The 141,059-nt window shown below is 38.2% G+C and overlaps 2 protein-coding genes and 1 long non-coding RNA gene across 6 annotated transcripts; 1 reads left to right on the top strand and 2 right to left on the bottom strand.

The window, feature by feature from the left end:
• Nucleotides 1-8,949: 8,949 nt before the first annotated feature.
• On the bottom strand, nucleotides 8,950-48,837 carry LOC149773664 (V-type proton ATPase subunit E-like). Its single transcript, XM_089946188.1, has 9 exons — nucleotides 48,681-48,837; nucleotides 42,728-42,793; nucleotides 39,555-39,664; nucleotides 35,258-35,324; nucleotides 31,285-31,374; nucleotides 27,088-27,156; nucleotides 17,512-17,609; nucleotides 14,226-14,313; nucleotides 8,950-11,174 (listed from the first exon to the last, which is right to left on the bottom strand). The coding sequence occupies exons 1-9, from the start codon at nucleotides 48,711-48,713 to the stop codon at nucleotides 11,112-11,114; spliced, it is 684 nt and encodes a 227-aa protein (XP_089802314.1). The 5' UTR covers nucleotides 48,714-48,837; the 3' UTR covers nucleotides 8,950-11,111.
• A 145-nt stretch (nucleotides 48,838-48,982) lies between these two features.
• Nucleotides 48,983-73,434, top strand: LOC149773665 (uncharacterized). 4 transcript variants are annotated; one of them, XM_089946216.1, is made up of 5 exons: nucleotides 48,983-49,126; nucleotides 53,386-54,754; nucleotides 58,173-58,411; nucleotides 66,777-66,920; nucleotides 69,327-73,434. In XM_089946216.1, exons 2-5 carry the CDS (start codon nucleotides 53,395-53,397, stop codon nucleotides 69,981-69,983), a joined length of 2,400 nt encoding a protein of 799 aa, XP_089802342.1. In that variant the 5' UTR covers nucleotides 48,983-49,126; nucleotides 53,386-53,394; the 3' UTR covers nucleotides 69,984-73,434. The 4 variants fall into 4 exon arrangements, with proteins under 4 accessions (XP_089802342.1, XP_089802340.1, XP_089802341.1 ...); XM_089946214.1 differs by lacking the exon at nucleotides 48,983-49,126 and adding an exon at nucleotides 51,767-51,996; XM_089946215.1 differs by lacking the exon at nucleotides 48,983-49,126 and adding an exon at nucleotides 52,014-52,222.
• On the bottom strand, nucleotides 67,381-69,920 carry LOC149773666 (uncharacterized). Its single transcript, XR_016417334.1, has 2 exons — nucleotides 69,797-69,920; nucleotides 67,381-68,798 (listed from the first exon to the last, which is right to left on the bottom strand). It is a non-coding gene; the product is annotated as an uncharacterized LOC149773666 (long non-coding RNA).
• Nucleotides 73,435-141,059: the final 67,625 nt, after the last annotated feature.

Raw genomic sequence — 141,059 nt, forward strand, 5'->3', positions numbered from 1 at the left:
TTGCAAGGCTTCTTTCAATATCCCAAAGTTCACCACTTGACTGGTGTTATAATTAGTCAATCCTTTCATTTTACATTCAGCGTGCACTTCTTGGGGGTTGCGGTATTCGTAACCGTAATGTTTGGGACCGCCACTAGCAAAACAGAGAATTTTGTCGTCGGGCTGCTCGTCCGTCCAGGCTCCTGAACGGTCTCTTTCGATGTCAGAGTGACGTTGACCCAGGCGATCGATGTAGATGTAACTGTACGTGTCAAAATACAATACAAGATCTCCTAACAGTTCTAAAGATTCGTACAATTTTAAGCGAGCATGGGCTGTCACGTAAGTCGCAATGATGACATTTCCAAAATCGTTGGCCTGTACAAAGTCCAGTTCTTCTTCATAATTGACCAGGCTCAAGTCTTCAAGAAAGACGTCCACGTGTTTCATGGTTTTGGTTTTGTCGTGAATCATCTGGAAGTATCGGCAAGGTCTTGTCAAATACTAAGTCTTGGGTAAACACGATTGTTGTGCCATTTTACCTCACAAGCAATTCAACATCAGTTTAGCAAGCAATCATCGACCTTCGTTTTTCTCGATGTGATCTAAAGGGATGCCTTCATGCTCCATGTATTTCTCTTTGAATTTCTTTTGGTCTTCGGGAGTATGGCCCCAGGAAGGATAGCCGTTGGCTTCTTGTTTCACTTTCAAAAAGGTATCCACGTAGACTGCGAAAATGCCTGTCTGAGTCTCGTCGCCCTTGTGGTATTTTTCTGTTTTGGGAAAGTGGTAAATTTCGTACATTTCTAACAATTGGTATCCCATATCCAGAGCTTTAAACAATTCCATGCTGACCCACGTTCCTGTGAAGATGCGTTGTTCCTATGTGTGCTGGCAAGGTCGGTCTTGTTTGCAACGTTTCTGCACAGATGTTGTTCATCCGTTGAGTCGACGAGGACCAATCTAGTCATCCGAGGTTTGGAAGGGTTGATTCTGATCTGTGCGTGCGCAGGTGGCTGATGAGGTCAATTCTTGCACGGAATGTTCGTTTGCATTAGGGACAAGGGATGAGTGGGACATCTCATATGACAGACATCATCAGGGTTTCCGCACAAGTGTGACACAAGGGAAACATCAGTTTTGCCTGGCAATGGTAAGGTAAAATGGGATGGTACAAGTCCGTGGGAGGCAAGACTTTACATTTAATCAATCCTTCGTATTGTCGAATGTTGTCCAGGTGAATGTGTTGCGTCAGCAATTTTGGGTGCAATGTGTAAAAGTGACAATATTTGCACACGTAAGGATACAGCAAAGACAGGTCCAAGCATTTGATTTCTTCTCCTTTTTCCTCGTCAGCGTAGAACAGCAAACAGGTGGCATTCGTCCGTCATCCATATAAACTGTCCCATGTTTTCAGAGGGTCCACCAACTTGTAACTTTCCACGATTCGCTTAAACTCGGGATCGGTTTTCAAACGGTGATCGTACTCGTGTTCCCACATTTTCACCACTTGGTATCCTTGCTGTTCTAACTTTAAGCGTCGCAGACAAGTGGACTTGTACAAGTCTTCCATGGTACGTTGTAGAAACTGATTGTGGGTGTACCGTTGAGGGTAGCTGATGGGAGATCCGCGAAATAAGCATCCGTTAAACTCGTACACGATCTTAGGGTTTTCTAAGTCCCAGCCATCTACCGAATACTTCCCGATAGTCTTTTCCCCTCCTTCATTTAAGGCGTGTTGGATCCATTTGTCTTCCTTGTCGCACACGTAATGTAACCAGCACAGAGCTTTGATCGAGTATTGACATTTAACAAAGTTCGCTGTTTGACGGCGTATGACAATAAGTGTCTTCTCGGGCATGAATCGTTTGCGGTACAATAAGGAACAAACTTTGGCAATGGTGCAGTCATTTTTTAAAAGATTGATCCCTCTGTGCTCCATAAACAATTCTCGAAATTTTCCACAGCAATGCCGTAAAATGTCCATGTTGGAACGACAGAACTTTTATATTTCTTCCTGAATGTCGAAGGGGTCTGATGTGTGATTGTGGTACCAAGCGTAGATACCTTCTAATTGTTCGGTGCGCATGTTGCCAGGGTCGTAGTAGTGATCATCAGGCAAATGGGACAGAGCATCGTATTGATTGGCTTCTGTACTGAAAAGGTGTGGACAATAACCTTTGACCATTTCTGTCTATCCAAATATTTTATGCATTCGGCTCAAAGGCATGGCCAGGTAACTCATCGAATCTTTAAACTGCACCTGTCCCACCTGCATGGAAATGAGATTTAATCCGTTAAAGGTCACTTTAGGACTTTGTTCCTTATAGTATTTAAGAAGACATTGTCCATTATATCCCGAGAAATTGTGAGCCATCACCGTGGCATAACGATGGCAATCTCCGTAACGTTCGATGTCCTCTTGACTCCACGTTTCTTCAATAGGGTCTAAGATCCATTGAACAAAATCGTCCAACGTGTTAGGTCCCCGAAAGAATTGTTCACGTCCTCCAGAAATCTCGCTACAGTGGAGGCAATGACAAAAGATTGGTTCTCGGATGCACTTCTCGCACGCTCGATGAGCCACGCAAAAATTAGGAAAGTGAATGTCGGTGTCTTGCATGCATTCAAAATCGAAATTGCCTTTCTTCTTGTGGTCATCTTCTTCATCCTACTGTGAGGGTTGGTATTTTTTAATGTAGCACTCGTATTCCAAGTTCACTATTTGGTGACAAATGTGATATCATTTCATTCCTAGACAAACGTGTGCCTTGGCACAGTTGGTACGTATGACTTGTCCCCAAGTAGAACAACATTTCAGGAGTTGAGGAGCACTTTGTTGGTGTAAACCATGCGTCTTCAGATGTTCTTGGTAACAGGCAGGGCTAATAAAAGTGCGCAGACAAGCCGGGTAATGCAGTCGTTTTGTCCTTCGTCAAGACAGGGTTGAGAGGCCAAACATCTAGGATATTTCGATCCACAATGTTTGTGTTGCTCTCGATTGTTATACCCATAGTCACATTTCCAACAGTAATAACGTATCCCAGGAATCCGGTGATACTAGTAATGGCATCGTGATGATAGACGTAAATATATTTTCCATCTTTGAAATTGTTGACTCGAAACAACAGAGGGTAGCGGACTTGTTGAGTGCATACTTTCAAGGTGTAGCATGGACCCAAGACGTCTTGCAATTTTTGCATTTCAGGAATACCGCAGGGTGTGTCTTTGGATAGGCCATGAGTTTTGTTTCTCTTTGTTGTTTGGTTCGGTCCAATTGTCTAATGTTCTTTCATTCTCTTTTCCATTCTGCCGTGTCGTTCTTGTCGGCATACGTTCACCCCTGGCTAAACACATCTTGTCTTGTGTATTGTTAATTCGGACGATGATGTTTTTAGTGCTGCTAAGGTCGTCCACCAATAACACCTTTTTGCGTTCGATTCCTTTGGGAAGAGAAACATCGGCCATGTGCAGTGTCGCTTTTCCATCGGTAATGTGAAACTTGTCGTTGGATTGCTACACATGCTGAATCTTGTCGGTGACTTTGGAAGGTGTCAATTATGATGGCCTGCAAAACTCGATCCAAACGGGATCGTGATAAATGGAATGTGTCAAGCGATCGTCTTCGTTGGCTCGACATTTCCGTTTCAGCGTGGTTAACAAAGAACCACACAAATCGGTAATGAACCCGTTTGTTTTCTCCAGTGGTACGTCTGACTTTAAAACTTTGAATTTCACCGTGTACGTGTAGGCCGCATTTTTAAATTTTGTAGAGGAGCGTTTATCCGTCTCTCCAATGTGGTAGTATTTTTCAGGGGTTCCTAGGGGTGGGCTTTGGTTTTTGACGTAGACTCGCTGGGTCTGGACTCTGGCTCACTCATGCCATCTTCAAAATCACTGGCATCGATTTGAGCCAAGACTTCAGCTACTATGCGAGGTCATAGGTCACTTTTCTGCCTCTTACTTTCTTCTCTTTTTTTCACGAAATGATGCGATCGTTTCATCTTGATTGCAAAAAGTAAAATAACCACAATTTAAACGTCACGGTCCCCTATATAAGAATGTAAGGTCAGTGTTTTCCTATATAAAGGGTCAGTTTCTTCCTCTCAAAGTATTCATTTCACTCTCAATCCGACCAGAAAGGTGGAAGAGTCAACACAAATGGAACTTCTGATTAGAGCTTTGCGAGGTGTCATACGAAGGTTTTCTTCTAAGAAGTCGACGAACTAACCCCACCTCCTTTGGAGATAAAAGTCATGATATTTGCTATATCTATAAAGAGAAAGGGCATTGGTCTTCAGAATGTCCACAACTTCAAAGCAAGAGAAAGAGAAAAGGTCAAGATACCTGTTATCAGTGTCAAGAGAAAGGACTTTGGTCTTCAGACTGCTCTAAGAAACAACGGGAGCAGGAGGGAGAAAGGGCTTTCGAACAGAAAGAAGAGATACCCTCCGTTAAGGAAGAAGAACCCAGACACGTCCAGAAAGAGAAGAAAAGAAGTCGAGAAGAAAGTAAGGAAGAACAGGAACAAACTGTGACAGTGAAGAAATTCAACAATAAAAGGAACGAGTTAAAAGAAAAAGAAGTCTATGAACTTTTTAAAGTGTTGTATTGTGACATTGAATTGTAATTGATTTTTATAATAAGGACCTATACTCATGCATTCACACGTCCATCATGGGAAAAAAGGGGATTTTGAGTTTTAATTGATTTTGACAAACATTGAGTAGTGTCTTTTCAAGAGACATAGGTGGCCCTGAAAAGGACCATTGGGAGTTTTTGTTTGTTTGTTAAAAACAAACTCAGGAACGGGAGGCAATGAGATTTAACTGCCTTATCATTTTGCCTCAGCCAAGGCTTACTTATGGACCTGTTGCTGTCGATGATTTGGTTGAAATCACTAGTGTGGGTATCTCTGGTGTAGTGGGGCTGTGAACAGGATTAGAATGTTTGGCTCGGGAAGGTCTTTTTCTCTAGGGTCGAATTAAAGAAGTCTGATACATTTCTTTCACACTCCATAACTCTGCCAAAATGTATAAGAATACCGTCACCGTTTGACTTTCACCATCCTCCTTCTCTCCTGAACCTCGTTTCTTCTCTGCTTCTTCTTCTTCCACTCGTTTTCTTCTCGCTTTTGCTGCTACATGCTATTGTGATGTATTATTGTTTATGGGATTTTTTGGGGGGTATTAAGTTCAGTTCTGTTTGACCCGACCTTTTTTAATTTTCATTGGTATACACCTAATAATAGAAATACTGTACCTAGTTTCTGACCTTGATTCAGAAGCAGTGAGAGTTTTAGTGAACAACTTTTTTAAATTCTATCTAAGAGTAAGAATTATTAAGTTAAGTCAAGGCCATACCTGGATTGCGTGATATTTATCATGTAACAAACTTCCATTTCTAGAAGGTTGACCCCCATCCGGGAATCTTTCTTGTGTCTTAGTTAGACTTATTACTGATGTATTGAGAAAGAATATCCAGTCGTTCCTTAGCACTTGAGACGTCAATGTGTTTTATGCTGTGTCCAGTTTTTGACTAATTATTTTCTTTTCTTCAAATCATTGAATTTCAAGTGATTGTTTTCCCTGGAAACATTAGTGCTCTTAATTAATTCATGGATAAGGACATTTATCAAAATTTATACAGAATTCCAAAACTGGAATGATATTTTCTGTGATTCAACAAGAGACTGTTGACACCGCAGCACTTCATGGGTCATAACAGACGTTATCGTCTTCCATTTCGGATTTCATCGGAATTCGAACTCAGTTTCAGTCAGGACATTTTATTACTAGGACTTCTATTTCAGAATTCTTGGATTATATTTGGATTTAATTCGTAAAATCGTAAGTTCTTTTTTTTTATTTTTCGCTTGATATTCTAGGGAAATAAATTATTTGTTAAATTTTACAAAGCTTGTTGTCTTCACGCTTTTCTGTTACTTTTTCTGACAGCCTAGACTTGTCACAATGTTGCAAAAAATTTCTCCAATTCTTCTTACTGCCTCTATTTAAAATTTTCGACATATGGTAAGGAAGGAGACAGTGGCAAAGTTACTGGTACCAGAACAACTTCTTGTGAAGAGAGAAAATCTGCTAATTCCCAATTTGAACCATTCTCTTCTGGAAGTAGGATTGCGGTTGTTTTAGGAGCCGCTGCTATGCCATCACTCATCGTATCCACAGCCAGTGCATCCCAATTTATGGTCTTCTTAGTTTCTGCAATGTTCTAACTCTGTTGCATTGATTGACTGCACACAGATGCTAGCGCACCTATATAGTGAATGTGACGTCACAGATAGCTCCCTTGGAATTGGAAGACAGACTCCACACTGTGACTAAATTTTGTAACGCATGATAGGATTGGTGAAAGATATCGATTAGTTTCAATCCAATCTTCCACCACAAACAACCCCGATTCAACTCATACCATTCACCTGTTCTCGTCACAAGATGTGGACAAACGTAGAATCATCTACCCTCGTATCGTCGATGCTGTTCAACCTGGATTATCCCATATATATCAAATCATCAATGTCAATTACCCAGACCACATAGACAGCCCTTTGGAAACGAAGGATCTACGTGGAGAGACAAGGCTGTCTGAAGAGAATCTTAATCTAAGGCTCAGAGGTAAGACAAAGTTTTAGGAAGTGAAAAAGATCCGTGCGATGCCCTCTCCGTTAATTGAACAGTGTTAACAAAAAAAAAACAAAAAACAAAGACCCTTTTCAGGGCCACTATATTGCATCGAAAAGATATTTATCTCTTTTTGCCATATTGATGTATTTGTTTGTTTGTCTATGTCCAGTACCATGACATCACCCCTCTCTGATTCCTATTGACCCTTGACAGTCCCAATCCATTATCGCTATACATTCCTCTGTTAAATTAAAATTGACCCTAGAGTATCCCACCCATGTTCAATTCCCATTTTCCCTAGGCAGTCCCAATCCATTGTCTCTATACATTCCCTATGTTAAATTCCCACTGACCCTAGAGTATCACATTTATATTCAATTCCCATTGACCCTATAGTATCCCACCCACTACACTACTCCTGGTGATCCATTTGGATGACCCGAGATTATTTGGCTGTGAAACAACAAAAGGTGGTGTTGGAAAACACATCGAAATAACTGTCACTGGGCAAAGTTAGTAAAATTGTTCATTCATAACTCGTTGCTTCTATTTTCCGAGAAGTCACTCGATGTCAAAGGAGTTTTGAAAAAGGCTGTTGGTGCTGTGCTTATGGAGATGACTGTCATTTCCCGCAAAGCTACTGCAGTTGTTACTGTCCGTACAATATTTAATGGAAAGATTGGGTACAAGGTGACAAATGTAACTGCTGAGTAAAATGGTCCATAATTGTTTGTCTCTCTGTTGCAAACTGGGGGGCCCTGAGTGGCCGAGTGGTCTAAAGCGCTCTCCGTTATGGATGACTGCCATCTCACCTCTGTCTGCATGGGTTCGAGTCTAGGTTTCGGCTAACATGGGTATGTGAGAAAGCTCACCAGTAGCTTCTCGTGGGTCGGTGGTTCTTCTAGGGTTCTTCCTCCACCATTAATACTGGCCGCCATGCATAGTCTTTCGTGTGCTGAAATATGGCGTTAAACCCCACAACAACAACTGTTGCAAACTCAGATCGACGGTGGCTACTCCAATGACATAATACACCATAAAGATTTAGCAGAAAAAGACAATTATTACTTGTACCCTTGGAATGAAGGGTTACCATTTCTATTCTTTGTACTCTTTACATCAAATATTATTACTTGTCAATTGACAGTAAAAGTTACCATTTTTATTACTTTTACACATGTCATTAAATGTTACCATTACAAGGTACTCCTGACATCAAACTTACTGACAGTACATCTTCTGATGAAGAGCTGTAATTTGCCAAAATTGGTTTTTATTTAAAAACACATCAGAATTTTTCTCACTGAAAAAAAAAAAAAATGATAACTGACAGTTTAAAGCATGTTGTGAAATTTATGACATTTGGAAAAGAAAATTTAGAACTATAAAGATAAGAAATTGAATACACAAAATATTAATATACTATAGTTGCATAGGTGAATGACTGGGCACCTGGTTGACCTAGCAGTTTGAGAGATAGCAGTTCATGAAGATAGTTTTTATTGTGTTCTTTGCACAACAAAAAAAGTTATGAACTTGTGCTACGTGATCATGATGGCATCACATAATGTGACCTTTGAGTGGAAGGGAGTCAGAGAACAACATGCAGTTTGCACCATCCAAATTTTTTATTTTAATTTGAATAAAATACAGAACATTAAAAAAATACAAACAAAAATGCAAAAGCACAACAGTTTAAAGGAATGTAGAGATTTTCATGTGACTATGTTTAAATTATTAGATGTGTTACTGCATAAATATCACTAAAGTAAATAATGACACCGAGTAGTATCATGTACATGATTATTCCATAAACTATTTCATTTTATGAAGTTAAATTATGCTAAAATATTATCATTTACAGTTATGTGTGTGTGTGTGTGTGATTTGGATTTTTAACAGCTGTAAAAATGAATTCAGTCATATCGCTACGATGTCTGCAGTGTGGCAGTTTATAGTGATGTCTTGCACTGGGGCATCATGCCGCAGACATGTAGCACAATGTCCCACCCAGTCACATTATCCTAACACTAGCCACTTTTAATGCTGAGTGCCTAGTAAGGGAGCCCTTAGTACCATTTTTATAAGTCATTGGTATGAATTGGCCAGGGGATTTACAGTTATTTTATTAGGTACAGCTAATGAGATAATCAGCTGCTGGTAAACCCATATATTAAAATCTGACAGAGAAATCAATGCCCATTTATCTTGCATTACTGAGAACCATGCCCGTGATATCCATCATTATAAGTGCGACTAAAATGATGAAGGACAATGCAAATAAAAAATCAGACATGAAAAGGACAGCGACAAAAAATACAAGACCTTATACAATGTAAATAGGTATTTTAATAGGTCTAATCTGATTTGAACATAATATTTTACAACAGTTTACATATCTGAGTAATTATAGTTTAAATATTTGGTACATTTCACATACATGCCAAAATAATGCTTCTAAACAGTTAGAAGTGCACAATCACATTACATCTAAAACAAAGTTACCATCTAGCCAAAAAATTGGATTTTGAACCCTTTATGTCATTAACCAGTAGTACAACAGATTATCTTACTAAGGTATCTTTCAAGCTGACACAAACCATAGGCATTTTTTCTCCTTCACAATTAAGTCTGTTACTTTTCTTGGAATGTAATGATACAGGAATGAAAACTTCAAATGAAACTTTTTGAATGTGAAAAACGTAGATTCAGATCACATGATAATACTAAACTCCATTATTATGGAAGCTATAGAGCATACTGTCTTATAATGAGGAACATAACAAAACATACAATTTTACTACATAGTAATAAACTGGAATCCATGACAACATACCCAGCTTGTAACAGGGACTGTGTTATTAAGTTCCTTAGTGTGATATATATATATATATATATATATATATATATATATATATATATATATATATATATATATATATATGTATGTATGTATGTGTGTATGTATGTATGTATGTATGTATGTATGTATGTATGTATGTAATACCTTCAGAGGATAGCCCAACTAACCAGGACATGTCAAAACTCATTTTTGCACAGGTGAAATTTCATGTAATGAGCCAAGTTTATAAGTAGCCAAGAAAAAAAACCACGCAAATAAAATTTATTTTGTGACCATTTTTATATGCTGTATCCTTGCTGGGTTAGTAGGTCTAAGTTGGAATACACCCCCTCACCCAACTTTACTATGCAAATTAGCTTAGCAGATCTTGAATAAATCAGGAAATGTTCAATAAATCAAATGCAAATTAAAAATTCAATCCTTCATTGAATCTATGCAAGTATTTATCACTAGATGTACAAAGAAAACTAAAACTGTTATTTTTTTCAGATCTAGTATAAACATTTTCTTTGTATAGATTGTGTTCAATATTTTCATAGTACTGAATTTGGAAACATTTAAGCCAGAAGAATTTCTGATATTCAGAGTTGTTAGATAACTGTTTTAACTGAAACCTATATGCTGATATTGGTATCATCTTATACATAACATGTACATTTATCTTTTATGAGTCACAAAAGTGTTGCTAATCTTATTCTGCATAGCATGTATCTTATTTTAGAAATACAATTAAGTAAATACAGTTACAATGCATGCGAAATCCACTGAATTATCAGAGCACAGACATGTTAATAGCTAGTTGTAGAGAATACACCAATTTTTGACAATTTCTAGAGTAAAAAACAATGTGTACGAAAGTGCTCTTGCTTTTTAAGACAATAATACAATCTTGTTATTACATGGAAACTCCACTGAACTATAGAGCATAGCCAGAATAATCAAAACTTGGTGAGGTGAAAGTAATATCAATCAAAATATGTTACAGCAAGAATGATCTAAATGAATGCATGTCTGAAATGGTGGAATATGCAAATAATGCCAGTTAAACATACGGTAGTAATTTTATTACCTGCCAATGTTTATAATAATTAGGATTTATATAATAATTAATCATCATTATCTAAGAACACTAATTATGATCTGTAACCTATAAGATATAGGTTCCTGCTGAAACTGAATGAATTTTATCTATTTGTCAGCGTGGCAGATGTATTGAGCAACATCGGTGAATAAGAGACACTTAAAAAAATTCAGCAGGTACAATGTGGCCATATGTTGCTCAGTAATTTACATGTACTTACAAAATAGGAACATGCTGAATTAGATATAAACTCTGTTTGCATAATGCCAGTCAGAAAATGTACATAATTAAATATTATGACTCCTTAAGCTAAATCCATTTTTAGTAGTCAGTACCAAGACTTGGTTAAAATTTTACATATTTTGTAATTAAGAACACAAAATACTGCAAATGCAAATAATATTTAATTTTTCTAAAAGTTAAAGTAAAATTTCAAATCTGAATTGCTTTAAACAAAACAAATATGGAATATGTACAATTTAATCAGTAATGATCCCAAATCTACATAGGAATCTATTCAAAAAGCATCTTAAACTCCAAAGACTTAATCATAGAATTTTCTGTTTTGATTGTCCCCATACAAAATAGTTCTAAGTTCTGGAACCATCTGCAAAAAGAAAAAAATATTAAAATTATATAAGTTGCACACAAAATTATGCATTTGTTCATATCGTAAGAATGTTAATGTGAAAACACAATGTTTGGGATGCACTGACATAACTCACATTCCTATATATGTGTAAAACAGTTTCTCCTTGCAAGAAAAGCATTTGAGATGATTTAACTATGCTTATGACATCAACATCTGTGAAATGTTTTCACACTTTTATACTGAAAATAATATTTTACCAGCCTATGAACAATAGTCCTTGCTTATTACCAGCCTATGAACAATAGTCCTTGCTTATTACCAGCCTATGAACAATAGTCCTTGCTTATTACCAGCCTATGAACAATAGTCCTTGCTTACAACTTGTATCCTCTTTGCAATGATGTAACAATGTATAAAATCAATATTTCTTAAGTTATGGTTCAAAGTCTACAGCCATACCAATGATAGACCAACTTTTTGTCAAGCACTTTTTTCTAAGGAGAAGCGACAGAAAAATAATACATCACATGCACAATGAATATGGAATAGGGAAATACCACCTTCACTATCAGAATTAGTGGACAGTGCTTAAGACAGAAAATGTTAGAAACTTGATTACCAGATCAGTTAAATCTTGGGACAATGTCAATAATTTCTCACGGAAAGTGTCATGTTTAAAATCAAACTTGCATGTGGCCAAATTACTTAAATTTGGATATGATGATTGCAGGTCTCCACAAATGTGGCCAATGTAACTAAATTTGGATATGTTGATTGAAGGTCTCTACACATGTGGCCAATGTATTTAAATTTGGATTTGACTGACAGTGTCTACACATGTGGCCAATGTAATTAAATTTGGATATGTTGATTGCAGGTCTCCACATGTGGCCAAGTAATTAAATTTGGATATGTTGCTTGCAGGTCTCCACACATGTGGCCAATGTAATTAAATTTGGATATGCTGATTGCAGGTCTCCACACATGTGGCCAATGTAATTAAATTTGGATATGCTGATTGCAGGCCTCCAAACTGTCACACTAATATATGCCAGTCATATCTGACGGGACTGGCTCTTGTAATTACTTTACAATACTCAAATTGGACACTTGGATTTTCTACTAAGCCAGAAGAATTTCTGATATTCAGAGTTGTTAGATAACTGTTTTAATTGAAACCTACATGTTGATATTGGTATCATCTTATACGTAACATGTACACTGCAGTATGTGAAATGGCCTTGAGGTTTTTGTAAACAGTAAACAGAATATTGTAGCCTCTACCTGGGCCCAGTAATTGGGAGCTAGTTTCCAAGTTTGGGAGTAGACCATTTAGTTTTACCGATATTTATAAAAATAAAGAAAGGATACATCATGTATATCTATATTATAAATGTTAATTTTCATGATTATAGATTGCAAGGGTCATTTAGTAAACAATATATTAGAAACTAATTTTACTTAAACTTGAGGGTTTGTACTGTAATATGAGGTCATTTTAGTGAACACAATGAATGGTTTTGGGATAGAAGTAAACATGCTGATGAGATTTGAGTTTCATGAAAAACCAGGCTGACCAAACTCCTGACTGACTAGCTGCTGAAGAACTTGATCCTGTTGACAAAGTTAAACTGATCTACAATGAATATCTGACTCTAATCAATTTCTGCATTACATGTGTTTTTAATTCAAGGGATAATTTACTGAAAATTAGTTATTCCTGGCATAAATATCAGTTTTAGAGGAGTCATTTAGTTGTGTTCAAATTTGTTGAGACGATTTAATTATGGATTTATTTCAATTATTCATTGGAATTAACAAAGTGCTCAAACTTTAGGATTTAGCAGCTGTTTTCTGCTTGCCAAGAATTCATTTAATAACATTTTGGAATATATCATTGTGATGACACATCAAGAGTATTGGCACATCAGCACAACAGATTTAACTTCATTTGGGATACCACTAGAACTCATTTGGGATACTCAATACTTTTGGACCTGTGATAGAACTTTTAAATTATTTAGGATTTCATACACCATACTGCACGTTATTTTAAATTTTCACTTTGTATTTCTGGACATAAATTATCTTTTGAATTTTACACAACTTGTTGGTTTTGACTCTTTTCTGCTACTTAGTTTAAGACCACAGAGTTGTAACAACTAGTATCAGATTTTTAAGCATATTGTTAATTCCATAATTGTGTAATGACTTCAAAACTTGAATAAAATACCAATTATGGAACTATATTGGGGTTAAGTTTCCAAAGTAAGATGATCAGGTCTGGATGTGGTAATATTTTGCTGGATTGGCTATAAATGCTACCAATAGAATAAATGTCCAACAATAGTTCACAAAGATTTTGGAGCTCTGGTTAATTGTCATATTCCATGTTATCTTTTTAAGAGTATGAAGAATGGAAATAGTGATGTTGAATGAATGTAACTATACAGAATTTTGAGATTATGATTACCTGATAAATCAAAGTTTGAAGTTCAAGTGATTTAAGTAGTTTCCTAGCAAACTTATTAATTTAATGTTGCAGAGTTTACATTTTGTCTTTTTTCTTGTAAAAAATAATTTCGGACTCACTGGGTAACAAACAGATATCTCAATAAGAATATTCTCTTCCAGTGTTTGCAAAAAATATATTCTATTTGAAATGATTGGATATTTGTTTCTGTCCTACATGTGATGAACTTTTTTTCATGACACATTCTGAAATGTCATAAATCCTATGATATAGAAACTGATGCATTTCCCACAAAAACAGGTTTTCTGCATTTTAATTTCCTGCCCTTGTGAACATTTTGATGTGGCTAGTTACCATTTTAATTTCACTTTTAAAAAAATATCAATAACACAGCTGTACATATATATCATAGCAATTTTTATTAATATCAAATTTCTCAATTTCAATGCATTAAAAAGTAAGACGGGTTGGAAAAACTGTAAATCAAGGTACACTGATAAAATCCATAGAGAAAAATATCAAACAGCTGATACCTTTATAGCAAACAGTGTATATCTCAAGACAAATTTATATGAAAACTGTTTTCTACACACCTGCTGACTGATGAGTGATAGCCTACTTTCCAGGGTGTTTTCCACATAAAACTTGCTCCCTTGAGCTATTAATTCCACTCCTCCAGATCTGAAAATGATAAATACAGCTGTATACTGTTTCATGAGAATTATGCAAAACAGAATTACAGTATCTATGACAACAAGTCCAAGAAGAATACTTAAATCATAATTTTCACTATTTGGTCAGTTCCAGAGAGTAGTGTGTGTGTGTGTGATTTGGATTTTTAATGTAGCTTAAAAAATGTTTTTGTCATATCACTACGATGTCTGCAATGTGGCAGTTTATAGTGATGTCTAGCACTGGGGCATCATGCCGCAAACATGTAGCATAATGTCCCACCCAGTCACATTATCCTGACACCAGGCCGACCAGTCCTAACACTAACCTCTTAATGTTGAGCGCCAAGCTCGGCAGCTGTTAGTACCATTTTCATAAGTCTTTGGTATGACTCGGCTGGGGATCAAACCCACAACTTCCCACATCCAAGGCAGACGCTCTAACCACTAGGCCACCGGAGCGGTTTCCAGAGAGTAGTTTGTATAAGATTTCTTAAGGATTTCCAAATGTTCTCAAGAACTGTCTCTTACCAAAATTGAATTTTCAATTGATGTTATTTTTTCAATCCATAAATATTATAGGGATTGCTTCTCTACTGTCTGAAAAGAATTCCTTTAAGTCAAGATATGACCGTTTCTTCTTTTTGCAACTGCTGAATGCTGAAACCATCTATGATATTCTTTAACTACAAGATTTTCAAGTTAGCTAATGCTGGAATCATATTACACCATCTTCATTTAGGACAAATTAGCCACCAATCAGACAGCTTTTGGTGAAAACTCCATGCCAATACAACCAACCATTCTGGAGAATTTATGACAAGATTTTCAGTGTTTACTGTGGCAGCGACACTGGACATGTGTGGTGCACTGTTTTCATTTAGGATTAACTAAATACCGTAAGTCTTTTGCTGAAAACCCTATGCTGATATTAACATGAATTCTAGAAGAGTACTGATAACAAGATTTTCATGACGGCTATCAATGGTAACAATATTGGACATCAGTATCATTTTCATTCAGGGCCAGCTAGACCTATGGATGAAGGTGTGCATAAAGTTTCATGGCAATCCTCCAAAAACTTTAGAAGAAGTCGCAATGGTAAACTTGTGCTAACTGATGGATGTCAGTACCTAAATTTGAAGCTTGGGAAAAGGCCCTATTTTTTAAAAAAAGAATAATCATTGTTCATTGAATAATTTTTTGTAATAAAGCTGAACATCACAAAAATTGGTATCCACACAAAACAGTGAATTCACTGTATGTATGTATGTATGTATGTATGTATGTATGTTGTTGTTGTTGTTGTGGGGTTTAATGCCATTTTTCAGCACACAATAGGCTATACATGGCGGCCAGTATTAATGGTGGAGGAAGAACCCGGAAAACCCTGGAAAGAACCACCGACCCACGAGAAGCTACTAGCAAGCTTTCTCACATGCCCACATTGGCTGAATCTTAGACTTGAACCGCCGCAGACAGAGGTGAGATGGCAGTGATCCGTAACGAAGAGCGCTTTAGACCACTCGAGGCCCCATGTATGTATGTATGTATGTATGTATGTATGTATGTATGCATGTATGTAGTTTAACAGCACATCAGCTCTACAGACTGGTAGATGACATTATGATTTTCAGTTCTAATTCTATAGTAACCAAGTCTGTGACAATAGGACAAATAAACACCAGTCAGAAGTGCTCATATCCAAAATCTAATAATCACTCCAATACAAGTTTGGGTCTTACACTTCTAATTTTTGTTTTTAAAATAAATTTTCATCTGATATAGTTCCCAGTGGAACCAGACACGCACTGCATTAAAGACAATGGAACCAGTCTAACTTAAAATTGACCATTCAAATGTATTAAGTCTGGACTTAACTTTATGACTTGTGCTGGTGAAATTGGGTATAGATTTATTATGTTATAAGTTTAGGCTTTAATACACAGTAACAAAAGAAAATGTGAAAACAACAAGCTTTGAAAAATTTAACAAATAATTTATTTCTCTGGAAAAACACTGTACAAATGAAAAAATAGGAACTTAGGGTTTTAAGAATCAAATCCAAAATAATCTAAGAATAATCCATGAATTAAATTTTTGAAGTCCTAGTGATGAAATGTTCTAATGAATTCAAGTTCGAGTCCCGACGAAATATCCAAAATGGAAGGCGATGACATATACTGTGGTCAGTATGGTGCTGTAGCATCTACAGTTCTTTGTTATTCCACAGACAATAATATTCCGGTGTTTGAATTTCCAAATAAAATTTTAAGAAAAGTCTTTGTCTAAGAATTCTGTATGAGCACTCAAATATTTCCAGGAAAAAGTTGTTGTTGTTGTATAACTTAACGCCATTTTTCAGCATAAGATAGGCTATACATGGCAGCCAGTATAAATGGTGGAGTAAGAACCCTAGAATATCCCGGGAAGAACCACCGACCCACGAGAAGCTACTGGCAAGCCTTCTCACATACCCACATTAGCCTTGAACCCATGCAAACAGAGGTGAGATAAGTTATCCGGAACGGTGAGCGCTTTAGACCACTCTGCCACTTGGGGCCCCTCCAGGAAAAAGAATTAATCTTTCAGAATCCAAATAATTTGAATGAAAATTAAAATATAACTCCAAACTGTCACAACAAAAGGAACACCTTTACATCCCAGGGTTTAGAAGCTGACTGAGAAATATCTCTCTAAACATCACTAATAAATCTAACTAGTGTGCCATTTCGGAAAACCCAGAATTGCGACATTTAAGTCACATATTCCCAGTATGACCTTGACAAAAAACAATCATTTTACTCTAAGAATAAGAAAAAATAGAATGTTATTTATTTGACTCCTTGATTTCTGAATCAAGGTCGGGAACTAAGCCGAAAATAGAAACAGTGTTTCTATTATTAGGTGTTTATGATAAGAGGTCGAACTGAATTGTCTGGAGAAAAAAAATGACAAATCAAATTCCTAGTAAACAAAATTACATTACTCTGACACGTAATGAAATTTAAAAATAAAATTTTAAAACTTACAAACAATTAAATTAAATCAAATATACATAACAGGTTATACATGCAACAAGCAGGCTTAAGGAAACTTTCATAAACCAGTTTTTCATTTGGTGTATTAAAAGTTAAATAAAATAAGATCTTTTTCACAAGTGTATGGATGTGCAGCCAAGACTAAATAGCTTTCTTGCATTACTTACACATCAGGTCCAAAGAAATTCTCTGTATCTACTGTGACTTTCATCTCTTTCCCCTTGGTAAGTTTCTGATATTTTGCTATCGCACCAGGAATGGCCTCCTGTAATACAGATAATATCTCAATTAAAGGTAGTTTGTTATGCAAATAAAAGAGATACCCAAATTTCAATTCCTCGAGATTCAATGAAAAAAAAAATTTCATTTATCCTGAGTCAAATAAAAGTACCACCTTAGATGCGGCAGGTCGTGGGTTCGATCCCTGGCTGAGTCATAGCAAAGACTTACAAAAATGGTACTAACAGCTGCTGAGCATGGCGCTCAGCATTAAGAGGTTAGTGTTAGGACTGGTCGGCCTGGTGTCAGGATAATGTGACTGGGTGGGACATCATGCTACATGTCTGCAGCATGATGACCCAGTGCTAGACATCACTATAAACTGCCACACTACAGACATCATAACGATATGACTAAAAAAATTGTTAAAGCTACATTAAAAATCTAAATCACACACACACTCAAATAAAAGTATGGTCTTTTTATAAGGTAAAAGACATCAAGGACTTAACATTCTGCAAATGGAATTCTTATTAACTAAAAAATTTAGATCAAATTAAACTTTTCATTTACTCTGAGTCATACAAGAGTTGGGCGTTTCATACGCAAAAGACAATAAAGATTGGAAACTGAAGAAAAGAAAAATGATAAGAACTATTACAAACTTTAGTTGACTTATTTTATATCAAACATACCCATTTCTAAAGGAAAATAGCCTATAATTTTTTTTATTTCAAATGAAAGTCAGAATTGTGTAATCCAAATTAGAAAAATTTCTATGTAACCCAGCATAAACTTATATACATATGATTTTCAAAAAATACATATTTACTGTCACATAAAGACAACCTGTTCATCAAGACCACTTTTAAATTGTCTTCCTGTGGGATCAGTTACACATATGACTGTATTTCATTACCAATAATAAATACATCCTGTGTAGAAAGACATTTATTATAATCCTAACCCTAACAAGTAACTAATTTTACTAAACCTCTCAAGCTTACTTCCTCAAACTGCGACTTGTGAATGTCTAAACACTAACTTGGGTCCCTCTTCTTATCTGCTAACGGAGTCCATAAAAATATTTCCTGTAGGTTTATGCAATAAGATATTTGAAGGTCTTTGAGTATCTCACTGTCTGGTTAGTTTATTTCTTGAACATTCAGCAGGAATCAGGGATCAAAATGGGAAAGGAAGTATACAGAGCTTGCCTTTCAACTAGTACATTATTAATTTTACTGCCTTTATGAAATCCTATCCCTAGGCTTTGTTTTAATGAATCTTTCTACCTTGATTGCATACTGAAATACTGTTAAACCTAGCATTTACAGGGCTGTACAAATCCACTTGCTTCATGCATGGGATGAGTTCAACTTCAGCTTAGGTAAGCTCAAGATTGCAAGATGTTTGTCCATGTGCTAGTGCAAAGAATTGTATATGTACCCGTGTGTGTACCATGAAGACCCAGATCTAGTGTCACATAAAATGCTAATATATCAGGATCCATACTGTTTGTTTTCAGGACTTCAGATGAGCATTGTATTAGTACCTTTTATGCAAACAAATTAACTAAAAGCCTATGAATAAATTACTTTATGTGTCATATTATGCAAAATAATTTCAATTCAACCATTCAGTTCAAAATAACCAGTATACATATCCTGTTAAAAGCACAATCCATGTTTTGATGATGATGTTGTATTCTATCAGAATTAACAATATTCTACTGATAGCAATTCCAAATAATAAGTGCACATCTGACACGATATTACTTGGTTACTGTAACAAAGCTTTCTCAAATACAGGCTATAGTCAAACATAACAAGTCTTTATCATTAAGCTGCAGGATGCAACCAAAATGGTACGAGTATGTATCTAATGTGTTTGAATTGAATTAAACCTCAGCATAATAATGGCTATAAGGTTCCAATTAAAAGATAAATTCCAAAGCTGTAAAATTAACTGACAAAATCTTTAGGATGATAAGCCCTTTCAAATAAATCTAATCATGAAATACTCCATTTCCAGAGCAATCCAAACTATAATTAGACAAATTTCCAGAGCAATCCAAACTATAATTAGACAAAGTCAATTAGTAAAATTATAATAAAGAACATGAAAAACTAATGTCTTTGACTGAGACCAAGATAATGATCCTAATATTTAACGTCACAGGGAACTATAAACTACACATTAGTTGTTTACAAAATACAAAAATAATTCATGATTCTGTCAGGTAGACAAGGAATTTGATTCTGGATAAGTTCACTACAAAATACAATTTTACCTAACCCATAGCATATAATGAATGAAAGAAAACTAATAAAGCATGCAAATTAAATACACATAACAACAGTGTTATCACTGTGATAAAAAGAAAAGACAAAACAGTATACACAGGAAAATGTAGTCTTACCTGTGTGATAAATATGAAAGACAATATTGTATACACAAGTATATTTAGTGTTATCTCTAATAAATATGAAAGACAATACAGTATACACTGGTATGTACAGTGTTAACTCTATGATAAATATGAAAGACAATACAGTATACACTGGCATGTACAGTGTTATCTCTAACAAATATGAAAAACAATACAGTATGTACTGGTATGTACAGTGTTATCTCTATGATAAATATAAAAGACAAAACAGTATACATATACATAGGTATGTAAGTGTTATCTCTGTGATAAATATAAAGGACAGTACAGTATGCATGGGTATATGTAGAGTTATAGCTGTAATGAATATGAATTGCATAGAATTTTCAATGAAGTCTCTATATCTCACAAAGTTCTCAAATGTTTTTCAGCTTTCTGTATTTTAAATAGTTTATTATCCACTATTTAACATAAAAGCATACGAACATTACTTTTTACATAGCAGTACTCTGTTTATACTACTAACATTAGACTTTTTACATAGCAGTACCCTGTTTATACTACTAATATGAGACTGTTCACACAGCAGTACCCTGTTTATACTACTACTATGAGACTGTTCACACAGCAGTACCCTGTTTATACTACTAATATGAGACTGTTCACACAGCAGTACCCTGCTTATACTACTAATATGAGACTTCACACAGCAGTACCCTGTTTATACTACTAATATGAGACTGTTCACACAGCAGTACCCTGTTTATGCTACTAACATTAGACTTTTTACATAGCAGTACCCTGTTTATACTACTAATATGAGACTGTTCACACAGCAGTACCCTGTTTATAATACTAATATGAGATTATTCACACAGCAGTAACCTGCTTTTTCTGCCAACATTAGGCTGTGCACACAGCAGTACCATGTTGATACCACAAAATATTAGACTTAACACAGCAGTACCCTGCTGATACTATGAACATCAGACTGTTGACAAAGCAGTACATCGTTTGTTGACACCAGCAGTACCTTATTTATACTACTAACATTACACTGTTCACACATTAGTACACTGTTTATAATACTAATATGAGACTGTTCACACTGTAGTATCCTGTTTATACTAATAATATTAGACTGTTCACACAGTAGTACCCAGTTGCTGATATTAGACTGTTTACTGAGTAGTACCCTGTTTATACTACTAACATTAGACTGTTCACACAGTAGTACCCAGTTGCTGATATTAGACTGTTTACTGAGTAGTACCCTGTTTATACTACTAACATTAGACTACACACTAGTACCCAGTTGCTAATGCATAGCTGCCAAGCCTCCGGCTTGCAGTTAGTGAAAATAGGGATAAAAATTTGTGAATTTTGACATGAATTTGTATAGCGATCTTCAAGTCCGGGAATATTTGTTGGAACAAATGTTTAGCATGATCTCCAGCTAATAAAGGTAGATTGTGTTCAACAAGAAAACTCACAAACAATGCTTCAGTCTTGGTAGATTGAAGGTCTTCTGTCGATGGCTTAAAATATTCCCAAGCTGAAATCTGCTGCGAGTTCTTAATTTTCCCAACCTCTATGTGCTTTCTGCTACCAATGTGCTTCCTCACATCATCTCTGCCACCATGCCCAATGTTAAAATTTGTGGCACACTGCATGTAAAAAGCATTATGTATATCGATGTTTGATGGCAGAATGCATGGCCAATTTTTGGTATATTCCAAACTAAACATCACTTTTTGTGCAATACATTTCTTTTTCCTTGTTGGTGAAGACAATTTCAAGGTGCAGTGCCGAATGGTAATTCAAATCAGCATTTGTGGCGCATGCTCAGAGCGAAATTCTGGTTAGGCCCTAGTTTCTCTCAAAAGCATTTGTAAAACTACTCTTATACATATAGATTAAATTATGCTAACATGCCTGCTACCGGGCCAACTGTACCAATCAGCTATAGTTCCACTAATATCACGACTATCAGTACTGGACAATTTCGGCAACTGCTGATATTAAAACTAGTGCTTAACAAGAGATGGGTCATTTTATTAAAGATTTAAAATAATTGAGAATTGGGGAATTTGTGATTTTTTTTAATGCAGCGTGAATTTGTGAATCGCTGAAAAAGTTGTGAAATTCATGCCAAAATCGTGAGGGATGGCAGCTATGCTAATGTTAGACTGTTTACAGAGCAGTACCCTGTCTATACAAACATTAGAATGTTCACACAGCAGTACCCTGTTTATACTACAAACATTATTTTTATTTTTTCCATAATTTGCTAAAATCTGACTATAGTGATTTATTTTATTTTCTTTAAAATAACTGAATGTGACCACTGCTGCTATGTTGTTCTCAACTGCTATGCTTGCCTTTGTCTATTTACAGTTCAATGAAGGAGGTAAAAGTAAACATTATTATCACAAATGCAAATGTTTATGCATGCATCAAATCAGAACAACAGTTACACTGATACCCAACCGTAACATACTGTGTCTGCCTACTTGTCGTGTCTGCCTACTTGTACATACAGCAGTACCCTGTTTATACTACAAACATTAGACTGTACATACAGCAATAACCTGTTTATACTACAAACATTAGACTGTACATTCAGCAGTACCCTGTTCATACTACGAACATTAGACTGTACATACAGCAATACCCTGTTTATACTACAAACATTAGACTGTACATACAGCAATACCCTGTTTATACAAACATTAGACTGTACATACAGCAATACCCTGTTTATACAAACATTAGACTGTTCATACAGCAGTACCCTGTTTATACTACAAACATTAGAAAAAAGTAATAACTTTCTTGTTGATAAAAAAAGATTGCAAAAAACAAATTTTGTTTTAGTCCAGCAAAAGTTATTTTTTCCATAATTTGCTAAAATCTGACTATAGTGATTTATTTTATTTTCTTTAAAATAACTGAATGTGACCACTGCTGCTATGTTGTTCTCAACTGCTATGCTTGCCTTTGTCTATTTACAGTTCAATGAAGGAGGTAAAAGTAAACATTATTATCACAAATGCAAATGTTTATGCATGCATCAAATCAGAACAACAGTTACACTGATACCCAACCGTAACATACTGTGTCTGCCTACTTGTCGTGTCTGCCTACTTGTCTGTATACAGACTACAAAAGTGACTAGGTTTATGAGTGACTACTAAGGCTGTGTTTTCACTGATGACAACCGATGAATGCAACTGACAGAAAAATGGATGCTGGCTAAATATGTCTAGTTGGTTTAAAAACAACAATAATATGAGTAAAATGCTTTTGGGATACTACGGTCTCCATTTTAGACTTTAGAGGACATAGCAAATGTAGCAAGAACTTTATTCTGATATCTTCAACTGGTCCAGTAATGGTAGGCTTAATCTACAGCACAGACACAAACTTACAAGTATTACCGTAACAATATCAACTGGTCCAGTAATGGTAGGCTTAATCTACAGCACAGACACAAACTGAAAAATATTACCTTAACAATATCAACTGGTCCAGTAATGGTAGGCTTAATCTACAGCACAGACGCCAAACTGACAAATATTACCTTAACAATATCAACTGGTCCAGTAATGGTAGGCTTAATCTACAGCACAGACGCCAAACTGACAAATATTACCTTAACAATATCAACTGGTCCAGTAATGGTAGGCTTAATCTACAGCACAGACACAAACTGACAAATATTACCTTAACAATATCAACCGGTCCAGTAACGGTAGGCTTAATCTACAGCACAGACACAAACTGACAAATATTACCTTAACAATATCAACTGGTCCAGTAATGGTAGGCTTAATCTACAGCACAGACACAAACTGACAAATATTACCTTAACAATATCAACTGGTCCAGTAATGGTAGGCTTAATCTACAGCACAGACACAAACTGACAAATATTACCTTAACAATATCAACTGGTCCAGTAATGGTAGGCTTAATCTACAGCACAGACGCCAAACTGACAAATATTACCTTAACAATATCAACTGGTCCAGTAATGGTAGGCTTAATATACAGCACAGACAAAAACTGACAAATATTACCTTAACAATATCAACTGGTCCAGTAACGGTAGGCTTAATCTACAGCACAGACACAAACTGACAAATATTACCTTAACAATATCAACTGGTCCAGTAATGGTAGGCTTAATCTACAGCACAGACACAAACTGACAAATATTACCTTAACAATATCAACTGGTCCAGTAATGGTAGGCTTAATCTACAGCACAGACACAAACTGACAAATATTACCTTAACAATATCAACTGGTCCAGTAATGGTAGGCTTAATCTACAGCACAGACACAAACTGACAAATATTACCTTAACAATATCAACTGGTCCAGTAATGGTAGGCTTAATATACAGCACAGACAAAAACTGACAAATATTACCTTAACAATATCAACTGGTCCAGTAACGGTAGGCTTAATCTACAGCATAGACACAAACCGACAAATATTACCTTAACCATATCAACTGGTCCAGTAATGGTAGGCTTAATATACAGCACAGACACAAACTGACAAATATTACCTTAACAATATCAACTGGTCCAGTAATGGTAGGCTTAATATACAGCACAGACACAAACTGACAAATATTACCTTAACAATATCAACTGGTCCAGTAACGGTAGGCTTAATCTACAGCATAGACACAAACCGACAAATATTACCTTAACCATATCAACTGGTCCAGTAATGGTAGGCTTAATATACAGCACAGACACAAACTGACAAATATTACCTTAACAATATCAACCGGTCCAGTAATGGTAGGCTTAATCTACAGCACAGACACAAGCTGACAAATATTACCTTAACAATATCAACTGGTCCAGCAATGGTAGGCTTAATCTACAGCACAGACACAAACTGACAAATATTACCTTAACAATATCAAGTGGTCCAGTAACGGTAGGCTTAATCTACAGCACAGACACAAACTGACAAATATTACCGTAACAATATCAACTGGTCCAGTAACGGTAGGCTTAATCTACAGCACAGACACAAACTGACAAATATTACCTTAACAATATCAACCGGTCCAGTAATGGTAGGCTTAATCTACAGCATAGACAAAAACTGACAAATATTACCTTAACAATATCAAGTGGTCCAGTAACGGTAGGCTTAATCTACAGCACAGACACAAACTGACAAATATTACCTGAACAATATCAACCGGTCCAGTAATGGTAGGCTTAATCTACAGCACAGACACAAACTGACAAATATTACCTTAACAATATCAACTGGTCCAGTAATGGTAGGCTTAATCTACAGCACAGACACAAACTGACAAATATTACCTTAACAATATCAAGTGGTCCAGTAACGGTAGGCTTAATCTACAGCACAGACACAAACTGACAAATATTACCTTAACAATATCAACCGGTCCAGTAATGGTAGGCTTAATCTACAGCATAGACAAAAACTGACAAATATTACCTTAACAATATCAAGTGGTCCAGTAACGGTAGGCTTAATCTACAGCACAGACACAAACTGACAAATATTACCGTAACAATATCAACTGGTCCAGTAACGGTAGGCTTAATCTACAGCACTGACACAAACTGACAAATATTACCTTAACAATATCAACCGGTCCAGTAACGGTAGGCTTAATCTACAGCACAGACACAAACTGACAAATATTACCTTAACAATATCAACTGGTCCAGTAATGGTAGGCTTAATCTACAGCACAGACACAAACTGACAAATATTACCTTAACAATATCAAGTGGTCCAGTAACGGTAGGCTTAATCTACAGCACAGACACAAACTGACAAATATTACCGTAACAATATCAACTGGTCCAGTAACGGTAGGCTTAATCTACAGCACAGACACAAACTGACAAATATTACCTTAACAATATCAACCGGTCCAGTAATGGTAGGCTTAATCTACAGCATAGACAAAAACTGACAAATATTACCTTAACAATATCAAGTGGTCCAGTAACGGTAGGCTTAATCTACAGCACAGACACAAACTGACAAATATTACCTGAACAATATCAACCGGTCCAGTAATGGTAGGCTTAATCTACAGCACAGACACAAACTGACAAATATTACCTTAACAATATCAACTGGTCCAGTAATGGTAGGCTTAATCTACAGCACAGACACAAACTGACAAATATTACCTTAACAATATCAAGTGGTCCAGTAACGGTAGGCTTAATCTACAGCACAGACACAAACTGACAAATATTACCTTAACAATATCAACCGGTCCAGTAATGGTAGGCTTAATCTACAGCATAGACAAAAACTGACAAATATTACCTTAACAATATCAAGTGGTCCAGTAACGGTAGGCTTAATCTACAGCACAGACACAAACTGACAAATATTACCGTAACAATATCAACTGGTCCAGTAACGGTAGGCTTAATCTACAGCACTGACACAAACTGACAAATATTACCTTAACAATATCAACCGGTCCAGTAACGGTAGGCTTAATCTACAGCACAGACACAAACTGACAAATATTACCTTAACAATATCAACTGGTCCAGTAATGGTAGGCTTAATCTACAGCACAGACACAAACTGACAAATATTACCTTAACAATATCAAGTGGTCCAGTAACGGTAGGCTTAATCTACAGCACAGACACAAACTGACAAATATTACCTTAACAATATCAACCGGTCCAGTAATGGTAGGCTTAATCTACAGCATAGACAAAAACTGACAAATATTACCTTAACAATATCAAGTGGTCCAGTAACGGTAGGCTTAATCTACAGCACAGACACAAACTGACAAATATTACCGTAACAATATCAACTGGTCCAGTAACGGTAGGCTTAATCTACAGCACTGACACAAACTGACAAATATTACCTTAACAATATCAACCGGTCCAGTAATGGTAGGCTTAATCTACAGCACAGACACAAACTGAAAAATATTACCTTAACAATATCAACCGGTCCAGTAACGGTAGGCTTAATCTACAGCACAGACACAAACTGACAAATATTACCTTAACAATATCAACTGGTCCAGCAATGGTAGGCTTAATCTACAGCACAGACACAAACTGACAAATATTACCTTAACAATATCAACATCCTGTTTGCGGCATCGAAGAATTACTACAGTTTCCATGAGTTGACATAATCCCTGAAAATAAAAATAGAAAATTCAGATAAAGGCCATGTTACTTGGCTAATATATTGCCATATGTCACTCAAAGCCTACATATACTGAATGCTCTGGATTGCTGACCAATAGAACAATAAGTACAGCTCACATGTATTTTTGGCAATAAAATACTAACAAATCACCACTGCAGCTCAGCTGGCATGCCGATGGCATCTCCACCATGGAGCAGCTGATTGGCAATTTTGATTGATGTCTGAATAGCCAATCAAAAAAGACCACCTATGGACAGACCAATATGTCATGCACGATTAACAATCAAATACCATATCTGTAATATATGATCTTTGTTTCAATCATATTTATGGGGAATAGTAATAAATTTTAAAAGTCTTGTATATTTTGTACATTTAGAAAAGTTACACTCATCAATGATGAGAGGACCACCTTGCTGATCTTCTCTTGAACAATTAAACTTTATACTGTTTAAACAATGTTTATGCAATATGTTTACACTTTTATTAATTCCAGATAGAAGCAGCTTCTGTTTAAAAACACAAACAACAAAAATGAAAACAGTGAATTTACACTTAAATGTGAACCACACGTTTAGTCCTTAAGAAGTAATGGCCCTGTTACAAGACTGAATATACATGTACACTGCTACCAACTAGTTCAATTCTGAATACACGTATACAGTATGGGACTGGCCATTTAACTGTATGAAGCTAAATTATTTATGACTGTGCTATTTTTGTTATTTCATTCATTACAAGATAAGTTTGTTTCAAGTACAGTAAGGAATGGCATAGTGTCCCTTTTTATACCACAAATCAGAATAAGACAATAGTTTTCAAGCATTTACCCCCTACCTTTTAGAAACTTAAATGGTCTCTCCCTAATAAAAACTTGGCTTCAGAGGATGTTCAACAGAAATCAAGGTGGCGACCATTGTAAACACTGTTATAAAATGTTAGCATCAGAAGATTTCAGCTTGTGAAAGGTGTGTTTCTCTCACATGAATAACTCTGTTTTGCACAAAAAACATGTAGTTCAAATTAACAACATAAGTTTTACTGATTGACATTTGAGCAGTCGATGAATGATGACCAGCCACGGAAAGACCAAAATGTTATGCATGATTTACAATCAGATACAATCAGGACTTCTTTTGCAATATGTTTACACTTTTACTTTATTCAAAGAAATCTGAACAAACTTAAAATTAGATTCCATTTAACAGCCACTTTTGTTTTAAAAAAAGACCCAACAAGAGCACATTCTGAATTTATGAATCATGTAATGACCCAGTCAGGAGGCTGAATATAATTTTAACTACACATGTACTGCAAGGGACCGCCAATTTAGATTGTTCTTTCCAACAAAGATATTTTTTGTTGTTTCATTCCTCATAAGATAAATTTATTTTAAATAAGAAAAGGAATGGCATTGTTCCTTTTTATAATACAAACTTCAAGTTTAAATCACACCTCTATAATCCTGTGATTGGATGTCAGAAGAAATAGTACAAGATATTACTGAGAACTTGCCAGGGCCAGATCAGGGACTCCACCCTACCCATTCTCTGCTAAAATAAAACAAAACATACACACACAAACCTACAATCACTTGTCACTTAAACTTGACCATCATTTTATTTGTGAGCATATTTATTGGGTATTATGCACACTTTGAGTAAATATACGCTTGCTTTGGTGCCCTTTTGAGGAAAGTTGGGGCCCTTTTGAAATTTTGGCCCCCTTCCAACACTTGACCTGATTCGGATATGCTTGTGCATAGGGTAACTATTGGAATATTGTTTCACATCAGTCAAATATGAATGTGATTTTCTTGTAAAATCTTTGACACTTATCATTCGATTTTGTTCTTTTCACTGCAGAGAGTGCAATAATACTGAATTTTCATGTGATATTTAACAAAGTATATTGCGTGAACTGCAACAGAAATTTGGAAATAAATGCATCCGTACATTCTGATAACAGTATTGAGATTTTTTAATATATAGATTCACTGCACCAAATGTACATGAAATAGTCCATTAGCACTTTCTAAAGTTTCTGTTTCATGTCAAGTAGACAATTTTATAATATGCAGTAGAAAGCACAAAAACAGTTTCAGATAAATGTTGAGACTAAACTTGGTATTACTGTTACTGATAGGTCTTTTATTTGTGTAAAGTCTTTACATCATGCTAGGGTAAGGTAAATTCGACTGCCATCATTTTATCGATCGACTAATCAATTGAGAGAGATGAGGAATCAATCATATGTATTCTACTTAATCCATTTTAGCTGCAAAACAGTGTACCAAATACAGAGATCCCCTAAATACTATTGAAAGAAATTGGCTTGCATGTTTTATTTTTGTTTGTTTCAATAGCCAAACACTTCAACAGCCACAAACAGGAAACTGCATTAAAATGATTACATGTCTTAAATCTATATTAAAATTAGTTTTTTGGTACATCAATTCTCTATGACTGACTGTTTTTTCTATCATGATAAAAATTTTGTATTTAAATTTTTTCCTTAAAAAATAAAGAATTAGCTTGAGTGGATGTTCTTTCAAAATAAAGATAGTGACCATTGTTAACACTGTTATAAAATTAGCATCAGAAGATGATGTCAGTTTCAGTACAGGGAAGGTGTGTTTGTAGTTACAGCTCAAAATTATGAAACAAATAACTGGACATGTATGCATACAACCAGGCAGAATGCCTTAAATTTCTTGAACATTTAAGATTTGACAATTTTTCACATTATTATTCATTTCAAAAATATGCTGAGGTCAGATTAATTAGGAGCAATTACCAAACTTCTGCTGTTGATGATGGAACCATAATTTTGAGCTGTAACTACAAACACACCTTCCCTGTACTGAAACTGACATCATCTTCTGATGCTAATTTTATAACAGTGTTAACAATGGTCACTATCTTTATTTTAAAAGAACATCCACTCAAGCTAATTCTTTATTTGGGAAAGACCTTTTAAGTTCCCAAAGGGTTATGTTATTTGAAACAGTTTTATCCTGTGATGAAAGAAATAGTCAAAAAAACAACTGCCATATCAGAAAGAACAATAAATTAAATGACCAGTCCCATACAGTATAAATGCAGCCAGAATTTAAATAAAGCTTGTGGCCATGTACATGTATATCCAGCTTTGACACTGGGGGTATTTTTAGCATATCTATTACATAGTCTTCATTAGAACCAGGAAATGTATATAATCATTTGATAACAATGCAGATAAATTAATCACACTCTTTCTCCATAAACCTCTGAAGAGAATGCCTACAGGAGTCATACACAGTAAACCACACCCATTTGATAAAGAACATGTCCCCTCCATGGTGGTCATCCTCAGTGATTCCACAAGAAAGCATGGTGTGCAGAGCAATCCTCTACAATCCCACCACGATGCATGGGGTTCCCAAAATACATGTGCACAAATGTGTGAGCATCACATGATGTTCACTGTCAGCTTGTCAGATAGTCAGGTTAAATATCCATTACTAATCAGACTGCCATTATGTATCCCATACACAACTCAAATCATTGCAAATTAAACATTCTTCAATCATTTGTCATTAAATTTTCAGTATACACTAAATAATGAACACTAATTCATACAGTTATGCATTACATAACAAAATCATGATTTTACAAGGACATACTATGCCAATGAGATGGGCAGCTTTCTCCAGGTCAATTGTATTTCCTGTAGGGGGGGACACACTTTTATTATTTTTCTGCAGGGTGGGTCTTACCAATATACATGTAACAGTCTATTGCCAAACTTTGAACAAAATATGATCCTTTTGCTATACTCTCACCAGATGGAGCAACTGGAAAAATCAAAGTTTCTAAAACTTGTTTGAAAATTAAAAAAACTCAAGACTTTCCTTCCAATTTTATATAAAGTAAGCATATAAAAGCTTACTTGATGAGCAAAATTCTTATTTTGTCCTATACTTCCAAACAATGGATATTTTCATATTTTCACAGCTCTTGGATACATCACATTCTGTGGACCTGAACTTGAAATGTTTACTTTTCAGACCACATACTTATAATAACAAGGGGGGCCTGGATGTCTTGCATTGAACAAAGTCTACAGTACTCACCTGGGCTATAAGTCCTTCCAGTACTGCTTTGTACCTGGCCTTGTCTGTTGTGACCTGGGCTATTTTTTTCCTAGCCTCTTCCAGTACCTCCTGCCATAAGAAACACCAATTTCTGATAGAAAGTGTTTGTGAAGTCATTGTTCATGATATATGAAGTCATATTTGTAATACATTATGGTTTATTATATTTTCTTTTAAAATTATTGTACATTTCTCTTGTTATTACTACTCCCAAAACGTGTGTGTAATATGTGTGTATAATGTTTGTGTGTGCATGCACACATCTCTAAGGGGTCCTTAAATTTTAATGAGTAGCCAATTTTTTCTCACCCAACGTTTAACATGATAGCCAGACATATGTAAAACTTTATATATATATATATATATATATATATATATATATGGAGGTATAAATAAGAAAATATTGACATACTTCATTATAAAATGTACCAGAAGAATGGGTACTGTCAGTTCAGTTTCAGGATTTTCCTTCTCTGTTTCACTAGTTTTCCATGAAATTGTTTATTTGTAAACATAAACTTTCTTATAGAAAACTACACTTCAGAATTTCATCTAAAATCAGCATTCTATGGTTACTCAACATTTGTAGAAAATGAATCAATACATGAGAACACAAGCAGACTTATTACAGAGCAAACAGAAATACTGACATGTACTTATTGTTCAGGTCCTCAAATAAAGTGTTAGATGAGAATAATAAATGGTTAGTTGGATTAATTACGGTAACACAAATTAAATCCAAAATAAGCCTAGAATTACAGACACAGGTTCTGAAAAACTTAAGTGGAAATACAAATTACACCAGTCCCTTAATAACTCGCGCCCAGATAACTTGCGATCCCGCTTATAATGTAGTGTCCACCATGGCTCCCAATTTTTTCCAAAGAAAATATATATTAAATATCTTTTAAATATGCTGAACGTGACAAAAGTACAATAAGAATTGGTAAATTAAAACTTGATACATCGCTCGTTTTATCATCAAAAATGGTGATTAATGCCCATAAAGATAGAATCCATATTGTGAAATTTGCAAGTTCTAAATAAGATATCATACATTATTTAAGTTTCTTATGATAAATAGTTGTCAATACACTGTAAATAAACAGTCTGGTGAAATAGCGATCAATAAAAACTTCTGGTAAATGCTAACAGGTGGCAATTGAGTGAAATAAACACCAATTAAATGTCTTGCTTTGTGAAAGTCACGTTCTAATTATTTAATTCCATTTCAGTGTAAACATTATAATCGCAACATATTATGTTCTATGAAAACATGAAAAGAGTCAATCGACCATCACATCAAAACCCGTAAGTAATTCTGTGAGAACCTAATTACATGCCCGCATTATTATGATCAACAACTTGGGGAAGTGTTTGTTGCATTAAAAAATCAATTAAAAGAGACCTGTGTTATTTTATCACTTTGAATATGTCTTTTGTATCAAATCAAGCAAGCGAGCTACAAAGAAAAAAGTCAAAGGCATGCAAATCTGAGCATAAGTTCTTGTGGTCACTACCATTATCAAAATTTATTTTATCTGACCAATTGATAATGATTTCACATTTTTATGTACTTAACATCATTAAAGTATATATTACCGATCAGTAATGTGTCGTAATCATTTGTAAATGTGACCATGGAGAGTAATGGAATCAAGCGAAAAGCATACTCAGTGACTGTGATTTTTTCCCCATTTTACTTCTACCACAATCAAATCTATCTATCATTTGATCGACAATGTTTCTCAAAAAATGTGTCGATCTTTTGTATTAAAAAACCCCGTCTAATTTGGAATAAACAATAAAACTAGAATGTATCCAATTCAACACAAAAATTAGTGACTTAGTACACGATGTGTGAAGTGGTACACGTATTAAGCTAACGGAAACCATGTGGAATAATGTTTTTGATGATCTCAATCTACTGTAAATTATCCTGAAATTAATGTTGTATATGAGGAAAAAATAAACAAAGTACACCGTTATGAAGAGATATTTACAGTTAATCTGAGCATGATTATAAATTGAGTATTCAACAATATAACTGGCCAACCCACCCACCCCCTTTTGCCTTTAGGTCGACCTCTTTATTGGTTTTGGCTTTTTTAAAAAGGTTCCTCGATAACTCGCACTTCACTTATAGTGCGGTCAATGTTTTTGGACCCCGATGTACCTGTGGTGCACACATAGTGTTGATGTGCCAAGTCTTTTGTTGGATTACAATAATACGATCCTTATTTTAAATCTCACTAATAATTAAAGTCTCTATTTCCAACAATGTTATTTTTTATGAGCACTTTTTATTTCCAGTGAATAAATAATTTGAATAAATAAAATTGTAGCCCAAATGAACTACTGGACACATCAATAATACAATTGATTCTACTCAGATCTTAAAGCACAAATAAACATTTTTTTCCAATAACAAGGTTATATAGTCCTTTACTTGACCTCAGATCACAATAAAAAAAGACTATTACCAAATGGAAAATTTCAATCTGGAAGGTTCCATATGTTTCACAATATAAAAATCTTGAGTTAAAATTACAAGGTCTGTTACTAAATTTATAATACAGAATGTGGAATACATCATGAAGGCCAGGTATATTTATAGGGGAATTCCAATAACCAAGACCCAGACCCAAATAAATGTTTACACACAGACAATATTTTAGCTATGCATTAGGTGTTTAAGGAATATATATATAAAAAAAATCAATGATTCAGGTCAAGTAGAAAATGAACTTGATTTTGGACAAGGTCAAGTCCAACATACATTGTTACATTATTAATAGCACATTATGAAAAATAAAAACAAAAAATAAAAACTAACAGAGCAAATTAAATATACATACCACCAGTCGATCAATTAATCACATGGGCTGAGTTTGTGATTCATTAACTGTGCAGCTTTTTTATCTTTTCAAACAATGGTGAAGTAAAACCCATTTTGAACAGTTAATGAGAAATAACCTGCCTAGAAGGACCTGATTTTAAGTGCATGGATTTACTGATGATATAATGTTATGGTCTGTCATGAAAGACAACCTGTCTTGAAAAACCATGATTTTGTGGCAGTATATAACTATAAACTTTCCTTCAATCATATAGTCAGCTGTGAGTACATGTATTCTGCCATTAAAAAATGTAATTTGTAAATTTCGAAAGCAGTGTGTGTGTGTTATTGGTGAAATTAGTTGGGAAGTGTGATGATCTGATGAAAAGAGGCAGCTGTGTTATCAAAAGAGCACTGGTATGAACAATCAGCAATGACTATCTATCTAGCTGAGGGAACTGACCCTAGGAAGGGATATAAACCTTATCTATAGACCTGCATCAAATATATTTCAACTAGGATGACTTATGGAATGGGAAACTTGATTTAAACAGAAGCAGAGATTTAAAAGGAAAAGAGGTTTCTAGTTTTCAGTGTGAATGTATGAACTGGATTGAATGATGGAAATCAATCAATCAATCTCTCTCTCTCATTTTCAGCAGATAATTAGGTTATAATTCCAGTGAGAATCAGGGAAATTAACTGCAATGCAACAGAAGGGTTATTGTTGTTGTAGGGTTTAACGCCATTTTTCAGCACATGATAGGCTATACATGGCGGCTAGTATTAATGGTGGAGGAGGAACCCGGGTAATCCCCGGAAAGAACCACCGACCCTCGAGAAGCTACTGGCAAGCTTTCTCACAGATCCACATTGGCTGAATCTGAGACTCGAATCCACGCAGACAGAGGTGAGATGGCAGTGGTCCGTAACGGAGAGCGCTTTAGACCACTCGGACACTCAGGACCCCGCAACACAAGGGTAAAGTAGATATAGATAATATAGTATAAATGATCCACCTCTACATAGATTTGCTTTCTGGAATTATTTCTGAACCTGTCATGTTACAATATATACAAAGAATTTCAACTCAAATAATACAAAGCTTCTTACCTTAAGGTGATCCTCCCTTGCTTTTAAAATTCTTAATCTAGACTGGTTATGAAGGTTAGAGCTCTGACTGAAAGAAAAACAACATTTTCAGAAATGAGTTCTGTTTTTACAACAGATCTTACATGCTCCAATTGCACCACATCATGTTAAAGGGCAAAACTGTGTCAAAATATACAACCATACAGAATGCCTTAAATTTGCTAAATATTTAAGATCTGACAATTTTCCACATTATTATCCATTTCAATAAAACCCTGAGAACTGGAGATCAGAATAGTTAGAAACAATTACCAAATATCTGCTGTTAATGACGGAACCATAATTTGAGCTGTAAACTACAATGGTCCGATAGTTTCATGTTAGAAACACGCCTTTCCCACGATGAAATTGATATCTTCTGATGCTAGTTTTATAACAGTGTTAACAATGGTCACTATCTTTATTTCTATAAAACACCTTCTTAAGCTAATCTTTATTAGGGAGAGACTATTTAAGTTTCCAAAGGGTTAAATCATATGGAAGAGTTTTATCTTGTTATGCATGAAAAAATTTCCCCGTCATAATTTAACTGACCAGTTTCATACAGTATAAATGCAGCCAGAATTGAAATAAAGTTTGTAGCTGTGTACACGTATATTTAGCCTAGTGACTGGGTCATTACTTTTCAATGACTAAACATGTGCATTGCATTTAAGTGTAAATTTAGTGGGTTTTTTTAGTTTTGTTTCTCTAAACATAAGTGGCTGTCATCAAGAATTTAAATGTATATACTTCAGAGGATTACTTTTCATATTTAAACAGTAGCATAACTTGGCACTTTTCAAAAGATCAAGAAGGTCTCATCAGGTATGTGTGCAAGGTTGCCAAGATTTCCTTGAATAAATGAAAAGCATAAACTTGTTGCAAAAGGTGTTAACCAGCCATTTTGTAAAATGAAAAAAAGAATATAGTAGTATTAGTAGAGTTTTCAAGGAATTGCGAAGATGTTAATATTATCTAAAATTTGATTTGGCATCATATATATTGCATAATTTTCATTAGAACTTGCAAATGTGTATAATAATCTGATAACAATGTATGTAAATTGGCATCTCTCTCTCTCTCTCTCTCAATGTCTAAAGAGCATGCCTGCAGTGGTCATACACAGTAAGCCACACCCATTTAATAGAGACCATGTTCAACCTGCAGTGGTCATCCTTAATGACTCTGAGAAAGTGTGGTGTGCAGAGCATTTCTCCATGAGCTGCCATGGCAACTCTGCCAGGATGCATGGAGAGATGGTGGAGGTTTTTATTCTGCATTGCATGTGGTTCTGAAAATACATGTGAGCTCTGCTGGATATCAATGGGGGTATAGGCAAGGACTGGTGGCAGGGACACAAGGGGATAAAAAGACAATAGCCATACTTAAACACTACTACACTTCATCTACTATCTTGTTCCTAATATCATTTTTAATATCTAAAAATGTAGTATATGTACTCATAATCATTTAATTTATACACATAAACATATTTACCTGTTGTTCTCTCCACAACATTCAGGCCAGAGGCAGACCTATTAAACCCAATGATTAATGTCCATAAGGCTATGGGGTATAGAGATTCTATTTTCATTTGTAGTCTGCAGAAGCGGAACATTCTTGAAATGTGGATTCTATTCAATGTGACAATGTACTATTCAATGTGACAATATAATATTCAATGTGACAATGTTCTTGACTATAAAGTTGGAAACATTTAAATCAAGTCAACTGTCTATACTATAGTAAGCAATTTGTAATACCACCTTAACTCATACAGCCCCAATCCCGTCTGTAGGCATGATGAGGATGTACCCTACTTCCAAGCTCTGCAGCATCAAGGTCATTTAATATACACCAAAGTGGGCGATATTACAAAAAAGCAGACAGATATGGCTCTACAATGATACCAAATAATCTGGATGTTCTAGTTGCACTCCGAAATACAGAAGGAAAAACCTAATTTTTGTAACCCTTTTTTTCCCCACCCAAAATTCGCTCATGATTGGAATCTGATTTTATGTCCAGATTTTAGACCTTTTGGTCTCAGATCTAAGGCAGACTAGTCTGAACTGTACACAGACAGATGAACCTTTGCAAAAACTAGGATAAGGTGGGCATTTGGAATAAAGAGTGGTCTCCATTTGATAACATTATCTGTTGAAATTATTCTGTACTGTTGATAGTGCCACATAGAAAATGTCAAAATATATCAAGGTAAGTAACAACTCTAGTCAATCTTCACAGGCTTAGAAATTAAGCTGTGTCCATCCTGGTCAGGTTTTGGTTTTATGGCATAAAGCAGCTGTGGTGAGGTATTATAAACAAAAGGTTTTTCTTAAATGAAGTTTTGATATTATTTCATCAGTATTTTAATTATCTGACATAAAAATATTTATAAACAAAAGATTAAAGTGACTATTTTGAATATCATAGATTCTGAACTTTGTACACTCATTTCTGCTTACTTTTCCCTATTCTGAATGGACAGAAGTTTTTCTGCCCAATTGTTTGGCTCCAGCAAAATGGGTTTTCTGTACAGCACAGCAATACATGGAGGTATCACTGCAGTCAACTTGGGCTAATCCAATTCAAATTGCCCCAATCTGATCACAATTCTGGAACACTAAATAATGAACCAGTGCAGATGAAATAAATTGATTTGTCTTAGCAGCTTGCCACACTCAACCCTCTATTGCAGTTGGGGTTCATAAAGCACCCCTACATACATAGACAAACCAACTGAGGCCAAGATTTAAATATTAATATAGTGCTAAAACTGATCCTTATCAGTTAAATTCCTTTAGTGACTGTGCCAATCTGTTATGTTTGCTTTACCTAATCCCTTTCTGAGGTGGCATTAGTCAGATGTACATGGTCATCTCAAAAGAGAGCCACTTTTGATGAGAAATAACACTTTAGCAATTCTTTACAAATTATACCACTCATTTCTATCAAATACCAGATGTCTGACAGGTAAATATGTGATGTTACCAGATGTCTGACAGGTAAATATGTGATGTTACCAGATGTCTGACAGGTAAATATGTGATATTACCAGATGTCTGACAGGTAAATATGTGAGGTTACCAGATGTCTGACAGGTAAATATGTGATGTTACCAGATGTCTGACAGGTAAATATGTGATGTTACCAGATGTCTGACAGGTAAATATGTGATATTACCAGATGTCTGACAGGTAAATATGTGATATTACCAGATGTCTGACAGGTAAATATGTGATATTACCAGATGTCTGACAGGTAAATATGTGATGTTACCAGATGTCTGACAGGTAAATATGTGATGTTACCAGATGTCTGACAGGTAAATATGTGATGTTACCAGATGTCTGACAGGTAAATATGTGATATTACCAGATGTCTGACAGGTAAGTATGTGATGTTACCAGATGTCTGACAGGTAAATATGTGATATTACCAGATGTCTGACAGGTAAATATGTGATATTACAGATTCTTAACCATACTTTGATTCACACAAAAATGAGAATACACAGACAGATCAATTACTGTGGAGCAGATGAACTGAAAATCCTTTTTTGTGTGCATTGTGATTTCTACTGCAACACGTGAATGCTGTATATTAAGGCACAATTACACATCCTATGTCTCTACAAAAAAGTCTCTCTTCAGCGCAATGGAGAACACAACAATATAACATGTTTTTAGCCAATATACACACAGAATGCTGGATGCCAAGTCATTTGTTTTGAGAGTGGCCTCAAAAAAAGGACCAGTAAAACACACCATGGCATCAATGCAGTGTGAAATATTGTGCTGATGAATAGTTATGTCCACATTTTATACACCACATCTAACAATGCAACACTCCCACACCCCCACCACATCTAACAATACAGCATACCCATACCACATCTAACAGTGCAACACACATAAACCACATCTAACAATGCAACAACCCCACCACACACACACATCTAACGATGAAACACCCCCACCACACACACACATCTAACAATGCAACACTCCCACACCCCCGTCACATATAACAATGCAGCATACATATACCACATCTAACAGTGCAACACCCATACACCATATCTAATAATACAACACCCCTCCCCACCACATCTAACAATGCAACACACACACACAGCTATGCAAAAATGTGATGATAGGTGGGTGTCATTACATTTTTTTTAAGTACGAGGGGATTAAAGACAGAAGATGGGGATTCTGAAGCTCCATTGGCAGAATAAAAATTTTCAAATGAGCCTCTAAATCTGTATTACATTTTCTTCTGTAGTTCAACTTGTTTTTCCTTCCTCTCATAGTATTCCATGATTTTAACTCTCTGCTGCTGAACAAGTCGGCCCTTTTCAATATTGAATTCTTCTTCTGCCTGTAAGTACAGCATATAATGAACTAATTATACATAAATGATAACTGCTGAATGCACTGGTAAACTTGTGAGCTTTTCACAACATAGATAGATGAAAGCTAAAATTACCACTGACAATATTAATTCATTCCCTCATTATAATGTTGTGCGTGTGTGTGTGTTGTGGTAAATACCAGTAAAATGTGTAGCATTAATTTCATTTTATGTAAATTAATTATTCTTTTTTGGTTCATAATATATGTAGATGTGCATTTAATTTTTGTTGCAAATGTGTATGTGTTTGTGTGTGTGTTGGAGGTATACGTACCAGTCAAATATATAAAAGTAGTTTCCTTTGTGTAAATTAAATACATTTCTTTCACTTCAGTGTAATAAACAAAATGCCAGCCAAGCTTATAGTAAAAATTCTATTTTATGTAAATTCAATACTTTTTTCCTTCATGGTATGTGTAGATATGCATTCAATTTTTGTTACATAATGTTTAAAACGAATATAGAGATCAATATTAAGCTTCATGTTATTTCCTTAAACACTTCAAATACTGTACAACTGTTTCAGTTTGGATATCATGTCAATACAGCATTACCAAGTTATATCCGGAGTTGTGTTATTAAAAAGGGGCAATACCATGAGCAAGAGCTCTATGTATTTCCATTCCAAAGGAGTTTCGTAAAAATCAATAAATATGTGTTCAAAATGACCATAATGACTAGCATTAAAAGTACTAAATGTGGATGTACTTATCTCAGTAAAACACCGTTTTAAATTCAGAAAACAAAAAAAGCAAGCAAATTCAATGAAATGTTACCATCCCTACTTTGGTAAGGTCACCATAAAGCACACAGTCATAAAATCTGTGACCATTGAGACAGAGCTGATGTACTGTTTGGCAGACATGGAAAGTAACTGTTTCATGGCTCATTCTTGAAGGGTATTACATTACAAGTGCAGAAAAGGATATAAACAGTGATCAGTGACATTGAAAATAAACCCATGATTGTAATACATGAGATAATATGCTGTGTTTTATGAAAGCAGTTCTGGCTTTTAGATGTACGGTGATGATGTTCTAACAGTCTTAAAGTCTGCAATATGACAGTAATTATATCCAAAAAGGTTCTTGTCTGAAATAAAAATATTTCCAAACTAATGTTCCAGCCCAAAAAAATTATAGCTGAGCACTTTGTAATTCCAGAGAATAATGATTTGAATAAATAATTCCTCCCAATAAAAATACTAAACACAACAATATGACCAATTCTGCATCAGATGTTAAATGCATGAATGAGTAACTTTTCAAGTAAACAAGATTATAAACCCCCAACTTGACCTAGGTTGCAGTTACCATTTTCTGACAATACTTTGTCACTTAATGGAATTTTCCATTCTAGAACATTCCAAATTGTCAATCAAGACAATGTCAATTACATGTGTACTAAAATTCTAATAAAGGACATGGGAAACATCAGGTAGATCAGGTATCTCCATGGGGAATACCAATGCCTTAGACCCCAACCCAAATAAACATGTTTACCACCATTTCTAGTGATATTGAAAACTTTATTGAAAAATTAAAATTTCTTTATTTGGTTTTGAGATGAAAAGATGGTTTGCAGAAATTGATCTTAAATTAGGCGTGTTGCCTTGTTTTCTAGCATGAAATAGTTCACTGAGATATAACAGGCAATATAAACTTTGTGCACAAGCCAACACCTTCTCAAAAATATTTGTTCCCTTACTGTTAGTATCTTAAAATCATTGATTGCATTTGGGATGCTTTCATTATTATCTAAGATGAGTCTGCATGCTCTTACTTGCAACCAGAATAATTTGCAAATATTACAGTACTAACTGAGATGCATACAATGATCTAATTTGATCATCTAGCATGAACACAGCTTGCAAAAATGAGAAATAAACTCAAAACAAAATTTAACCAAATTCAGTTAAGTAAGAAACAAAGCCACAGTGACTTACTTTGTCAAGGTTTAGTACTTGTCAAGATATATTAACCCACCAAAATTCAAAATTCCAGGCATAACAGAATGTATACAAGGTGCTAAAAGCCTGAACTAAATGCAGAAACACAACCAAAAATATACCAATAATGCACATGCACAAAGTGAGTCCCCTTGTCCCCCTTCCCTGGGTAGGAGTTTATGGTTAATACCTGTTTCCCAGTACTACATGTACACAGAAAGAATGGTCGAGATGCAGTAATACTGTTTATATGTATTTATGACTTTCTCATCCATGCAACAAAGAAATCTAGCTCATTTACAATCATTACTTTTCTTATCTTTGTCTGATTATTGCAATTATGTTGTCCATGTGCTAGGAATTACTTTTTCATGGGAATCAACCCCTGTTGCCCTCGGCTGTACATAGCTCTCCTGTCCACTTTGTAGGGACAAGTTAGAAAGGAACCAAGTTACAAGTTTTCAGATTGTATATTGTCCTGTCAGGCTGGTAGGTCAAAGCTGAAAATGCCATCCTGTGAAAACATCTACATGCCTAAATAAATCTGAAAACATCTACATACCTGAAAAAATCTGATAACATCTACATAACTAAATAAATCTGAAAACACCTACATGCCTAAATAAATCTGACATCTATGTGCCTGAATAAATCTGAAAATATCTACACTGCCTGAATAAATTTGAAAACATCTACATGTCTAGATCAATCTGAAAACAACATCTACATGTCTACATAAATCTGACATCTACATAAATCTGACAACACCTACATGCCTGAATAAATCTGAAAATAACATCTACATGTCTAAATAAATCTGACAGCTACATGCCTGAATAAATCTGACATCTATGTGTCTAAATAAATCTGAAAATATCTACACTGCCTGAATAAATTTGAAAATATCTGTATGTCTAGATCAATCTGAAAACGTCTACATACATGAATACATCCTAAATCAATACAAAGTGAGAGAAACCACAGATTTTCTGAATAAGCAACTGGAAACTTAAGATGAAATGTAATTTTGTTTTTCGATTATTTTTCTTCAGCAAAATAAATTTTATGGGAAATACACAAACCTTGGCATCAATTTCCTCAGCTTTCTCATTGGCCTCTTGCTCAATGAAAGCCATCATATGCTTGATCTGTTGATAAATATTTAAAAAAACAAGTTATAAAATGAAGAAATGAAAATACTGTCTAGAATTTTGACAGACACAATAAAGAACAAGACTGATGCACTGTGGGGTAACATACATTTGGGGGACAATTTAAATTACTTTTGCTCTTTAGCATTTGCGAGGCCCATCATGAAGCTGGTAAATCTGATATTGCCCCAAAAGATTCTTAATCTTGTATAACTTTATATATATATATATATATATATATATATATATATATATATATATATATATACATATATATATATATATATATATACACATACATACAGGGGTCACGCTACCAGCAATGTTCCCTATAAGATGAGCGCGCGCGCGGCCGCGCAGGTGCTCAGACATCCCTGCACAGCTGAATTGTTCTCTGCGCAGATCAAAGTCACCAAATATTCAATCCAACATTAATGCTAAAATCACCGTACAGCTTGCACAATGCAGCGTGCATTGCACGCACATCTAATACTCGCTTAGAGGGAACGTTGGCTACCAGGCAACTAAGTTTCCTAACAAAATGTAAACTTTGCCTGCTTCTGTTAGAAAGGTGAAAACGACTTTGCCCTGCAACGTTTTTTTTAGAGGTACATGGACTGACCATACATTGCAAGAAATGTCCCCTTGCTTTAGATAGGTTAGTTCCAGTGTTGTGTTGTAGTGAAATGTATTTATCAAGCCATCAGTAACTAGGCCTAGTTTTTATATCAATTATGCTGACAAACAAACTCTTTCACATTCACAGGCATGTGTTTAGAATGACCATTAACCCTTTCCCAAGTAAGTTACCAACTATCACTGCCTGATTTCCACATGTTCTCCTTTGATGAAAAAACTATACAACTTCTATTTTGATACTTAATAGTATGTAAACGGCAATTTGTGTTTTAAAAACAGAATCAGTGATCTGGTTATTTTAACTGCCTCTTGTACACTATTTCGTCATAAAATTAGTCTGAACAAGTAAACAAGTGAACAGGTAACAGGGAAAAGTGGCAGACATCTCTGTCTGGGAAGTAACAGTTTAGTAGACTGTTTTCGTAAGTCATTGGGCAAATATATTCGGAAAAATATACAAATTGTGGAAAGCATAGCCTACCTATTATGTTACTTAAGAGTTAACTTTAAAAATGCAATTATATAGGTCAGAAATGTATGGGACAATGCTAAGTTGTGGAATTCCATGAGAAGCACTGTAAGGTCAAAGGTGTTTTCTGATTTGACTCATTTTGTGAAAATACAGAAAAAAGCATCTAGCAGATACTATTTAACCTATGCCTAAAATTACTACAAGTACATTGACAAATAAATAAACCATACATTTGCAATTATATCAATGGACTGTTGTAATGAAGCTATATAAAGTGAGTGGTAATATTACGAAAATCCCTCTTTCTAAAAATAAATGTACTCACATATCTGTGTTGATTCGGTGGGAAAGAATGGTTTAGTTCATATACCGACTTTACTAGCCATGTCTGTAATTTTATGCATTATAGTGTGTTATGTATGAATAGTTACGGTAATGTTTTATCCACAACAAAGAAATTAGGAAGAATACGATCTGAAGACATGTGCATTTGCCCTCAAGTACATGGTACAGGTGTTATTTCAAATGCTTATAGAAATCTTCAAAGTGACATTATTGTGAACTTTTAGACAGTAGTAAAAAAAATTAAGGGTAGCTGATTAAACATTTTTACTAACTTGCAAGTACAATAATATAATCTGGTTACTCAGTTAAAACTTGTTATAATGTAGTTTCTATTATTCTCTCTTAAAGTCATATGGCCAAAATAACTCAGAAAATATCCTACTTGAAAATAAAGTATTGCTTAAATCCAATGTTAAATGAAGAAAAAAAAATACTGACAAATAGAGAGCATAATTATGAGAATACACGTTATATATATCACTATACATATACAATAGCTGTAACAGTGTAAATGAATATGCATGCAGCTGTCAGTCAAGCAGATACATCCATTTTCAATTAATGACATAGTTCTGAAGCTCTTTTTAACTGGACTTAGACTTTTTCTTCAATGTATGATTTCACACAGAATATGGCATTGCTAGAATTAACTTGAGTTCATGAGCATTTCATCACATTAGGTTGGCATACTATTAATGCTCAAACAAAAAGTCCTTGAACTATTTACCTTTTATGTTCATTAATAGTACTTTTTAAAGAAACATGGTTTCAAGTTCATATGCCACTGCATTGTTCTGCACCTTAGTAGATTGAGAAAAAGCAATATTTGCACATGTCTAGAATGTACATTGGGTTGCATTATCTTTTTTTTTGATCATGCACATATAAATAACAGTGGGAAACAATATGACAACAATCCTAAGCATGTCTTACTGAATCTGCCATATATACAGGAATTCCACAAAAAGTGTCTTACAACTGAGTTAGTCCCAGTAAGAGGAAACACACAGCCAATAAAAAACCATCAAAAGTTGAGCAAGGTGTGGTATGCACATCTTACATGTAAATAGTTGACATATGTACTAAATCCTTATCTAGTAAAATTTGGAATTGTTTCAATTAAACAAAATAGTTTTAGCTATTGCATACTATGTACATGTTCACAAGGTTTGGCACACATTGCAGCCTTGTGACCAATGCAAAGAAATACTGTGTAAATCCTAATCTAACTTAATTTCAATGCAAACTGCAACATGACAGTGACAAAAGGAGGTAATCTGTAATTGATACAATGGCTCCAAGTCTGTATCAAATACTTAAAATTTTGTGTTTCTCTAAGTAAGAAATAAACTTTTGTATAAATGACAAAAATGTTAAAATATACTTCTGCAATAAAAAATTGTCCATGCTCAGTAAAGCAATCCTGTCATTAAATCTTTTCTTTCACAGCATGCTAATTTTGCAAAGATCGATTTGAAAGTAGCACATATACCTCTCCCTATGAACATGTAAGTAATATATCATCTATTTTTAAAAAACACACCACTTGTGCCCTGATACTCGTGAACCTGATTATAACACGCGGTCAGGCGTGGATCCAATTTTGTTTTACCAGATAATACCACAAAAATGTTTCCCTATTTCTTGACCTTGAAGAAAATCACATTCAAAATTGGCAACTGAACCATTGATAATGTTGCTTATCTTATGGTTGAAAATGGTAGATATAGGACCTGGAACTTTTAATCAACATTTTTAAATTATCAACTTTTAATAAGTCATATAATTAGTTACATTTTCTTTCCAAACAACATTCTTAGTACATCATAACTAAAGATATTCAAGGAAATTTTGATCAATGAAAATGTCACTTTTGCCTAGTGCAGGCAGTACATCAATATTTAAAATCCAATTAAATAATTTGTGAAATTTGAGTTTTAATTCGATCTTTTATTTCCTCTTAAGTGTAATCAACATAAATGCAATGTGTATTTAAACGTAAAATGTGTCAATCTACCATAACAGCTATGTCCGCAAGCATTTCTCTGAGAACCTAATTAAGTGCCGACCGTGTTTTGATAACTGACTTGCCATAGTATTTGTTATATTGTTGCACTGAATTAAAAGCTGGCCACCTTTGTATTATCAAGTCATTTACATCTTTTGAATCAAATAAAGGAGGTGGAATAAAAGAAAAGTTAAAAGGCATGCAAATCCTGCATACCTACATTCTAGCAGCCCCTGTTGTATGTCAGGTGAACTCAATTCAGTTGATCCATCAAACATTGTTTTAAATGATTGTGTATGTAACATAATTCAACTACTTTGAATTAACCGACTCATTCATAACTGTGAGCAAGGCAAAGAAGCAAAATGAATACTCACAGATACGAACCATTGAGGGCAAGTGAATTTTGGAGAATTCCTGAACTGGCACTTAGAGATATCCTCAAGGATGCAAAGAAGTTTCACTGTTTCTTCCAATGAAATCATGATATCAATAATATACTAATTGAACAATACAAAAATTGAGTTTTGACTTAGACAATTGTATCAGAAAATAAATGTTGCTAGTTTTTGAAAAAAAGGAATCTTGTTTGGTGGTGTATCAACAGTTAGTCTAGTTCCCTGATAATTTGACTCCCGACTTGGCACTATACTATTAAATAACACTTCGGGAAGTAGACTAATCAACAAAACAAAAAGCAGTGATGTAATACACTGATGTATTTGCATACACATGATAGTTATTGAAACCATTTGATATGATCTTTCACATGTGGACATTTTGAAAATAAATATTATTTATACAAAATAACAAACAACTTCATTAGAAAAAGAGGGTTATTAACAATTATTATCAATATGATTGTAAAATGAGGATTCAGTCATTAAACAGCCCAGTTTGCTTGTCCTCTTCAGTTTTCTCGAATTCTAAGCAGATTTTTTTAAGTTTTGGAGGTTCCTCTGTAACTGACGGCCTCCCTTATAGTGCTGTCTATGTTTGTGGACCCCAATGTGCAGAAGTTATCAATGAAGAGTTGTATTACCAAGGAATTATGCTCTTTTGAACTAAATACTTGGAAATGTAATTAATGAAAATGATGTCAATATCAGTGTTAATAAAAACAATTAAAATGTCAGTGATGAGAATTTTATAGAAATAATACAGGATGCAGTTAGAAAATGTGTACCACAAAACATTTAACTATTTGCAATGAGGATCCTACTTGTATTGATAATGAAATCAGAAAACTATTAGGCAGAGAAAACAATGACTATGAGCAAGCAAAATGTATTTAATACCCCCAAGCACTGGTTTCTTAACAGGAAAAAACAACTTGGATATTATCGAGATCAAGAAATCTAAATCAAATCAGATTAAGCTGAAGTATGTTTCTTTAATGAATTGAATAAAAATATATTAATATTCAAGAAAATGTTTAGATAGCTTCATTTTGTTCAAGAGTCTTATCATCCTTTTAACCAATTTTGGTATTCCTAGCTTCAATCACATTCAGCCAACTGAAATGTAGGCCTATTAGCTTGTGTGAAAATTTTAATTTATCAGAAAAAGAGTTATCAGAGTAAGTAAAGTCTGACCAAAAAGTTATGGCTTTAATTTGCAGAAAAGCGCCTATATGGGCTGTCAAATCATAACAAATGCACAAGATATTCCTGAAAATGTGACTTATCATTCCAATGTTAATTGACACCGGAACATGCTACATTACGTCATTATTTCGGTAGTAAGACCACAACCCCGGAACATAAATATCAGGTTGGATGTCTTACACTTTAGGACTAAGAAAACTAAACTACATATGACCTTCATTGAAAGATTATTTTATTTGGGGGGGGGGGGGGGAGGACGTGTGTGTATGATTTGGATTTTTAACGTAGCTTTAAAAATTTTCAGTCATATCGATACGATGTCTGCAGTGTGGCAGTTTAAAGTGATGTCCAGCACTGGGGTATCATACGACATGTAGCATGATGTCCCACCCAATCATAGTATCCTTACACCTGGCCGACCAGTCCTAACACTAACCTCTTAATGCTGAGCACCAACCAAGGCAGCTGTGAGTACCATTTTTTGCAAGTCTTTGGTATGACTCAGCCGGGGATTGAACCCACGACATCCCACATCCCAGGCGGACGCTCTAACCACTAGATCATCGGAGCGGTTAGGGGGATTTGCTTTCAACCAGATAGTAACATAATGGTAAGAAACACTTTGCAATCAAGCCAAAATCCTGTGCTCGTTATCAAGTTGTGTGATTTAAACATTCGTCTACATAGTGGACTGGCGAAAATTAGTAGCTAATAGATATCGAGGAAAATTCGTCGAAAATAGGGAATATTGCTCTGGACACTTCTGGATAACATAATTCTCTTGGAGTCTCACGATTATACAAAACTCATTACCTGTTTCTGCACGTCTGCATCACTTAGCGCCATGTTGAACAGTCGAAGGCTTAAACAAAATGTAAAATTCTATACGACGTCTGATAATAATTTGTCAGCCCGGAAGTGAGGCTTTCTCGTGATTATCACCTGAAAAATCATTTCCGTTTCCTGTTTTGGATCGGTGTTCAAATCTTAAATTGTAGCAGTGTGCCACCGTTCGACTACGTAAGTAATCGGTGTGTAGTATAGGTTTTCTCTGTTTGTATATAATATGATATAATTATTCACAATGCACTCTTCATGTGTAATTCAGATTCGTGTGCATTGATATTATAAATAATAATAATAGTTGATAGATGATAATATATTTTGAAATATTTTTATTTTCCTATAAAATAGTAATGTTGGTTGAGACAAAATTTGATTAGTGATTGTTTCTTTTTGCACCTAGATTGACGCCAACGGTAACCATCGTAAACTATGGGTCGGGGCCAGTTTTTATGTACAAATTTAATGCCACAGTTAGCTAGATAGTATAAAAAAGTCTTAAAAAATCAAATATACAAGTGAGGTCAAAAAGGTCCATATTTTTGGATACCTATAATATTAAAACAAAGCATAAGAATATTTATCCATTTGATCAAGGAAGTCAATGGCAGTTCGTAGCAAAAGTTTATGCACCCCAACCCCAAATTTCTATCAGCAATTGCTATGTCTGAAGATCATTTTTGACACCATGTAATACTCACCGTGCAAACACAAGCCCTTTTTCTAGATGACAATTCTGCAAAACTGGCAATTGAAAATAGTTGTCATCCAAGCCATTTGTGAGATATTCTAATTGTCCCAAACACGTGTTTACTGCTAGAATATTATTCACTTGACCAGAGAAGTCATTGGCAGTTCATAGCAGAAGAAGTTTATGCACCCCAACCCCTATTTTATACATGCATGTTTCATATCCAAAGGCCATTTTTGACAGCATGTGGTGCTCACGGTGCAAACGCAAGCCCTATTTCTGGATGAAAGTTTTGAAAAAACATTGTCTGCTAAATAGTTTGATGCAATTCAGAATAGTTGTCATCCAAGCCATTTTTGAGATATTCTATTTGCCTTGAAGCCACGTGTCTACTGCTATGGGAGGCTAGCTATTCTTCTTAGCCTATTATTGGTATTTCACTATCAACATACTGCAAAGTAACTATGGAAGGTGTACATGCCTGATATCAATTTCAAGAACAACACAAGCCCGAAACACTTAGTTCACACACCACTCCGGTGGCCAAGTGGTTAGAGCGTCTGCCTCGGATGTGCGAGGTTGTGGGTTCGATCCCCGGCTGAGTCATACCAAAGACTTACAAAAATGGTACTAACAGCTGCCTTGCTTGGCGCTCAGCATTAAGAGGTTAGTGTTAGGACTGGTCGGCCTGGTGTCAAGATAATGTGACTGGGTGGGACATCATGCTACATGTCTGCGGTATGATGTCCCAGTGCTAGACATCACTATAAACTGCCACACTGCAGACATCGTAGCGATATGACTGAAAAATTGTTAAAGCTATGTTAAAAATACTAATCACACACATCACTTAGTTCACAAATATATCCATATCTTTAAATGGTAAACAATAATAGCTGAAAAAGTCACACCATAGCTTTAAGTTAAGAAATCTGCAAGGGGCCAATTTCAGAAACTGCCACCTTAAGAATTTGGCTGAAAATGGTTTATGTCAAAAGCTGTGCACATATCACATATTCAGACATTATCTATTTAAATGGTATAAAGGAAAACTTTTGTGCACAAAACTAAGAATGGTATTACATTTTTAGAAAAGTTTTACTTTGAGGCAAAAAGCACTGCATTATTCACATTGTGAGTTATGACTGACTGCATTTCTTGAAAGATTTCAAATTCTTTGCAACCTACAATGCTTTTGGTCTTTGTTTAGCATCAGGTCAGAATCAACATTCCTTTAAAATGTTTCATGAATGTCAAGAAGAGATTTGGAAATTATAAATTTAAGAGGGAATGACAGAAATGATATGTTAGTTGTCAGTGACAGAAGTGAAAAGTTTCCATAAACTCTTCTTGCAAACTTAAAGAAATCAGAGTCAAGCAAATAATGTGTGTTAGAAGTACTTTTAGACTGATATAAATCAAGCAGTTTTCAACCTTTCATGATCATTCTGGAGATGCTAATAGCAGCAATCATGTTGCGTGTGTGTTGTGGGGGGGGGTAATTACAACAACAGTCTAGCTAATCTGGAGAGATCAGAGCTTAATCAATTAACATTAGACCATGCTGGAATATTGATGCAATGATGTGTGGGACCCTGTTAAACTTACAGTGTGACATATCAAATAAATTCATTGATACATAGCCACTGAAATTGACCACACATATACAATTACTCAGTACAATTTAACAGAAATTTCTTCTCAGACACCAATTTATTTACAATTCACACCATAGCATTAAGTTAAGAAATTTACCAGAGGCCAATTTACGAAACTGTACTCTGCCACCATAGTTTCATTTGATATGCTATGTTTAGGGTGGGCGTGGTATTGTTTTTGAAAAATGTTGACCTAAAAATAACTTTAAAAAAATATTCTTGCTTTGGTTTTTCGAAAAAATAACTTACACATTATTGTATCTATTATACTGGTTCATTTGATTGAAAAAATACATTTTGAGGTTAATCTAGTATAAAGAATTCAGGTCAAGGTGAGCAATCACAAACAACAAGAATTCAGCTCAAGGTGAGCAATCACAAACTTACCAAGTTCCAACCCGAAAATTAAATGTCTGTCCCATACTGTTCGCACATTGCAGCAATAATTTCATTAAAGTTACATATAATTTAAGACTTCATTTTTAAAAACTTTGTTGGCAGCACTTATATTTGTGCTCGGCCAGCTGTGAATAAGTAAATTCTTTGGCTTGAGTTTACTTTGTTAAGTAGATTTTCCCCCAATCTATCATTTTAATTTCTTTCAACTATGGTACATATAGCAGTTTCCAGTGGTCTACCTTGATCAGGAAAAGCTGTGTCCTCTTGATGGGCCTTTGACTTTGTTGCCTATGAGATGACACACTGAATAGGTTATGTAAAACAAATTTGTTATGGCATAGCATATCAAGATTTTCCCCAAAGCATGATGACTACTGTATTAATTTGGTCGTATGGGGGAACCATATTCAATAATAAAATTAGTTGTCATGTTTTTTCTTGCAGACTGACCATGACCCTACCCAAAAAATACCTGCTGTTTTGTTTCTTCAATTTTCATGTATGGTTTGCTACAAGACTTGACACATAACTTCTCAAGGTGAAAAAGAGAGCCTTATATGATAAATTGATGTAAATTTTGTGACTTGTATAAATGCATTTTCAGGAGCACTCCAACCAACAGCGAAAACTACTTGTAGGCCACTCTGTCTTGATGTTACACACCAGGGATCTGCACTAACCTTGGCTATTTACCTCATTTTCTCTGATATTCTTATAAAGTCATGCGAAATGCATCATGAAGAGAACTTCATACTTCAGCCAAAGTTAGTGTCCCATGATCTATATTTCATACTCCAGTTACCAACATTAACTTTGTTTTTTGGTAAATTTTTTGGACACTGTTGCCTGCAGAGTAATGTAACTTGATACAATGATACATCCTAACGACTACTGCTGTATTGTCTGAAAAAATTCTGCATTTTATCAGTTAGTTTTCTTGGGGGTGGATACATAAATAATTATCATTTAAAATATTAAATACATCAGCTACATTTGCCTTAAGTACTTGCAGTGTACAATTATTGTTTAATAATAATAAAGTTATTTATACAAAACAGCAAAATTCAAAATATAATTTTGATTCTTATGCATTTATGGTGAGGAGGGTATGATAAACTACAGACACCATGATTCATCAAACATTCAAAATTCCTACCTGTTGATCCAAACCCAGTTAAAATAAAACAGGGCTGGTATAGCTGAAAAATTGTGATACATCTTGACAAATCTGTTCCTTTTAACTGTCTTATTTCATTAGTTTTCTAGAACCTAATACATTCTTCATTCAGTTTGTCCATTGTATACAGTAGATGCAAGAAGCTGTTGCTCAAGAATGATCATGCAGGAACAATCATATATTTGAATGGTTAATAACACCAAACACTTCATGTTTACTTTTATTTTATAAATCAGGTTAGTCATGGTTGATTTGAATGCTGTGTGTTTGTTGATATCATCTAAAGTGTCTGTGTGATCCTGATGAAGGTAGTGTGTTTTGAGAGGTGCTTCATGATGTGGCAGTTCTTTCAGATGTAAATTCATCTGACCTTTGAAGAAAAGAAAAATCTAAGAAGCCAACAAGTACTGTGGACATTCTGCTCCTTTTAAATGTTACTGTTTAAATTTAAATGTTACTGGTTATGATAGGCATTAAGTTGCTTAGTTCATTTCAAATGCTAGACAAAAATACATTTAGACAAAATGCACTTTTGCAATACCGTCATAATGATGTTGGTGGTTTCTTGTGTTTATGTTACTCTAAAAGCTGAACTACAGTGTATGTATGAACCATTTATTGTTAACAATAGTCATTGTATTTTAAAAGATTTGAGGTGAGTAACTGGGAGGGTGGTAATTTTAAAATGAAGGAGAATACATACCATAAACGATAATGATAATTGTCATTGATATGGTCTCTATTTCACAGGAGACAGAAATGGATGAAGACATAGACAGCCCTTTCTTGAGCTCTCAGGGGTCAAGTTTGAGTAGCTCTGGTTCCAGTTCCCCACCAGAGAGCTTTCTTTTTGAAACTAAATATGTCATCCTACACTTTCTTGGCCTCTTACCAGCAGATTTGTACATGGGCCATCTTTCTAGCAGTGCCACAAGTTTAGCATCAAACAATAGCCCCAGTCTTTTCAAGTCAAATGGAAAGACAACAGGTGTGCAATCCCTTCCTCCATCCCCACCAAAGCTAAAAACAATTGAACAGTTGAAATCAGATGATTTATCTTCACCAGCATCAGATAAAAATGTTCAGTATCAATACAGTGTTAATAAAAATGTAGAAAATCATGTGCCAGAGTTAAATTCAAGCCCAGATTGTATTGCAGACAAAACAGAATATGTGCCAAGTCTGAAATATTTTCGAGCCATTCCGTCTGACCAGGAAAGCAGTCTCATCCTAAGGAGATCGAGCCAGTCAAGTCCATGCTTACAAAGAGCAATGAGTGATTCAAACTGTAATGCAGAATTTAGTTATTATAGTGATGCTGATGATGAATATGAAATGTCCAATGCCTCAAGTATCACCAGTAACCTTAGTCTTGCAAAGACTAGAAAATTTGTTGATTTACTACAGACTTCAGTTCGACTACCAACACTTAAGAGTGAATCTGTATTTGAAACTGATCAACAAAATTTAGCATCCAGTGTTCCAGATAGGGAGCCTAAGAAAGAATCGTATAAAAACTTGAGTCAACCTTTCACTACCATTCCTTACAGGCCACGAGATGCAATTGGTCTCTCAACACCAACTGATGATTATGTTGTACTACAAGATAGAACTAACTACACAGAGTGTTTTAAAAATTGGGACCAGGCCAGAGCAGAGAGCGGAACAGAAGGAGAAAGTAGCACCAAGAGCAACAATGTTGAAAGAGCTAATGAATTTAGATCTGATGAGGTAAATTCTGTAGGATACTGTGAAGAATCAAACAACATAACAGCAGATGAAACAGCAAATGAAAGAAATAGAGTTAAAATAAAAACCCACCCTGAGGAAGTTGACTATGCTTCTAAAAACAAAGATGATGAAAATTGCAATAATGTATTAGAAAATCAAACCAGTCTCTTCGGATTTAAGACTACAGGGTCAGAGATGCCTGACACATCCCAAACATCTGGAGAATTTTCAGAAGGCTCAGTGTCTCAAAATATATACAGCAGCCTTGACCGTTCTAAGCTGAAACTGGAAATTAGAAATAATTATGTAAATTTGGATGAGACTGTACTGTCCCTGCAGACAGAACTGCAAGAAGAACTCACTGAACTTGAATCAGAAATGGAAAATGGTGAGTGAATTTGAATAAGTCTTGAGGAATGAAATACATACAAAATTTATTAACAATTGTCATTAATATACGTGTAGCACTCCCCAATAAACTGTGTAATATGTAGGTACACATATTCAGGGGTCAAGCTAGATTTGAATTTTGGGGAGAAGTGGCTTCTCCTTTTGGACAGAACAGGGAGAAATGGAAGCAGAGCCAGAAATTTTATATATATATATATATAATTTGTGTGTTCTCTTATTAAATTATGACCACTATTTCCAAGTATTCATATTTGCATTTAACATTGGATTTAAGCAGTACTTTATTTTCAAGTAGAAAATTTTCTGAATTATTTTGGCCATATGACTTTAAAAGAAAATAATAGATTAAGCTACATTGTAACAATTTTTTACTGAGTAATCAGATTACATTATTGTAACTGCAAGGTAGTAAAAATGCTTTATCAACTACCCTTAATCAGTATTTTATTTCTTTGTCTACATACTTGTTGTAATTTTAGGCATTGGTTAAATAGTATTTGCTTGGCTGCTTTTTTCCCAAATATGAGTCAAGTCAGAAAACAACTTTGACATTACAGCTATTGTCACAAAGTCCACAACATAGTGTTGTCCCATATGTTTCTGACCGACATAATTGCATTTTAAATCTAAATCATCAGTAGCATAATACCTAGGCTGTGCTTTCTATGAATTGTATATTTTTCTGAATATATTTGCCCAATAATTTATGAAAACAGACAATCTAATAAACTTGTACTTCCCAGACTCATCGGTGTCTGCCATTATTTCCTTGTTACTGGTTCACTTACAGTTTCAAACTAATTTTATGACAAAATAGTGTACAGTAGGCAGTTAAAATATCCAAATCACTGATTCTGTTCTTAAAACACTAATTGCTATTTAGATATTATTGTTAAAGTTTCAAAACACAAGTTTATAAGTTTTTATCATCAATGGATAACTTGTGGAAATTGGGCAGTGACAGTTGTTAACTTACTCAGGTAGGGACTAATGGTCAATCAGCTATCAAAACACATGCCTGTGAATGTGCAAGAGTTTGTTTATTGGCATAATTGATATCAGCACTAACTGCTAAGGGCTTTATGAATACATTTCACTACAACACAACACAAAAACTAACCTGGCTAAGGTAAGGGGGCATCTAAAAACCTAGCCAGTCAATGTATTTCTAAACAATCACAGGGCAAAGTCATTTTTGCTTTCCTAACAGAAGAGGGCAAATTTACATTTTTTAGTCAATTTAGTCGCTCACTTCACCTGGCAGTGTGACCCCTGGTATTATTTATGGAATCAGTTTCAAGCTTCATTGGCTTGTGGGTATTAAGCTTTGATTAATTTAGGACCCATAAGTGACTGCCTGCCTCAGCCCTTAAAGGTAGATGATATGATTTATACAGAATATAATAATTTCACCTTTGTTTGATAAGCGGTTATAGAGATAATAAAGCATGAATGTTCATGGCACAAGAAATTCCCTAAGCCATTTTTACTGTGCCAGTTCCCAGTCATGTGGAGTGCTTTATTTATCATGGAGTTAACATATATACATGACATGTAAATATTAGACTATAATGGGTTTTAAATCAAACAAATTGCTATTTCACAGTTGACTTGGTAGTATCATCATCATTTAGACATTGAAGTGCTACACAGAAAACTGAGAAGCAGTTTACAATACCTTAAGTGTGTTTTAAATTGCTTTAAATAATCAGTACAAGCAATAACATTTTCAGATGCATAGAGATATTTTGTTTGTTTCATTATATTGCAAACATACGATGTAAGACTCTTCAACATCACTTTTAAAAGTCTGTAGAAGCATTCACACAGTTTAAAAAAATGTGAATTACATTCTATCAAGTTTTATATTTGACAATGACAGCACCATCATCAACACATCCACATACACTTTTTCAAATCCACACACAGACTGGTAAATCAGACCTCAAATCTTACTTTGTGGTTCTGTTAATTTGGGGGTTTATTTATTGGGCTGACACACACATGCACACTCATAAACAAGTGTAACCATGTAACCAGTCATCAGTATGACTTAAATAATGAAGATTAACACTGGTATTTTTATTGTACTGCAAAGTGGTTTATATTTATTACATTTTACATGGTATCAAACACATATATACTACCTGTGATGACATACTTGATATAATCATATCAGATACATTACACACATTTTTAAAAAAAAGTTTCTGATTATTCACACTGTTTTAGGAAATATGAGACAGTTGCGTTACGACTTTTGTAAAGATCAGAACGATGACATCTTGAATTTTATTTTTCTTCCTTTTTATGAGAATGAGTACACTGAATAAATCTAAAACTTCTTATAAGAGAACATATGATGCTTATTGTGTCAAGAGCAGAGTTTCCTAACTCATTGTGTCAAGAGTGTAGTTCCCTAACTTATTGTGTCAAGAGCATAATTCCCTAACTCAATGTGGCAAGAGCAGAGTTCTCTAACTCATTGATGCACATCAGTATGCTTACAAATCCTCATTTAGCCATTGCCATAATGATAGCCGCGTATGGGTATTAGCAAGAAATATCTAATTAACTATTGGGATATATGTGTATTCTACATGGTACAAGTAAAATCATGACTTGCTGATGTACATTATTGACTTTTATGAATTGGTACTCTGGTGCCCTTTTAAAAGAATATAGTTAACATTGTGTGCTTGTCCAAAGAGCTACAAAATTTATGACAGCATTAATTGTCTTGTTATTGCCCATCAACGCTGTACCGCTCCAGTGGCCTAGTGGTTAGAGCATCCGCCTTGGATGCGGGAGGTCATGGGTTCGAACCACGCCGAGTCATACCAAAGACTTACAAAAATGGTACTAACAGCTGCCTCGCTTGGTGCTCAGGATTAAGAGGTTAGTGTTAGGACTGGTCAGCCTGGTGTCAGGATAATGTGACTAGGTGGGACATCATGCTACATATATGAGGCATGATGCCCCAGTGCTAGGCATCACTATAAGCTGTCACACTGCAGACATCATAGCAGTATGACTGAAAAATTGTTAAAGCTGCGTTAAAAATCTAAATCACACACACACACACCCATCCATCAAAGCTGATGGATTAATAATCCAGTCAGAGCCCATCTTTCCTGAAGCAATAATAGTCCTGTCTTAGCCAATCTGACCTGAAGCATTAATAGTCCTGTCATAGCCAATCTGACCTGAAGCATTAATAGTTGTGTCATAGTTCATCAAAGCAGAAGCCTTAACAGTCGTGTCATAGTCTATTTTTGAAATTGCATAGTTCATTTGGTTTTTAGAAATGATTTGATTACTTTTATATATATATATATATATATATATATATATATATCTGATATATTGATAGATGATTAGAGTCGATATTTCAGCTCTTAAAAGAAGTAGCTCAAGTTCAGGATTTTCACCACGTTCATCACCACTAACACCACAGTCCAAGGCAGCAATAATGTTGGCACAGATAGGGGATGAAGTGAAAGATCAGTATGAACAACAGTTGAGTCAGGCAATCAAAAATTTGCTTTATGCTCAGTTGAAGGAAATGTCATACGTTCAGTTCAAGACTTTGGCAAAATCCATCATGGACCACAATCTTTCTGAATGGAGACAGGTATGTCAGAAAGGAATTCTTAAATCTATGCAAATTTGTTCATTTCACCATGTTGTAAATATGATTTAACCCCCAGTCTATTTAGTAAAGTGCCACCCTCGCCTTCTGCCAGCTTTATTTGAAGTCTTAATTGTTCATCTGCATAATGCTGCTAATAAACCATCATTATCCTTTCATTTACCATATTTTCAGAATACATGTATATAGTAATTTTATAATTTCCATATTTTTCAAACTGACAAAAGATTGTCAGAATATAAGCTAAAGAATGTTTTACCAGTGCTCAAAATCTAGTTATTGAATAGATGACCATCAGGCTGTGAAACAACTCTGTAGATGACTATGAGACTATGAGTGTGTATGTGTGTGTGTTTTGGATTTTTAACATAGCTTTAAAAACATTCAGTCATATCGCTACGATGTCTGCAATGTGGCAGTTTATGCTGCAGACATGTAGCATGATGTCCCACCCAGTCACATTATCCTGACACCAGGCCAACCAGTCCTAACACTAACCTCTTAATGCTTAGCGCCAAGTGAGGCAGATGTTAGTGCCATTTTTGTGAGCCTTTGGTATGACTCAGCCAGGGATAGAACCCACGACCTCCCGCATCTGAGGCGGACACTCTAAACACTAGGCCACCGGAGCAGTCTATCATCAGACTGTGAAACAACTCTGTAGATGACTATCAGACTGAAATGACTGTAGATGACCATCAGACTGTGAAATGACTCTGTAGATGACCATCAGACTGTGAAATGACTCTGTATATGACTATCAAACTGAAATGACTCTGTAGATGACTATCAGACTATGAAATGACTCTGATTACTGAATTATTGTGTAAAGTAAATGAAATGTTTAGAAAACAAATGTCAGTGAATATCAATAAAAACATCTGAGATGCTCATCCACTCATCATTTGATTCTCTAAACAAAGCAAGTTTCCGGCCTGTATGAGTTTCACATGTGCTTCTTTTATTTAGCAGAAGATTTCACTTTTGTGACCTCATTTTGGTCTTCACATCTTGAGTAACATTACAAAAAATTGAATTTTTGTGATTAAATTCCGGAACTAGTGTAACTCAGTTAGCTGTAGTGTAACTCATTTGGCTCGAGTGTAATTCACTTGGCTCATTTTTGTATTTGGGGCAATCGTTGCTATTTTTCAGACTTCAATTTTGGGATCATTTCAAGCTTTTTAAAAGAAAACATGAACTATCTTTCAAATTTTAATATATGAGATGATTTACATTGACATTTATCATTGTCCTATAGTCACAGACAATCCTTCCATTTTTAAACAATTTTGATATATTAGAACTTGCTCCAGTCAGAAATAGTATGTTATTAAGTCTATAATCTGGACATGATTATGGTTAGAGATCAATGTCTGGCAATGCTTGAGACCATTTGGATTTGAGTAAATTGCTTTTTGTTAACACCTTATATCTATTTAAGAGATTTCCATGGTTCATGAACCTGACCAAAGATTACAGAAATCAAAGTAATTGTATTATTAAGGACTGGTCAGTAGAGATATTTGGGTATACTTATATCCAGCTGCAGTACAGGTGTATGCAAAGAGACTGATATACATTTTCAAACAAAAATAAAAATGACCAGACAGTGACCAAAATTCTTTGTTTTTAGAACAAAATGCCCAAACATTAGTATGTAAGTGTTCTCTCTTTACAAGCAAGTAATAGTAGAACCTATTTTAGCCAGCCCACTTCCAACTATAATTGAACTTGCCAGAGAACAAATGGAGATATCATTTTCAAGATAACATATTTGGGAAAAAATGAAGCTGGTTATTATTAGAGAAAAATGATTACAACTATTTTGGGTGTCTTCTAAAACTATAGGCATACTGCATATATTGATAATAAAGTGTTCAAGATGCAATATATTCTACAAAGTTAATTGATGACAATGTCTGAGGGTGGACATAGCTGCAATACAATCATGCTTGAATGAAAATAAATTTATAAAATGAGGTGGTATAGTGGAGCTATGCAGCTTGCGGACTGTATGACAAAACGGAGGGAGTGGATATGATCTATTATGAATTTTACAGATTGGGAAGAATTTAACAGATTTGATATGAATTTATGGATTTGAAACTATAAGGATTGCCATACATGACTTCTTATGGATGAGTTCATATTTATATATAGTTGGCATCTTCACCTAACTGATCTGATCAAGCATATAGAGCTTGATAATGCTTTTATTTGTTACTTTAAACAAACATAAAAAAGTTTAATCATGTTAAAGTATCAAGGGAGACTAATCCTACAGGCTTAATCATGCATGTAAGGGAGTCTACCAGTAAAGTGAATACTCTCGTATAACATTTTCGTTAGCTAAGGTTCCGATATGATAGCCCTATCTACATGTTGGCATATCAGGCAGATGTTTCTGTGCTTCGGATCTGTGAATTTTCATTGGATGCGGCAGCAAGCCACCGCATCCAATCAAAATTAAATTTTTCAAATTTGAACACTGTCCCTACATGATCAAGACAAGGGGAACACACAACTTGAATGTCTTTAAAAGGCAATTCAGGGGTCACTAAAACAGGTCAGGCTTGAAATCTTCAGAACACAAAGTGTTATGCATCCATCTAAATTCAGAACTATTGATAAATCCTTTGGAGGACATGAGATATCAACCCAACCAACAGTGAAGATATGTAAAGTAGCACCTATAGCAATAATGATTCTGCCAGATGATTCCATTCAAGCAATATTCAATCTGTTTGCTACAATATTACCACAGAACTGTCATTGAGATTGTTGACAAGCAAATTGGATGAAGCTTTGACCAATTTGAACCCAATTTGGCAGCCCACTTGTCCTGCATTCCCATCCCCTTGGCAGTCCACTTGGCCTAAGCACCCATTCCCATGGCGTAAGTCCCCATCCCGTGACTTTGCATTGTCTTAGTATAGTTGAAGCTGGGTATGTTGGATTACCTTCTGACTTTGTTGGCCAGCTGAGCCTGCAAGTCATATATCATTTGCAATATGCCATACCAGCTGTTGACTAACTGGTCTAGCCATCCAGTTAATCAGCTTATCATTTTGTTGGGTACGAATCGCTCATCTCTGACTGGCAAACCACACTGCGCTTAACAGTTCCTACTGTGATAGCCTGACTGACCATATCTAGACTATGATGTCAGTACATTAGCATCATAAACGGGACTTTCCATTTGGCACAGCCCAAACTACCACCCTTTACCAACTTTTGCCAGCCAGACCATAATTCTGTGCTGGACATGAGGCAGCTATTCTATTACCATATCCAAAAGGTAGACCCATTTTATGTATGGGGATGACTGTGCATCATTATTGCCATACAGATACTATACTCCTGGACGCAGATCATACAGACAACCCTCTGGTTGATAAGGGGGATGATTTGGACTCGCCTGAATACTTAGATCCAGCCATATGGAAAGGATGAAGTTCAGTTTTAAGGTGGCAATTAAAGAGATAAACAGAATTTGACCCCCACTGAAATACCCTTCTCCACCAGCAGTCAAATACTGTATGCAAGGTCAAGGTCTAAGTGGATATTGATGAAGATAGCATATATCCGTCCTTTAGTATTTTAGCACAATCAACAGAAATTGCAGAAATTGCTAAGCTTCTAACAGATTTGTGACCCTGGTAATAAGTGGGCCTTCTTTTGAGTGAATCATTTACCTGCAGTTTTCTTGCCACACTGGTACAAATCACATGACAATATCTATCATTTGAATTTCCCAAGCCTAGACAAAGATAATACTGACATCAGCAGGTCTCCAATCTGTTACAAAGTGGGCATACAAGTGTTTAATGCCACATCTGAATTAGTCAGGAAGGTCATGTTCATTTTCTCCCTACTCAACCTGGCATCTCTAGCTGAGAAGGCCAGATGTGACCATGCCCGGGAATAAATATGCCATTTTGTTAAAGTGGTCAATAGGGATGTTTGCCACATGATGGCAAACACTTTAATGCCTCTTGTAATCTGGACATGATAAGAAGCATTGCCCTTTTGCAATTCTTTAAACTCCACCATGCTAAGACCCTGTCCTCCTTCTCTTTGGTTTCATCCTTCTGTATCAGCGGCCAAATTGAGAAGGTGAGAAAAAAGGCAGTATGGGAGTTTCCTACCTGCTCACTTTGTAAGTCTTCAGTGTGATCATGTCAGGGTGTGTACCAGAAAAAGGATCATCATTGAAAAAATTACTGCAGGAGTATTTCTCAGCAACAAGGGCAACCTTTTTGTGGATTGGGAAGTTATATGTAGTCATATACATTGAACTGTCACATGCAGGCCTGGAAAGGGGGGGGGGGTGATAGAGAGAAAAGACATTTCTCCTCTCCCCTTAGGTCTTCACCAAGATGTTGGACTGCACCATATCCCCCTTCAGGACACTCTCTTCACAGCTTTGGCAGTATAACTGAATGATATACTGCAAAACATTTAGTAAGTTTGGTTTTAGTTCACAATATAAACAACTTTCAGTACTTCATTTGCAGTTTAGGGTAGGTAGTTTATGTGAACAAGTCAGCTCTCATCCATTTTTAATATTTTGTTCATCTAGTTATGCTGTTTCTAATGCATAACAGGTAGATTAATCTTCCTCCAAAACACATAGAGGAAAGAACTGAATATGGTGGCAGTTGTCTTAGACATGACCTTTTTTAAGGCAAGCATGTCATCAGGGCTTTGTTTTAAACTTTTTGTAAGATTAGCCAGGAAGTTTCCATGGTGAAGAAATTACATCATGGCTTTTATGATTAACTTACCGAGTGCCCAGGACAAGCTCAGATTCGGCTTGGGCAAGCTCACATAATTTTCAAGGTATTGCCCATGGACAAATCCTTTATTTGAGAGAGAGAGAGAGAGTGGAAGTGGAGTAGTATGCCATTCATAATGCTTTATGGTCTGCATGTTTGATATTCTATGATCTTGCCACAATACATACATGTATCTGCAGCTTTATCCACATTCTTCTATTAAATATCTGTCAACAGTTTCTTTCATCTCTTGATCCTTTATTTCACACAACACATGGCCAAAAGTCTGTGATTTCTATCTTGTAGTCAAGGTCAGTCTCCTTTTCTCATCCTCACATGATAATCAGAATATTTGCTGTTTGAAACAAGTTTTGACAGCTTGGGAATAAATATGTATATTTAGGTTTATCAGCTACATTTTAATTCTTTGTATGAATACTCTATCTGTTGCTGACTTTCAAACCACAGGAACTTTGTGTTCTCCAAAATGTGCTGAGCTTGATTACTCAGAACAGTTGACTTGTCAAAGATTGTTTGATGCATTTCAACAGTTTCAAAAGTTAATAAGATATCTTCATGTGAGATTTCTTCACCAGGTTTGTTTGGAAATTAAATTTGTTCATCTCTAATGTTGGGCCACTTGGATTTCACTGAATGTATGATCAGTGTACCAAAACTGTATTTCTTACAAGTGATGTTATCATCTTTTTTGTATGTGATTATTATTCAAGACTGAAAGTATGAAAGTATTTTTTGTTTGGCAAATAAATAAATGGCTAAAAATAAGTGTTATGACTATGGTCTTGAACTAAGTAACAGAAAAGAGCCCAAACCAACAAGTTTTGTAAAATTCAGCAATGAATTAATTTCCCAAGAATACAAAGTGAAAACTTAAAAAGAACTTTCAGTATTGTGAATTAAATCCCAAAGAGTCCTAAAAGTTTTATCACAAGTCTAAAAATATAAAGTTCCCAACTGAATTCCGGAGGTATTCCAAATATGTTCCAATGTTGAATGTGTTTATGTGCCTGTAGTCTCGAACATGGTAATATGCCTTTGGCCTAGAGTGTAATGATATACTAACACTTTTTTATATCATAATAAATATAATCCATAAATGTTCTTGTCTGACTTCACTGTAATTACAAATTAATGATTCTGTCCAAGAATATTATTGATAAACACTTTGTATTTTCAGTGAAAAATAATCTGAATAAATAATTCCACCCAAACGAAAATCTGAATACAACAATAAGACTGATTCTAACCCATACCTAAGGCAAGAATGAGTAATATTTCAGGTAAACAACATTATTAAAAAAACTAGGACACAAAACTAGAACTAGGATGAGGTCAAAAGTTTATTTCTAAGGTCTATTACAAAATACAATTATACATAACATATAATAATGGAGGAAGAAGCCAACGAACAATGCAAATTAAATATACATTATTAAGTGTTCTCAGATCACTATCCAAAGTCCATTTGTTGAAGATTGTTTTGATATATGTCTTTCCAAGGCTACTTATGGAGTTTGCGGACATGTGACTGGACACTACACTATTCAGAATATAAACAAAGAGTGAATTCAGGAAGGCTTTTGATTTAGTCGATCATGATGTTCTTTTATCTAAGCTGAAATGCTATAAATATGATACTAATACCTAAATTTGTTCTCATCCTATTTTTGCAACAGAATGCAAAATATTGCTTTTGGTAGTGTTCATGCTGGCTCATTGGAAATTAATCATGGTGTTCCCCAGGGGTCTGTTTTAGGTCTCTGTAAATAGTGTACATACATATCTATCTACCCACACTATTTACATACAGATATCCTTTTTGATGACTTTTTTTGGCATATGGTTTAAGGTGCAGCAAAATTAAAAAGAAAAAGATTTTTGTGAAGAAAATGTAACGCAATTTTCTTATAATGTCCCATGTTTTATTGTGCCTTAGAATATGGTTAGGTGAGTGACTAGTGCAGGTTTATTGGAGTGACTAAGGTACGGTTTGGGTAGTGACTAGGGTAGGGTTAGGGTAGTGACTAGGGTAGAGTGTTTTAAGTGACTATGGTACGGTTTGGGAAGAGACTAGGGTAGGGTCAGGGGAGTAACTAGGGTTTAGTATTTTGAGGAATTAAGGTAGGGTTAGGGAGTGACTAGGGTAGAGTGTTTTAAGTGACTATGGTACGGTTTGGGAAGTGACTAGGGTAGGGTCAGGGGAGTGACTAGGGTAGATTGTTTTGAGGAACTAAGGTAGGGTTAGGGGAATGACTAGGGTAGGGTCAGGGGAGTGACAGAGGTAAAGGTTGGATGCTCTAACACCTCCTCTTACCTCAGGCATGCACATCTTCATTCAGGGTGCAGGTCTGATGTTGGTTTTATAAATGTACCTGTATGAGTAAATGTAACCAGATATAACCAGGTTCTGGGATGTATTTGCCCACAGAATGTAGGTCACTCATGCTTGTCTTACCAAGTCTCCTAAAGTTCATTTGATCAGGTAATGTATTTGATCGAGGAAATACATTTTTATCATGATATGACTATGCCCTCACACACCTGCATGCAAATGTGTGTGTCCTTGTTGGTGTATTGTTAAACTGAAAAATATCGTGTCTATGTGTAGCAGTGGAAATGGCAGGTATAATGTTACTGTATATTGGAAGTTACATTCCATAGATACCAATTATTATAGAGTGTGTGTATATGTGTGTATATATATATATATATATATATATATATATATATATATATATATATATATATATATATATATGTGGGAAAAAGTGAATCTTTTTCATCTTTTTTCTGGATTTAAGCAGTTGTGGAAGTTAATTCCTAACATTAATGTAATCATATAAGTGTTCTCAGAAAACATATGATAAATTGTTCCTTTCACTTATATTGAATAATAATAAGAGAAATTAGAATGATTTTTAGAGGACGGTGTAATGTGTTCAAACACAAGGTCATCTATACTGAGTTATGTTCCATCAAAACTGTATCATAATAGTACAATATAACTGTAAAGTCACAATAAAATTAGCTATAAATGAGTAAAACTGAGATAAATGAAACTAATTCAAATAACAATGATAAAATAAAATTTAAAACAATTTAGTATGTCCGTGACTATACCATATTGTAATGGACAGCAGTATACAGGCGTTTTTTTGTAGGTAGAGACCAATATTTTGCTGGTTTGACCATATCAAATTCAATGGTATGGACAATGGGTTGGTGACATAACAGATATGTGTGATGATAAAGATACAGCTTGCTTCCTTAAATCCTGAACTAGAAGATCTTAATCTTTGTTCAAAATTTTCATCTGAGTATTGCAAGGATATTATAAAGTCTCTGAGACATTACAGTTTCAAGGATTCATTGTATGGATTTTTTTCTGAGACATTACATTTTCCATAATTCATTCTATGTAATTTTATTGGGACCTTACAGATTCCAACATTCATTCTTTGGAATTTTACTTCTACGGATTTTTATATGGCCAGTTTGGCAAATGTTAAATTTATATAAATATTATAATTTTTGCATCATTGCAGGTGGCACTTCTACTTGTGTTTAGTCAAAGTTTGGTGTGGCATTCACTACAGTGTGGTCAGAGGAAGCTTGGCCATTTGATTGAATACACCTCACAGCTTCTGGCTGAGCTTGCAGCTGATTTCATCATAAAACAAGGAGGCTGGGTAAAGTTATTGCTATTGTTTACAGTAGGAGTGAAGCGACACCTGATCTGCATATCAATGTGATTCATGATTTACAATGTGATAAATTATTCATACACATATCAGTCTGATTGTCTTTGCGTCTTTCAGAGGTCTGTTGTTGGGGTGGTGCCATTTTATGTGTCAAAATATTTTTTCATTTTCCATTATGCAGATTAGACAGACATAGATTTACCATCTATTCATAAACCATCTTCATCCTGGACAAGATAATAATATTCTTTCCTAAACAAACAGATCCATCAACAAACAGATCCATAAACAAACAGATCCATCAACAAACAGATCCATCAACAAACAGATGCATAAACAAACAGATCCATCAACAAACAGATGCATAAACAAATGGATTCACAAAGAAGTAGTATTACAACTCGACCTTCTTAAAACAAGTAGTAGAAAAGAGTGAGAAGCAACAAGCTTTGTAAAATTCAATAAATAATATATTTCCATAGAATACAAAGTGAAACTGTGAAAAATGGAACTTATGGGTATTGCATATTAAATTCCAAATGATAAGAGAATTACAGACACAAGTCCTTATGATTAAAGTTCTGAATAAACTTCAGTGGAAATCCAAATTAAATACAATGCTGGAAATGTTGATGTGTCTGTGGTATTGTGGTGTTGTACAAGCAGTCTTTTGTTTAAACACAGTAATATAAATCCAGGTTTGGATTCACTATGAATCCCAGTGAATGTCTCTGTCCAAGAATAGTATTGTTTTATGAGCACTCTGTATTTCCAGAGAATAATTACTTGAATTGGGTCCCCGATTGGCCAAGTAGTCTAAAGTGCTCACCATTATGGATCACTGCCACCTCACCTCTGTCTGCATGGGTTCAAGTCTCTGAGTCAGCCAATGTGGGTACATGAGAAAGCTTGCCGGTAGCTTCTTGTGGGTCAGTGGTTCTTTCCAGGGTTTTCCCGGGGTCTCCTACCACATTTATACTGGCCAAGATGTATAGCCTATCTTCTGCTAAAAAATGGCGTTAAACCCTATAATAACAAAAACAACAACAATCACTTGAATAATTTGAAGAAATAAAAATTTCAGCCCAGATGAACTTTTGGACATAACAATAATACAAATTGATTCTGCTCGATCATAAAACACAAATTACTATTTTTTCAAATAAACAAGATTTATATTTTAAACTAAGACATAAAAAGAAACCCCAGATAAGGGTCAAAAGTACATTGTTCTAGAAAGATCTTATATAAATTACAATAAAACATGACAATCATCAGGTAGTCTAGCTATAAAGATCTTATATAAATTACAATAAAACATGACAATCATCAGGTAGTCTAGCTATAAAGATCTTATATGAATTACAATAAAACATGACAATCATCAGGTAGTCTTGAAGATCTTATATAAATTGCAATAAAACATGACAATCATCAGGTAGTCTAGAAAGATCTTATATAAATTACAATAAAACATGACAATCATCAGGTAGTCTAGAAAGATCTTATATAAATTACAATAAAACATGACAATCATCAGGTAGTCTAGAAAGATCTTATATAAATTACAATAAAACATGACAATCATCAGGTAGTCTAGCTATAAAGATCGTATATAAATTACAATAAAACATGACAATCATCAGGTAGTCTAGCTTTAAAGATCTTATATGAATTACAATAAAACATGACAATCGTCAGGTAGTCTAGAAGATCTTATATAAATTGCAATAAAACATGACAATCATCAGGTGGTCTAGCTATAAAGATCTTATATGAATTACACTAAAACATGACAATCATCAGGTAGTCTAGCTATAAAGAAATAAAATATTCTTGACTCAGCTTCAGCTAGTGATCCTCACTCTGAGAAAAAGAAAAAAAAGTTGTTTATCAAAACTGTCTCTGACTTTTTGGACAAGGTCAGCCACTAGCTACAATGTTTCATTACCCACAGCATATAAAGAAGAAAAAAAAAAACAACAAAAATCCCTAAAACAATGCAAATTAAATGTACATAACAAAATAGCTTTCAGAAAAAGTACTGCCTACCTTAACTTTGAAATTTCTGAAAATCAGTTGGTGGCCTTCAGCTAAAAAATTAACCAGTAATTTTAGATTTGGAATTTCAATTTGCCTTGAATGCAACATGAACAAAGTCATGAAGTGCAGAAATAAGATTAGACTGTGATAAACAGTGACCAGTGTTGATCATTCCTTCCAAAGTAAGGCTTGCTCTAGACCCATTGAGACAACTACATGTTTGACCTGTAACTAAATTTCAATTAAATGATTCTGAAATTTTTTAGAAGTATATTATAATTTCAAATTTTCAGATAAGTTTGTATTATATGTCTTATCCATTTCTTATTTTATTTTCTGTTATATTTTTAGGGAGCTGTGATGAACATCGACTCTAGCCAGTCCTCTGATTTAAGCACGCCACTCAGTTCCAGTGCCTCATCAGGACTGTTACGGTACTGTCATGATCTAAATGGAACTAAAGTTGAAAGTGGCCCTTGGGTTCCACCAGCAACATCATCAGAATTACTCTTGAATCAGAAAAGTAATGGAGTGTTCAGCACTAGTGAGAACTCCTTCGCCCTTACTGATATGAATGACAAAAATGAAACCAGTGAGCTAAAAGTTACACAGTCAGTGATAAGTGCATCTGCTCAACAACTTCATTCTTCAGGCAAGATGCATATTCCTGCATTAAAATATAAGACAGAGAGTTTGGGCTTTGTGGCATCTACAGAAACAGAGCTTGGTATGCAGACTACAAATAGTGGTGAACTGGACGAGGATCTATTTACAGTTAATGCGAATGATGGATCATTGTCAGATTCTGTCAGAGGACTAACCTGTGTCACTGTCCCAAATGCCTTACAGGACACTGTCCCAGAGAACACTAGTTCAACTGAAATGACAAGGACAGAATACTGGTTTATCTCAAATCTTCTGCAGAATGTAGATCTTAGGATTCTGGCTTTGTCTCTAGGAGTTATTGCCCTTTGCTATAGCATAAAAGTAGTAACTCAACAGAACTGAAACTATTAGTCAATAGCTATAGATCACATGATCTCAAAACATGTATCTCATTAAATGTTGTGTCATTCCACATTTTATCTATTCATTCCAGGGTTTGAAAATCCACTTATCCAACTCTAAAATTACAAACTAACATCTCTTGTATACATGTAAATTTTCCAACCACTCATCTGATTAGGAGCAGATTCAGGGCTTAAAAGTGTATCTCATTTATGAAAAGGAGGTTTGTCAACATTATTGCAGAATATATTCTCTAAAAGTCCATACTTAATACCAGAAATTTGTTTTCCATTTGTTTTGCTCAAGTGTTAATAAATCCTTACCAGAGGGAAAGCAGACTGATGTCAGTGTGATTACTTACAACTAGTGTTGAAAGGTAAATAAAATTAAGTACCAAACAAAAAACCATTTCATACAATCATTGTTAGGTCATTAAAATTGTCAACATTTATATTTTTATAATAGCTGGTTGAGTTGGGTTTGATCATGGCCAAATAAAAATGTTTGTATGACTAGGTGAGTAGAATTTATCATTGCCAAATGAAAATGTTTGGTGTTTGTGTGGCAGGCTGAGTAGATTTTATCATTGCCAAATGAAAATGTTTGGTGTTTGTGTGGCAGGCTGAGTAGATTTTATCATTGCCAAATGAAAATGTTTGGTGTTTGTGTGGCAGACTGAGTAGATATTGAGAAATTTGTCAAACTCGTGCATTTCATGAATGGGATACATTTTTGTGCAAGTTTATTATGATTATGATAAGGATTATTATTATTATTATTATTATTATTATTATTATTTTGTGGAGTTCATTCTAGGTAGAACATTATTCAGCTAATTTATTGGCTTTTGAATTTGAAATGTTCTACCAAGGAAACCAATAAATACAAAATTCTGTTGTTTAAAATTGTTGGAAATCTAGGTTGCAGAAATGGAAAGATATGTTAGTTTGGCAAATTGACTAGTTTTGTCTGTATACTTCTAATTGAAACATTTTATTGCTAATGTTACTTCTTTTTAATTTGCCTGCACAAAATTCCTGGAAAGCTTTTGTTATACCTTCGTCATCGTAGTTATCAGTGTCATAGGCATTAACAAATGTCGACGTTTGTATTTTTCAGTTACTTAGTAAGTATTGCTTATACAAATCATCAGACTAAACTGCAGTGTTAAAAATAGTTCACTAAGACCTTCTTTTCACAAATCATTGACCATGTACACTTTTTACTTTTCAATCCGATTCTGGAACACTGTTCCTTGCATTCTGATGAAAATAGATGTGTGCATGCATTCTAAGGAGGACTACAAGAGCATCAGTAATTGGTCAGTGTGGCCTACTTTCATTCTCCAAAGATATGTTTACATTCTATTGGCTGGACAATAATTAAGCTTCTTATTTGATTTATTAATATGGCGTATTACACCTGTGTGTTGAAAGCAAGTTACCATGATCTTTTTTCAAACTTCAGTAACAATATGAACTTTATATATTTAGGTGTTTCATAGTTAGTGTCACTTGTAGAGTCATACAGTTTTATGTGCATCTTCATCCTACACAGTAATCTGAAAAATATGTCACTGTGACCTTTTTTCTACACTTCCTCGATTCTTGACACCTTTAATGATAAGGTGAGTTTCTTTGTTGCTTGTATTGTCAGCAAACTGGATATGAGTGTACCTGATAATCATTTCATCAATGTATCAAGAAATATCCAGTGTCTGAATAAATAAGTGCAGGCAAGCTTTACAGTATTCTGATAGCTTCATTCCTTGTTATAATTAACTTTGCAGTGTACTGACATTTTCACTCCTTGTTAAGTTAAGTTTTTGAAGTGTTCTGTTAGTTTCATTCCTTGTTATTATTAATTTTGCAATATTCTAACAACTTCATTCCTTGTTATAATTAAATTTGAAATGTTCTGACAACTTCATTCCTTGATATAATTATGTTTGCAGTGATCTGACAGCTTCATTCCTTGCTATAATTAAGTTTCAAATTTAAGTATGTTACATAAATTGTTTTTTTTTTTAATGACACCAACCCACTTCCATAGAGAGAGTATATAGTGTTACCCATAGCTGTCCATCATCCATTGTTTTTGCTTTTGAAGGACTTTATTGATTGGAAACAAATTTGGTATAAGCCTTTACATTAAGAAAATTGCAGCATATTGGTAGGGGCATCTGCATGTCACATTTGCCTAGTCTCTCTTGCCACTAAGTTAACCATAAAACCCAAAACATTGTGGTTTATGTTGCAGATGCCAATACAAGCATTCTAAGTATGAACCTCTTTGTTTAAAAGAGAGCTTCTGTTCTACCCTTGGTGTCAGCGGCTTTGATCTCAACACAGATAATAGCATAAACAATGTACAGACTCACTCAGTCTCAATTGTTCTTTTTGCTTGTTCCTGGGCAAATGTTTGGAGTGGGTATCATTGCACCTACACCCTGGAAAGTGGGGCAAGCTTCATAGATGGTTGGGGTTTTTTTTGTGTTTTTTTTAGCAGCACTTTTAGGCCATTATTTAGAACATGCTGAGAAAATGCAAACTAAGTGCTTTTCTGAAGGATACAGAGAATATATACATTTACATCAGTTCATTCTTAGTTAGCGGCCCTAGGCAGCTGAGTGGTCTAAAGCACCTGCCTTTACCGATCACTGCCATCTAATCTGGGTTTGAGTCTTGGGCTTGGCCAATGTGGGTATCTGACAAAGCTTGCCACTAGCTTCCAGTGGATTGGTGGTTCTTACTGAGGTTATCCTGGTTTCTTCCTTCACCTGTTATACAAGCTGTCATGTACAGCCTATTATGTGCTGAAAAATGCCATTAAACCTAACAGAAGATTGCCTAAGTTTTTGCATTTGGTTTCTGAATAAATAGGTTTCTGGCATCCTGTCTACATACTAGTGGTGCATAGTATTACTGGTATGCTGGTACGTACCACAGAACATTTTTACTGAACCAGTAGTAAAGGTAGTTTCCATCAGCACTGAATGTATGGACATTCCCAAGTAATCTCATTACAAATTGAATTATGTTAACAGCAGGTTTTCATTTGTCATGACAAAATAATTCAACAAAATTATTATTTTTATTATTATTATTATTGTTTGTTACAAATTAATTTTCAATTTTGCAAATATAATAATATTTAAATCCTTTAATCATATGTTTGACATTTATCACATATGTCAACATTGTGGCCAAATGGAATGTTGTGAAAGACAAACAGGCCAAATCCAATTTTAGGAAAACTTTCAGATTTAAAAAATATAATTTTCGATTTATTTACTGGCATATGCCAATCTGTTAAGTACATGTATTTCATTGTAAGACTCTATTATCATAAGATTTCATGAGACTAGTTGTTTTTTGTTTTAATTTTATGTAATTTTCTCAATTCCACTAAACATTTTCTAGTTTGTTGAGTAAACGTATTTTATATTTTACTGGCCTTCTTTGATAAATATCTTGCCCAGGCATTCAAAACCGACTATTTCAGTAAAGGGTGTCACGTTTTAGAAGTTCAACGACCATCTACCATTAAACAGCGGTGCTATCTGGAGCAGGAGACAATAACACATTTGTTAACTTCAAGCCAAATTTTGCTTCTTTTCCCTTCTTTAGCTCTGATGGGATTTTCTGATGCTGTGGGGGGGGGGGGGAAGAGAACAAATGTGTCCTTATTTGGAATTCACTACAATGCAAGAACCAAATTTCTGTTCAGCATTGCTAGCTTAGCGTATATATACAGGAAACAAAATTAAAACCGATAACTAACCCATCAAATACAGTATTAACAGCAATTATAACATAACTATCCTAAGTTAATTTGAAAATGTTTGACTATTAATGAAGTACATATATAACAATTATATTTGTTTATTTTAATGGGGAAAAACATTCTAAATTTATTCACATAATAATTGATCACTGCTGCATAGATGATAAGTAAACTTAAATATGGATGTTGCAAGTCTGATGCATCATGAAAATCAGAACTTAAAAGTTTGTTTAACAAGGTACTGCCTTAGCTAGTTACCTGTCATTGACTCATTACGATCATATTGGTCACCTCCCGTGCAATCATAGAATTACCTCCCTATGGTAGGTTTCAAACAGCTTTAACAATGAATTCTGTTCTGCAAAGTTGCTGAACAAAACATGATGAAATATTTATTGTCATTTACTAACTTGTGTTACAATAAAAGCTTCTGTGTTTTAATACAAAGCTCAGTTGTTAGTACAGTGGAACCCCGCTATAACGCGATGATCGGGGTCCATAAAATCGGATCGCGTTAAAAGCGGGGTCGCGTTAATGTGGGGTTTTACAATATTTAACTTTTTTTCCGAGAACATATACGTGTATACATGTACAATGATCAAAAGTCGGCTTATCATCAGATGAATATTAACTGGAATGCATTAATTAAGATATATTCAAAATAATCGATGGCTAATATATTTATAGGTTATTACTGTGCATTAAAAACATTTACTAATTTTTATTTGTTTGAACGATAATACAGATTGACCGATAATACCAGACTATCGCTATATCATGAAAAGTGTATCAACACCGTATGCTACTGTGCCGTCGTGGCATGCAGTTCATCCATAATGGATGTAATTTCATTGAAAATCGTACAGATTTAAAATATTCAATAATTTTGTAATAGTCTGAATTCGTCGTGTAAAATATAGGATGAACAAAATATTGAAACCATTTACTTGCCGTCTGATATCGTACGGTCATTGCATGCAGCTATTCCCGGGTCTACATACGGTGTCTGTACAAATTTCATACTGCTAAAATTTTATCATATGCGACAACTGCAAGAATAATTAACAATCAACGCATGATTTCAGCGTGCAAATAACTTTTATTTCAGATTTTGTGAACATCAAAAGAAACATGTGAAAACTGCTAAATTAATCGTTGCGCAAAGTGCAAAGTCAGTGTGGTTCCAAATTTAAATTTCATCATTTCTTGAAAAATATATCCAATGACGTTTGCTTCTTTGCCGCGAACTGTTGGGTTCTAGCAAAGTCAAGAATGTTTCTTAATTGAAGGACTTTGACGCTGTCAACATCTTGTGTTTCCAGCCACCTTAAACTTGCTTCTAAATGTACTACTGCTTCAGACACTTTTGGTGGGGGAGTTGGGGTGCCATCGTCATCGTTATCATTATCGTCACTGGTTTCAGGTTCTGATTGTGCAGCTTCATTCTTCCTGCTGACATTTGTAACAATTTCGTCATCTGATATGTGTTCGTATATAGGGCAGATGTCATCTACTGAATACCAGTTAAGGATATCATGATGACTGTGCTCGTATTTTTTGAGTGCTTCTTCTGCTAAACGTATGTCGTCTTCAGTGAATCCCGTAAATTCAAGCTCATCGTCACTATCATTTTGTGTCGAGGGCGTAAAAGCTGGCCCAAGACCCTTTATCCAGCATCGTTCAATGCAGCGTGCAGTGATCGCATCCCAGGCTTTACCTCCAAGGTGACATACTTCTTTTAAGTTGAGTAATGCCAATGATGTGTCGACGGATGCGTTATTATCTGCTACCATTCCCTTTATCATTTCACGGCGATAATTTTGTTTAAATACGGAAATTATGCCTTGGTCAAGTGGCTGGATTTCTGACGTAGTGTTTTTCGGGAGGTACGAAACTTTGATCTTGCCATCACTGCTGACAAGATTTTCCGCTGGGGGGGTGGGCAGGGCAATTATCCAGCAGGAGGAGAGCTTTTTCCTCCAGCTTGAGTTTTTGTAAATGAGCCTGAACATCTGGAACGAATGTTTTGTGAAACCAGTCGTCAAATATGGAGCTATTCATCCAAGCATTCTTGCTGTTAGTGTACTGAAATGGAAGTGCCTTCATATTTACATGATGAAACATCTGGGAGCTTTTGATTTTCCAATCATCAGAGGTCTGACTTTGTGGCTGCCAGACTTGTTAACACAAAATAAGAGAGTCACTCTGTCCTTCCTCTTCTTGAAACCTTCTCGTTTGTGACTGTCAGTCTTGGTTGCAAGGGTGCGATCGGGTAACATTTTATAACATAAACCAGTCTCATCGCAGTTGTAAACTTGGTCGGCTGTGTAGCAACCGTCCTCCAGCAACTTTTTAAGCCCAATCGGGTAGGAATTGGCAGCCTCTTTGTCAGCGGAGCGGATTTCCCCAGACACAAGAACTTGGCTGATAGCGTGCCTTTTCTTGAATCTGTCTAGCCAGCCATTACTCGCCTTAAATTTGGAATCGTCTCCATTGATACGGCGATCAAATTTCTCTGCTTGGGCTTTCAGAATTGGGCCAGAAATTGGAACACCTTCTGAGCGAGCTTGTACAAACCATTAGTACAAAGCTGAATCTAGGACATTGTCATTAGCTAACTTAACCCTTTTACGCTGTAAACCAGTTTCCTCTTCAAGAATGTTGGGTAGACTACGGAGCTTTCCTTCATCTGTTTTCCACCCTCGCAAAGTGGACTCGCTGAATCCTAGATCTCTGGCAAGCTGAGTTTGTTGTTTGCCCTTCTTTAGTTGATCTAGGGCATACAGTTTCTCTTTAGCAGAAAACGACTTGCGTTTTTGAACTTGCTTTTCCATAACAGTAAAATATTTTTTTATATAAGCAAACAACGTACACAGATAAAGCTCGATAACTAAGTAATGAAGGCCTGCAATGGTTACGAATCACTTTTTATATAAAACAAAATTAAGCTGAACGGATGTACAATTTCATACCCTTTTAATTTACAGATAATAAAGTGGATATTATTTACTTTCAACTGTTTGTTGTTTGATCACACCGCCAAGCACAGCATACATGTTGGCGGCTTTCGTCCTTTGATGTTTATTAAATTGTGCGACTCTTGTATCAACCACAGCTTTGTCTGCTGCTTGGCTGTGATTGCAGTTAAATAAGAAGCCCATGTCGGCTATTGTTTGAGCAACGACTGTATACAGAATTCATGGAAGACAATCACAAAGACGATTTACTGGCTTTACTCATGGATCCGTAATAAGTAACACTTCCGATAATGTTTACTTCGGCTTAACAATTCAAAAACCTAATGAAACCAGTTTTCTCTTCTAGAGTAGAATACGGAGCTTCACCACAACCTGTTCAAATTGATAAATTTCAGAAGCCAAGCGTTGTACACACTATTTCTTGTACGTTATATATATCGTATTATTTTAGAATTCATACACGATCACTTATCCAAAATCACTTAAAGAACCTGGATAAATTGTTAAGTTCCGATCGTTTATTATTAAAAGTCATACGCGAATTCTTCCACCAAATTATAATAAACGTTTTACACACTATTTCTCGTACGTTAAACAAATATTTTCACGGTCCGATAAAAATACACGTAAATGAATTTCAAATTTCAGGAACCACGCCACGATCATATTATTTTAAAAGTCACGACTAATCTCATGCCCAAAATGAAGTTAATTTCTTGTTTTGTTTTTTTTTTACTTTTCTCCAAATTTTTTTTCTCCATGTGTGAATGAATATACGAAATTTCGGGAGCCATGCTACGACCGCGTTATATCCGAATTCGCGTTATGGCGGGGCGCGTTATAGCGGGGTTCCACTGTAGTTGATTGACAAATCTTTTTTTTTCTTAAAAATAAAATCATTTTAAAATTCACAAAATGCTCTTGCCCAAACGCAGCTTAAATTGGGATTAGCTATCTGTCATTGTTTAGTTGTTTAAGAGTTGAATCGATTATGTTTTATTTCTATATTCTCTGATTTTGCTTCATACCACACATACTGGTGTTAGTGTGTTCTGGTGGAGTTAGCTTCTTTTATCGGGATAGATGAATCTATCTGGATACTCTTTGTTTCATTACCCATGATGGATCTTGTACACGATGTATGATGAATTATTTATTTACTGAAAGAGTAGTACACTGCATTAAAGTCTCTGGGACAACAATTAATACTGTTTCTTTAATTTTAGATTCTGGTGACTGGCAGAAAGATGCCCAAATATGGGTTGATTTTATTTCATTACTGTTTTTTGGCTCGGTAATACTTAAAGTTTATTGAGGCAACTGGATTTAATTGCCTTACCCAGGGCACACCAAGACAGCCAAACCACGCACGATTTGTTCGGTGTCCAGCACGCTAACTTTGATATTTCACTTCAGAATTGTAGACCTGTTTCATTTAAGGAGCTTATAGCACAATCACTGAATATACGAACTTCATGTTAGAGTTAAAGCTGCACATTCACAGATTATCTTTACCAAAATGTATTAATATGTGATTTTGACGTACTTCCATCCTACCATATGCCACTAAAATCCACCCCGATTATTCAGTATGATTCAAGTTTGTAAACGGATCTCAATCCAGTCCTGTGAAACAACTTTCAAGTATTAAGCAATGGTCCTCTAGATATGTTCAATGGTCAAACTTCGGAATAGTCTCACGTCTTTGGGGATCACAAATGCTTTTTGTAAAACCATAGTTATGCACGTGTACATGGAGTCGAATGGACTGTAATTCAATATTCCTGTGCGTCCTTGCAATTTCTTGGGTAAGATGTAATAATATATTATATATTTCATTTAGAGATTGAGACATTGTTTTTATTTTTATAACGGTCTGTAGATGACAGTCACTAATTTTTTTTGTTGGTAGAAATAGTTGCCAATGGGATATTAATGAAACTAAGTGTTGTTCTGCAAGGTCATGTGTTTCTTCCAACACTTAATATATTATGACAATTTATGTATCATTATGTTCAACAATATCTTGATAATTTATGTATCAGTATGTTCAAGATTAACGTACAGTAGATAGTACTCTAGTTAATGTATGTACGGAATGTATATCTGTCAACATGAAGATAGAGGATTTTCTCCAAATTTTGAAATTAAAAGTCTCTAGGGCCATGCATGACTATTGGTTATAAATTTCAACTTAACTACTGCGATATGTATTTTGTATGGGGAATATGTCCCTAAGTCGGTTGATCATGAGAATTGTTTTATTACAATTCCAATTAATTTTTTAATTTATTTTGGGGTTTTGAGGGGATGGGGACACTTCAGACCTAATAGTGGAGAATTCATAAATGTTGACTTTCTCTTTTTCTCAGTGACTTTATTACATTTTAGAGGGTCTGCGAGTTGAATCCTGATTCTAAACGGTCTAAATCGGGGCAGTTTTTGCTTGGACAAATCCAGTAAACTCTGTAACATACCCGATCTCTCTTGGACTTTGATTTTGGAAGCAGGTACTTTGTGAGCAGCTGCCACTGCAGCTAAAGAGGAGGAGTGTGTCACTACTAGAGGAGAAGGTTTTGGAGACGCGGTTTCCGTGGTTTCTGAGGGCTTTTCTTTTTCTGAGGAATTTTTCTTTTTCTGTTGACTTTTCTTTTTCGAGGGTTGTGACCTGGTCTTGCCACCTTTGCTCTTTTTCTTCTTTGGGCTTCGTTTGGCTTTTTTGGGAGTGGTTTTTTTTCTTGGGGAGATCTTTGGGGGCATTAGGATCCCATTTTAAGAGGGAGCGAATGATGACCCCTCCTAGAGTACTGCTCCCTCCAGGTTTAAAAATGATTTGCTTTTTGGTTTGAGTGTCAATGCGCGGGGATCGGCCAGTTGTATCAAGGCTACTTTGTTTCTGTCAAAAAAGCATTTGGTTTGATGAGGAATCTGAACGATGTCTTGCAGTAACTGACGTGTTGTCACCGTAAACCATCGTAAGACTTCTTGGGGACTGGCTTCTAAGAGAGGAGCACGTATTTGTGAATTTTTTTTCGCGACTGGTGCCGAACAAGGCACGAATCAATTTGACTTGAAGATGAGACTGAAAGGGCGTTATGTTGACGATGTATGAGACAGACCCAAAGTGTCCGAGGTTTATATAGATTTTTTTAAGTCGACGACGGTGACGTGTACAGAACAGGCCCTCCGTCTTGACACCAGTGGTAAAACAAATGGGTACGAAATCGCAAATAATCGGGGGTAGTGGGTTTCAAATCGACGAGTAAATAGGCGTGTGGGGTTTGAGTGGCATCGTCGTACGCCTGAGTTAACCAAGGTGTTCCTAACTGTTTGGCTAAGACTTGCACTTGCTATTTATCACTAGGGCTTTTAAACAAGACCAGGTAATGAGCATTGAGACTGATGTTGCGATGGGCTTTACTTTGTTGAAACAAATTTTGAGTAATATAAATGACACTGGCAAGACGATGATGCCCTTTGCGCGTAAACCACAATTTAATTTCTTCTTCGTCTCCTGCTAACATGTCGTTGAAAATGACCAGTTGGGTTTGAGTAGGGTCAGACACGATTCCATCTTCTTCACTAGGAATGCCTTCCACAAACACGATGGAATCGCCTTGACTTTCTCGCAAGAGGCCGTACGCCGATTGCCTCTCTTTGTAACACCACACGATGCGTTGAGGTGGACGATCGATCAAATGATGTTTATGTTCGATCAAACGTTTGACAAATTCGATTTTACCTGAACCACTAGACCCCGCAATTAACATGTTAAAGGGATGGCGAAGATACAAGTCCTCCCAACTAGTACGATCTAAGTGTTTGTCGATGACTTTAAAAGTGGAGGAAGAGGGAGCAGAGACAGTAGAGGTAGCCATAGTGTCGGGAATGTCGCTTTTGACACGAAGACAGAGAAGACAAGAGTTTTTATGCTTTTCAGGACACTTTTATTGATTTTTTAAAAAATAAACACGAAAGACAAAAATATATAAAAGCCAAATAGTTATGTACAGCAATAAAAAAACACATCAAAACGATCAAAGTGGAATATAAACAAGTCTTGTACAGTATGTTTTGGGTAACCAAGATATCCTAGAGACAGTGTGTAATGTTCTTACAGTTTCTACATGGGGTACAGTCACACAAGTGCCCTCCCGGAATGATTTTTCAGGAATGTCCATGACAGTCCTGTCCTGAAGGGAGTGGTTGTCCTCGGTGACGGGTTCTTCTGGTACTGTCACTAACACAGGTTTAAAAGTGACTTTTTTTCCTTGGACGATTGAATGGAGGATCGCAACTCTTGGGTCCAAGCCTCAAAGCCCCAATTTTTCCATTCACGTTCATCTGTCCAATGTTGGTGTAAGTCACAAGCTACACACACACCGTCATACACCTCTTCAGTACCTAAAAGTTGACGAATCTTTTTTCCCCGTAGAGGTCGAGAAGTATCCAGATGAAAACGCAAAGCTTTGAGCAAAATGTGTCTCTCGTGGACATTTAAAGGAACCACTTTCATGTTTTATTCAGTGGTAAGTACTGTTCCTAAATAGTCCACAAGGAATTGGCTGGTAAACGTTATCCCAGAAAGCAAGTCACTAAGATACACTACACGTTGTCCCCAATTGAATGGACACATTTTTCGTAATAAGTGTTGGTAATCTTCCACTGTTTGAATAGTGTCATTGATTTCCTTCCACGGAATCTGTTGAATCGCTTCTGATAAAAGTGGTGGCATGGTGGTCCGTTTTATACCTCTTTTTGTCGGAGGCAATAAGTGTATTTTCTGCACAGAGATGATCGTGCTCCAGTGGCGAATCTAAATAGTTTAGTTACTAACTTGGACGTCATAAGGCACCGTTCATAAGTTTCCTCTTCCACTAAGTTCACGTTGAGTAAAAGATTTCGGTAACTCTCTAACTCTTCCTCTGGAATTCGTTGCAGTAAGTGTACCTTGTAGTACATACAATCAGGAGTAACAAACCAATCCTTCTCACCCAGTTTAACAATGTCTAACCACTTGAACACTTTCATCTGAATCAGTCCTTTTATAGCATTCAGGTACCAGTGGTTTATACACCGGTGACGTAACGGATGCAATTGTTCTCCGCGTTTCACTTGAATTTTTATCAGTTCTTGGTAAATACGTTCTCTCAGCTCCTCAGGCAAGCCCAAAATGTTCTCTTGTAAAGTATCCATAATCATATGCTCCTTTTTTGGAATCACTGGGCCGTGGCCAATAGCCTCGTTTACCTTTGTGACTGAAGTAGTATCCACTCATAATCAGTCTTCGTTTACTTTGGGAAAGAGCATAACTTAAAAATGGAGAAATGATTTTAGGTTTTCTTTTCACTTGTATTTTGACCAGCTCTCGGTAAACGCGTTCTCTCAACTCCACAGGCAAACCACGAATGTTCTTTTGTAAAGTATCCATTCAGGGATTACTGATATCGTCCCACTAAAGGTAAGTGGTAACAATTTGGAGACCATCGAGCATGTTCCAGGTATGCCGAATCTTGTTGCTCCCACTGGTGAAGTGACACACCGCAACTGAAGCACTTGACTTTATCCTCTTCGCCCAAGTAGAAAAATCCGACTCTGGCTAATTCTTCAGGGGTCGGTCCTCCCAGATATTTAGGCCATTTTCCTTTGAACTATTGAAAACGATTTTCAAAGTCGCAGTATTCAGGCAAACGCATAGGAAACGAATATTCGTTGTTCACAGGTTCATTTCGATGTAGGTAGGGTGACATCGATAGGAGTTTGCTCAGTGTTGGATGACATCCTTAGGGTGGTAAACGTGAAGGTTGACATCCACAGTGAAAACCAGTAAAGTGTCCACGATAAGGAGCGACATCGCTTTCGCAAACATCAGGTTTGACACACACATGATCACTTTCTATGATATGTGTAGTGGTAGTAGTAGTAGTGAGAACAACGTTCCCATGACGCTTTACTGCATCGCTGACGTCACATCGTACGGCATCACTCTCATCGCAAGGCACAGCATCGCACTCCACTTCAAAGTCCCCAAACTTGAATGATGATTGTTTAAAAGGATTCATCTTTCTGGCTTGGCAATGGTAGTCACAATGAACTATCGATCATGGACGTTGTCCCTTTTTATACTAGACGCAATGAAGTCTCAAGCTTGTACATCGTTCCTTTTTTTTGTCTAGTTTTGGAAGTCTTCCTTTTTTTCTTCCTGGACAACGGTACTACCTTCTCTAAGGTACCGGCATAAATGTACCGTAGTGTGATGGGTGGAAAGGCCATAGAAAGGTAAGGGCAGTGCGGAGACCATCGAGTATGTTCCAGAATAGCTGAATCTTTATAGATAGATAGATCCATTCGTGACTTCAGGCCGCAACTGAAACACTGTACTTCGTATCCCAATCCAGTCTCAAGTCCCAAATAAACAAATCCTGTTCTAGCTAAAACATTCGAAGTAGGTAATCCTTTCTTATCCTTATGCCTTGTTTGAAACGTTCCAATCGACGGGCACAATCACAATAGGCAGGTAAGAAGACAGGAAAATGGTATAGTTTGAACTTGGAGTCCTGAATGGGTCTCTCGCTCGATTCTTGCTGTAGCGAAGTCATCCTTTTTGTTGGTGGCTATCCTCTTGGAACCATTTTTTTCATACCGACATGTCCATACGTACGGTAAAGTGAAGTGATTGGGAAGACGCACTCGCTTCTGGTACACGATTTGATACAGCTTTTCCAAGGGTCGACTGACGATTTAGTGGGTGGGTAAACGTACAATCTTGTTTGGTTGATAGGTGGTCACTTTAAAGTTTCCATTCTCTCCATACTGCAAGGCTTCTTTCAATACCCCAAAGTTCACCACTTGACTGGTGCGATAATTGAGCGTCAATCGTTTCACTTTACACTCGGTGTTCACTTCTCCTTGTTTGTTCCGGTATTCGTAGCCGTAATTTTTAGGACCACCGCTAGCGAAACTTAAAAACTTCTCGTCAGGGTATTCGTCTGTCCAGGGTCCTAAACGGTCTCCTTCGATGTCAGGGTGATGTTGACCCGGGCGATCGATGTAGATGAAACTGTCCATGTCAAAGTACAGGACGCGATCACCTAACAGTTCTAAAGCTTCGTACAATTTTAAGCCAGCATGGGCTGGCACGTAAGCCGCAATGATGACATTTCCAAATTTGTTGGCTTGTACAAAGTTCAGATCTTCTTCGTAATTGACTAAGATCAAATCCTCACGAACAACGTCCACGTGTTTCATGTATTTGGTTTTGTCGTGAATCATCTGGAAATAGCGGGAAGGTTCTGTCAAATACTCCGTCTTGGGTAAACACGGTCGTTGTGCCATTTTACCCCAAAAGCAATTTAACATCACTTTGGCATGACGATCGCCTGCCTTCGTTTTTCCCGATGTGGTCTAATGAGATGCCTTCTTGCTCCCAGTATTTCTTTTTGAATGTCTTTTGGTCTTCGGGAGTATGGCACCAGGAAGGATAGCAGCTGCCTTATTGTTTCAGTTTCAAAAAGGCATCCACGTAGTCTGCGAAAATGCCTTTCTGAGTTTGGTCAACCTTGTGCTATTTTTGTGTCTTGGGAAAGCGGTAAATTTCGTACACTTCTAACAGTTGGTATCCCAAGTCCAGAGCTTTGAACAATTCCACGCTAACCCACGTTCCAGTTAAGGCTGGTTCCTCCTGGGTGTGCTGACAAGGTTGGTCTTGGTTGCACGTTTCGGCATAAGTGCGGCACAAGGGAAACTTCAGTGTTTCTTGGCAATGTTGAGGTAATACGGGATGGTACAAGTCGGTGGGAGGCAAGACTTTGCACTTGATCAATCCTTCGTATTGTCGAATGTTGTTCAAGTCGATGTGTTCCGTCAACAATTGCTGGTGCCCAGTAGGAAAGCGACAATATTTGCACACGTAGGGATACAATGAACACACGTCCATGTATTTCATTTCTTCTCCTTTCTCTTCATCAGCGTGGTACAGCAAACAGGTGGCATTTGTCCTTCCTCCAGAATAAACAGGTCCGAACTGACTTGAAACTGATGGATCCGGTTTGAACAGGATTGAACCGGTTTGTACCTGGTAAGACAGGATAAAACTTGTCTAATCGAGTCTCAAGCCATACAATCTGCTTGTAATAAACCGGTTTAAACTGGTTTTTAACCAGGATAAGCTGGTTTGAACTGGTCTGAAACGGATGTAAACTGGTTTGACCCGGACTGAACCGGTTTAAACAGCTTGAAACAGGTTAAAATATGTCCCATCTAGTTTTTAGCAATACAATCTGCTTGGAATAAACCGGTCTGAACTGGTTCTGAACGAGGGTAAAATGTTTTAACTGGTTTGAAACGGATGGAACACATTTGGACCGCATTGATCCGGTTCGAACCGCTTAAACCTGCTTCAAACCTGAATAATTGAGTCTTAAGCGATAAAAGCGGCTTGGAATAAACCGGTTTGAAATGGTTTTGAACCAGGATAAGCTGGTTTGAACTGGTTTGACACGTAATGAACCGGTTAAAACCGCTTGAAACCTGTCCAATTGAGTCTTAAGTCTTAAATCGGATTGGAATAAACCGGTTTGAACCAAAACTGGTTTCAGCTGGTTTGATCCGGATTGAACCGCTTTTAACCGCTCGACACTGGTTAAAACCAGTCTAATGGAGACTTATGAAATACAATCGAACCGGATCGAACTGGTTTGTACCTGTTAAGACCGGATAAATCTTGTCCAATCGAGTCTCAAGCCATAAAATCTGCTTGTAGTAAACCGGTTTGAACTGAATTTGAACCATGATAAACTGGTTTGCACTAGGTGGAAACGGATAGAACTAGTTTGTACCAGATTAAACCGTTTTTAATCGTTTAAAACCGGTTGAAACGTTCGGTCGTTTATTAAGCCATAAAATCCGATTGGAATAAAACCAGTTTGAAACAGTTTTGAACCAGGAAAACCTGGTTTGAATTAGTATGGAACGTATGGAACCGGTTTAAACCGCTAAAATCTGCTTGACACTTGAATAATCGAATCTTGAGCGATAAAATATAGACTTGGAATAAACCGGTTTGAAATGGTTTTCAACAAAGATAAACTAGTTTGTACTGGTTTAATAATGGAACCGGATTGGACGGTTAAAACCGCTTGAAACCTGTCCAATCGAGTCTAAGGCCATTAAATCGGTTTCGAATAAGCCAATTTTAACTGGTTTTGACCCAAAATAAGCTGGTTTGAACTGTTTTGAAACGGATGGAGCTGGTTTGAACCGGATTAAACTGGATTTTGTGCCACTTAAAAGCGCTCGAAACCTGTTCAATCGAGTCTTAAGCCATACAATCGGCTTGGAATAGACCAGTTTGAACTGGTTTTGAACCAAAATGATCTGTTTTGAACAGGTTTCAAACGGATGGAACCAGATTGAACTGGTTTGAACCGCTTAAAACCGATTGAAATCTATCCAATCGAGTCTTAAGCCATAAAATCGACTTAGAATAAACCAGTTTTAACTAGTTTTAAACCAGGATAAACTGGGTTAACCTTTTTGAAACGGATGGAACTGGTTTTAACAGGGTTAAACCACTGAGAACCACTTAAAACCGGACAAAACCTGTCTAACGGAGTATTAAGCTTTAAATCGGCTTGAAATAAACCGTTTGAAAGAGTTTTGAAGCAAAGTAAACTGGTTTTAACTGCTTTGAAATGTATGGAGCCGGATTGAGCTGTGTTGAACGGCTTAAAACCGGTTGAAACCTGTCTAATGGAGTCTTAAGCCATTCAATCGGATTGGAATAAACCTGTTTGAAACAGTTTTGAACCAGGATAAATTAGTTTGAACTGCTTTGAAACCTATGGAACCGGTTTCAAACGGATTCAATTGGTTTGGAATGCTTAACACCGGTTGAAACCTGTCTAATCGGGACTTCAGTCATAAAATCCGCATTAGAACCGGTTTAAAAACAGTTTTGAAGCAGGATAAACTGGTTTGAACTGGTTTGACACGTATGAAACCGGTTTGAACTGGATTGTGCCGGTTTGAACCACCACAAACGCTAGAAACCTGTCCAGTCGTGTCTTAAGCCTTAAAATTGGTTTGGAATAAACCGGGTTCAACTGGTTTTAAACCAGGATAAACTGGTTTGAACTGGCCTGAAACGTATGGCTATCGTTTGAACCGGATTGAACGGCTTGAAACCGGTTAAAAGCTGTCCAATCTAGTCTGAAGGCATAACATCAGCTTGTATCAAACCGGTTTGAACTGGTTTTGAACCAAGATAAGCTGGATTGAAGTGGATTGAAACAAATGGAACCACATGGAGCTAGTTTGAACAGGTTATAACCTGACGATTTGATTATTAAGCCATAACATCGGCTTCAACTAAACAGGTTTGAACTGGGTTTAAACCAGGATAAACGGATTTGAACTGGGTCGAAACGGATAGAACTGGCTTGGAACGGATTGAACCGATTTTGAACCGGTTAAAACCGATTGAAACCTGTCTATTCGAGTCTTAAGCCACAACATTGACTCGTAATAAGCTGGCATGAATTAGTTTTGGACCGGTATAAACAGGTATGAACTAGTTTGAAACGGATGGAACCGTTTTGAACCTGTTTGGAGCGGTCAAAACCGGTTAAAAGCTGTCTAAAAGAGTCGTAAGCCATAAAATCGGCTTCTAAGAAACTTCAACTGGTTTTGAACCAGGATAAACAGGTTTGAACCGGGTTGAAACGAATAGAACCCGTTTGAACCAGATTGAACCGGAGACAACCGGTTAAAACCTATCCAACTGCGTCTTAAGGCATAAATTGGATTGCACTAAACTGGTTTTAAATGGTTTTGAACCAGGATAAACATATTAGAACTGAGTTGAAACAAATGGAACAAGTATGAGCCGAATTGAACCTGTTTGATCTAGTCAAAACCGGTTAAAAGCTGTCCAAGCGAGTCTTAAGCCATAAAATTGGCTTGTTATAATTCGCTTTGAACTGGTTTTCATTCAGGATAAATAGGTTTGAACTGAGTTGAATCGAACGGAACCGGATTGAACCTGTTTGAACCGGTTAAACCGGTTGAAGTTGTCGAATCTACGCTTAAGCCATAAAATCGGTCTTTAAGAAACATGTTTTAAAGGTTTGAATTTGGCTGAAACGGTTAGAGCTGACTTGAACCGGATTGAGACTATATGAACCGGTTACAACCAGATAAAACTTGTCCTTTTGCTACTTAAGTCATACAATCGACTTGTGACACAAGTGGTTTTGATCTAGGATAAACAGGATTGAACTGATTTAAAACTGATAGAGCCGTCTTATCTGGATTGAAATGATTTGAACCGGCTAAAACGATTTTAATCCTGTCCAACCGTGCATGAAGCTGCAAAATAGACTTCCAAGAAACCGGTTTGAACTGGTTTTGAACAAAGATAAACAGGTCTCAACTGAGTTCCAACGGATTAAACCGTTTTGAACCGGATTGAATTGTTGGAATCGGTTAAAACCTATTGAAACCTGTCTATCAGCGCCTTAAGCCATAAAATCAGCTTGTAATACACCGTTTTGAATCAGTTTTGAACCAGGATAGACAGGTATGAACTGAGTTGAAACGGATGGAACCATTTTTAACCGGATTGAACTTGTTTGAACCAGATGAAACCTGTCCAATAGCGTCTTTAGCCGTAAAGCCATACAATCAGCATGTATTAATACGATTGGAACTGGTTTTGAACCAGGATAAACAGAATTTAACCGAATTGAAGTGAATGATACCGGTTTGAACCAGATTGAACCGGATACAACTGGTTAAATCCTGTCCATTCGAGTCTTAAGCCGTAAAATCGGCTTGTAGTAACCAGGTTTGAACTCATTTTGAACCAGGATAGACAGGGTTGAACTGATTATAAACGGCCAGAACTGATTTAAACTAGCTTGAACATGTTTGAACCGGTTAGAACCGGTAGAAAGCTGTCGAATCTACCCTTAAGCAATAAAATGGGCTTCTAAGAAACCGCATTGAACTGGTTTTGAACCACGATAAACCGGTTTGAACTGATTGAAATGGATAGAACTGACTGATCCGATTAAAACCTATCCAATCGATTCTTAAAATTGACTTGCAATAAGCCGGTTTGTTTTGAACCAGGACGAACAGGTACAAACTGAGTTGAAACGGATGGAACCTGTTTGAACCTTTGAAAACCGGTTAAAATGTGTCAAACTGAGTATTAAGTCACAACATCTGCTTCGATGTGACCGGTTTGAACTGGTTTTGAACCAGATAAACAGGTTTGAACTGGGTTCAAATGGCTTGAACCTGTTTAAAACCTTTCCAATCGAGTCTTAAGACATAAAATCAGCTCGCAATAAATCGGTTTGAACTGGTTTTGATGCAGAATTAACAGGTTTGAACTGAGTAGAAACGGATGGAACCAGTTTGAACAAGATTTAACCTGTTTGAACTGGTTCAAACCGCTTAAAATCTGCCCAAGTAAGTCTTAAGCGATAAATCGACTTGTGGTAAACCGGTTGGAACTAGTTTTGATCCAGAATAAACAGGTTTCAATCGGCTTGTAGTAAACTGGTCGAAAGTGGATTTCAAACGGATGAAACCGGTTTGAACAGGAATTAACCGGTTTAAACCGGTTAAAACTGTATAGTCGAGTCTTTATCCGTAGATTCGGCTTGTTGTAAAATGGTTTAAACTAGTTTTGAACTCGATAAACAGGTTTCAACTGGTTTTAAACGGATTAAGCCGGTTTGAACCGGATAGGAATGACACGAACCTGTCCAATCGAGTCTTAAACCATAAAATCGGATTCTAATATGCTGGTTTTGACTGGCTTTCAACTAGGAAAAAACAGGTTTGAACAAGATTGAACCTGTTTGAAACGGTTAGAACGTGTTAAAAGCTGTCGAATCTACTCTTTGAACCATGATAAACACGTTTGAACTGGGTTTGAAACGGATAAAACCGGCTGGAACAGGATTCATCCGGATTGAACCGGTTAAAACCTATTGAGTAGTGTCTTAAACCGTAAAATCCTCTTTAAAGAAACCGGTTCGAACTGGTTTTGAACCAAGATAAACAGGTTTGGACTGGTTTGCAACGCCTGGAACCGGTTTAAACCAGATTGAGGCTGTAAAATTCTCTTGTAATAAGAAGGTTTGAACTGGTTTTGAAACAGCATAAACAGATTTGAACTAGTTTGAAACTGATGAAACCATTTTGTACCGGATTGAAGCGATCTTACTCGGTTATAACCTGTTAAAACCTGTCCAATCGAGTCATAAGCCATACTCTCGGCTTCTAATAAACCGATGAAACTAGTTTTGAAACAGTATCAACAGGTTTCATCTGGTTTGAAACGGATGAATCCGGGTTGAACTGGTTTCAAAAGGTTAAAAGCTATTCAATAGAGTCTTCCGCCATAAAATTGGCTTGTATTAAATAGGCTGGAACTGGTTTTGAACCAGAATAAACATGTCTGAATTGGAATGAAACGAATAGAGCCGGTTTGAAGCGGTTAAACCGGTAAAGCCTGTCCAATCTTGTCTTAGGCCGTGAAATAGTCTTGTAATAAACCTGTATGAACTGGTTTGGAACCAGGATAAACCGGTTTCAACTGGTTTGAAACGGATATGACTGATTTGATCCGGATTGAACTTCTTTGAACCGGTTAAAACTGGTTGAAACCTATCCAGTCTTAAGCCGTAAAATCGCTTGTAATAAACCGATTTGAACTGGTTTTGAACGAAGATAAACAGGTTTGAACAGGTTTAAAAAGAACTGAACAAGATTGAACCATATTAAACCAGTTTCATCCGGTTTGAACCTGATAGAAGAGAATAAAACCTGTCCAGCCATGTCTTAAGTCATGAAATCGGCTTATTAAAAATCCGGTTTGAACTAGTTTTGAACTTGGATAAGCATGTTTGGACCGGTTTGAAGCGCATGGAACCAGATTTTTGAAGTGGTTACAACCGGTTGTCATCTGTCCATTCGAGTCTTAAGCCATAAAGTCAGTTTGTAATAAACCGTTTTGAACTGGTTTTGAGCCATCATAAACAGGTTTGAATGGATAGGAACGGATGGAACCTGTTTGAATCGGACTGAGTCCGTTTGAACAGTTTAAAACCTGTCTAATCGATTCTAAAGCCATACAATCGACTGATAATAAATCGGTTTGAACTAGTCTTGAGGCAGGATAGTAGGTTTGAAATGGTTTGGAACGGATCTAACTTGTTTAAACCGGATTGTACCGGTTTCAACAGGTAAAAACCGGTTAAAACCTGTCTAATCGAGTCTTATGCCATAAGATCGCCTTGTAATACACTGGTTTCAACTGTACTAAGCTTAAAACTCGATTGGTCCGATTTTAACAGCATTTATCCATTTGAAACCGGTTTATTCCGGTTCGAAACATATCCAGCCTTTATAAACTAGATTATCCTTGATCAGTCTGGTTCAGACCAGTTTCACCCGTTCATGCCAGTTAGAACAGGTTATACTGGATCAATCAAGTTTAAACCAGTTTATTACAAGCGGATTCTACGGCGTAAGACTCGATTCGAGATGTTTTAACCTGATCAATCCTTCGTTCTATGGTAGCTTTTCTTGGTTGCTAGGGGACATATTTCTGATTCGTAGGGTACCTATTCATGGTTTCCATAGTATCTATTCAAAACTTCTTGGAAGTATATTGAAAACGTGTTCCAATGATAGCTTTTCTCGGTTGGTATGGTACCTATTCATGGTTTCTAGGGTACTTATTGAAAGTTTATAATGAGCATATTAAAAAAACGGTTGATAGGATAACTATTCTTAGCTGCTCGCGTACCTATGCATGGCTGCTACGTTAAAAATTTTTCGTTCTTGTGTTTACTATTCAAACCTTCAAGGGAGCATATCGATACATTTTTGTTAGCGTACATTTTCTTCATTGCATGGGTACCAATTTATGGTTGCTGGGGTAACCATTCATGGTTTCTTTTTTAGCTATTGAAAGTTTCTATTGAGTATATTGAAAACTTGTTGCTCGGATAACTTTTCTCGGTTGCTAGGGTACCGAATCATAGTTGCTAATGTACCTATGGATGGTTCCTAGGGTATCCATCAAGGTTTCCTGGAAGTATATTGAATACGTGTTGCTAGCATATTTTGTCGGTTGCTAGGGTAACCATTCTAGGCTACTCAGATGGCTATTCTTGCGTGCTAGGGTACCTATTCAAAGTTTCTATCGACTATACTGAAAACATTTTGCTAGGGAATCTTTTCATGGTTGTTAGGGTACATATTCATGGTTGTAAGGGTACCTATTCATTGTTTCTAGGAAGGATATTCACAAACCGTTACTAGGGTAGCTTATGTCGGATGTTAGGGTACCTGTTCCCAATTTCTAGGGTTTTTATTCGTGGTTGCTGGAGTATCTATTCATGGCTACTGGTGTACCTTTTCATCGCTGCTATGCGACGTAATCAAAGTTCAGAGGAAGTATATCGAAAACTTGTTGCTAGGGTATATTTTCTTGGTAGCTATGTATCTCTTCATGGTTGCTAGGGTACCTATTCATCGTTGCTAGTGTACCCATTCAAAGTTTCTAGGAAGTATATTTAAAACTTGTTGCCAGTGTAGCTTTTTACAGTTGCTAGGGTACCTATTCTTGGTTGCTAAGATACAAATTCAAAGTTTATTTTAAGTATATTGAACTTCGTTCTATGGTAGTTTTCTTTGGTTGCTAGAGGACCTATTTCTAGTTGGTAGGGTGCCTATTAAAAACTTCTTTTACATATATTGACAACTTGTTTCTAGGGAGACTTTCTCATTTGGTAGGTTACCTATTCATGGTTTCTATCGAGTATATCGAAAACGTCTTGCTAGGGTAGCTTTTCACATTGGTTATATTAACTATTCATGGTTGTTAGGATACCTATTGAAAAGTTTTTATTGAGCTTATTGAAAAATTATTGCTAGGGTAGCTATTCTTGGTAACTAGGTTTCCATTAAAGGTTTTTGGGTATCTATTCCTCGCTTCTAGTGCATCGGTTCAAAGTTTATTTTTAGTCTATTGAGAACTTGTTGCTAGGGTAGCTTTTCTTGGTTGCTAGGTTACCGATTAATGGTTGCTATGGTGCCTATTCAAACCTTGTAAGCGTATTGAAAACTTGCTGCTAGTGCTGCTTTTCTCGATTGCAAGGGTATATATTCATGGCTGCTAGGGTGGCTGTTCAAAGTTTCTAGGAAGTATATTGGAAACTTGTTGCTAGTGTAGGTTTTGTTGGCTATTAGGGTACCAATTCCTGGCAGCTAGACTACCTATTCATGAGTGCTAGGATACCTATTCAAAGTTTCTATTGAGTATATTGACAACCTGTTTCTACGGGAGTTTTCTTGGTTGCTAGGTACCTATGAATTGTTCCTCGGATGTATATTAATGGTTGTTAGGGTACATATTCAAAGTTTCTATGGAGTATATTGAAAAGTTCTTGCTTTGGTAGCTTTTCTTGGCTCCTTGGGAACCAATTCATGGTTGTTATGGAACCGACTGATGGTTGCTAGGGTACCTATTCAAAGTTTATATTGAGTATATTGAAAACATGGAGCTAGAGTAGCTTTTCTTGGTTGCTAGGGTAATGATTCATGGGTGCTCGGGTGCTATTTACCCATCATAGCGTACCTATTCAAAATGTCTATGGAATATATTAAAAGCTTCCTAGGGTAGCTTTAATTGGTTGCTAAGTTACCTGTTCATGGTTGCACGCGTACCTATTCACGGTTTCAAAGGTATATATTTAAAGTTTCTATTAAGAATATTAAAAATTTGGAGCTAGAGTAGCGTTCTTGGTTTCTAGGGTACTGATTGATGGGTGCTTGGTGCTATTTACCCATCGTAGGGCACCTATTCAAAGTTTCGATAGAATATGTTGAAAACGTCCTAGGGTAGCTTTTCTTAACTGCTTAACTGCTCCGGAGGCCTAGTGGTTAGAGCGTCCGCCTCGGATGCGGGAGATCGTGGGTTCGATCCCCGGCCGAGTCATACCAGAGACTTACAAAATAGTACTAACAGATGCCTTGCTTGGCGTTCAGCATTAAGAGGTTAGTGTTAGGACTGGTCAGCCTGGTGTCAGGATAATGTGACTGGGTGGGACATCATGCTATATATCTGCGGCATGATGCCCCAGTGCCAGACATCACTATAAACTGCCACACTACATAGATCGTAGCGATATGACAGAAAAATTGTTAAAGTTACGTTAAAAATCAAAATCACATCACATCACATCTTAGCTGCTTAGTTATCTATTCATGGTTGCTCGGGTACCTATTGAGTATATTGAAAACTTGAAGCTTGGATAGTATTTTGGTTGCTAGGGTACCTACTCATGTTTGGTAGGGTACCTGTTCATCGTTGTTATGTACCTATTCAAAGTTTCTTAGGTGTACATCGAAATCTTATGCTAGGGTAGGTATTCACGCTTGCTAGGGTACCTATTAATGGTTGCTGGTGTACTTATTCATCGTTGCAAGGTTACCTATTCAACTTTTCTAGGGAGTATATTGAAACCCTGTTGCTAGGGTAGCTTTTTCTGGTCGCTAGTGTACCTATTCATAGATGATAAGACGTAACTTTGTTCAGATACCTGAACTGTTTTGATGTGCTGACTCATCTGGCCCGAATAGCGAAGAGAATTGGAAGAATGTTTTTGAGAGTTACCAAAGGGCATTTGCCAAATGATATTGCTCTTCTATAATTCTTCCAATGCCCTTAGCTCTTAAGACGTTAACGAGATACATATCTTTCTCAGGAAACGTAGATCTCGTAGCGTATTTCCTAATGCTCTTCCCTAATGCTATTAATGCTTTTCAAGATTTGCGAGCATTAGGGGAGTTTTCGAAGAGAAATATGATACGTCCTATTTTTTGTCACATACCTGAACTGTTTTTGATGTTAATAGATACAAGTTAAGAAAGGAAGATCTGTCAATCATTTACGTCTCTGAGAGAAAGTTCTCATGCTATTACTTTTCTATATTTTTTCCAATGCCCATAGCTCTTACAATCGTTAACGGTATGCAGATCTTCCTTAATTCTTAATTCTTGAAAAGCATTGGATAATAGTAGTAAGGTGGGGCACTATACGTACAATGGAAATTAGCATTACGGAGACCCCTGGGTGAATATACGTACAATGGAAATTTAACGTGGCGAAAAATCGTGCGTTAATATACGTACAAGGGGAATTAACATGGGAAAAAATTGTGGGCCGATATACGTACAAGGGGAATTTAACATGGGAATAGAGTTTGGGGGTTGTTTAGGGACAAAGGGGAATTGAATATGGGATTTTTTTTTTTTAAAAAATTTTTTTTAAAAAAGGGGTAGGCAATGGAAAGGCTATCTCTTTTCGAGAAATATGGCTGGCCCTGAAAAGGGCCTTTGGGTTTATGTTAATGTATTCATTAACATAAATGGTACCGCATTGGTCTTCTTCTTGTCCTTAGGCTACGTCTCGCTGTTGGTCCGTAAATCAGCACTCTTTTCAGGCATCCTTGTCTTTCAACGTAGATCCTACGTATCCACAGGCTGGTGTTTGTCCTGTGGACAACGGTCCACTTGGATCGGACATACATGAGCATGTCGGTCCGGAACATCATGGAAGACACAAGCGTAGAAGATTGCACATCGGTCCACATCTTGAAGCGACGAGAACAAGTGAATCAATGCAGTGAACTGCGCTTATTTATAGGTGCAGGAAGGATTGAAACGGATTGAATTCATTCACCAATCCGAACACGCGTTACAAAATTCAGTCAGCTCGCATCCAATCCGAAGAGAGCAGTCTGTGACGTCACGTGGTCTATATAGATTCGTTAGCGCTTGTGTGCAGTCAATCTATGCGACAGTGATTCAACATGACGGAAACTCAGAAAACGATCCATTGGGGTGCACCAGCAGGGGAGACTGCCCAAGGGAACCCGGACTTACTTTCAGAAGAGGTACATTGGGATTTTGTGGATTTTCTTACCTCGCAAGAATTTGTTCCGGAACCTTCGTTACCTTCTTCATTACCGCAAGTGGAGAATTTTAGACAGAGACAGAAAGAAGAATTGGAGAAATTTATGCAACGACAAAAGGAAGCGGAACAAGCTTTTCTCCTACAGCAACAGCAACAGCAACAAGAAGAGGTAAGAAAAAAACAACAGCAACAACAGCAAGAAGAAGTAGCAGCAAAGAAACAAGAGGGTGAAAATCAAACGGCCACGGTACTGTTGGACATTTTAGCGGAGTTAAGAAGTCTGAAACAAATGTATCAGACTTCTTTATCACGACCGAAGAGAATACGACCTTCCCGAGCTAAACACGCCAACCCTGTGACTAAGCCTGTCGTACCACCCTTAGTGATTTCAACCCAATCATCAGAAGTAGGCCTTGGCCGTGGCAAAGGCTTAAGGCAGTTAAAGTTGATTGGTTAAACTCACCCCTACACCAAAATAAAAAGGCCCTTTTCAGGGCCACCCACATTTCTCGAAAAGAAATACAATTTCAATTTGCCAATAACTCAAAAATAAACCCCACCCATTTTACCCTTATAGTACGTGTCTGTGTATGAGTGCGTGAGTGTAGCTTCTTATTTTAAAATCAAAACTCAAAGACACTTACCTTATATCATTCATGTATTCTTTTATCCATTTTTTACAATCCAATTCACAATTCACCACAGAACACTTTAATTAAAAGTTCATTGACTTCTTCTTTCTCCTTGTTTAGTCTCTCTGTTTTTTGAATTTCTTCACCGTTTTTTCCTCATTTTCTTCCCTTCTTCTTTTCTTCTCCTGTTTCTTTGCTTCTTTTAAATAGAATTGTCTTCTTTCTTCCTCTTCTTCCTCTGAAGAATCCCTCTCTTCTTCCGAAGAATCCCTCTCTTCTTCTGAAGAATCCTTCTTTTCTTCTAACTCCTCTTGTTTCTTTTTTGGGCAATCTGGAGACCAATGTCCTTTTTCTTTACAATAATAACAGGTATCTTGACTTTTGTCTCTTTTAGTCCCTGTTTTTGTTCTTTTTTGACGGTCTGGACACTCTGAAGACCAATGCCCTTTCTTCTGACAGATATAGCAAGTATCTTGACTTTTATCTCGAAAGGAAGGAGAGTAGTCCGTCGGCTGGTCTGAAGAGAATTTTCTAATGATCCCTCGCAAAGCTCTGACGAAACGTTCCATCTGGGTAGTCTCTTCCATCGTTGTGCTCGGCTTGAGAGTGAAATGAATAGTGAAAGGACAAGACACACACCCTTTTTATATACGCTGGTTTGCCAAGACTATAAATTAGTCTATGGTGTTTAAACTTGAGTCATTTGACGTTTTGCACTCAAGATGAAACGATCCCATTCATTCGAGAAGAAAGAAGAAGAAGAAGAAAGTAAGAGGCAGAAACGTGATCTATCGCCTCGTACCAGGGCTGAAATCTTGGCACAAATTCATGCCAGTGATTTTGAAGAGGACATGAGTGAACCAGAATTTGAAACCTCTAAACCAAGTTCGTCACCCTTAGTCAACCCTGAAAAATACTATTCCATTCGAGAGACGGAAAAGCGCTCCTCTAGAAAATTTAGAACCACGGCTTACACCTACACGGTGAAGTTTAAAGATTTCAAGGCCGACGTACCCTTGGAGAAAGCAGAAGGGTTCATCACCGAGATGTGGGATTCTTTGCTCACCGCACTCAAGCGACAATGTCAACCCAAAGAAGACGATCGCTTGACACTATCCATAGATCACGACGGTTTGAAATCCCCTGTTTGGATCGAGTTAGCAGATCTGCAGAACTAACCCCTTCCAAAATCATGGACAAGATTCAACACGTACAACAATCTAATGACCAGTTTGACATCACCGATGGTAAAGCCACACTGAAAATGGCCCACGTCTCTCTTCTTCAAGGGACAGGACGCAAAAAGATGTTATTGGTGAACGAGCTTCGCAGCATTAAGCGTAGTCTTGTCCAAATTCACAATCCTCATGACCAGATGTGTTTAGCCCGTGCCATCGTGGTGGGACGAACCTATGCCAACAAGAACGACACGACAGAATGGAAAAGAACCTGGAACACTATTCAACGATCCGACCGAGCCAAACAACGAAACGAAGCAGAACTCCTGTTGCAACAAGCTGGCCTGTCCAAAGACACACCCTGTGGCATTCCTGAGATGCAAAAATTGCAAGATGCCCTAGCTCCACGCTACACCTTGAAAGTGCACCCTCAAGAAATGCGCGGGTCTCTGTTGCTTCGAGACCAGGATTTTAAGGACGGAAAATACATTCACCTTTATTATCACGATGACCATTTCGATACCATTACCAGTATCACCGGATTCCTGGGATACAGTTATTATTGTGAGAAATGTGATTATGGTTATAACAATCGAGAGCAACACAAGCATTGTGGATTGAAATGCCCAGGATGTTTGGCCTCTCCACCCTGTCTGAGCGAAGAACCAGTGCCTTGTTCAACTTGTCTGCGCACGTTTGTCAGCCCTGCCTGTTACCAGCAACATTTGAAAACACAAGGTTCACAGAAGAAATGTGCTTGTCAACTCCTGAGATTGTGCCCTACGTGTGGACAAGGCATACTTACCAACAATGCCAAGGCATACGTATGTCGAGGAAAGAAAAAATGTCACATTTGTCACCACATCGTGGACTTGGAACACGAATGTTACGTGCAAAAATACCAACCCCCACCAGAGAAAGAGGACGGTCACAAGAAGAAAGGCAATTTCATCTTTTTCGATTTCGAATGCATGCAAGAGACTGGCATTCACATCCCTAATTTCTGCGTGGCTCATCGAGCGTGCGAGAAGTGCATTCAAGAACCTATCTTCAGTCATTGCCCTCACTGCAGCAAGATTCCTGGAGGACGTGAAAAAATCTTTCGGGGACCAAACACGTTAGCCGATTTTGCCCAATGGGTCTTAGACCCCATCGACAAGACGTGGAGCCAAGAGGACATCGAACGTTACGGAGATTGTCATCGTCATGCCACGGTGATGGCTCACAATTTCTCCGGATACGATGGACAGTTTCTTCTCAGATACTATACGGAACAAGGCACCGAACGTCCTAAAGTGACTTTGAACGGAGCCAAAATCATTTTCATGCAAGTGGGACAAGTACAGTTTAAAGATTCGATGAGTTACTTGGCCATGCCTTTGAGTCGAATGCCTAAAACGTTTGGAATGACAGAAATGGCTAAAGGGTACTTTCCACACTTTTTCAATACGGAAGCCAATCAACATGCCGTTCTACCCCATTTGCCTGAGGCTCACTATTACGACCCCGACAACATGCGTACCGAACAACGAGAAGCTTTCTACGCTTGGTACCAGGCTCATGCCTCTGACCCCTTCGACTTTCAGGAAGAAATGTTAAAGTATTGTCGTTCCGACGTGGACATTTTACGACGTTGCTGTGGAAAATTTCGAGAACTGTTCATGGAACACGGAAGGGTCGATCCTTTGAAAGAAGCTTGCACCATTGCCAAAGCTTGTTCCTTAGTGTACCGCCAACGATTCATGCCTGAAAACACCGTGGCTGTCATCAGTCCTCAAACGACCCACTATGTCAAGCGTCAATACTCGGTCAAAGCCCTACGTTGGTTACATTACTTGTGCGACAAGGAAGACAAATGGATTCAGCATGCCCGCAACGGAGGAGGCGAAAAGACCATCGGAACGTATTCGGTAGATGGCTGGGACTTAGAAAACCCCAAGATCGTGTACGAGTTTAACGGTTGCTTATTTCACGGATGTCCCGTCTGTTACCCTGACCGTGACACTAAAAATCAGTTTTTACAACGAACCATGGAAGACTTGTACCAGGACACTTGTCAGCGACGCCTAAAGTTAGAACAGCAAGGATACCAAGTGGTGGAAATGTGGGAACACGAGTACGATCACCGTTTGAAAACCGATCCCGAGTTTAAACACCTCGTGGAAAGTTACCAGTTCATGGACCCGCTGAACCCGAGGGATAGTTTGTACGGAGGAAGGACCAATGCCACCTGTTTGCTGTACCAAGCCGACGAAGAGAAAGGAGAAGAAATCAAATACTTGGACGTGTGTTCGCTGTATCCCTACGTGTGCAAATATTGTCGCTTTCCTGTAGGGCATCCGCAATTGTTGACGGAACACATCGACCTGAAAAACATTCGACAATACGAAGGCTTGATTAAGTGTAAAGTTTTGCCTCCCACGAACCTATACCATCCCGTCTTACCTCACCATTGTCAAGGCAAACTGATGTTTCCCTTGTGCCGTACTTGTGCCGAAACGTGCAACCAGGACCAACCTTGCCATCACAGCCAGGAAGAACGTGCCTTGACGGGAACCTGGGTCAGCGTGGAATTGTTCAAAGCTCTGGACATGGGATACCAACTGTTAGAAGTGTACGAAATTTGCCACTTTCCCAAGACACAACAGTACCACAAGGGTGACCCTACCCAGAAAGGCATTTTCGCCGACTACGTGGATGCCTTTTTGAAACTGAAACAAGAAGCCAGCGGCTATCCTTCCTGGTGTCACACTCCCGAAGACCAAATACAATTCAAAGAGAAATACTACGCACAAGAAGGCATCTCTTTAGACCACATCGAAAAAAACGAAGGCAGGCGATCGTTTGCCAAAGTGTTGTTAAATTGCTTGTGGGGTAAAATGGCACAACGACCGTGTTTACCCAAGACGGAATATTTGACAGAACCTTCCCGCTACTTTCAGATGATTCACGACAAAACCAAATACATGAAACACATGGACGTCGTTCGAGAGGATCTGATCTTGGTCAATTACGAAGAAGATCTGGACTTTGTACAAGACGACCCTTTTGGAAATGTCATCATTGCGGCTTACGTGACAGCTCATGCTCGCTTAAAATTGTACGAAGCTTTAGAACTGTTAGAAGAACGCGTCCTGTACTTTGACACGGACAGTTGCATTTACATCCATCACCCGATTCAACAGCACCCTGACATCGAAGGAGACCGTTTAGGAGCCTGGACAGACGAGCATCCCGACGACAAGATTCTAAGTTTCGTCAGTGGTGGTCCCAAAAATTACGGCTACGAATACCGGGACAAACAAGGAGAAGTGCACACGACGTGCAAAGTGAAAGGACTGACTCTGAATCATCGTACCAGTCGAGTGGTCAACTTTGGGGTATTGAAAGAAGCCTTGCAATCGGGAGAGGATGGAAACTTTAAAGTGACCACATATCAACCGAACAAGATTGTACGTTTACCCACTCACCACATCGTCAGTCGACCCTTGGAAAAAGTCTATCAAATTGTATACCAGAAGCGAGTGCGACTTCCCAATCACTTCACCTTACCGTACGGTCACGTCGGTATTGGTCTGTATATAAAAAGGAACCCTAGGCAAGATCGATAGTTCATTGTTCATTGAAGTAACTTACCATGTCGTTGACGAAGAAGAAACCAGATTGGTTAGGAGTCAAATGTTGGACATCACCGAGACCAGGGTTTTGAGGCTTGGACACAAGAGGTTTCACAGTATGCACGAGAGTTTTTCAAGGAAAAACGTTACTTTTCAACCTGTGTTAGTGACGGTGCCAGAAGAACCCGTCACCCAGGACAGGACTGTCGTGGACAGGCCTGAAAGACCCTTTCGGGAGGACACTTGTGTGACCTTACCCCTACTATAGAACTGGTTAGAACTTTACCCAAAACATGTTGTACAGACACTTGTGTTTATTCCACGTTCATGGTTATCATGTGCCTTTTATTCTTGTACTTAAGCCTTTGGCTTTTATGTATTTTTGTCTTTCGTATTCATGTTTGAAACATTCATTAACGTGTTCTGAAAAAGTATATAAACTCTTGTCTTGTTTGTTTTTCGTGTCACAAGTGACATTTTTCACACCATGGCTACCTCTGCTGTCTCTGCTCCCTCTTCCTCTACTGTCAAAGTCATCGACGAACACTTAGATCGTGCCAGTTGGGAGGCTTTGTATCTTCGCCATCCCTTTAACATGCTCATTGCTGGACCTAGCGGTTCAGGCAAAACCGAATTCGTCAAACGTTTGATCGAACATAAACATCATTTGATCGATCGACCCCCTCAAAGAATCGTGTGGTGTTACAAAGAGTGGCAATCGGCGTACAGCCTCTTGCGAGAAAGTCAAGGCGATTCCATCGTGTTTGTGGAAGGCATTCCTAAAGAAGACGATGGTATCGTCTCTGACTCCCGTCTAACCCATTTGGTCATTTTCGACGACATGTTAGGAGAAGACGAAGAAGAAATTAAACTGTGGTTCACGCGCAAAGGGCATCACCGTAATGCCAGTGTCGTTTACATCACCCAAAATTTGTTTCAACAAAGTAAAGCCCATCGCACCATCAGTCTCAATGCGCATTACGTGGTCTTGTTTAAAAGCCCTCGAGATAAATCGCAAGTGCAAGTCTTAGCCAAACAGTTAGGAACGCCTTGGCTGACTCAGGCGTACGACGATGCCACTCAAACTCCACACGCCTATTTACTCGTCGATTTGAAACCTACGACTCCCGAGGATTTGCGATTTCGTACCCACTTGTTTCACCACTGGTGCCAAGACGGAGGGCCTGTCCTGTACACGTCTCCGTCCTCGACTTCATTTCACTCCCCATAAAAAAATCTATAAAAACCTCAGACCCTTTTCGTCTGTCTCACTCTCAGTGCGAACATGACGTCCCTTCAGTCGCATCTTCCCGTCAAATTGATTCGTGCCTTGTATGGCATCAGTCGAGAAAAAGATCCACAAACACGAGCTCGTGTCTTAGAAGCTAGTCTCAAAGAAGTCTTACGATGGTTCACGGTGACGGCACGTCAATTACTCCAAGGAATCATTCAGATTCCTCATCAAACCAAACGCTTTTTCGATCGAAACAAAGTCGCTTTGGTCCAACTGGCCGATCCCCGCATCGACACTCAAACCAAAAAACAAATCATTTTGAAACCTGGAGGGAGCGGTACTCTAGGAGGGGTCATCATTCGCTCACTCTTAAGATGGGATCCTAATGCCCCCAAAGTTATACCCAAGACAAAAGTCCAAAGAAGCCCCAAGAAGAAAAAGACCAGGTCCACAAGGAGAACTTCTCCAGTGGCAGGACCCTCCTCTGACCAGACACCACCACCACCCCGGAAAAAGAAAAGAAGCCCCCAGAAAAAGAAAAGTCCACAGAAAACTAGTCGCAAGAGAGGCACTTCGGCCAGGACGCAACCTTACACTCGCAAACCACGACCTGCCACGGCGGTGACTGCGTCTCCGGCAGCTTCACGTTTGTCCACTTCTCCGTTAATGACACCCAGAACTGAAGAGTACTTGGAGACGTTGATCACACCAAGAACTTCTCCGTTGATGACCCCCAAAAGAACTTCCCCAGTGGCAGGACCTTCCAATTTAGTGGCAGTGGCTGCTGCTCACAAAGTACCTTCTCCCAAAATCAAAGTTCAAGAAAGATCGGGCATGTTACAAAGTTTACTGGATTTGTCCAAGCAAGAACTGGCTCGATTTAGTCCGTTACGTACCCCTGCACGACGTGTCATGCCTGTCCTCAAACTAATACGACGTAAAGACAATCAGTGGCGACGCGTTCCAGTATAAAAAAGGCCTGTGACCAAGTCGGGTATCAGTGTTTTTTGGTGCTCCTGAAGACTCAAAGATGTCACCCTCCAGAAAACCCCAAGGAAAGAAAAGGAAAGGACTGCCACCACGTTTAGCCAAACATGGGGACATGTTATCTGTCCTGTCCAAAGCTTCTCCACCCCTACGAAAAAAACTCATTCAAACAGCCTCCAAAGAGGTCATCGATACCGTGTGCGAATGTTGTTTGAACGTTTTGAAAGGCACGATCCCTTTGTCCAAACACCAGAAACAATGCTTAGGCAAACATCGTCACGTTCTTCGCCAAATGGTTCAAAATAAAATTCCCATTCGTCAAAAAAAGAAGATGTTAGTGCAACGTGGAGGTATTTTACCTCTCTTGTTAGGCCCCATACTGAAAGGAGTCTTGGGAACCATGTTGGGAGGACTGGTGGGAGCAAGATAAAAAGGCCTCGGAAGTTCCAAGATCTCAGAATCGACCCCTGACAACCCCATGGAAGGACGAAAACTAGCTTTAGTGCCTTACAAACGATGGATGGAATACCATCGGTGGCAAGAACAACACACCCCGCATTTACCTCCCAATCCCCATTTGAGCGAGATGTCCCAGTTACAACACGAATTGCAGTCCTTGATGGATCGCCAAGATTTGTCCGAAACAGAAAAATCGCAAAAGTACGGTCAACTCTTGCAACGACTGCAACTCTTTCACCAGAAAGCTTTAGACGAAACAGCTCTACCCACTCTGAAAGATTTTAAGACCTTGATGAAAAGTCCAGCACCATCACCAGTACCAGTACCAGTACCAGTGACCAAGACAGAAAAAGGAGAAGAAGAAGAAGAAGGGTTTCAAACTCCACCAGAAAAAGTACGCAAGTTAACAACACCACCTACCTCCAGAATTGGATGGATTAAAAAGATGATGACCACCCCTTCTTCATCACAAGAGAAAAAGAAAGTGAAGACAGAAGTGAAGACAGAAGTGAAACAAGAACCGATATCCCCCGCTCAGACATCCTCCTCCTCTTCAACACCTATTGCCGGTCGCACACGCAAAGCATTGCAATCCAAGAAAATACCCCAAGAGAAAAAGAGTAGCATCCTCCAAGAGTGGGTGCCTTATTAACACACCAACCAACACAAAAAAATGGAAAAAGTCTTAGCCAGCATTTACTACGATCCCTCCCATCCTGCAGGTTACGCAGGAGTTCAAAAATTGTATCGTGCTGCCAAAACGCGACTGAAAAGTCTCCGTTTACCTCAAGTGCAACGATGGTTACAAGAACAAGCTACCTACACTTTACACAAACCCATTCGACGCAAGTTTGCCAGAAGTCGCACCCGAGTGGAAGGCATCGATCATCAATGGCAAGCCGATTTAGCCGATGTCTCTCATTTGGCCAGCTACAATCGTGGCTACAAATATTTGTTTTGTGTCATCGACGTCTTTTCCAAATTTGCTTGGGTCGTACCCTTGACTTCCAAATCGAGCAGCGAGTTAGTGCGAGCCCTGCAACGAGTGCTGAAACAAAGCGGTCGTCACCCTCTTCGATGGCAAACGGACAAAGGCACCGAATTTCTGAACCAAGCTTTCCAAAAAGAATTAAAGAAACGTGACATTCATTTTTTTACCACCGAGAATCCCGAAACCAAAGGCAGCATCGTGGAACGTTTTCAACGCACTTTGAAAGAACGCATGTGGAAATATTTTACGCATCACCACACTCTGAAGTACATCGACATCTTACCGCACCTGGTGCAAGCGTACAACCAATCTTACCATCGAAGCATTGGACGTGCCCCGCAAGACGTGACTCCCGACAACGAAGTGTTGGTGTTTGAGCGCCTGTTTGGTACGTCCCCGACGAGGGCTGTCCCCATGAAAAGTGGAGAGTTGACCGTAGGAGATTGGGTGCGCATTGGCAAAACCAAACGCACTTTCGACAAAGGTTACTTACCTAACTGGACGACCGAATTGTTTCGCGTCACTGGACGAGTGCATGGCCGTCATCCTGCCGTCTATAAATTGGAAGACATGAACGGAGAAGTGCTCAAAGGAACGTTTTATTTGCCCGAGTTACAACGTGTCACCATAAAAGATGACGACGTGTACGACATCGAAAGCATTCTCGAACGCAGAACCCGTAAAGTGGGCAAACGACGTGTCAAAGAAGTCAAAGTACGTTGGAAAGGATATCCACCCAGTTTTGATTCTTGGATCGACGCTTCGCAAGTCATCGACTATAAAAAGAAGTGAACATCATGCCTTTTCACACAGACGCAGCTACGTCGACCACTCCTCCTTCCCCTAGTTCTTCTGTGCAAGATTTACAAAAACAACCCTTGTGGGTGTGGTGTGGAGAACGTGTGCCTAAAACGCAAATCGTCTTTTTCTGCCAAATCTTCGTGGTGTATTGTGTCATCGGGGTAGCCATCGCCAATTTGAGTTTGCAACAAGGAGACAAACAATTGTGGACCATTTTATTGAGCAGTTGCATCGGTTACCTGCTTCCTAATCCCTCCCTGAAATTCACCTCGAACGGGAACCACGGGAACCTTGTGTCCAGTGCCAGTGCCAGTCACCACTCCAACCACAACCAGAACCCCATTTTGGGCGGAGACACGCCTCTGACGTCCACTAACCCCTCGGACATCCACAGAACTCTGGAATTATGAGTCACCAAAACCAATTTTACTTAACCTTACCCAGTGACAGTTCCATTGAGGTGTTTCCCAAGAACACGTTGTGCTGTTACACGGCCAAATTACCTCAAGCCATCCCCTTAGATCACGAAGCCCATTGGGAAGTGGCTTTAGTAGAAATGATTCACCCGACCCAAGTCCTCAATGTCCTTCCCAATCAAAATTTTTTTGATGTGGAAGTTCATGACGAACAATTGCAACAGTGGATGGATAGCAATGTCAAATATGACAAGAAAACCCGTACACAAAAGTACACCACCTATCACTTGTTCATTTCCCCAGGCTATTATTTTAGTGGTCAACATTTGGTCAGCACCATAGCCTCCAGGTTTAATGCCGTGTTTCTGAAAGCTTTGGAGTATGTTAACAAAAGTGTCACCATGGAGTACCACAAAACAGCTCGTCGCTTCTTGATGAAATTTGAACGGAGTAAAATCCTGTCCATTTTATTTTGTCCTGAATTGTATGACATGTTGGGCGGAGACATGAACCTGAGAATGAGCATGATGAAGAAAAGCGAATTACCCATCGTTTACGACAACGAGTCTTTTAGCAAGTTATTTCGTGCCCCGGTAGAACTGAACCAAGGACTGAATTTGATGTTTGTGTACTCCGATGTGGTGGAGTATAACATGGTGGGACACACCTCCGTACCGTTACTGCGTGTCATTCCTTTCAAAGTGGATTCTGCCACGAACACTGACGAGGAAGGTGGAAACACTTACCACGTCTACCGCAAATTTGTACATCCTCACTATTTGCCTGTCAGTAAGTCGTATTTGGATACGGTCAACATTACTATAAAAGGAGATTTGGGACAAAATATTCCATTCACCAAAGGAAAAGTCACGGTGAAACTCCATTTTCGAAAACGGTTTTCTCACGACTCGTAAGTCATGTATCCAGTGTACCGAGGGGTTGCTCGACAGCGAGGACACGGCTTAGGAGATATGTTAAAATCGGCCTTTCGTTCGGTGGCCCCGGTGTTGAAACCGATGGTGACACGCGGATTGCACGCCTTTAAAGATGCGGCACTGACGCAAGGCAAAGAATTTCTCCAAAATGTCATCATCGACAAACAAAACCCTAAAGAAGCCTTCATGAGGGCAGGCAAAAATGTCTTGCTGCAAACGGGCAAAGACATTTTAGGCCAACGAGAAACACCTATAAATGCCCTGCACGCTACCGAGTCAGGCATTCAGCAAGGACAAGGCAGAAAGAGACGACGAAGAAAACACCCTTTCACCAGACTTCAAGCGAGAAAGGCCAAGAAAAGAAGAACCGTTCGAGACTTAGACGTTTTCGATTATTGAGAAAAGAGACAAAAAAAATGATGCACCGAGAATCTTGCGCTTGTTCCAAGACGGAACTGGATCTGTTTGCCATGCCTTCCACGATGATGACGATGCAAGAATCCCAGTGGGTGGAATTTCACCCCGTCTCCTCACTGACCGATTCCGCTCCCATCGAGTTTGATATCAAAGGACAGCCCGAAGATTACATCGATCTGCATAGCAGTTACTTGTACCTGAAAGTCAAAATTCTAGATAAGACTGGAGGTGCTATAGACGATGAAGCAGTAGCTCCCGTCAACAATTTCATGCATTCCTTGTTCAGTGGAGTGGACTTGTACTTGAATAACAAACTGGTCAGTAGCAGCATGGATACTTACCCTTATCGTGCCTACCTGGAAAATCTCTTGACGTACGGAATAGATGCCAAGAACACTCATCTCAATGCCTGTGTGGTATGGGAAGCTGACGAACCTACCAAGTTTGAAATATTGGAAACTGATGAAAAGAAAGACAACAATGATGGATTTCTAGAACGAAGAAAGAGAATCACGGGAGCCGACACAAGTTTAGAACTGATGGATCGTTTGCATTTGGACATGTGGTTGCAAGAAAAGTATTTGCTGAACGGGGTGGATGTCCGCCTGAGACTGAATCGTAGCAGTGCCGCTTTCCATTTGATGGCTGATAGTGACGGTTGCAAAACCAAAATCTTAGAAGCCAGACTCTACGTACGCCGTGTGGAAGTGTTACCTAAAGTGGGAAACGACATCAGTCAGACGTTGAGCAGAACGACTGCCAAGTATCCCATACGACGCGTGGAAGTGAAAACCTTCACCATTCCCAAGGGACAGCGATCCATGATCGAAGATCATCTGTTCCAAGGACAGTTACCCAAACGTTTGATCGTTGGTATCGTCGAGAATACAGCCTTCAACGGAGCTGCCGAAAAAAATCCTTTCTACTTTCAACACTTTGGCGTGTCCAAAATCGAAGTCAGTCGCGATGGCAAGACCTTGTGTACCCGACCTTTCGAACCTGACTTTACCAAGAAGAATTACTTGAGATTGTACTTGTCCCTGTACGAAGCCACCGGACAGTTAGGAACCAATACCAGTCACGGTATTACGTACGAGGATTATGCAGGAGGCTACGCTTTGTGGGCTTTCGATTTCACTCCAGACCAAGGCAGCGACGAGGGACATTTCCACCCTATAAAATCCGGCCAGATTCGTGTGGAAATTCAGTTTAAAGACCGAGACCCTGATGAAACGGTGAACGTCATCCTGTATGCAGAATTCGATAATACCATAGAAATCAACAGTTTGAGAGAAGTCATCCTAGATTACTAGAAACCATGGAAGACTGTTATCCCTCTTTACCTAGTGGAGAAACTTTAAAGATGGAATGTGAGGAGACTGTGGAAAAAATGTTGTGTTTTGAAAAAAAAATTGTTTGATGTTATGATGTTGGATTATTGTTAAAAATGTTAGAGTTGTTGTTTAGTGTTAAGTGATTTTTGAATAAAAAATGTTGTGTTTTGAAAAAAATTGTTTGATGTTATCATGTTGGATTATTGTTAAAAATGTTAGAGTTGTTGTTTAGTGTTAAGTGATTTTTGAATAAAAAATGTTGTGTTTTGAAAAAAAATGCCTTTGTGGTTTGTTTAGATATAAGAATGTTGGATTGATGCTCTTTCATTTCTTACTATCCCTCGCATGACACTCACTGAACGTTGCGGCTCGAAAACCGTGTGGGGGATGTTTTCCTTCACGTCCGCGCTTTGACTTTAAGAACCGGGGTTGTTTCCAGTCTAGCCATCCATTGTCGACTCATCCTCCTAAGAAGATGTGTTCCAAACTAGCTAAACTCAACGAAGCCTACGTGAATTTGCATAGGGTCAGACACAGTCTGATACCGAAGCCAGAAGAAATAGAGAATGTGAGAATGTTAAAAATCACTGAAGACCTGATAGAAGAGCTCATCAGAGAAGAAATGAACAGGGAGAAAGAAGAATGGACGGAGAAGTATAGACTTCAGAGACAGCAGCAACAGCAGCAACAACAACAACAACAGCAGCAGCAACCTGAAGCTGACAGAGGCTTTGTCGATTGTTGGATCGACACCAAAGAGTTCTTCTTCTCTTTTCGAAGAAGCAGACCTATCGCCAGAAAGTCTATCCTCAGAGGACATCACATTCTTAGAAACTAAAAAAAGAATGCCATAGCAAACAAAAAAAAAAACAGCCCTTTTCAGGGCTACCCAATACTCTAGAAAAGAAATAACGATCGATTTGCCAATGTGTGTAGGTAGAGTAGTGTGAAAATAAACACTAACTCTTTTTTAAAAATGTGAGGGTATGTGTTTGTGTGTTTGTGTTTGTAAGTGCTTAAGTAAGTTGGTATGGATAGTAGATTAACATGATGTCTTTTTTTTGGTGTTTGAGGTGTAAATTTGGGGTTAGATTGGATTGATTTGAGTATGTGGATAGTCTATTGAAGTGATTTATAAAAAATTTAAAAATAGTGATGGGTAGCATAAAAATGTGAGTGAGTGTTTCTTTTAGGTCCGCGCGTTGTTGTTTTTTGGTTATGATCTAGGTAAGATCAATTTTATGTTTTTAGGGGGATGTTTTCCATCACGTCCGCGCTTTCACTATAAATTGAAACTCGCTGGGCAGTCTAGCTACCCTTGTTGATTGTTCAACACAAGAATGAATAGCAGAATAAGCAAACTTCTTGAACTCCAGATACATCTGGAATATGTCAGGCGCCTGTTAAATGAACTGGCCGCGGAGGCTATAGTAGAAGAGGAAAGAATGAAGAACGAAGAGGAGGAGAGAAGACAGAGGGAAGAGGAGGAAAAGAAACTAGAAGAGAGGATGTCGTACAATATCCCCGAGACAGAGGATTGGGGTGTTGAAGCGAATCATCCTCCCTCTGCGCTCCCCAGAAGAAAGGTGAAAGGAGACTGGGGAAGAAGATGCGTGTGTGGCACCAGGCCAGGAAGGTGCAACCATTAGATAGGTGCATCTGGAGTTAAAAAAAACAGCCCTTTTAAGGGCTACCCAATACTCTAGAAAAGAAATAACTATCGATTTGCCAGTGTGTGTGTGTGTGTGTGTAGGTAGAGTAGTGTGATTATAAACACTAACTCTTTTTTCATAGTGCGAGGGTATGTGTTTGTGCGTTTGTGTTTGTAACTGCTCACGTACGATTGTGTGGATAGTAGATTATGGATTTTGTTTATTGTTTCTTAGCGTATGTGGAGAGTATAGTTTGGGTTTTGTAACCGCTCACGTAAGATTGTGTGGATAGTAGATTATGGATTTTGTTTATTGTTTCTAAGCGTATGTGGAGAGTATAGTTTGGGTTTTGTAACCGCTCACGTAAGATTGTGTGGATAGTAGATTATGGATTTTGTTTATTGTTTCTTAGCGTATGTGGAGAGTATAGTTAGGGTTTTATTATATGAAATCAAAAAGTAGGGGATGTTTTCCTTCACGTCCGCGCTTTTCGTATAAGAACCCATAGTATTCGTCGTTCAAACCATTCTGCAAAGAATAAAAAAAGAAGATGGCTTCTAACCAAATGGACAAAATGGAAAAATTGCAAAACGTCCTCGACAATTTAGGAATGATAGAGCAAATGTTGGTTAACCTAAACGAGGATCACTATTCTTATAGTCCCCATCGAGTGAAGATGGAGATAAACAATTTACGAAAAATGAAGGTAATCATCAGTGATCTGTTGAAAGAAATAAAGGAGGAGAAGGAGTATGAAGAGGAAAGGATAAGGATGAGAGCATGGAATGAAAAAATTGAAAAAGAAGAAGAAAATGAAAAGAGGAAGAAAGAAGAGGAGGAAGAGAAGAAGAAAGAAGAGCAGGAGAAAAAAAGAAAGAAAAGAAGAGAAAGAGTGTTGGAGATAAAATAAGAACTTGGTGGAGAAAAAGAAGAAACTAGAAGCAGAAGAAGAAGAAGAAAACCCAAAGGCCCTTTTCAGGGCCAGCCATATTTCTCGAAAAGAGATAGCCTTTCCATTGCCTACCCCTTTTTTAAAGAAATTTTAAAAAAAAAAATAATCCCATATTCAATTCCCCTTTGTCCCTAAGCAACCCCCAAACTCTATTCCCATGTTAAATTCCCCTTGTACGTATATCGGCCCACAATTTTTTCCCATGTTAATTCCCCTTGTACGTATATTAACCCACGATTTTTCGCCATGTTAAATTTCCATTGTACGTATATTCACCCAGGGGTCTCCGTAATGCTAATTTCCATTGTACGTATAGTGCCCCACCTTACTACTGATAATACACCTCGCTAACTCTACCAATGCTTTTCTAGATTTAATAACATTAAGAGACTTTAGGAAGATCATTATGATAAAATGCAACTTTGTTCAGATACCTGAATTGTTTTGATGTGCAGACTCAACTGATCAAATATTGAGAAGCATTAGCCAATACGTTAGAAGAATTAGGTTAAGAAAGGGAGATATGACAATTCTTAACGTGCTCAAGGTTTATTCTACATCGTTTGCTGCATTTTACCCGTTTACTCAGTTGTCTGCAATTACCGAATGGGCAACTTAGACTGAGTAAATCAATGGTGGATTGAGATTCAGTGTGAGAAAGAAAATATTTTTTTGGTGGAAATTACAAGATCACCAGCTGAAATATCTTCGCAAGAAAGACATTATAATCCACGTGGATAACACTAGTACGGCTATTCTCGGATCGACGCTGCAGAAGTTTTGTTATCAAAAGTTTCGCTGAAACACAGCACTTTTAGGTTAAACATCGCGGTTGCAGAACCCACTAACCCTGAACATAGTTGTTTTCAACCTTTTATGGTGCATGATCTCATTTAAACGTTTATCCGCGTACGATGATTTAATTAACACTGTGTTTAAAGCAAGATGACCGGAATCGATGGTATCTCTCGCGATCTCGTTAAACTCTTATTTGGGCCTAAGCATGTTGGTGCGCCTGACGACGAAAAGGCTCAAACAGTGTATAACACCATCGGGAAATTAAACAAGCGCGGGTGGATATAGAAACTAAGCCGGACAAATTTACTGGTCACGATTACGCTGGAATGATCATAAACATTGTGTCCGTGGCGGAATCGAGATAAAAACAATTACAAGATACCATCGATAAATGAGATGCCATTTCGACAACGAATCTACTGTGTTGACGAGAAAAATCGAGGACATCCTAAAGCTAATTGTGTCAGAATTAGATCAAAAAAACATAGAGGCCATTGTGGCAAAAAAACCTAGGATTGCGTAGTATGCGAGCTACTGAAAACATAAAGAGGAACACGATGTATGGAGAAAAAAATCTATAGCGAAAAATAATTTTAGAAACCGTCGTGCGTTGAGAAATCAAAATTCGAACGAGCATTTTTCGAGGAACGGGATTTATTACGAAGACATTGATTGCGTCATGGAAATCATGTCTCTGCCTGATAAAAAGTTAAATCTTGATGATACTTTGGAAAAAGACGAACCTGATGACGAGATCGATAAAAATAAGGCGACGGAAGCGTATTTTTACTTGATGGTGTATCACAGAAAAGGAAAAATTGATACCGATCTTGTCGCGTCAGCATGTAATTATCCAGAGGGTTTCACTGTGAGAAAGAGATGGATAATATTATTAAGTAATGTACGGATGATGATTTACCAGTCCCTACCGAAAATGTTGTTGATCATCCAGAGTAGTGAATAGGGTGAGATTAGCGACAATGGGAATTAGCATTAAAAACACCCCCTGGGTAAGATTAGCGACAATGGAAATTTAACATTAACCACCCTGGGTAAGATTAGCGACAATGGAAATTTAACATGGGCAAAAAACCCTGGGTAAGATTAGCGACAATGGAATTTAACATTGGAGAAAGGAAAAAAAAGGAAATATTGATTTTAGCGACAAAGGCATTCGAACAATGGAAAAAAAATATCGATTCTAGGGACAAAGGCAATTGAACATGGGGAATAGAGTTTGGGTCTGTCTAGGGACAAGGGGAATTGAACATGGGAATAGGGTTTGGGTTTGTCTAGGGACAAAGGGGAATTGAACATGTTAGAAAAAAAAATACTACTTTAGGGACAAGGGGAATTTAACATGGGATTTTTTTTATAAAAAAAGTTAAAAAAGGGGTAGGCAATCGAAAGGCTATCTCTTTTCGAGAAATGTGGGTGGCCCTGAAAAGGGCCTTTGGTTTTATGTTAACATTAATATTAACATAGACGGCATCTGTCACATCTTCTTCTTCTTAAACTCCTTCTAACTGCAGGTCCATACACAAGTACCCTCTTGAGGCATCCTTGTCTTTCTATGTAAACTCTTCTCATCCTTAGACTAGTATCTGTCCTATCAACAACAGTCCACTTGGATCGGACATACATGGGTATGTCCGTCCTAAACATCATTGAAGACACAAGGGTGGATGATTCAACTGTGGTCCACATCGTGAGGCTCCGAGAACAGGTGAATCAATGCACTGAACTGCGCTTATTTATAGGGAGAGGAAGAATTGAAACGGATTGAGTTCATTGACCAATCCAAACACGCGTGACAAAATTCAGTCAGCCCGCATCCAATCCGAAGAGAGCAGTCTGTGACGTCACGTGGTCTATATAGATTCGCTAGCGCCTGTGTGCAGTCAATCGATGCGAGACAGTGATTCAACATGACGGAAACTCAGAAAACGATTCACTGGGGTGCACCAGCAGTGGAGACCGCCCAAGGGAACCCGGACTTACTTTCAGAAGAGGTACATTGGGATTTTGTGGATTTTCTTACCTCGCAAGAATTTGTTCCGGAACCTTCGTCTCATTCTTCATTACCGCAAGTGGAGAATTTTAGACAGAGACAGAAAGAAGAATTGGAGAAATTTATGCAACGACAAAAGGAAGCGGAACAAGCTTTTCTCCTACAGCAACAGCAACAGCAACAAGAAGAGGTAAGAAAAAACAACAACAAGAAGAAGTAGCAGCAAAGAAACAAGAGGGTGAAAATCAAACGGCCACGGTACTGTTGGACATTTTAGCGGAGTTAAGAAGTCTGAAACAAATGTATCAGACTTCTTTATCACGACCGAAGAGAATACGACCTTCCCGAGCTAAACACGCCAACCCTGTGACTAAGCCTATCGTACCACCCTTAGTGATTTCAACCCAATCATCATCATCAGAAGTAGGCCTCGGCCGTGGCAAAGGCTTAAGGCAGTTAAAGTTGATTGCTTAAACTCACCCCTACACCAAAAAGGCCCTTTTCAGGGCCACCCACTTCTCTCGAAAAGAGATAGCCTTTCAATTTGCCAATAACTCAAAAATCAACAAAAAAAACCCATTTTACCCTTATAGTACATGTCTGTGTATGAGTGCGTGAGTGTAGCTTCTTATTTAAAATCAAAACTGAAAGACACTTACCAAATATAATTAATGTATTCTTTTCTCCATAGTTACAATCCAATTCACAATTCACAACAGAACACTTTATAACTTACATTCACTTCTTCTGTTTCTTTTTTTTTACTCTCTCTTTTTTTCAATTTCTTCACCGTCACAGTCTTTTCCTCCTCTTCCTCCTCACTTTCTTCCCTTCTTCTTTTCTTCTCCTGTTTCTTTTTCTTCACCTGGCTGCTTTCTTCCTCTGAAGAATCTCTCTCTTCTTCTGAAGAATCCCTCTTTTCTTCCGACTCCTCTTGTTTCTTTTTTGGGCAATCTGGAGACCAATATCCTTTTTCTTGACAATAATAACAGGTATCTTGACTTTTGTCTTTTCTAGCCCCTGTTTTTGTTCTTTTTTGACGGTCTGGACACTCTGAAGACCAATGCCCTTTCTTCTGACAGATATAGCAAGTATCTTGACTTTTATCTCGAAAGGAAGGAGAGTAGTCCGTCGGCTGGTCTGAAGAGAATTTTCTAATGATCCCTCGCAAAGCTCTGATGAAACGTTCCATCTGGGTAGTCTCTTCCATCGTTGTGCTCGGTTTGAGAGTGAAATGAATCGTGAAAGGACAAGACACACACCCGTTTTGTATACGCTGGTTTGCCAAGACTATAAATTAGTCTATGGTGTTTAAACTTGAGTCATTTGACGTTTTGCACTCAAGATGAAACGATCCTATTCATTCGAGAAGAAAGAAGAAGAAAGTAAGAGGCAGAAACGTGATCTATCGCCTCGTACCAGAGCTGAAGTCTTGGCACAAATTCATGCCAGTGATTTTGAAGAGGACATGAGTGAACCAGAATCCGAACCCTCTAAACAAAGTTCACCACCCTTAGTCAACCCTGAAAAGTACTATTCCATTCGAGAGACGGAAAAGCGCTCCTCTAGAAAATTTAGAACCACGGTTTACACCTACACAGTGAAGTTTGAAGATTTCAAGTCCGACGTACCATTGGAGAAAGCAGAAGGGTTTATCACCGAGATGTGGGATTCTTTGCTCACCGCACTCAAGCGACAATGTCAACCCAAAGAAGACGATCGCTTGACACTATCCATAGATCACGACGGTTTGAAATCCCCTGTTTGGATCGAGTTTAGCAGACCCGCAGAACTAACCCCTTCCAAAGTCATGGACAAGATTCAACACGTACAACAATCTAATGACCAGTTTGACATCACCGATGGTAAAGCCACACTGAAAATGGCCCACGTCTCTCCTCCTCAAGGGACCGGACAACGCAATAAGGTGTTATTGGTGAACGACCTTCGCAACACCAAAAAGAGTCTCGTCCAAATTCACAATTCTCAAGACCAGATGTGTTTAGCCCGAACCATCGTTGTGGGACGAACCTATGCCAACAAGAACGACACGGTAGAATGGAAAAGAGCCTGGAAAACTATTCAACGATCCGACCGAGCCAAACAACGAAACGAAACAGAACTCCTGTTACAACAAGCCGGACTGTCCAAAGAGACACCCTGTGGCATTCCTGAGATGCAGAAATTGCAAGATGTCCTAGCTCCACTCTACATCTTGAAAGTGCACCCTCAAGAAATGCGCGGACCTCTGTTGTTTCGAGGGAAAGACTTTAAGGACGGAAAATACATTCATGTCTATTATCATGATGACCATTTCGATATCACTGGATTCCTGGGATACAGTTATTACTGTGAGAAATGTGACTATGGCTATAACAATCGAGAGCAACACAAACATTGCGGATGGAAATGCCCAGGATGTTTGGCCTCTCCACCCTGTCTGAGCGAAGGACAAGAAAGAGTACATTGTCCTGCTTTACTGCGCACGTTTGTCAGCCCTGCCTGTTACCAACAACATCTGAAGACGCAAGGTTCACAGCAGAAATGTGTTGTCAACTGCTGAGACTGTGCCCTACGTGTCGACAAGGCCTACGTACCAACAGTACCAAGACACACGTATGTTCAGGGAAAAAATAATGTCACATTTGTCACCACATCGTGGACTTGCAACACGAATGCTACGTGCAAAAATACCAACCCCCACCAGAGAAAGAGGACGGTCACAAGAAGAAAGGCAATTTCATCTTTTTCGATTTCGAATGCATGCAAGAGACTGGCATTCACATTCCTAATTTCTGCGTGGCTCATCGAGCGTGCGAGAAGTGCATTCAAGAACCTATCTTCAGTCATTGCCCTCACTGCAGCAAGATTCCCGGAGGGCGTGAAAAAATCTTTCGAGGACCGAACACGTTAGCCGATTTTGCCCAATGGGTCTTAGATCCCATCGACAAGACGTGGAGCCAAGAGGACATCGAACGTTACGGAGATTGTCATCGTCATGCCACGGTGATGGCTCACAATTTCTCCGGATACGATGGACAGTTTCTTCTCAGATACTATACGGAACAAGGCACCGAACGTCCTAAAGTCACTTTGAACGGAGCCAAAATCATTTTCATGCAAGTGGGACAAGTGCAGTTTAAAGATTCGATGAGCTATTTGGCCATGCCTTTGAGTCGAATGCCTAAAACGTTTGGAATGACAGAAATGGCTAAAGGGTACTTTCCACACTTTTTCAATACGGAAGCCAATCAACACGCCGTTCTACCCCATTTGCCTGAGGCTCACTATTACGACCCCGACAACATGCGTACCGAACAACGAGAAGCTTTCTACGCTTGGTACCAGACTCACGCCTCCGACCCTTTCGACTTTCAGGAAGAAATGTTAAAGTATTGTCGTTCCGACGTGGACATTTTACGGCGTTGCTGTGGAAAATTTCGAGAACTGTTCATGGAACACGGAGGGGTCGATCCTTTGAAAGAAGCTTGCACCATTGCCAAAGCGTGTTCCTTAGTGTATCGACAACGATTCATGCCGGAAAACACCGTGGCTGTCATCAGTCCTCAAACGACCCACTATGTCAAACGTCAATACTCGGTCAAAGCCCTACGTTGGTTACATTACTTGTGCGACAAGGAAGATAAATGGATTCAGCATGCCCGCAACGGAGGAGGCGAAAAGACCATCGGAACGTATTCGGTCGATGGCTGGGACTTAGAAAACCCCAAGATCGTGTACGAGTTTAACGGTTGCTTATTTCACGGATGTCCCGTCTGTTACCCTGATCGTAGCACTAAAAATCAGTTTTTACAACGAACCATGGAAGACTTGTACCAGGACACTTGTCAGCGACGCCTAAAGTTAGAACAGCAAGGATACCAAGTGGTGGAAATGTGGGAACACGAGTACGATCACCGTATGAAAACCGATCCCGAGTTTAGACGTGCCGTGGAAAGTTACAAGCTGATGGACCCCCTAAACCCGAGGGATAGTTTGTACGGAGGAAGGACCAATGCCACCTGTTTGCTGTACCAAGCCGACGAAGAGAAAGGAGAAGAAATCAAATACTTGGACGTGTGTTCGCTGTATCCTTACGTGTGCAAATATTGTCGCTTTCCTGCAGGGCACCCACAATTGTTCACGGAACACATCGACCTAAAAAACATTCGACAATACGAAGGCTTGATCAAGTGTAAAGTTTTGCCTCCCACGAACCTATACCATCCCGTCTTACCTCACCATTGCCAAGGCAAACTGATGTTTCCCTTGTGCCGTACTTGTGCCGAAACGTGCAACCAAGACCAACCTTGTCAGCACAGCCAGGAAGAACGGGCCTTGACGGGAACCTGGGTCAGCGTAGAATTGTTCAAAGCTCTGGACATGGGATACCAACTGTTAGAAGTGTACGAAATTTGCCACTTTCCCAAGACACAACAATACCACAAGGGTGACCCCAGTCAGAAAGGCATTTTCGCCGACTACGTGGATGCCTTTTTGAAACTGAAGCAAGAAGCCAGCGGCTATCCTTCCTGGTGTCACACTTCCGAAGACGAAAAGACATTCAAAGAGAAATACTATGAACAGGCGATCGTTTGCCAAAGTGATGTTAAATTGCTTGTGGGGTAAAATGGCACAACGACCGTGTTTACCCAAGACGGAATATTTGACAGAACCTTCCCGCTACTTTCAGATGATTCACGACAAAACCAAATACATGAAACACGTGGACGTCGTTCGCGAGGATTTGATCTTGGTCAATTACGAAGAAGATCTGGACTTTGTACAAGTCGACCCCTTTGGAAATGTCATCATTGCGGCTTACGTGACAGCTCATGCTCGCTTAAAACTGTACGAAGCTTTAGAACTGTTAGGGGAACGTGTCCTGTACTTTGACACGGACAGTTGCATTTACATCCATCACCCGAGTCAACAGCACCCTGACATCGAAGGAGACCGTTTAGGAGCCTGGACAGACGAACATCCCGACGACAAGATTCTAAGTTTCGTCAGTGGTGGTCCCAAAAATTACGGCTACGAATACCGGGACCCACAAGGAGAATTGCACACGACGTGTAAAGTGAAAGGATTGACTCTGAATTATCGTACCAGTCGTGTGGTGAACTTTGGGGTATTGAATGAAGCCTTGCAATCGGGAGAGGATGGAAACTTTAAAGTGACCACCTATCAACCCAACAAGATTGTACGTTTACCCACTCACCAAATCGTCAGTCGACCCTTGGAAAAAGTCTATCAAATCGTGTACCAGAAGCGAGTGCGACTTTCCAATCATTTCACCTTACCGTATGGACACGTCGGTATTGGTCTGTATATAAAAAGGAACCCTAGGCAAGATCAATAGTTCATTGTGACTACCAAGACCGAGCGAACAAGATGAATACTTTCAGAGAAACACAAAACAAGTTTAGACAGGCACAATTCAAGTGTGGGGCTTCTGAATTGGAATGCGATTGTGAGCCTTGCGAGTTTTCAACCTGTGTTAGTGACGTTGCCAGAAGAACCCGTCACCCAGGACAGGACTGTCGTGGACAGGCCTGAAAGACCCTTTCGGAGGACACTTGTGTGACCTTACCCCTTATAGAACTGGTCAGAACATTACCCAAAACATGTTGTACAGACACTTGTGTTTATTCCACGTTGATGGTTATCATGTGCCTTTTATCCTTGTACTTAAGCCTTTGGCTTTTATGTATTTTTTTGTCTTTCGTATTCATGTTTGAAACATTCAATAAACGTGTTCTGAAAAAAAGTATATAAACTCTCGTCTTGTTTGTTTTCGTGTCACAAGTGACATTCCAGACACTATGGCTACCTCTGCTGTCTCTGCTCGCTCTTCCTCCACTGTCAAAGTCATCGACGAACACTTAGATCGTGCCAGTTGGGAGGCTTTGTATCTTCGCCATCCCTTTAACATGCTCATTGCTGGACCTAGCGGTTCAGGCAAAACCGAATTCGTCAAACGTTTGATCGAACATAAACATCATTTGATCGATCGGCCACCTCAACGGATCGTGTGGTGTTACAAAGAGTGGCAATCGGCGTACAGCCTCTTGCGAGAAAGTCAAGGCGATTCCATCGTGTTTGTGGAAGGCATTCCTAAAGAAGACGACGGCATCGTCTCTGACTCCCGTCAAACCCATTTGGTCATTTTCGACGACATGTTAGGAGAAGACGAAGAAGAAATTAAACTTTGGTTCACGCGCAAAGGGCATCACTGTAATGCCAGTGTCGTTTACATCACCCAAAATTTGTTTCAACAAAGTATAGCCCATCGCACCATCAGTCTCAATGCGCATTACGTGGTCTTGTTTAAAAGCCCTCGAGATAAATCGCAAGTGCAAGTCTTAGCCAAACAGTTAGGGACACCTTGGTTGACTCAGGCGTACGACGATGCCACTCAAACTCCACACGCCTATTTACTCGTCGATTTGAAACCTACGACCCCCGAGGATTTGCGATTTCGTACCCACTTGTTTCACCACTGGTGCCAAGACGGAGGGCCTGTCCTGTACACGTCTCCGTCCTCGACTTGATTTCACTCCACAAAAAAATCTATAAAAACATCAGACCCTTTTCGTCTGTCTCACACACATTTTGAACATGACCTCCCTTCAGTCGTATCTTCCCGTCAAATTGATTCGTGCCTTGGATGGCATCAGTCGAGAAAAAAATCCACAAACACGAGCTCGTGTCTTAGAAGCTAGTCTCAAAGAAGTCTTACGATGGTTCACGGTGACGGCACGTCAATTACTCCAAGGAATCATTCAGATTCCTCATCAAACCAAACGCTTTTTTGATCGAAACAAAGTCGCTTTGACACAACTGGCCGATCCCCGCATCGACACTCAAACCAAAAAACAAATCATTTTGAAACCTGGAGGGAGCGGTACTCTAGGAGGGGTCATCATTCGCTCTCTCTAAAGATGGGATCCTAATGCCCCCAAACTTCTCCCCAAGAAAAAAGTCAAAGGAAGCTCCAAGAAGAAGAAAAAGACCAGGTCCCCAAGGAGAACTTCTCCGGTGGCGGGACCCTCCTCTTACCAGACGCCACCCCGGAAAAAGAAAAGAAGCCCCCAGAAAAAGAAACGTCCACAGAAGAAAACTAGTCGCAAGAGAGGCACTTCGGCCAGGACGCAACTTTACACTCGCAAACCACGACCTGCCACGGCGGGGACTGCGTCTTCGGCATCCTCAAGTTCATCCACTTCTCCGTTGATGACACCAAGAACTGAAGAGTACTTGGAGACGTTGATCACACCAAGAACATCTTCGTTGATGACCCCAAGAAGAACTTCCCTAGTGGCAGGACCCTCCAATTTAGTGGCAGTGGCTGCTGCTCACAAAGTACCTTCTCCCAAAATCAAAGTCCAAGAAAGATCGGGCATGTTACAAAGTTTACTGGATTTGTCCAAGCAAGAACTGGCTCGATTTAGTCCGTTACGTACCCCTGCACGACGTGTCATGCCTGTCCTCAAACTGATACGACGTAAAGACAATCAGTGGCGACGCGTTCCAGTATAAAAAAGGTCTGTGACCAAGTAGGGGTATCAGTGTTTTTGGTGCTGAAGACTCAAAGATGTCACCCTCCAGAAAACATCCCTCTGCTAAACAGCCCCAAGGAAAGAAAAGAAAAGGCCTGCCTCCTCGTTTAGTTAAACATGGGGACATGTTATCTGTCCTGTCCAAAGCTTCTCCACCTCTACGAAAAAAACTCATTCAATCGGCCTCCAAAGAGGTCATCGATACCGTGTGCGAATGTTGTTTGAACGTCTTGAAAGGCACAATCCCTTTGTCCAAACACCAGAAACAATGCTTAGGTAAACATCGTCACGTTCTTCGCCAAATGGTTCAAAAGAAAATTCCCATTCGTCAAAAGAAGAAGATGTTGGTCCAACGTGGAGGCATTTTACCCCTCTTGTTAGGTCCCTTACTGAAAGGAGTCTTGGGAACCATGTTGGGAGGACTGGTGGGAGCAAGATAAAAAGGCCCTCGGAAGTCCCAAGATCTCAGAATTGACCCCTGACAACCCCATGGAAGGACGAAAACTAGCTTTAGTGCCTTACAAACGATGGATGGAATACCATCGTTGGCAAGAACAACGCACCCCGCATTTACCTCCCAATCCCCATTTGAGCGAGATGTCCCAGTTGCAACACGAATTGCAGTCCTTGATGGATCGCCAAGATTTGTCCGAAACAGAAAAATCGCAAAAGTACGGTCAACTCTTGCAACGACTGCAACTCTTTCACCAGAAAGCTTTAGACGAAACAGCTCTACCCACTCTGAAAGATTTTAAGACCTTGATGAAAAGTCCAGCACCATCACCAGTACCAGTACCAGTACCACCACTACCAGTGACCAAGACAGAAAAAGGAGAAGAAGAAGAAGAAGGGTTTCAAACTCCACCAGAAAAAGTACGCAAGTTAACAACACCACCTACCTCCAGAATTGGATGGATTAAAAAGATGATGGCCACCCCTTCTTCATCACAAGAGAAAAAGAAAGTGAAGACAGAAGTGAAGACAGAAGTGAAACAAGAACCGATATCCCCCGCTCAGACATCCTCCTCTTCAACACCTATTGCCGGTCGCACACGCAAAGCATTGCAATCCAAGAAAGTACCCCAAGAGAAAAAGAGTAACATCCTCCAAGAGTGGGTGTCTTATTAACACACAAACACAAAAAATAGAAAAAGTCTTAGCCAGCATTTACTACGATCCCTCTCATCCTGCAGGTTACGCAGGAGTTCAAAAATTGTATCGTGCTGCCAAAACGCGACTGAAAAGACTCCGTTTACCTCAAGTGCAACGATGGTTACAAGAACAAGCTACCTACACTTTACACAAACCCATTCGACGCAAGTTTGCCAGAAGTCGCACCCGAGTGGAAGGCATCGATCATCAATGGCAAGCCGATTTAGCCGATGTCTCTCATTTGGCCAGCTACAATCGTGGCTACAAATATTTGTTTTGTGTCATCGACGTCTTTTCCAAATTTGCCTGGGTCGTGCAATTGACTTCCAAATCGAGCAGCGAGTTAGTGCGAGCAATGCAACGGGTGTTGAAACAAGGTGGTCGTCACGCTCTTCGATGGCAAACGGACAAAGGAACCGAATTTCTGAACCAAGCTTTCCAAAAAGAATTAAAGAAACGTGACATTCATTTTTTTACCACCGAGAATCCCGAAACCAAAGGCAGCATCGTGGAACGTTTTCAACGCACTTTGAAAGAACGCATGTGGAAATATTTTACGCATCACCACACTCTGAAGTACATCGACATCTTACCGCACCTGGTGCAAGCGTACAACCAATCTTACCATCGAAGCATTGGACGTGCCCCGCAAGAAGTGACTCCCGACAACGAAGTGCTGGTGTTTGAGCGCCTGTTTGGTACGTCCCCGACGAGGGCTGTCCCCATGAAAAGTGGAGAGTTGACCGTAGGAGATTGGGTGCGCATTGGCAAAACCAAACGCACTTTCGACAAAGGTTACTTACCTAACTGGACGACCGAATTGTTTCGTGTCACTGGACGTGTGCAAAACCGTCATCCTGCCGTCTATAAATTGGAAGACATGAACGGAGAAGTGCTCAAAGGAACGTTTTATTGGCCCGAGTTACAACGTGTCACCAAAAAAGAAGACGACGTGTACGACATCGAACGCATTCTCGAACGCAGAACCCGTAAAGTAGGCAAACGACGTGTCAAAGAAGTCAAAGTACGTTGGAAAGGATATCCACCCAGTTTTGATTCTTGGATCGACGCTTCGCAAGTCATCGACTATAAAAAGAAATGACCATCATGCCCTTTCACACAGACGCAGAAATCCTGTCCATTTTATTTTGTCCTGAATTGTTTGACATGTTGGGCGGAGACATGAACATGAGAATGGCCATGCTCAAGAAAAACGAATTACCAATCGTTTAGGACAACGAGTCTTTTAGCAAGTTATTTCGTGCCCCGGTAGAACTGAACCAAGGACTGAATTTGATGTTTGTGTACTCCGATGTGGTGGAGTACAACGTGGTGGGACACACCTCCGCACCGTTACTGCGTGTCATTCCTTTCAAAGTGGATTCTGCCACGGTCACTGACGAGGAAGGTGGAAACACTTATCACGTTCACCGCGAATTTGTCCATCCTCACTATTTGCCTGTCAGCAAGTCGTATTTGGACACGGTCAACATTGCTATAAAAGGAGATTTGGGACAAAATATTCCATTCACCAAAGGAAAAGTCACGGTGAAACTCCATTTTCGAAAACGGTTCTCTCACGACTCGTAAGTCATGTATCCAGTGTACCGAGGGGTTGCTCGACAGCGAGGACACGGTTTAGGAGATATGTTAAAATCGGCCTTTCGTTCGGTGGCCCCGGTGTTGAAACCGATGGTGACACGCGGATTGCACGCCTTGAAAGATGCGGCACTGACGCAAGGCAAAGAATTTCTCCAAAATGTCATCATCGACAAACAAAACCCTAAAGAAGCCTTCATGAGGGCAGGCAAAAATGTTTTGCTGCAAACGGGCAAAGACCTTTTGGACCGACGCGAAACATCTATAAATGCCCTGCACGCTACCGAGTCAAGCATTCAGCAAGGACAAGGCAGAAAGAGACGAAGAAGAAAACACCCTTTCACCAGACTTCACACGTCTAAAGCGAGAAAGACAAAGAAAAGAAGAACCGTTCGAGACTTAGACGTTTTCGATTATTGAGACACAGAACAAAATGATGCACCGAGAGTCTTGTGCTTGTTCCAAGTCGGAACTGGATCTCTTTGCCATGCCCCTTACCATGATGACGATGCAAGAATCCCAATGGGTGGAATTTCATCCCGTCTCCTCTTTGACGGATTCCGCTCCCATCGAGTTTGAAATCAAAGGACAACCCGAAGATTACATCGATCTGAATAGCAGTTACCTGTATTTGAAAGTGAAAGTGATCAAAACGGACAACACCAATCCAGGAGGCGATGCTAGAGTAGCTCCTGTCAACAATTTCATGCATTCCTTGTTCAGCGAAGTGGACTTGTACTTGAATAACAAACTGGTCAGCAGCAGCATGGATACTTACCCATATCGTGCCTACTTGGAAAATCTCTTGACGTACGGAAAAGAAGCCAATAATACTCATCTGGATGCTTGCGTGGTATGGAAACCTGACACGGCAGGTGTAGGCACGTTTAGCGACACAGTCCTGACAGAAGATGACAATCCTCACAATGTGGGGTTTAACGACCGTCGTAAGAAAATTCTGCAAGGGCGAAGTTTAGAACTGATGGATCGTTTGCATTTGGACATGTGGTTACAAGAAAAGTATTTGCTGAACGGGGTGGATATCCGTCTGAGACTGAATCGTAGCAGTGCCGCTTTCCATTTGATGGCCCATGCCAACGAATACAAAACTATCATTCAAGAAGCCCGACTTTACGTGCGTCGTGTGGAAGTGTTACCTAAAGTGGGAAAGGACGTCAGTCAGACGTTGAGCAGAACGACCGCCAAGTATCCGATACGACGCGTAGAAGTGAAAACGTTCACCATTCCCGCTGGACAGCGAGCTATGATCGAAGATCATCTGTTCCAAGGACAGTTGCCCAAGCGTTTGATTGTTGGTATCGTCAGGAATTCAGCCTTCAACGGAACCCACGATCAAAATCCTTTTGAGTTTCAACATTACAATGTGTCCAAGATCGAAGTCAGTCGCGACGGCAAGACCTTGTGTACCCGACCCTTTGAGCCCAACTTTGGTGTCGCAAAGAATTATTTGAGATCGTACTTGTCCCTGTACGAAGCCACGGGACAGTTAGGAACCAACACCAGTCACGGTATTTCGTACGACGATTATGCAGGAGGCTATGCTTTGTGGGGTTTTGATTTCACTCCAGACCAAGGCAGCGACGAGGGACATTTCCACCCTATAAAATCGGGCCAGATTCGTGTGGAACTTCAGTTTGCAAATCCACCTCTAGATCACACAGTGAACGTCCTCCTGTATGCAGAATTCGACAATACCATAGAAATCAACAGTTTGAGAGAAGTCATTCTAGACTATTAGAAGCCATGGAAGACTGTTATCCCTCTTTGCCTAGTGGAGAAACTTTAGACATGAAATGTGAGGAGACCGTGGAAGGAGAATCCCAAGACAAAGACGAAAAGGACATCATGATCAAGTCGAGATGTCCAGAACAAGAACAGCAATTGGTCTCCTGCTGTGCTACATACCTGGCAGACACAGTTACGATATGGATGAAGCATGATTATTATGAATGTCAAAACATCAGTCAAGAAGAAAAATTCAACGAATATCTGGACGAAGCTTGGAGTCTGTTAAAAAAAGACGTGTTACGTTGGTGGTATAAAGACTTGCGTGAACATTTCTGTCCTCCATTAACGACTCAAGAAATCCATTACATCAAAGCCCTCTTTGACAAATTCAAAGAGAAAGTCGAGATCGAAATTGATCACTTATTATCAGCAAAAGAACATTTAGTGACTTATTTTGATCATGATTTTTCTAGAAACGATGAGAAAGTAAATCGTTGATTTTGTGACTAGTATGCTCATTTTGTTGTCTTCAGCTAGGAAACGTAGTGTCCATCCATGACTCAATGACTTGCAACAGTGGAAATCACAATTTCATTCACAACGTTGCCAACCCTGTTTAAAGTAGAGTGTAAATTGAAAAAATGTTTGTCATTTGAAAAAAATGTTTGATGTTATATTGTTGGATTATTGTTAAAAAATGTTAGAGTTGTTGGTTAATGTTAAGTGATTTTGAATAAAACATGTTGTGTTTTGAAAAAAATGCCTTTGTGGTTTGTTTGGCTATAAGAATGTTGATTTATGCTCTTTGACTTCTTACTATCCCTCTCATGACACTCATTGAACGTTGCGGCTCGAAAACCGTAGAGGGATGTTTTCCTTCACGTCCGCGCTTTGACTTTAAGAACCGGGTTGTTTCCAGTCTAACCATCCATTGTCGACTCATCCTCCTACGAAGATGTGCTCCAAACTAGCTAAGCTAAACGAAGCCTACGTGAATTTGCATAGGGTCAGACACAGTCTGATACCGAAGCCAGAAGAGATAGAGAATGTGAGAATGTTAAAAGTTACTGAAGACCTGATAGAAGAGCTCTTCAGAGAAGAAGTGAACAGGGAGAAAGAAGAATGGACAGAGAAGTACAGACTTCAGAGACAAAAGCAGCAACAGCAACAACAACAGTAACAGCAGCAGCAGCAGGAACCTGAACCTGACAGAGGCTTTGTCGATTGTCGTATCGACACCAAAGAGTTCTTCTTCTCTTTCCGAAGAAGCAGACCTATCGCCAGAAAGTCTATCCTCAGAGGACATCGCATTCTTAGAAACTAAAAGATTGCCATAGCAAACAAGCAAAAAAAAAAAAAAAAAAAAAAAAAGCCCTTTTCAGGGCTACCCAATACTCTAGAAAAGAAATAACCATCAATTTGCCAATGTGTGTAGGTAGAGTAGTGTGAATATAAACACTGACTCTTTTTTTAATAGTGCGGTTGTATGTGTTTGTGTGTTTGTGTTTGTAACATCTCACGTACGTTGGTGTGGATAGTAGATTAAGATGTTTTTTTTTTGGCTGTTTGAGGTGTGGGGAGAGTAGATTTGTGGGTTTGATTGGATTTCTTTGCGTATGTGAATAGTATATTGAAGTGATTAATGAAAAAATTTTTTAGAATAGGAATGGGTAGTATAAAAAAGTGAGTGAGTGTTTCTTTTTGGTCCGCGCGTTGTTTGGTCATGATCTAGGTAAGATCAATTTTATGTTTTTAGGGGGATGTTTTCCTTCACGTCCGCACTTTTAGTATAACTTGAAACTCGTTCGGCAGTCCAGCTACCCTTGTTGATTGATCAACACCAGAATGAACACCAGACTAGCGAAACTGTTGGAACTTCATGTGCATCTGGATTATGCCAGGCGCCTGTTGAACGAACTGGCCGCGGAAGCCATTGTGGAAGAGGGAAGGATGAAAGAGGAGGAGAGAAGAAACAAAGAAGAGGAGGAGAGAAGATACAAAGAAGAGGCGGAGAGAAGATACAAAGAAGAGGCGGAGAGAAGATACAAAGAAGAGGAGGAGGAGAGAAGAAACAAGGAAGAGGAGGAAAAGGAGAGAAGAAATTTCAGAATCCCAGAGACAGAAAATTGGGATTCTGAAGCTATTTATCCTCCCTCTGCTCTCTCCCCCAAAAAAGTAAAAAGCAACTGGAGAACAAGATGTGTATGTGGCGCCAGGCCTGGAAGGTGCCATCATTAACCAGGTGTCCATGAAGTTCCAAAAAACAGCCCTTTTCAGGGCTACCCAATACTCTAGAAAAGAAATAACCATCAATTTGCCAATGTGTATAGGTAGAGTAGTGTGAATATAAACACTGACTCTTTTTTCATAGTGCGAGTGTATGTGTTTGTGTGTTTGTGTTTGTAACCGCTCACGTAAGTTTGTGTGAATAGTAGATTATGGGTTTGTTTATTGTTTCTTAGCGTATGTGGAGAGTATAGTTTGGGTTTTGTAACCGCTCACGTACGATTGTGAGGATATTAGATTATGGATTTTGTTTATTGTTTCTTAGCGTATGTGGAGAGTATAGTTTGGGTTTTGTAACCGTTCACGTACGATTGTGTGGATAGTAGTTTATGGATTTTGTTTTAATGATTTGCGTGTGTAAATAGTAGATTTGGGGTTTGTTTATTGTTTCTTAGCGTATGTGGAGAGTATAGTTTGGGTTTTGTAACCGTTCACGTACGATTGTGTGGATAGTAGATTATGGATTTTGTTTTAATGATTTGCGTGTGTAAATAGTAGATTTGGGGTTTGTTTATTGTTTCTTAGCGTATGTGGGGAGTATAGTTTGGGTTTTGTAACCGCTCACGTACAATTGTGTGGATAGTAGATTATGGATTTTGTTTTAATGATTTGCGTGTGTAAATAGTAGATTTGGGGTTTGTTTATTGTTGCTTCACTTATGCGGATAGTATATTATATGAAATGAGAAAACTAGGGGGATGTTTTCCTTCACGTCCGCGCGTTGTTTGGTCATGATCTAGGTAAGATCAATTTTATGTTTTTAGGGGATGTTTTCCTTCACGTCCGTACTTTAACTATAAGAACCCACAAGGTTTGATGTTCGAACCATTCTACGGAATAATAAAAACGAAGATGGTGGTTGCAAGTGAGTTGTTCAACAATTTGGTACATATATACAATTGGATAATGGATGGTATCTATGTAGTGGAGAGACTAGAAAAAGAATGGAAGATAGCAGAGTATCTGGACTACGCTAAATGCCTAAACGTAGCAAAAGAAGTGATAGCAGAAATGATAGAAGAGGAGGAAAAGAGATTGAGAGGTATGATAAATCCCACCTATGTCAGAGTGGGAAGCCTAAATGAAGCACTTGACAATGCAAGCAAAGTCAGGGGCTTTCTTGAAAATATGTCACATGGGACAGAGTGCTCTTTTGTGGAGAGAGGTCAGGAAAGACTGAGGAAAGGAGAGGAGTTGATGAGAAAAGTGATGGAGGTAGAGGTAAAGAAGATTAAAGAGAGATGGAATAAAGAAAGAAAAGATCAGGAAAACAAAAAGAAACAGGCTGATTTTGAAAGGCTAAATCAGAATTGGATTAAAGTCCAGGAAAAGTTTAGAGCCTTGGGCCATCCAGACTGGATGCCAGAGGAGAAAAAGAAGAAGAAAGGAATAATGGAAAAAGTGAGGACTTGGTGGAAGAAGTGGAGGAGTTAGAAGAAGAAGAAGAAGAAGAAACCCAAAGGCCATTTTCAGGGCCACCCACATTTCTCGAAAAGAGATAGCCTTTCGATTGCCTACCCCTTTTTTAATTTTATTTTTAAAAAAAATCCCATGTTCAATTCCCCTTGTCCCTAAAGTAGTATTTTTTTTCTAACATGTTCAATTCCCCTTTGTCCCTAGACAAACCCAAACCCTATTCCCATGTTCAATTCCCCTTGTCCCTAGACAGACCCAAACTCTATTCCCCATGTTCAATTGCCTTTGTCCCTAGAATCGATATTTTTTTTCCATTGTTCGAATGCCTTTGTCGCTAAAATCAATATTTCCTTTTTTTCCTTTCTCCAATGTTAAATTCCATTGTCGCTAATCTTACCCAGGGTTTTTTGCCCATGTTAAATTTCCATTGTCGCTAATCTTACCCAGGGTGGTTAATGTTAAATTTCCATTGTCGCTAATCTTACCCACGGGGTGTTTTTAATGCTAATTCCCATTGTCGCTAATCTCACCCCATTCACTACTATCCAGTTACAGAACCGGACTTACAAGAAAGACTTAACAATCGACGCTTAGATCATTCAAAGTATGATACCGAGTATATGGAAAAATAATCAGTTAAGCATGTTAATATTACACTGGACAACAAATTTTTACAGAAGTCATGTTACTGAAATAAAATTAGTCAATTCTTATCAATTTTTATGTGCTGAACACGAATATGACAGTCAAATTGCAAAATTGGCTCTAGTTTTTTTGTAATCTGCAAGAAATTAATGTTTACATAACGAAATGCATTCCAATAGTAAAAGGTCAACTGTAATAGCCTACCTATAAAAAATCAAGTCATTGACTACATCTTAGATTTCTTCGCCTGTCTCTTGTACAGCTGTTCGGGAGCATCTCTGAGGAGTGTCCAGCAGTAGTCAGCCAGCATTGTAGTGGACCATTTTCCCTGGTATCTTTGTTCCATTGTTGCGATATCTTGATGAAAACGTTCGCCGTGTTCATCACTAACAATACCACAGTTGCTAGGAAAGAAATCCAAATGGGAATGAAGGAAGTGAATCTTTAGAGACATATTGCAGCCAAGTTTCTTATACTTCATCAACATGTCTTCTACTAGTTCCTTATAGTTTTCTGCCCTAACATTTCCGAGGAAGTTTGTAGAAACTAGGCGAAAAGCATTCCATGCTTGTTTCGCGTCACCTTCCAGCAAGTTGTTGAACCGGTCATCTTTGAAAAGCTCTCGAATCTGAGGACCCACAAAAACTCCCTCTTTAATCTTTGCTTCGCTGAGTCGAGGGAATTTTTCATGCAGGTATCGGAATGCTGGCAAAGTCCGGTCAATGGCTTTCACGAAGTTCTTCATCAAACCTAGTTTGATGTGAAGGGGTGGTAGCAAGATTTTCTGAGCCTCAACCAGAGCTGGGTGTTGGATATTCTTCTCTCCAATGGCTACATTCTGCCTGTGAGTCCATTCCTTCCTCATGTAGTGCATTTCCCTTGCTCAGCTATCCCACTCGCATAAGAAACACATGTATTTTGTATATCCTTGCTGCAGTCCCATTAAAAGGGCAACTACCTTCAAATCAACACAGAGGTGCCAGCTGTACTTGTTATACTCAATGGAATTCAGTAGCTGCCTTAAGTTATCGTATGTCTCTTTCATGTGGACAGCATACGCTACTGGAATAGATGGAAGAATGTTTCCATTGTGCAAAAGCACAGCCTTGAGACTCAGTTTCGAAGAGTCCACAAATAGTCTCCATTCTTGTGGGTCATGAGTGATTTTTAAAGCATTCATGAGGCCCTCAATATCGGAACAGAATATCAGATTACTTTCCTTTCTGAAGAAAGGCTCCAATTGCTGGTGGCGCTTTCGATATGCAGTAATTGTGACATCTTCTTCTAGAAGATTCCATTGTTGGAGTCTTGATCCTAGCAATTCTGCCTTGTTCTTTGATAAGTCCAAATCACGAATCAGGTCATTTAGTTCTTCCTGTGTTATTCTGTGTGGGGTTGATGATGCACCACAGTGAAAATCTGGATCACTGCATGCTGATGGACCAGGAGAAGAACAGGTCGACTCACCTTTGTCTTCGTCAGATGAATCAAGAGAATATTCTGCTGGAGGTTCTGGAATAGGAAGTCCCTCACCATGTGGAACTGGTCTCAATGCAGACGGAATGTTTGGGTAGACTATTCTCGACTTCTTTCGCTTCGTTATTCCGCCGGAAAGAGGAGGAACCAAGCAGAAGTAACAGTCATTTAGGTGGTTGCTTGGCTCTCTCCACACCACTGGGACTGCAAACGGCATTGATGACCTTTTGCAATTCAACCACTGTGAAAGCTGTGTTGTACATGTAGCACAGCATATATGCGGAGCCCAAGGCTTGTCTTGGTCACCAACCTTGCATCCGAAGTAAAGATGATATGCCTTCTTCACTTGAGAATTGATACTTTTCTTCTGGTTGGCAAATGTCACTTCCCCACAAATATAGCAAAAATTGTCCGCGGTATTAACACACTTTCGAGGCATTACTGTTCTTTATTGTACGTAAATGGATAAAATAATAAGTTTTATGTAACAGTAGCTTGAACTGACTCGCACAACGTCTAAAATATTTTAAATGCTGAACCTATCTGATTGGGCTTTATATAGTACACTGCTTACGTCAGCTTCAGCAGCCGCCTGGCATTAGTATAATAGGCCTACACATGTATAGTACACTGCTGACGTCAACTTACTTCAGCAGCCGTATGGCATTAGTATTGCATTGCATCAGAAAATGATGCAATCAACTGTGGATGATGTGAGCATGATGGTATTATGCAATGTTACATCATTATTCCGGATGTTGCTGCAGTCCTACTGGAGAAATTTACACAGTGAAACATAGAAAATGAGGTATATGAATATCTTCAAAACGAGAGCCAATACAAATTTTTCACGGTTATATTCGTGTTCGGCACACCAAAATACTACAGATTAGGGCCTTTTCAAGTCAGTAATGATTTCACTGTTGACCAGTGTTACCAAAGTATTCGAATACATTTACAGATACCATCATAATAAAAACCGTGCCAATATTGATGTCATAAGAGCATACCTATACCTCGAACATTTCGATTTGATAGTAACCCCTGAGAATCTCGATGACATGGTAACGAATATTCAAATCGAATATTTCTGCACAAGGATACTAATTTTCACACTTTTGCACGTCCACTTCAAACGACGGATAAGATCAATGTTCGCACGCTAAACGTTGAAAAGCATTATGAAGTGCTTGACGGAAATATTGCTTGAACTAGAAGTCTTATTTCATAGTTTAATCAACACACAATTATAAGATAAAACAGATCATATATTTCAACGTAAACAGCTTCATCTTGAAATCAAACATTAACTCATCGAACTCCACCGACTTTACCATAAAAAGCCTACGTGTTTAACACGCTTATCGTCACAACAGAATGATATTCGCAAGTATTAACTTTAACACCCATTGCGTTAACCACCCCTGGTATTGTCACCACTGGATCCACTGCAAATCCATTTATGAGGATTCTATCTGGTGCCGGTGTGGTAGAACAATACGCATGAATAAAGTTTAAACCAGAGCCCCCCCCCCAAAAAAAAAAAAAAAAAAAAAAATACAAATTTGCATTGGTGACATACACGAAAAGTTTTAACAAGATGACATCGTATTTACGTGGTAGGGATTTTGTCATGCATGAATTAGTCAAAGATTTTAAAACCTTCTACAGCATACTCATAGATTTGAGTCCAGTGAGTGTTGCTTGGTACCCGAAAATTTATGAGAGAAAATATGCAGACTAAACATTGTAGTGGAAAGTAAATCGACAATTTTTGGTATTTGGAAACGAATATTTTTCTTGTCCCATTACAATACTCGTGAATACTCGCTGGATTGATGTTAAGTTCTTTACTCGCTTTACTCGCTGGTAACAAAATCTTGTTATTCTTTTGTAGCGATCTTTGTTGCAGTCACAGGTCGTGCTTATCTAGCGTATTTTTCTGTTCTTTCTCGTTTAAGATTTTCAGTTTGCGTAACCAAATCCAAATTTGCCAGGCGGTTATCTAATTTATTTCCATTTACATAATCAATAACGTATCCAGACAAGATGAACCCTTGGTGAGCCTCAAATACGTAACGGTGACGTGAAACGTTTGCCTTTTTTGCGTGTGCTCCCGATACTGTGATTTGGGATCAGCCAGCATTATAGTAGCTTATTGTGATAATAATACTTTCCGCTCCATATGCCTGACGTTGTCGTTCTCATCGCTTTCGTAATTATTAAACATGGGATAAGTCCTCCACTGATACGTCGTGATACATTATCATCTGATTTCTCTGGTCTCAATGAACACTCCAAATCACAAACCTTAGCTACCGATCGATAACATCCCAGTATGAAATAATTTCCACAAGGTGAAATACAGCAGCGAATAGCTTAAAAGGCAGTATCGCGATAACCTGCTTACCCGGATGTTTCTTTTTGTGAAATTCGATCACATCATGTAAGTACAATGTTGTATTATCCTGACGTAAAAGCAGAGAAAACTCAGTAGTTGGACCGGACGACAGGAGTTTTAATAGATCAGGTTCACTTTATGATCCCAAATCGGTTGGCAAAATCATTTTATCCTCACCGAAAAAGGATATGATTCCTATTGCGATCGGATCTTTATAGCGACGTAATCCGAATAGTGAAACGTTTTAACATACCAAGGATTAAATCCAAGCTGAGTCACTAAACGCTTTCTGAAAACCACATCGATGAGTACACCATGATTAGTCACGGGGGATACTATCACCCCTGAGGCAAATAATATTCTGCTAATGTATTAACACTGCAGCAAAATGGGTTTTTAAATTCCAAAAATATAATCTTGTTATCGGTATAATATAACCATCAGGGGAGAAGCGGAATCCGGATATATCCTAAACACAAATATCATTATCCACTATTTTCACATCGAGAGTACGCTCGGGATACCGTATGATCACCGGTTTGAGAAGACAACCCAAACAGCACGGCAATGTCGATGAGGATTCCTGGGGATTTAATTTTTTATTAGAAACATCCTCTAATTAGAGAAAGGTCAACTATACATCACTAATTTTGAGCCTCAGATGGTGGTTTCCTTGAGTTTATACCATTCAGTGGTTTTCTGCTTGGTTTTATAACGGCTAAGAAATTAATAATTTTTTTGAACTTTTGTTTGTTCCAATGTGATTATATCCAATCAGTTGTCTAACTAGTAAACCATCATGTGTTATGTAAGACAAGCATAGGCAGGTAGCATAGGTACTTGTGAATAATGCCCACACAATGTGATCTCCCCCTGGACTTTACTTAAGGATGCTACATTGAGCACAATCTGATATGGTCACCAAAGAGATCACAAAAATGTGGTCACACTATTAAATACATATAGTACTCCGAGCCATATACTGACTAACACCTACAACTACTAACCATACACCGTCTGAATGACCGACACGTCATCTACTGATCAATACCGCACTTACTACTAACAAACCGTTTGAATTGCAACACCTAGGCATCAGAATCAACTTTGAAAAGAATGTCTAAAAGAATAGAGCAGCTGTGTTTCCCACTACCTTGTATTCACTGACATCGGAGTACACAACATCTTATTTAGTCCTTCTTTCAGATACTTGCAGAATAGGTTGGTGTTTATGATGATGTCTTTGGTGGTTGTGAGAACTGTGTTTCCAATCAGAACAGCAAACAAATTGGGAGAAATATTGATGGACAAATTTCTGTTGTTTTAAAATCCCAATCGATGACACTTCGTTGATTTCTATGCAGGATATTTTGCCAAACTATACGCCTGACAAGAACTGAAATGTCGAACATTACAAATAATACCCTGAAGTAATTCTCAATGTTAAGATATTCAACAAGGTGTGAGCTCCCACTGTCTGTCTTTTTGTTTGTTTGGGGTGGGTGGGTGGGTGGAGTTAAAACCAGGATTAGTTTAGTCCAAGCGGTCTTGTTCCTTGAGTATTTCCACGACAAAGTAGTCTGATCCATGACCAAATTCCACACCTCAGTTGGATAAATTATTACTACAAAAGAAGCTTCCCAGAGAGCTTTGTGACCTAACTGTACGGACTGAGGTAATTTAACCGTAAAACAACTTAATTTCTTGCTAGAAAATCTTTGGTAAATTTACATAAGTTTAATTTATACTGTTCGAAAGTTCTTGTTCTTGACGGCGTAGTTTCAGAGACAAGTGAATAAAAGGGAAAGGAAGCCATATACATTGTTTTCCAAGCCGAAGTAACTACTCACCCCTGCTTCCCGCAGAAAAACTGCAGGTTCGCCCTAGACTCCATCATTTTTGGCAGGCATGGATCGACTTATGGTTTTGCAAAACAAATGAGTGATCCAGGTTGTTTTAGAGGGACTTTGGATTTCATTAATTAACTTCCCCTTCGTTTTGGTTCTTCCCATCCATGACATGACGGAGGTCCTGACCGATCCCAAGAAGGCTGAAATTCTGCAGAAGATTAGCTCTTTACTTTCCAAGCGGGCAGTGGAGAGAGTTAGCTGACAAACTCCAGACGTTTCCTCGTGAAGAAAATCAACGGAAAGCTCTGGCGGGTTACTGAACTGAGCCGGATCAACAGAGACATAGCTGAGCCAATATTCAGAATGGAGGCAATATAGCAAGGCTTTCGATCAAACAGGCCGAATTTGCGATCATTCTTGATCTGACCGATGCGTCGTCAACCTGGTTATCTTGCCTCGTCATCAGCAATTGAAGAGTATCTGGACAACATCCTTCAGAAGCATACGGTAAGTCCAATTCAGTTGCAGGACATGAACAGGCTCCTCTCCCTTTTCACTTAGCGCGGATTTTTTGTGTACTGGGAACATAGTTCTCTATCTCCTAGCACTTTGTTCATCGTGGTATGGAATTTTGGACTAATCATAACCTTGTTCGACACCCTCCTGTGTATTGCACGGATTACCAAACTATTTCCAACTCAGAGTGGATTTCCGCGAGGGAGATTTTACAACTCCTCGGTTTTCATCAGTGCAGCTGCAAACATGTTGCTCCTTTGATGTCATCCTGGTGTAACTGGTGCAAATAACTCACATGGGCTAGCGACCCCGATTCCGTTCACGTTGATCATCAGGGTGCAACGATTTGAGCGTATCTGGACGACATCTTTCATAAACGTACGGTAAGTCCAGTTAAGCTGGAGGACATTAACATCGGGCTCTCCCTCTGCGCCCAGCAGGGATCTCTTGTGTACTGGAAACAGGGTTACCTATCTCTTAGCAATTCGTCCATCTTGGTATGGAATTTTGGTCTAATCTTAACCTTGTTCGACTCTATTCCATGTGCGTTTCACGAATTATTGAACTCTTTCTAGTGGCGAGTAATTTTAGCCAGAAATATCCCGTAGAACCCTTGTCTCAGTTTACTATCTATTCGGACACGAGTACATAAGGTTGGGGTACCACCGTTTTCGCGCGTCGCTATGGTCAACGGCAGTTGGATTTATGTGTGGGTCGTTCACACCAGCTGTCTGGAAATAATGGCCATAATCAAAGCCCTTCATATCTGGAGGGATCATCTTTGCGTAATGTCAGACAACTCGTTAGAGAAATCTATCACCTTAAAATTGGGGGTGGGAAAGGGGGGTAAGTAATCATCTGCATCCTAATCTGAAACTTTATGCACTGGGGCTCCTAGTACATTATTACTGATCTAGATTAGACCCATTCCCTGCAGAATCAATGTTTCTAGGTGACATATTGTCGAGAATAGTCCAGAGTCTTTATATCGAGTGACCCTTCCACCGTTAGGTTTTGATCGGATGTGCGTACTTTCGGCCGTCTGATGATAGATCTCGTTGAAACGAGGTAGAACCACAAACTGCTGACCTTCAGTTCTTGACCAAAAAACATGGGTTGTGAAGGATTATAATCTGATAATACAAACCCGTTAATTTGTACACCCCTACCGATTTAAATAATGGAAACCTTTAATGTTATAAAAAGTGCAAGGAACTTAGTCAATTCATTCATTGATTTATAGTTTCTGACCTGACTTTGAGTAGAGTGACCCTAACACCGTCATCTTTTGTGCGTTTCATGCTTAACGGAAATTTTCGGTGTAATAAACGGACATGCTCGGATCCATTTCCAGTTTCTGAACAAGCCCATTTTCAGCAAAGGGGTGTATCGCGACTACAGGTGTACATGCATAAGTCGTCTGCTTCCGATATTTACAATGTCGAATCAAGCAAAGGAAAATAATGACAACTACAAATTTGCATTTCATGTGGATTTAACAAGCGGTTTAATTTCTATGTTCATGTATGCAGAGGGATATAATTCCAAACTCTCAAGGTTATGTAATTTGCGCAATTATTCAGCAGTTGCCGAACACGATGAACTACATCATTATGTTGTCTGATGGAAATAAACTAGCCTATAGTGTACGCAATATGGCGCCGTGTTAGTATGGAAAGTCCGTTAAGCATGAAATGGTGCAGGGGATGCCAGCATTAGTGCCATTCTGGTCAAGTCAGGTTAGAAATTATAAATCATTGATTCAATTGACTTAGTTATGTGCACTTTTTATCACATTAAACGTTATCGTTTTGGAAATCGGTGGGGGGGGGGTACAAAGAAACGGGTTTGTATTATCAGACTATAGTTAATCGGTTGAGACGGTGTTTGGGCCATGCCTTCCGTCCATATATTCTGATACCGAAAATAATCCAGAACAAGAACCGTTGCATCTGGTGATTGGTTCTGATGGCTTCTATCATATGGGACAAATCTTGGGTAAACGATCTACTTGATTTATCGATATTTGTCCCGAAAAAAGTCACAACGAAACTCAAAATTGCTCAAGCTGTGGCATGTTTCCATCACTTCCTGGACATATTTCTCTTACCCGCCTGGTTCTTGTCAGAAAAGCCTTAGAAAAGGTCCAGTCCTTCAATCGTGGAGAGGATTACACGAACTATAAGGTCATTCACTTCCTAGGCGTATGATGTACAGTGTCAGTGGATAGTACAAGTGTAACAACATCGTCCTCATGTAATTCCAGATATCTCGGCTTGCAGGCAGTTTCCTATGGCTGTTCTAAGAGATATTAGCACCCATTACTCACAAGAGTTACCATCCACCATTCCTGGCACATTCAAACATTATCGGGGAGGAGATACAGGTCAGAACAAGGGCCAGACGAACTTGACTGCCAAATTCGACCTGAATCGGCCCAGTTACTTTCTTCCCTAGGTGCTCTTCTTTTGGGATCTGACATAGCTGAACTCAGACAAGTTAGAATGCTTGACTAGGACCTCGATGTAGCTGTTTGCTTACAAAACATGTTTTTTGATTGCTATAGCCCATGGCAAGTCAACGGATTGAGTTTGTTTGATCGAAACTATTTCTTGTTCCAATCGAATGGCTTGGTTGTCCGATTGACACAAACATGCTTGGTGTCCAAGAATGCGATACCTTCTGCGAAGAGTCAGAAGGTGTTCGTTTTGATCACTCTCCTCATTCGATACCTCAAGAGGGCTGTCCATGCTCTCAGGCACTACATGGAATGCTACAATACTTCTTTCTTGTGGTGAAAGCTGAGAAGTACGACATAACTGCCAAGACTTTCCTTAAGTGGGTGATAGGAAATAGGGTGACTCGAACCTAAGACAACTGGGCGTAAAAAAAACCACAAACTCAGCAAAAACCACAATTCAACTCGGTTCCGTGTACTTTGATATGGACAACTTGGAGCAACCGTTAAAGGGAAATGGAACCATTTTATTAAAAGGAAATCCGACCAAAAATAGCGAGACCCAGCTACGACACAACTCGGCCCCGCTTCCGGTATTCATCTATATGATGTTATTCGACACATTTCCGATGACATTAAACGAACCCGAGCGCTAATAATGTCAACCTAAGTTGACTTTCAATCAGTATAAAGTCATTTTATCTTTGTGCTATTGTAGTTTAATGATGTTCGCAGAATCATAAGTTAAAGGCCCCTTTTCGATGATGATTAACAATTGGTTCGACTTTTCTGTAAATAATAGACCCGAGTTGTCCGTTATCAAAGTATACATAGCCGAGGAGAATCGATTTATGTCAGATTTTTCCAATCCCGGACCGAATTATCTTGGACCAAATTGTCCGGTTTCCGGTGATACGATTAGCGTAATTTGATATTTCACAAAACCAGATGCGCTTCTTGAAACTTTCAGTGGATGAGATTTGAGCGACATCTGAGAGTCTAGCGTTATAATGCAATTTTTCGATCCAAGACACCACTGAAGCAGGCAGTTGGCATGTGCATTCACCCTTCCATATCTAGCGTCGCACAGAAGGAAATTGAATCTGATGGATCCAGTGGTTACTGCAGAAACTATTACAAGAATCAGTTAATAACATCACAGTCTTCACACGGGGGTGGCTTTATAACTTTCGCTGTGTTCACCCAGAAATTTTCTTGATAAGAAAACGCCTTTCGTTTATTGTTTCGTTTGTGTAGATGTCACGTGTCATATTGCATTTGTTAAACTAATGCGCTTGTGACCTTATTCTAATACATGGGAATATTAGCGACGTACACATACATTTCCAGCGATACAATCAATTATGTTTTGTGCGACACTCGACCGATTTCGATTCATATATCATGTCACCGATTTTGCTAAAAATAGTATCAAAGAAGATTTACTGCGAGCTGAAGAATGTAATACACTTATGGGAAGATTAGAAGAAACGCTTCAAAGCCTCTCTCAAGGCATTCAAAAACACTTCAACACTGACCCGGAGTCTTGGCAAGATCTCATTTCACCTGGCGCAGTCTCGACCATAACGGACATATATGACATATATACTATGAGCTGAGGAGAACTGCCGACCAAGCAGCCCCAGTCAATATCTCCTGTTCAGTGTGCCACAAACAGTTCAGAGCACAAAAAAAGGACTGATCAGCCATTCACGTGCTTACAGAAACTGAACCATTTATTGGCGCCACGGTCATCTACGAACTCAAAGGACGATCAACAACAAC

Source organism: Sinohyriopsis cumingii, unplaced genomic scaffold (genome assembly GCF_028554795.1).
Source record: "Sinohyriopsis cumingii isolate HCF-2022 unplaced genomic scaffold, ASM2855479v2 utg000622l, whole genome shotgun sequence".
Taxonomy (NCBI): Eukaryota; Metazoa; Mollusca; class Bivalvia; order Unionida; family Unionidae; genus Sinohyriopsis; species Sinohyriopsis cumingii.

Bases quoted from the DNA above. Each gene is read 5' to 3' on its own strand.
- LOC149773665 (XM_089946213.1), top strand. The intron at 54,755-58,172 runs GTGAGTGAATTT...TCGATATTTCAG, and splicing joins TGAATCAGAAATGGAAAATG to CTCTTAAAAGAAGTAGCTCA. The intron at 66,921-69,326 runs GTAAAGTTATTG...TTATATTTTTAG, and splicing joins TCATAAAACAAGGAGGCTGG to GGAGCTGTGATGAACATCGA.
- LOC149773664 (XM_089946188.1), bottom strand. From the start codon at position 48,713: ATGGCGCTAAGTGATGCAGACGTGCAGAAACAG. The intron at 14,314-17,511 runs GTAAGTAATGCA...TATCATTTTCAG, and splicing joins AATTTCTTTGGACCTGATGT to ATCTGGAGGAGTGGAATTAA. The intron at 11,175-14,225 runs GTGTGTAGAAAA...TTCTTTTTGCAG, and splicing joins TATCACTCATCAGTCAGCAG to ATGGTTCCAGAACTTAGAAC.